Source organism: Sminthopsis crassicaudata, chromosome 6 (genome assembly GCF_048593235.1).
Source record: "Sminthopsis crassicaudata isolate SCR6 chromosome 6, ASM4859323v1, whole genome shotgun sequence".
Classification (NCBI taxonomy): domain Eukaryota; kingdom Metazoa; phylum Chordata; class Mammalia; order Dasyuromorphia; family Dasyuridae; genus Sminthopsis; species Sminthopsis crassicaudata.
Genome location: NC_133622.1, coordinates 195,235,384 through 195,353,564, shown reverse-complemented (window position 1 = coordinate 195,353,564; position 118,181 = coordinate 195,235,384). Strand labels below are relative to the sequence as shown.

Sequence of the window (118,181 nt, the reverse complement as noted above, 5' to 3'; positions counted from 1 at the left end):
GGATAAGTTACTGAATCTTTGCCTCAGTTTCCTCATCTACCAAATGGAGTCTAGCATAATCATAGCACTTACACACACCCCCAGGGCTATTCTGAAGATAACAGTGATAATGTTCATTAAAGCCTAGAAACCTTAAAGAGCTGCATATAAATGCCAGCTATTATTATTAAAATAGATTATGAAGCACATACTCCGCCTTGAAGTAGAGGGAAGGACTGGTTTTTGCCTAGATGTATTTCTTTGTGTCCCTGGGAAGATTTTTACATTTCTTATAAAAGGATTCATTAGAAGTAAGGGGTGAGTTCGATGTTATTATAGTTGCTTCATTCTTGTAGAAGAAGGAGATGATGCTATGACATGCAAGTGAATTGTACTGAGGTGAGGGAGGGATGGGCAAGGTCACCAGCCTCACTTTCTCTTCCAGAGTCATCTGAGTCCAGTGGTCAGATACAGACCAGACAACTGGAGATAGCCCTGCAGAACATAATAGGGAAATGAATGATGTGGAAAACAGCACAAAAGGCTTCAATACAAATAAGAAATTTCAAAGAAAATAAAAAGCATGAACTTGTATGAATCTTGTCTCTAACATTAGCTCTGTGACCCTGGAGCAAGTATTTTAATCTCATTGATCCACAGTTTCTATAAATGTGAGTTTTTGCAATTTGTTTCCAGAGTTAAGTGGGTGCCTGAAGGTTAGAAAGGTCCTTGGGGAAGGCAGCGTTCCTTACTCAGGGATGTGCTAGAGCCAAGTCCAATCAGCTTACAAGAGCTGATTGTTGAATTTTTCTTATAAATACTTACATCTCAGAAATCAGAGATGACTTTGAATCCAAGTAAGAATTATTTACTTGTTGATTGTTTAGACTAAAAAAAGTCCTAATAAACTTTAAAAAGTATGTACATACATTTTCCTTCCTTCCCCCAGAAATCAACTATTAAAAATTTACTAACACCAGGGGGAGTGTTTCTTTGAAGATTGTGGAAAAGTGGTCTTCAAATTCATTCATTTCTTTTTTGAAGCTGAGTTTTATATGTGCATAAAAAACTTAATCTTTGGAAAAGAAAACAGTAAACACAATGACTATAACAATAATAATAACTATATAAATGGGAACATTGAAGGGAAGACAGACTGAATAATGGAAAAAAATCAGTGAAAGTTCCAAAAACTAAATAATGTTATATCTTTTTTTCCTCAAGGCAGAGAAGTGGAGGACTTCTGGGACAGATTATTATATATATACACTGTTAGATATAGTTTCTGTATTAGGTCTTAATAATTTTCTTTATTTCAATGGATGGTGAAGCTTGGAGGGGATTGGTGTTGAAATGATTGTAAAGTAAATAAGAAAAGGCACATCTGGTACATTGTGTTCAGCAGTTCTGGCTACCAAGGTTCAAGAAGGGCATTGATAAGCTTGGAAAAGACTGCAAAAGGTTATGAAAACTTTATTCAGGTCCCTGAAGGGTCATTATATGAAGAAAGTACTAGCTTGTTCCATTTGGTCTCAGAGGTCAGAGCCAGGCAGAAGGTTGGAAAGGGATCAATTTAGACAAAGTCAAGAAAAACATTTCCTAAGAATTAGAGCTATCCAAAAGAATGATGGGCTGCCTCAAGAAGTAGTGGCTTCTGTAGCAGCCCTTTTCATAGTGGCTAGAAACTGAATGGATGGCCATCAATTGGAGAATGGCTGAATAAATTATTGTATATAAATGTTATGTAATATTATTGTTCTGTAGGAAATGACCAGGTGGATGATTTCAGAGAGGCCTGGAGAGACTTACATGAACTGATGCTGAGTGAAATGAGCAGGACCAGGAGATCATTATACATGGCAACAACAAAAATATATGATGATCAATGATGATCAATTCTGATGAATGTGGCTCTCTTCAACAATGAATCATTCAAACCAATTCCAATTGTCCAGTAATGAAAAGAGCCATCTACATCCAGAGAGAGGACTATGGGAACTGAGTGTGGACTACAACATAGCATTTTCATTCTTTCTGTTATTTTTTGCTTGCATTTTTGTTTTCCTTCTCAAGCTTTTTTTTTCTTTTCTTTTTAGATCCAGTTTTTCTTGTGCAGCAAGATAGCTGTATAAATATGTAAACATATATTGTATTTAACATATAATTTAACATGTTTAACATGTATTGGACTACCTGCCATATAGGGGAGAGGTTGAGAGGAAGGAGGGGAAAATTTGGAACAGAAGGTTTTGCAGGGTCAATGTTGAAAAAATTACCTATAAATTACAAATAAAAAGATATAATAATAAAAAAAGAAGTAGTGGCTTCCTCTACTTTTTGCCATAGTGGAGAACCAGGCAAAGGCTGCATTTCCATGTGCCATAGTACAGATTCCTTTCATGTATGGGTTTGTGGTCCAACAGTTTTTGTGATAATGCTAAAATATTTCTATATCATATTCCCCAGGAGTGGCTGAAATTTCATACAAAGTTCACAGGATTTGATGAACTAGTAAATGATTATTGGATTATCAATGTGAATATTGAAATTACCAAAGATAGAGGCAGAGGGGTGGGATGCAGAAAACTGCAAACCAGAGTCTGAGATTGATGGGAGGTGAACTCTGAAACTGTGTCCCCTTTAATCTGTAAAAGAAACACCTTGAAACAGTCACCTTTGATGGGTAAAACAAGGGAGATACTGGTTCTCAGACTCCAGAGACTCTGGGAGGGGTCATACTTTCCAGAGAAGCCTTTTCTTTTTTTTTTTTTTTTTTTTTTTTTCCCTTGAGGCTGGGGTTAAGTGACTTGCCCAGAGTCACACAGCTAGGAAGTGTTAAGTGTCTGAGACCAGATCTGAACTTGGGTCCTCCTGATTTCAAGGCTGGTGCTCTATCCACTGCGCCACCTAGCTGCCCCCCAGAGAGGCCTTTTCTAAGGTAATTGGAGTCATTCAATTGGAGATCTTGGGCAAATCATTACCTCCCCCCCCCCCCCCATTAATCTTTTGTGGGTAGTCAGATCACTGAAAGGGAAATTCCAGGCTCTAGGAGATCTGGGAGATTTGGGCCAGACATTCCTATTGAGTGGCTTGAAACTCAAAGATAAGTATCTAGACCTGGGGGCATTGACTCTCTTTTCAACTGTAACCCAAGCCTCAGATTTCTTACAAAAAGACAATTTTGAACTCCAAATCTCTGCAGAAATCCAAAGTAGAATTATGCTTTGCCAAGGGACCTCTCTTCTCGATACAACTGCCTACCAGGACTCTTGTCTGCTATGAAGACATTCTTTTCTTGGTGATAACCTTTATTTCCCTAACAGGACTCTTGCCACTAAGAAGTCTGTCCTCCTAGAAAAGCTGGCTTGTCAGTGCCAATAAAAATCCCTCACCATTCAGACTTTTCAGGTTCATGAATTCTTTCACATTGGACTTGTGCCTCCGACCAAAGAGGGGATTCTTACATCAATTTACTACCATTAGAGCCGCATCAAGATTACTGAGGAAGGAGAGATGACCTATAGAATCTCTATAGAAGATGACAAAAAGATCTGATCTGTGAGACATAACTGGTTAGTGTAAGTTTCATAAAAGAATACTGAATGATAGTGGATATAGGATTAGAACATGGAGTGACAGTGGAGAGTTGGAAGTTTGATCAACCCTTCCTCACTTTATATATGAGCAATGACTGAAAAAAAAGGAACAGATGGCCTCAGACAGGGTGGCCTGGAATACAGTCCAATCAGGAGAAAATTAGGCTTCTGCTAGCAGCAGAAGATGAAAGGATGGCAAGAGGAAATACTTGAAGATAAAAGGGAGTTGGTTAATAATTGAGTGGATATTCCAGAGGGCATAGTGGAAAGAGTGAGTAGAGAATAGTGACTTGCGAGGGAGAGGGCTGAAATAACTAGGGATTTAAGTTCTTAAAGAAATAATGAGTAAAGTGAATTTCCCTAGGGTAACCAGAAGTTTTGAATCATAAGGAATTAAAGGAGTAAGAAGTTGGCTTCTTTGAGTTGGGGTGTCAATGTGTAAGGGAAAAACCAGTGGATAAAATTGGCCCCATGATATTAATTAGAGTGTTCATGTGATGTTGCCTCTATGGAGTCTTTTGATTGCAGTGGGGAAGAGAAATTAGACTTGTTCTGCTTGATCCCAGAGGACAGAAGTTGGAGCAATGGGTAGAAGTAACATAAGTCAATAATGACTAATTATAAGAAACAACTTCTTTACAATTAGAGTTATTAAATGGAATGATCTGCTTTAAGGACTCCTAAGTAGTGTACAATCTAAGGGATACAATCTCTGGGCTGGGAGAAAAGATCTGGTCCTATGGATGATAATGGATTTCAAGAAAAGTCCTTAGTTGAATACCTTTCCAGACTTTTCCTCTCTCTCTCTCTCTCTCTCTCTCTCTCTCTCTCTCTCTCTCTCTCTCTCTCTCTCTCTCTCTCTCTCTCTCTCTCTCTCTCTCCCTCTCTCTCTCTGTTTTTTCCCCCTTTTTTCATTTTTTTCTAGTAAGTGTTTGAGGTCAGATTTGAACTCAAGTCCTCCTGATTGGAATCAGATGCTGGTGCTCTATCCAGCTGGACAAGTTGGTGCTCTTTCCACTGAGCACTTAGCTGTCTTCAAGCTATACTTTTAATGGATGTCCCATTAACTGCTCCATTGCTCCTTTGTTCTCTCCATTTCCACCTCTTCCTGTCACACATGCTTATAAAAGACAGTCACTCTTAACACTTAGATCCTACTTTATTGAGTACTTCCCATCATTTTCTGTATAAAAGTTCAGCAGCTTCTGGGAGGGGAACCAAAAGAATTGGGATGGAGAGGGCCTGCTCAGTCTTGGCTACAAGGTTTCATGGGAATAATGAAGTCATTTAGAATTTACTTTTCTGTAACTGAGGAGGTTGAAACAAGGACAGGTGACCTAGTTGTATCCATATATGTTCATGCCAATATTTAGAAAGGGGTAGGCCTTCAATAAAAATAAAGATAAAAATCAGAGCACCTTAATTATGGTGTCTGAGTCAGTTATTAGCATACTATTTTTCAAAAGGCAGGGGCTGCCGTTTTTATATTTGTATTCCTCACATGACAAGGTGAACAGATTAAGTACTTTAAATGAATTGAACTCTCTGTGAGTAAGTTTAGCTTGTTGCTAAGCCATGTATTATTGCCTGGGCCTCTGAGGTACCAGCTGATATTCTATCAACTATTAGAAGGAACTTTTTGAAAAACAAAAAACAGAGGGCATTTCACACAGAGATGAGCTGATAGGAATGATGGCTTCTCTCAAGAGTCTTAGCATGGGAGATCACTACTCTTTTGGTTTTATTCTTGACTTTTGGAGTTTATCCACTCTTCTTCACCACCAGTCTCTTTGTGAGTTTCCTTCCCTTCTCCCCAACTTGGCTTCCTTTTATGTGTCATTTTCTTCTTTAGAATGTAAACATAGAGACTAGAGTCTGTCTTTCTGCTTGTAAGTGTTCAATTAATGCTTGTTGACTTAAGATATTCTAGAATCAACAGAATACTTAAGTAACTTTTCCAAAGAGCATGAGTTATTATTGTCGAATTAAATTTAACAATTTAATTCAACAAGCATTCATAAAGCAGTTACTATTTGCAAGGCACTGGAAGTAGAAAGACAAATATTAAACTGTATTGCCCTCAATGGAAACAATATATACATAGATGTAACCTATGGTTCAGGACCTCTCAAAGACTCTGCTTACAAGGATCAGTTCAGTTTTGGGGGCTGATTCCACAGGGTCATCTTCTTTTTTTGGTCCTTTCCTTAATTTGGAATTCTCTGGGAAAATCTTTAAAACAAAGCTTTAGTGGGAGTGGCATCTAGGTTTCTCCAAATGTGGGACACAGAGTTCTCAACTTTACAAATAACTCAAATTACATTATGGGTACTGGGTATGCGACAGCTTTTATTATACTCAATACCAAAAATCGATAATAGGCAAAGGAGGCACAGAACTATTATAAAATTTTCAACTCACCCATTAAATTCATTAGAACTTCCAGGAGGGGGCAGCTAGATGGCGCAGTAGATAGAGCACCAGCCCTGAATTCAGGAGGACCGGAGTTCAAATCTGTTCTCAGACACTTAACACTTCCTAGCTGTGTGACCCTGGGCAAGTCACTTAACCCCAGCCTCAAAAAAAAAAAAAAAAAAAAAAAAAAAAAAAATTTCCAGGAAATTAGATATTTTGGAGGACCGCTGAACACACACCTATCTCACCCCATTAACTCAGAGCTCTGTCATCTAGACAAGTCTTAGAAATGATATATCTTGTCCATTCCTTGGGCCAGTTTTCCTATTGTTCCTTCACTCTTAAACATACTGTAAATCCCTCAAATCCAGGGAACTTGTTTTCTATTCACACAACTTAGTCACATACACAATAAAACTTAGTAAATATTTCTTGAATTATTGTTATTTCTTGAATAGTTAGTTATTTAACTTTTATGCCATATTATCTCTTCATTTATCTTCTATCTCTTTGATGACTTATCTATTTCCCCTACTAACTCTTCTGCATCCTCCTATTTCCTAAGCATAAATGTTCCACAAAGCCTTCATCCCTTCTCTATCTACAGTCTCTCCTTTGGAAGTCTATAACTCCCTTGATTTCAGCTATCCCCACTTAGGAGATGAGTCCTAAATCTGTATTTCCTACCCTTACCTCTCTCCAGGATTCCAGGTTTACATCTTCACTTGATTGAACTGTTAGCCCCTCAAATTCCCCAAGTCTAAAATGAACTCATCATTCTCACAATATGAATAACTCACATTTATGTAGTGCCTTAAGTTTTGTAAAATATTCTGTACACATTATATATGAGCATCTTCAGCCCAAAATATGTTCTCCTTCTTCATTTGCTTATTTCAATGGCTTCATCATTCTTCCATCTCAGTCAACTATGCTAAAAAACTTGAGTTACCTTTTATTCCTTCTTTCCTTCAATTATCATACTCTATTAATCATTAAATTCTATTGCTCAAATTGCCCTCATCCATTTAATCTATCCCTTTTATTTCCACTACCATAACCTTAGTGTAAACTTGCCTCACTTCCAAAGTGGATTATTTCAATGGTTTCATTGCCTCCAGACTCTCATCCCATTCCTATTCACCCTAATCCTATTCATTCTCACAAAGTAATCTTCTTATAGCATGATTCAATCATGTTATTCTCCTATTGTAAGAGTCAATGGCTCTCCATTGACCAAGCAAAGAAAATCCAATTTCCTTTGTCTAAGCCTTGAATCCCATCATAATTGAGTGCCAATCTACATTTATAGCTTCCTCTCATATTTTTTCTGTCCACACTCAATGTTCCATCAAAACTACACTACTCATAGACACATTTAAAACATTCCCATCTCCACGCACCATTCTCTTTTCCTACTTTCTCAGCATATTAAATCCAATTCCTTCTTCAAGGTCCATCTGAATTGTTCCTTTCTCCAAGAAACCACCTTTCTTGAAATGCCTCTCATCTCATAGTCACTTTCTTTCCTCCTTCCATTAACCTTTCAAAGAATTTCAAAATCTCTTATGCACTTAGAATCTAGTGTGTGGGCAAGTCATGTCTTAACTAGACTGTGAGCTCTTTGAGGGCAGAAACATATGTATTTTTGTACCTTCTTTACTCTACAATAAAGGATGATATGCATATCAAGTATTAAATAATTACATGTTAGAATATTTCCTAAATTGCATGAATAAGTGGTTAATTATTGATTTACTAATTAATGAGGTTAGATGAATCAATAAGTTGTTGAATGTTACATAAATTAATTCATTGATAAAACAAATTGATGAAAGGATGAATTATCAGACTGTGGCACAGAATAAGAATATCTAAGAATCAAATGGTATAAGTTAAATGAGAGTTTTAAATACTATTCAGAAGCACATACTGCTTTAAGACCTGCTCTCAGAAGGTGCCCTCTGGAAGGCTATCATCAAGTTTTAGATGCTACTACTACTGCTACAACACTTGATCACTAATACTATTACTATTGATAATATTAATAATCAATATTTAAAGCCACTTTAAAATTTGCAAAACTCTTTATATACATTATCTCACTTGATCCTCACAACCCTGGGAAGTGGGTACTCTTATCCCCATTTTATAATTGAGAAAATGGAGGCAAACAGAGATTCTAAGGTCAAACAGCTACTATGTATCTAAGGCTAGATTTAAACTCAAATCTAAATTCTATGCCTAGCATGCTATCCAATGGTCCATCTAGCTGCCTTTGAGTTACTAGTTTACATTGGCTAACATGACCTCAACTGGCTTCATAAAGAATGAGGGGAAGGGAGAAGGTAGCACTGACTTGTCCCTCAGTCACGTCTGCAGGGTTCCCCTGCAATGGTAAGAGACAAGTGAAATGAAGAGATTAGTTATTAATGCATCTATCCTGGCCGTGACTTTCTCTAGCTGAATCTGTCCATGGTGCTAAAGACTTCTTTAGTCCTCAGGGGAATTGCATTCCAACATCAGTACAAGACATCCTAAAACTAGTGTCATTTTTAAGCTATTCAGACTTTTATGATTTGAAAGGCACTAAGACTTTTGGAACACCCAGCATATGTATTCTAAAGCAAACAACCTCAGGTAAAATTCTTTGGGGGATGATGCATCCAGCTCTTCTTGATCTCCTGAACTGGGATTTAAGAATAGGATTCTACTTGGAGCTACAGACAACTCTCCTGTTTTCTAATCTGCCCCTAAAACATAAAATATGGAAGCTCAGCTCCCTTAGGAATTTAAGAGCATGCTGAGCATCTGAAGCTCAGAATGATACATGTCAGAATCCCAGGTACTGATGATGCTGATGAAGTGGTGAGATCATATTTCTTAAGAGCTTTGAGTGACTCAGTAAAAATGACCTTCTGTGTAATCCATGCAATAGGATCTGGATAACTGACATCAAATCCAAAGATGAATCCTTGCGGTTGTAAGATCTTTGAATAAAAACAAAACAACAACAACAACAACAACAACAAAACAACTCATGTTTATGATCTGGTTCCAGTCTGAGAGATCTTAGAGTACTCTGAAACATTTTAAGTGACAATAGTTAAGTGCAAGTGGTAATTAAGACAATTATATCTATTGATCCATCTCGGGATGTGAAAGGAGTGGACATGTGGTCTTGGTTTTTGGTGTTTCATAACTTAAAATCCAAACAAGGGGTTTAAAAATAACTTTGAGGCAATTACAAAACAAGTATTTATTTGGGGTCAAGTATTGTTACATTTCAGATAACCACCAGGTGGCACTCCACTGGAGTTGTTTCCTTCTGATGTGGACAAGAGGGAAAGGGAACAAATATTTATTAATCATCTCCAGTGTACTAAGCATTTTACAAATATTATCACATTTTTCTTCACCAAAACTCTACAGTTGAGGGAAATGAGGCAGAAAGAAGTTTACTTAGTTGTTCAAGGTCACATAGCTCAGGAGACATCTGAGGCTGAATTTGAATTCAGATCTTCCTCCAGGATGTGTTTTATCCACTGAGTCACTCAGATATCACTCAGATATTTTCTAGCCAATGAAGTAGTGCCTTCAAAGTCTGAAAAGATTTAACTATCCCCTTTCCCCAGCTCTTTCCCCAACTGTCTCCTCTTCACCTCTGACAAATCCCTATTTTTGCTTTTTTTTTTTTTTTTTTTTTTTTTAACAGCTAGCCAGCAACAGGGATTTAACTCCTCATAAAAGCTACCAATTCCCAAGTCCTAGTATAGAAGATAAAATGTTCTGAATATTAATTGCTAAAATTATCTGAATCTGGCCTCCAACCTTAGCAGAATCATCTGTCTCAGCATCTCTTCCCTCTGTACCTATTAAATTAGACATACAACAAATAGATTGCTATAGTTTAATAAACACGGGATGAAAGTTATTAGGAAAACAAGTAAATTATTCTCCATTGTATAGAGATTGTTCCCCAAGTCTTCTTTTTCTTTGCTTTGTATCCCAATCTTTTATGTAGAGTTCCCTCATATAAATGAGACTAGGAGCAGGGATACTTGGGACAAGAGACTTTTACCCAATCCTTCAGAAACATAAAAAAATCTCACCAGTTTTTAAAAACTCTTCCTGGCTCACCCATTTAATCTTGAAACCTCAGAAGAGTGTGGATTGCAGATAAGCATGGCAAAGCATTTTCTGCTCATAGAATCCCTTGATGGCACCCACTATTCTGGTGTGTGATATCTCAACCCCAGAAATTACAAAAGGGTGAGTGAAAAAGAAATGAAATGCAGTCACTGTCCTTTTATTAAAGTCCTTTGTCACCAAAAGGTTTGTGTGACTTCAGGATAGCCCAATTTATAGTAAAAAGTCTCAGAATTTATCCCCTTCACCACCTTCCGAATCATTCCAGGACTCAGTAAAAATAACTCCCAATTTATCTTGATGAATTCACAAACAATTTTGATGCAAAAGGTCTTTGTATCTTCTATTTAACTAGTTTTCCTTCTTTCAGGGGAGGATTCAGGGCATAGCCAGTTCCTGGAGTTTTTGCACCTGAGATTACACAGGTCAGTCACACAGGTTTAGGATGCATATTTTTGTTCTATTCTGCTTCTCTTATTTTTTCTTCCATTTGAAATACTGGTCCATGGACAATATGAAGAATACTTCAAATAGGAAAGGAAGTGGATGATTCTATATTAGGCATATACATATATATATATATATATATATATACTTATCTAAGTTATAAAAATAATTATTTAAACAATACATAAATCTTATTTCTTGTTTTTAGCATGCTCTAGGAGGAGATTCCATGTTCTCCTTAGCAAATGTGATTGACTCCTGTGGAATCCACAGGTTGTAAAAGGATAGCCTAATGTTAGATGCTTCCTTCTTCTTAATAACCTGAATCCATCTTTGATTCAGGACAGCCATTGATCAATGTAGTTCATAACTACAGGGGATAGATTCAGAGAGTTTATTACCAGTTTCTGATTCTCCATTTTAACTAATTAGTTGAATTCAGAACATAGAGAATTCAGATTCATCAGTGAGCAAAATCAGACATTCATAGGAAACCAATGCTCATTAAATAATTTAGTTCATTGAAAGTGATCAATTTTTGTTAGAGGTTTTGGGTGGAAACAGGAAGTTAGATATTTATAATTAATCTACAAAACCATCAGTCTACCTTGAGAGATGGTTGGTTTGTAGTTCATGAGTCCCCTCCAGTGTGCTTACTTTTCCTTATCAGTTATCCAAAAAGACTATTTTATGGAGAATTCACACATGGTAAGGGCTCACTTGGTAGTCAGAAAAAGTGGTGCAAGCACACTCTCAAAATCTCTTTTAAAGAACTTTAAAATTGATTGTACAACACTGGAGACACTGACATGGGACTGCCCAGCTATGGCATGCCCTCATCAGAGAAGGTGCAGAGCTCTGTAAGCAAAACAGAATTGAAACAGCTCAGAAGAAATGTGAGATACACAAAGTTAGAGAAACCATTCTAGATGCTCTTCTGGATTATTATTTTTTTTTTTTCCTGAGGCTGGGGTTAAGTGACTTGCCCAGGGTCACACAGCCAGGAAGTGTTAAGTGTCTGAGACCAGATTTGAACTCCGGTCCTCCTGAATTCAAGGCTGGTGCTCTATCCACTGTGCCACCTAGCTGCCCCTCTCTTCTGGATTATTTATGCCCAACCCGTGGCAGAGCGTTTCAAGCTCATTTTAGTCTGATCAGCCACAGTTGCATACACTGTAACTGGTGTAACTCACCTCGAACATAGTGATATCATTTTGGTCCTCTTCAAGAACAAGGGACAACAACCAACCAAGACACAAGGAATTTGATGAAATGGTCTCAATGTTGAAATACACAGATGTATCGGTGATGTCATCCACATGGGAGTCCAGTCCAGTGATGCAGATTATAACCAATCTGTGTCTGTTCATTCTGTACTACTCTTGTTGATGTTTTTCCAAAAGTCCTCTATAGGGGCTCACCCATTTAACAAAATATCATAGTAAAAGAAATATAATAGTCCCTTCTTCCAAGAAACCTGGTGAACACTCTTCTACATATATATATATATATGTGTGTGTGTGTGTATATATATATATGTGTGTGTGTGTGTGTGTATATATATATATATATATATATATATATATATATATATATATATATATATATATATATATATATATATGTGTGTGTATATATATATATATATATATACATGTGTCCAGGACACACGTATAAAGGGATAACTCAAGCCTCTGACACTAAAGAACTGCTGACAGCTTCTAATAATATTGTTAGACTTCCAGAAGCAACTAGATTGATAGAGTATAGAGCGTGGAGTCAGCAACACTTGGTTCAAATATAGCTTCAGTCACTTACTAGCTATGTGACCCTGAGCAAATCACTTAACCCTTTCCCTCAATATCCTCATTTGTTAAATAGGGGTAATAACAGCACCTACTTCCTTGGGTTGCCATAGGGACCAGATGAAATAACAATTATAAAGTTTATATGGCTATGGTAAGCACTAAATACATATTAGCTCTTCTTATTATCCTTATAGTTCCTCTAACTGGTGCAGTGATAGAACATGTCAGAAGTCTAATGTGAGGCAAAAAAAAAAAAAATCAATGTAATTAGGTTTCATTAAAAAAAGTAGAAATGTTCAGAAGTAAACATGTGAATTCCATCAGATACTAATGAGATTTTTGAAGCTTGTCTTGTAGCTATATCATGGATATAGTCCAAATTCTTTATTTTACAGATAAGAAAATTTCTTATAAGGAGATAAGGAAATGGAAGCTCAAGAAAAGTAAAAGATTCAACCAAGTTAATGCTAAAATTGTGGCAGAGACATAACTAAACTCAAGTCTACTGATTCCCTGAACTTGGCTCTTTCCAAATGATAATGCAATGATTACATGTCCCAATGTTGAATCCATTATCCATTTTTATTGTTAATCCTTCCTTTCAGAAGAGGACCAATGACATTAGAGGTTGATAACTATGCTTGTGCAAGAATTGGATTTAAATGAGGCAGAGTTGCACAAAGCCATCAGCTTTTCTCTCTCTTCCAGAGTCATTTAAGTCCAATAGTAAGATAAAAGTCAAGATCACTGGCAATGGTCTGGCTTACTGTGGATGACTTTGGTGTCTTTGATGCCTGACCAGGGTCTAAGTAGGTGTCCCACAGCACCTGCCTTCATAAGCATCTGAATAAACTGTGTTCACCTGGCTATTCCATAGGGGAAAGTCTTCACCAAAGGATCTGAAGCTTATCTATTACCCTTAATCTGGTTTATCCTAGCTGCAAAAGTTTTATTAGGGTATCTATAATTACAATGGAAGCCACATAGAATTTCACAGTTCAGCACCCTCACCCTAACTTCAGAATCAGTGGCTAGGTTTAAGAGCTGTGAGCATTTGTGATTTTTAAAAATTAATAATCTACATTATAAATCTTATAACTTTGTAAAGAACTGTGTATAGTAGGCAGAAATTGCCTCTGAGCTAAAACAAAAAAGTTTATCTCTGTCTGCAGGAGGACAGATTCCTTGTAAATAGTTGCCTGAGGATAGGCAATCTCCATTTTCTGAAAGAAAGAAGTAGAAGGAATATGAAGTCTAAAGCCAAGCCTCAAGGACAAAGAAAGGCCTGGGGTCGGGGAAAGTCTGGGCAATGGGGGGCCTTGCCCCTTTCTTTTGATGCTTCAATGGCCTGAAGTCAGGATTTCTGGGTTCAAATCTGACTTCAGACACTAATCTCTACGTGAACCCGAGCAAATCATTTAACTTTACTGAAAGTAACTTAACAACAAATACAGTGACTAGGAAAAGCTTTCTGCAGCAGTGTTTCTGAGTCCCAAAGGGCAGCTATAAGTGTTGGCACTGTGTGGGAAGCATAACATAGCAGATTCCCAAAAGGGGAAATTGGATAATTATTGTTTGTCATTAACAAGTTTCTATGGGACGTGGCTCCCAAGGAACCAGGGAAGAAAAAAAGATGGAGAATTATGCAAAGATCAGAGGAAAGAAAGTAGGCTCTTAGAAAAAGGCCTGGAGCTCCATGCAGACCAAATATGTAAGCAGGCATGGTGGATGGGCAAGGATAAGGGATAGATCTATAAGGTTTATTTCAATCATGAATTCTATAGCTATTGTCCATTGAATTTCCCTATTGTTTCTTCTCTTCTACTGGTCTCCTTTTGCTAAATCTATCAGTGGCCTGGAATAAGATTGTATTGATGAGGTGCAAATGGTGAAGTTAATGGTAGTGAAGAGGTGTGAGAATTGGGATGGGGCATCCCCTCTGGTTAGCACAGGTCCAATGCGAAAGAATTTTCAAACCGAAATCTGTGTGGCAAAAGGGATTTTTATTGGCACTGAGAAGGCAGCCTGTTAGGAAGACAGACTTCTCAGTGGCCAAAAGGTTCTTTTAGGAAGGCAACAAGGATTAACACTGAGAGGGAATATTTTCACAGTGGGCAAAAGTCCTGGAAGGCAGCTTTGCCAAGGAGAGAGCTTCCTTGGTGAGCATAATCCCGTTTAGGACTTCTGCAAAGATTTGGGGTTCAGAGTTGTCTTTTATTAGCAGTCTGAGGCTCAGGCTTCCATTCAAAATTGAATGAGATTCCTTCAATGTTGTCAATGCAAGGGCTTAGATCTCTAATAGAAAAGAGATCACTTATCTTAGGAGTTTGAGCTATTGGGGATAGTTCAACTCAATTATTTCTGGCCAGATCTCCAACTGAATGAGGCCACTTGGGAAGGAGGGCCTTGTCTGGGAACGGTATGCTTTTCCTAGGGGAGAATTTGAGACCCCAAGTTACCCTTCTTTTACAGATTAAAGGGGACCTAGTTTTAGGGTTTACCCCTGTCAGCATGATTTTAATTCTTTCTACTTCTTTTCGCTCCAAGTCTCAGAACAGGAAGGACAAGATCCTGTATAAGAAAGGAAACTTTTCGCCAAAAGCTCTGACGACCATCTTACCTCAGTTTAAAAAAAAACCTGGACATTATTTTTGTCCAATAATAATGATGGGATGTGCTCAACATTCTCTTCCATCACTGATCAGTACCTATATCAGCCAAAGTCTATGATAAAGAGTAGGTAAGTTTAAAAAAAAAAAAAAAAAAAAAAAAAAAGATCTAGGCCTGGAGGTAAAGAGATCAATTCAATCCAATATTATCCAAGAAGTATTTGTTAAGCATGCACCATAATTTTAATCACTAGGCTACCAGAAATAAAACATTCTTTGTTCTCACAGACCTTAAATTCTACATAGAGACAGCCCTTAAATAGATAAAACACAGATATTATTGCTAGAGGAGATTTGCAAACACTAACTTGGAGGATCAAGAAAGATTTTTCATAGGAGATGCCTTATAAACTGATCTTTAAAGGAAATAAGGGATACTTAAGAAGTATAGGTGAGTAAGACATTATTCCAGACATAAAAGACAGCCCAGACAAAGAAATATCAAGTTTAGGGAATGCATGTAGAACCCAGGTTCTACAAACCTAAATACAATGCTTTTGAAGAGGGCATTAGTGGATGTGGAGAACGGAATCTCCATTTCCTATTCCTGAAACATACAATTGGTATTCCTTCAGCTGATAAATTTACCCCATGAAATAAGAGGAATTATTTAGAGGTTTTATTTGTGAAAGGGTATCATATTTTGTAATACTCTATTCATAGAATATATTAATGGTGTGGCCTTGAATAAGTCACTGAACTCTGTTTGTCTCAGTTTTCTTATCTATAAAATGAGCTGGAGAAGGAAATGGCAATCCACTCCAGTATTTTGGCCAAGAAAACCACAAATGGGGCCATGAAGAGTCAGACATGATTGAAAAATGATTTTACAATAATAACACTCATAGAATACTTTATAGCTTCCCTTATACCCTTATTACTGTCTGTTGGACAACCTTAGAATGATTGAATAAATAAATACTGCCCTCCTCCTATCCACATACTCAAGGAACTCATTCAAGCTATAGAACAATATGCAAATAACTAGGTAAGGTCAAGTTATAAGCAGAGTAATCAGAAACTAATCTCAGAGAGGAAAGCCCACTTGATATGGAGGGGACAAGAAAAGGACTCCTGAAGAAGGTAGAATTTGAGCTGCCTAGAGAGAAACCAAGAAAACTAGGAGCAAGAGCAAGGGCCAGAGCCAAAGTAGAGAAACAAAGATAGGAGACAGAATGTCCTACAAGGAACAGCCAGGCCAGTGTGGCTAGTATAAAATATATGAAGTATGAGAATATTGGAAAGGAAAGAAATGGCCAGGTTGTAAAGAGCTTTAAATGCCAGAAGATTTTGTATTTGACTCTGAGAATAATTTAAGTTTATTCAGTAGAAAAAATGATGTGATAGTAATCATCAGGCTACCTGGATCTAGGAAATAATGAAGCCCAGATCCCAACATATTTTACCTTGAAAATATATCCCTTGCAGATGATATGGTACAAGCTCTAAATTGTCTTGTCTTAGGAAAGCTGTATCTCTGCCTTTACATTATCTTGTCCTAGTTTACATTTAATGGGGCACCTGAAGTGAGATGCCTAACTTAACCACTCCCCAACTCCATCTCTAAGATCAGTGACATGAAGTACCTGGTTTTCTCTCATTTTTCTATAAAATTAACTTCCTTATTTATTCACTAATTCCCTTTTAGAATTTACCCTGCTATCAACAGCATTATAACAATAAAAACTTTGCCTCTTGATTTGGAGACGGTCTATGTCTACTAATTGTTTTGAAATACCTGCAACATGTTCTAGAATTTTTTTGAGGTTCCCAACAGAACCCCAATAGAATGACATAGGCAGATTTATACTTCTGAAAATCACTTTAGCTGCTTAATGGAGGTTGGATTAGAGTGGATAGAGGATTGAAGCAGGGAGATTAATAGTTCAGGCAAGAAGTAATGAAGGCCTGTGAGAGAGAAGAGTAGGGGATGCATATGAAAGAGATGTTGTAAAGGTAAGTGTGACAAAATTTGGCAACATACATTGAATGAGTGAGAGTTAAGGAGTCAAGAACAACATTCAGCTTTCTGGTTTAGATAATTGGAGGAATAGTGAGAAGATGGGAAGAAAAGATTTAGGGGGAAAGTTAATGTTCCGGTTTGGACATATTGAGTTTGAGAAACCTGTAGGGCATTCAATTCCAAATGTCTAAAAGGGCAGTTGGTGGTGCAGGACTAAGTGTTGAAGAGAGACTGGGGATTGAGATATAGTTTTGAGAATCACCTGCCCATGGGAGCTGAGATGATCAACTTTGACCTCCATTCCTTTAGGTACTTCTTGGTGATGCTCTCCTTTACTGGTTACCTTTCTCCAGAGCCCCAAGAAGCTGGTAAATGAGTCCACATCTAGACTGAGAACATTCTTCCTGTCAAATAATTACTTTTTACTCCTGTTCAATGCACCAGAAGAGTTTTCCCTGGAGGCAATGAATTATGATTGTGACATGACCACTTGCTATATACTCTACTATATCACAGCCATGAGCCCTGGGCTCTGTATCCTACTAGTGTCTATAAGTTGGGTTGTTAAGGTTCCTCACTTCCCCTTACATATGTTTTTCATGAATAAACTGTCCTTTTCTGCCAATATAAAATCTTTCACTTCTGCAATAAAAGCAGCTACCATTTCTCTAGCATCTCCTATATTGCCAGGCACTGTGCTAAGCACTTTACACATATAATCTCATTTGATCCTCATAACAACCCTGCAAGACAGGTGCTATTATTGTCTCCATTTTTCAGTTGAGGAAAGTGAGACTTGCCCAAAGTCACATAGCTACTGTTTGAATCTGGATTTGAACTTAAGTCCTGCTGACTTTATGCCCAATGCTCTATCCACTTGTACCATTTCATTGCATTAATTTTGTCTGTGCAGAAAATTTTCAGTTTCCTGGAATCAACTATCTCTTCTATTTTCTGTAATTGCCTCTATCTATTATTTGGCTAAGAATATATCTCCTAACCATAACTGAGAGGTTTTCTAGTTTCATTCTACTGAAATCGTCTCCATTCTTCAAGATTCACTAAAATTTTGTGTCCTTCATAAAAGCCTCCTAGTATTTTTTTCAACTTTAAAGAACAATATAAATATTTACTGTCATTATTATCACATATATCCCCTTAGTAAGAAATGATCTCTCTGTCTCTTGAGCTACCACTTTTATACAACTGACAATATCTAATGTATGTTATTGAATACACATTTTTGTCTCCATGGCTGTAAGATTCTTTTATATATACATATATATTATATTTATTTTCTTTATTCTTCTTCATTGTGTAGTGTTCCTTTCATATGTCATGAGTAAAATTCCAACAAAGGTAGACTGAGGCATGTTTTCTCCAAGTATAGACCGAGGCATATTTTCTCCAAGTAATATGTTTATTAGCAATACATGAATTGTTAATAAAAGGGGCAATGAATGCCTCAGTTAAGTCAAATACTCCAAGTGTAAACACAGCTCCTTTTTCTAAACATAGAACAAGGAACAGGACAGGATAGGTGAGGAAATAATAAATAGGTTTGTTAGATGGGACTGAGGAATTATGATTGGTTACATTAAGGAATGTGGGCCTATAACTTTCTATAACATATTTACCCACTCAGATCCCTCTGGCTCCTTCTCTTTTTTCTCCATTCTTTTCTACTATATTAATTTCTCCTCTTTTCACTATCTCTTCCTAAGATAGCATAATACTGCAGTATCCTAAAGTTAGGATCTAGAGACATAGGAGTTAGCTTTAGAGATACTAATATTGGTACTCTCCTTGGCTTATAATCCTTAGTGTCCAGTCAATCAATTTTTAGGTTGATAAGTTATTTAAAATAAAATTTTAATGGTAAATTCAGATATCTTAAGAGATCATTTAGTTTATATAATGACTAATTTTGTTGTGTGGATTTTTTGGACAAAGGGATTAGTTTTACAATATGTCTGAGAAAAATAATAGTCACAACTTTAAAATGTCTTTGACTATTATAGTCAGCTGGATAATTATAAAATCATTAAATAAAACCTTATAATTCTTGAATTATGCCATCAAAAATATTCAAATGGACTCCAAGAATTATAAATCTGTAAAATCCTATATTGGATCCACCAAACTTTGGGGGAAGTACAAGAATTAAAGGTTCACAGTATAATAGCAAGAAAAAGACAAGTAGCATAGTCTAATCTCTTGACTTTTACAAGCATAAAAGGTAGAAATGAGTTGCCTAGAACTTTTATAGCAATAATGAGAAAGTGGTAACAATAACTTACATTTACACACCACTTTGTTTTACAAAAGGCTTTCCTAACAACTCTTGACATAGGTGGTACAAGTATAATGAACTTCATTCTATAGTTGAGGAAATTAAGACTCAGAAAGTTTATGTGACTTCCCCCAAATCACACAGATAAAAAGTGACAAAACCAAAACTCAAACCCAAGACTTCTGAAACAAATCTATCACTTTCCATTCAGTCACACTCTATCAGATTGACTATAGGATGTAATATTGGTATTTTTAAAGGAGAATTGACTGTAAGACTGAAGAAGGTGAATTTCACAAAATCATAGAATTGCAGAGATAGAATGTATCTGGGAAGTCAGTTTGTTCATATTCATACCCAGAACACATATTCCACACTGAAGATCTCTAATGATGAAGAATTAATTAACTTAATGGAAATCTATTTTATTTTTGAATGTCTTTCTCCAGCATTTTTGCACAACATTTTAATATAAGACCAAACTTCACATTAAATAATGAAACAGTGAGCATTAATTAAGTCAAAATCTGACTTCTGGAACTTAGGATCATAAGATTGTAGTTTATTGGTCCTAGTTCTGTCCTTTGGATTAAAATTAAATAAGTTTAATACCTCTTCTACACGAGAACAATTTATATTTAAGGCAGCTTGGTGTCACAATGGATAGAGTGCCCAGCTTGGAATCAAGAAAACTCATCTTCTTGAGTTCCAATCTGCCCTTAGATACCAGTTGTGTGACCCTAGGGGCAAGTCACTTAGCCCTGTTTGTCTCAGTTTCCTTAATTATAAAATAAGTTAGAGAAGGAAATGGCAAATCACTCCAATATCTTTGTCTTTTTTTTTTTTTTTTTTTTTTTTTTTTTTTTTTTTTTTTTTTTGCTGAGGCAATTGGTGTTAAGTGATTTGCCCAGGGACACACAGCTAGGAAGTGTTAAGTGTCTGAGACCAGATTTGAATTCAGGTCTTCCTGAGTTCAGGGCTGGTGCTCTATCCACTGGACCACCTAGCTGCCCCTTCAGTCTCTTTGTCAAGAAAACCCCAAATGGAATTATAAAAAGTTGGATACACTGGAAAAAATGATTGAATGATAATCATGGCTTCATTAAATCTTTCCTATATATATTCCCTATTCTTTCAACCTATCATTTTTTGACAGTTTCCAATTTTCTATCACCGAAATTGTTGATACATATCAAACCTGTTTGCAGCCCTCTAAAACTCCCTGATATTTTTCACATAAAAAATGCCCTTTTCATCTTATACAATTGATTTTTTTGGTCCACTAGTAGAACTCATTTTAACATATTAATTGAAATTATTGTTCAACCCGACAAGATCATTTTCAATTCCAATAATTATCTTTTTCAGCTTTGGATCATTTGCAGATTTGATAAGCATGAATAAGTCATTCAAATAACTGAATAAATGAATTCCATTAGAAATGTCCCTTCCAGTTGAAATTAATAAGACCTCTTTAGGTCAAGTTCTTTAATTCTTCCAAATACAATTAAATATACCATTATCTAGCCTATATCTGAGCATCTTGTTCACAAGATTATTGTGTCATCAAATCAGTATAGAAAACCTAGAACAGGAGAAACATTAGAAAAAGACTATAAGAAAAAAAAAAAAAGAAAAAGACTATGAGAGTATTTTGACTTTATGATAATCATGAATCCCGGATGGCTCATAGTAGTCAGTGTTGTCATTCCCAAGTGTTTGTAAATCTTCCCTTTAAGAATCTGATCTATAATTTTATAAAAACAGATTTGCAATATCTCAGAGTTAAGTTAGAAGGAATCTCAAAAATCATCTAATTGAAACCACAGTTGAACAAGAATTCCTTCTAAAATACCTGACAAATGGGCATTTGACCATTAATTCATAGAAGATTTCATAGATTAAGGTTATGTGAAGGAAGTCTGTTCATTTAAACCCCCCATCTCCTCCCATACATACTTGAGATAAATTCTAGATGAAAGGCTGGTTTTCCTTATCTCAAGCTAAAATTTCCCACTCTGTAATTTCCAACCACTGGTCCTAATTCTATCCTAAATAGTCAAACCGAACTGGTGTACTCCCTACTTCTTATAAGGATCCTACAAGTGGTTTAGGGCAACTATCACAGCCCCATTAAGTCTTATCTAATCCCTTCAACCTCTCTAAGTATAGCATAGTTTTCTGTTCTCTCACCATCCCAGTTTTCTTCTGAGCACAATTCCTCTCCTTAACTGTGTCACCCACAATCGAACATCAAAGTATAAATATGGTCTGGCCCAGGACATGACTATTACTTCCCTTATTTTAGACACTATTTCTATCAATGCACTTTAAGATCGCATGATGTTTAATGACCCAGAATGAGTTTTAAAAGTCTGTGAAAACTCCCAGATCTTCTTTCTTCTTCTAATGAAGTGGTACCTAGTTATTTCTCAACAATTCTGAACTTACAGGATTTTATATCTATCTTTATTAAACTTCATCTTATTAGATTAGACCCTTTGTTTTAACCTATTGAGATCTTTCTGAGACCTCATTATATCACATACTATGTTGACTATTTCTCTTACCTTTGGTCATCCACACATTTCTAAATGTCAATTAAAAATTCTTTTTAATAATTAATTCTAGCATTTTGCAATGAAATATTGTTGGAAGAATTGTCCTTTAACTTTTTTAAAAATTAGGACAACATTTATCCATCTGCTGTCAAGATATATTACAGGATTATTGAGTTGAAGGATAGAAGATAACTTAGACATCATCTAGTCTAACACTCATCTTATGAATGAAGAAATAGAGATAAAACAACTTATCTAAATTTACCCAATTAAAGAATTGCAGAGATAAGATTTGAACATGGGTTCTTTTATGCTAACTAATGTCACATCATCACTCCAAGTACTTTGTGCTTAGTCTTATATTACTTTTACCATCCTCTATAATCTTTCAGAGATCAGTAACAGTAAGTAGCATAGCAAACGTGTCTATGATTCTTTCAATATCTTGAAATGTAAGTTTTCTGAGTTTTTTTTTTTTTTTGATAACTTCATTAAACAAAGTCAGCTGTACTAGGATTCAATTCCCTATTAAACTTTTTTTCCTACCCTTCCAAGTTTGAATCTTTGTTTTCTTGGTAGAGAACTCAAAGAAAATTTAAGTAAGTTTTGTTTTCCCGTTCACTGTTATCATTGGCCCATCCATCTTATGTAGCAGTCATTTTGTTTCCTTTGATTTTTTCTTTTATCTACAAAATAGCTTTGCAAAACTGGTTTCACAGGCCTTAATATTGCCTATTAACTGAGTTTTATTGCTTCTGACACTATTCTTAGATGATTTGCTATACCTTGAAAAATAAAAGCCTAAGCAATAACTCTAGAAACATGATATGTTTAATATCTTTATATTTCCTTCTTAATAATTGATCTTCTATTCACTCAGAGAGCATATTTTGTAAAGGAATTTATTTGATGTTTCTTGGCAATATTTGTTATGTCAAAACAAAATACATCAGTAAACTTTTAAAGAATTAAATTTGGAATTTTAAAAGAATCAAAAAAAAAAATGAGGAGATAGCAAGCCAGCTTCTATTTGCATGGGTGCTCTGCCAAAGGAAGTCTGCAATTCATGTAACAAAGGTGCCACATAACTTGTAAGTTTGTAATGGGTCTTTATAGATCTTACAATGTTATATGCTAGTGATATCACTTTCAATAAAAAAGGGGACTGTATTAAGGGCTATCCCTGACCATTCCTAGATTTTTCTCTCTCCTTATCTTTACCTCCTCACCTCCCTTTCTTCATTCAAGTTTCATCTAAAACCCCATCAGGTAAGACATTTTTCCTAGCACCCTTATAGCTAGTACCTCCCTTTAAGGACTCTATTTTTTCCTTTCTTTTGCGAATACTGTCAGCATCTCTTTTTCTGCAACAGTACCACTACTATTAATTAACCAATGGGGGAAAAAAGAAAAAGAAACTCTTGTTACAAATATGTACAATCATGCAAAACAAACCTCCATATTAACCATGTCCAATAATTTATATTTCATAATGAACTGGAGTCAATAATGTTTCTCTAAAGAGTTGGAGTATGCTTCATCATTGGTCCTTTGGAATTGTGGTTGGTAATTGGGATGATCAGAGAGAGTTCTTGAGTCTTTTACAATTTTTCTTAATGATGTTAAATGTATTTCACAAATTGTTTTTTGGGTTTTTTTCCTCTTCTCTCTGTACTAGTCCCTTGAAAAAAGTCAGAAAGGGGGAGAGAAAGAGAAGATGGGTAGAAAGAGACATGGCAGGGTGGAAAGGGGAGGAGAGGGAAATGTCAAAGCCTGATTAATCAGGATTCTTCCCCCTACCCCCAATCAATCTGGATCTGTGCATAGTGCTGAATTTCATGTAAAGACTGAATGAATTTTCCTTGGTGAAGAATTCAGATTTCCCTAAGAAACTAACTTTATATCCTAAAAAGAAGCTTAAGACTCTCTGGTTTCACCAGAGTTATGGGAAACTTCATTTCTCTTTTTGTTAAGTTCCCAAAGGCATAACATTTGGAAATTCATCTTTTGGGCATTTAAAATGGAACAGTGAATACAATCTATAAGAGATGGTAAAGTCTTAAAGACTGAAGATGGTGATAAAGGGCTGAAGTTATATTTTTCCAAGGAATTTGAGTGACTATGTAAAAGTGACCCACCATTATATAAGAAAAAAAAAAATTGAACAATCAAGATGCCAGAAGAAGAAACTGTTGTGTGATCCTGATTTAATCCCAGTCTAAGAGCTCTCAGTCTCTGAATCACAGAGCTACTACTATTACTCAATCTCTCATTTTTAAATGACATAAAAAATAAATGGAGTGCCAATGAAGACGATAATTGACAATAATAAATTTAAGTTTGTTAAAAGAAGTTACACATCTTTTTTCTACTATTCACAGAATACATGAATAATCTCTACTCATTCCCAATGCTCAAATTTCTTTCATTTAGTGAAAAATGAGAAACATTTGCAGCACAGTTAATTGCATCTGAGATAGCAAAGAACAGTTATGGAAGTTGTTGCATAGATCTCTACATTTTCTCTTTTCTTTTCACCTTTGTTCCTTGCTAAATATAGAATATCTCATATAACATAGGGATTAGAAAAACCTGGCTCAGATATGCACACAGATACATGCCCATAGCTTTAAGTTATTTTGGTAACCTGATTTCAAGGTACACATCTCCTTTCAATCTTTAAAATACCTTGGGGGTGGGAGGTGGGAGTGGTGAATAATTTTTATTTTCCTTAGCAAAAGAGTTTATCTTACATAAACCCAAAGACTATGCAAATGTCTAGGAGAGAGGGAAGGAAGGGAGGAAGAAAGAAAAATTTGAAACACAAGGTTTTGCAAGGATGAATGTTGAAAAGCTATTATGTATGTATATGTGTGTATATATATATATATATATATGTATATATATATATATATATATATGTATCATCTTATAGTGATAGATTAAAAGCTAGAAAAGAAACTAGAAAATGAGAATTATTTAAAAGGATATGATAAATTCAATAGCAATTATATTTGGCTTTTCAAAAAAATTAATTTCTATTCCTATTACTATATGTACTTAGGGAAAAACAATTAAAAAATGGTAGAGTTTTTCTGACTGAAATTTTAAAAAATCTTTTTTTATTATTATAGATTTTTATTTACTAAATATATGCATGGATAATTTTTTAACATTGACCTTTGCAAAACCTTTTGTTCCAATTTTTCCCCTCCTTCCCCCTACCCCCTCCTCTAGATGGCAGGTAGTCCCATACATGTTAAATGTTAAAGTATATGTTAAATCCAATATATGTATACATATTTATGCAGTTATCTTGCTACACAAGAAAAATTGGATCTAGAAAGAAAGAAAAAACCTGAGAAGCAAAACAAAAATGTAAGCAAACAATAACAGGAAGAATGGAAATGCTATGTTGAGTCCCATACATGTTAGATATGTTAAAGTATATGTTAAATACAATATTATATTAGTCTTAAAACTGATCTAAAAGCAGCTATATCTATTTGAAATTTCAATTTAAAAATGTAAGATCATAAATGGTTAAAGGACATTAACAGACAATTTTCAGACAAATTAAAGCCATTTCTAGTCATTTGAAAAAATGCTTTAAATCACTACTAATTAGAGAAATGCAAATTAAGATGATTCTGATATATCACTACACATCTCTCAGATTGGCTAAGATGACAGGAAAATATAATGATAAATGTTGGAAGGGATGTGCGAAAACTGGGACACCAGTTCAATTTTGGTGAACTGATCTGACCATTCTGGAGAGCAATTTGGAACTATGCTCAATGGGCTATAAAACTTTGCCTACCCTTTCATCCAGTAGTGTCTAATGGATTTGAATTCTGAAGATTACCTAAAAAAGAGAAAGGGACCCTCCCATGTGAAAAAATGTTTGTAGCAGCCCTTTTTATAATGACAAGGAACTGAAAATTGAGTGAATTTCTATCAGTTGTGGAATGGCTGAAGAAATTATGGTATGTGAAAGTAATGGAATATTATTGTTCTATAAGAAATGACGAGCAGGCTGATTTCAGAAAAACCTGGAAAAACTCACCTGAACTGATTCTGAGTTAAGTGAGTAGAACCAAGAGTTGATGATCAACTGTGATGGACTTGGCTCTTTTCAATAGTGGGGTGATTCAAGATAATTTCAGTAGACTTGGGATAGAAAGATTATTCTGAATCCAAAGAAAGAATGGAGACTAAGTATGCATTAAATTATAAGTTTTTCACCTTTTCTTGATAGTAGTATTATTTGTTTGCTTGTTAATTTTTTTATTTCTTGTGGATTTTTTCCCCCCTTTTGATCTGATTTTTCTTGGGCAGCATAATGAATAGGGAAATATACATAAATTTGACCTATAGTGGATTAATTGCTGGCTAGGGGATGAAGGAATAGGGAGAAAAATTTGGAACACAAGACTTTGCAAAGGTGAATGTTGAAAACTATTTTTTGCATGCATATTAAAAAATTAAAAAAACTATTATTAAATATATATATATATACATATATATATAAAATCATATCTAGTCAAAAGGAAATTTAGGAATCATTAAGTGAAATCCTCTCATTTTATAAATGAAGAAACTAAGGTCCTGGAAAAATTGTAAAATATCTAAGGTCACCTTGAGACTTAGTGGTAGAGTCAGGATTTGATTCTAGGTCCTTTGGCTCAAAGCTAGCCAACACAGAGTTGTCTCTTTCCTAGGTCAGCACAAGGCTTGGGAGGGAGGGAAAAAGGGGGGCAGAAATAGGAATTGGACATAGGAGTCCTAATTAATTGGAGAAATTAATAAAAAATCAGTTATCAATATACGATTACTATTTCCTAGAGAGATCTAAACAAATATCATAAAGAAGAGATCAAAAGAGCTTAGACTCTTCTTCTGCCACCAAATACTTGTTCTCCATGCCAAGAAAAGACATAAGACAATCTAGGACAACACTGGATCAAAACTTAAATTTATTTATGTCTTTTTAAGGAGATAGGTGGAAAACCTTGAGTAGTACAACTTCACAAAAGAGCAATAATCAGTGGAGGGAAAAAAATATACAGAAATCTTGACAAGAAAACAAAACAAAAAAGGAGAACAAAACAACATTTAAAAATAAAAGTGGAAAAAGAACAGATTAAAATTGGAACACTGTAAAATTGGAACCAGTAGGAACGCTACTGGATCAAAGGATATGCACAGTTTGACAACTTTTTGAGCATAGTTCCAAACTGCTCTCCAGAATGGTTGGATCCATTCACAGTTCCACCCACAATGTATCAGTGTCCCAGTTTTCCCACATCCCCTCCAACATTCATCATTATCTTTTCCTGTCATTTTAGGCAATCTGACAGGTATACAGTAATGTCCCAGAATTGTCTTAATTTGCATCTCTCTGATCAGCGATTTGGAGCATCTTTTCATGTGACTCCACATAGTTTTGATTTCTTCATCTGAAAATTGTCTATTCATATCCTTTGGCCATTTATCAATTAGAGAATGGCTTGAACTATTATAAATTTGAGTCAATTCCCAACATATTTTAGAAATGAGGCCTTTATCAGATTCTTTGGATGTAAAAGTGTTTTCCCAGTTTATTGCTTCCCTTCTATTCTTGTCTGCATAAGTTTTGTTTGTATAAAACCTTTTTAACTTAATATAATCAGAATTATCTATTTTGTGATCAATAATGGTCTCTAGTTCTTCTTTGGTCACAAATTCCTTCCTTCTCCACAAATCTGAGAGGTAAACTATCTTTTTTTTATTATTAATTATAGTTTTTATTTACCAGATATATGTATGGGTAATTTTACAGCATTGACAATTGCCAAACCTTTTGTTCGAATTTTTTCCCTTCTTCCCCCACCCCCAGATGGCAGGTTGACCAATACATGTTAAATGTGTTAAAGCATAAATTAAATACAATATATGTATACATGTCCAAACAGTTGTTTTGCTGTACAAAAAGAATCAGACTTTTAAATAGCGTACAATTAGCCTGTGAGAGGTAAACTATCTTATGTTCTTCTAATTTGTTTATAATATCATTCTTTATGTCTAGATCATGGACCCATTTTGACCTTATCTTGGTATACAATGTTAGGTGTGGGTCTATGCCTACTTTCTGCCATACTAGTTTCCAATTTTCCCAGCAATTTTTGTCAAGTAGTGAATTCTTATCCCAAAAGCTGGGGTTTTTAAGTTTGTCAAATACTAGATTGCTATAGTCATTGACTATTTTGTTCTGTGAACCTTACCTATTCTACTGATCAACTTCTCTATTTCTTGGCCAGTACCAAATAGTTTTTGACCACTGCTTTATAATATAGTTTTAGATCTGGTACAATGAGGCCACCTTCATTTGCTTTTCTCTTCATTAATTCCTTTGAAATTCTTGACCTTTTGTTCTTCCAGATGAATTTTGTTATTTTTCCTAGGTCAATAAAATAGTTTCTTGAGAGTTTGATTGGTATAGCACCAAATATATAGATTAGTTTAATTTAGGGAGTATTGTCATCTTTATTATATTTGCTTGACCTATCCAAGAGCATTTGATATTTTTCCAGTTGGTTAGATCTGATTTTATTTGTGTGGAAAGTGTTTTGTAGGTTTACTCATATAGTTCCTGACTTTCCTTTGGTAGATAGATCCCTAAATATTTTATATTATCAACAATTATTTTAAATGGAATTTCTCTTTGTATCTCTTGCTATTGGATTTTGTTAGTGATATTTTAAAATGCTGATGATTTCTGTGGATTTATTTTGCATCCTACAACTGCTAAAGTTGTGGATTATTTCTAATAGTTTTTTAATTGATTCTCTAGGGCTAAGATTTCTTATCATTCATAACCACTCAAAATAATTCTGCCTAAAGATTCAGAGAAAATACCAAGTGCATGAAAAATGCCTATATGCAGTTAGATGGGTTATTCAAAGAGCTCATCTTTCAATAGATGTATCTTGAACAAATTCCTTGAATGGGCACTGAACTGGACCTAGAATTAAATAAAAGGAGGAGCATGGACTGTATTGAATTTGGGAAATTGTTTAGTCCTTTAAATGAATCAAAAGTTCATTGTTTTAAAATAAAATTCTTCCAGGGATGATATACAGCTATGTATGATAGAATTCTTCAATCACAGTATATGGCAAAGTGTGGATAAATTCACTTATCTTGGGAATATACTTTCTACAATGGGATTGACATACACATTGCCAGAGTTAGTTCAATGTTTGGGAGGTTCCAAAGGAAAGTGTGGGAGAGAAGTATTAGACTGAGTACCAAGCTGAAGGTTTATAGAGCTGTTGTGCTGACCTCACTGCTGAATCCCTGTGAAACCTGGACAGTACAAGCACCATGCCAGATATCTGAGTCACATCCATTTGAATTGTCTTAGGAAGATTCTGAAGATCACTTGGCAGGATAAGATATCAGGCACTGAGGTTCTTTCTCAAACTAAACTATGAAGCATTCCGATTCTACTGCAAAGAGCACAACTCACTGGGCTGGCCAAATTCTTCAAATGCCAAATACACACTTGCCAAAAAAATTAATTTATGGAGAAACACAGGGCAGGTGCTCACAAGGTGTATGGTACATGGACACTCTCAAGGTATTTCTTAAGAACTTTAGAAAGGATTTATGATATGGGAGACATTGGCACAGAATGGCCTATCATGGAGTGCCCTCATCAGAGAAGATGCTGTGCTATGAGCAAAGCAGAATGGAATTAGCCCAAAAGAAACATGTGATTCACAAAAATTAGAAAAGCTACCTTAAATGCCCATATGGATTATTTGTGTCTGACCTGTGGCAGAAATTTCTGAGCTCATATTGGTCTGATCAGCCACAGTGGAACACACTCAATTCTAACATAGTGATGTCATTTTGGTCCTCTTTAAGAACAAGGACAACAACTAAGCTCAATCTCCAAATGCCTAAGGGCCTCTTCAATAAGATACCACAGTCATCCAAAAAAGAATGGGTTAATCAGGCACGCCAGAAAAACAAAGTGAATGAAAAACACTTACTGTTGCATGCAATTGGTTGTGTAGTTCATTGAATTAGTCCACCACTAAGTGTGTTTTGCATCTTTGACAGATACTGCATAGTCACAATAATCTGAGGCAAGAATTGTATAGAAAGAGATCAGATTTGGTCACATTAAGGAAATATTTCCATAATTTTAGTAATTTCAAACTGCAATCTACTGTAAAAGTTCACTTTTTAAATGTCATTAATTCTTCTGGTGATATTCATCACTGTGTATCAGCGAATATCATAATCTTAAAATAATTAAAATTACAGGTGACAAAAATATAAAGTGAGTATAAGTGAGCTCTAGCAAGATATTAAATAGTATTTGTGTGTACAGTGTTATAAAAGACATCCTCATGGATCTACATAATAAGAAAAGATGAACTAGGAATGAACTAAGAATGAAGAATATAGGCAGGTCAAAAATTACACTGATATCCATCAAATATTGAAAAAAGTGAAGAAGGCATTCAGAATGATAGAGAATTTATGAAACCATATGGACAAGAATAATATAAGAGAATTAATTATACCAATGAGGTCATAGTCATTTAAGTAGTAATGAAGCATATGCCCTCCATGCTCAATAAATAATAGTTAAATGAATGAGTGGCTGGGTTCTTACAAACTATCTAGGTAAACCTCCTGAAATTCCATATGGAAAAACTAAATACCAAAAAGTTAAGGTGACTCCAAGTCATACTAGTTGTAAGAGAGATTCATTACTAGATGTCTTTGACTTTTTAATAGAGAATGAGTCAAAGTAATGTTGCTGAGAACTGGAATTTCAATTATCTCATTCTTCAATTGAAATACTTTTATTCATTTCAAGGGATTTAGCGCCAAAGTTATTTATGCATTCAATTATGTTGTTCATGAAAACTTTCTGCTAATAGGCCCATGAGATGGTAATATCAAACCAGCATTTCTAAATTCCTCCTCTTGGAATTCTCTAAGGAACTAGTAGCATCAATAACTCTTGTTTTGTTTTGTTTTGTCCTTGTATTCAATTACCATGCTTGGGAAGTAATTTGGTGTCAGAGAACTCCGAACCTAAGCTACATGAAGTTCTTCATACTCTATGTTAGATAGACTGTTTCAGAGAGTATACAATCTATCAACAAGAGAGTCTCTGCCCTTAAGGAGCTTATGCTCTAACAAAGATTGTGGAAAGCATGTATAGAGAGGATGGCTAACATGGATCTGCCATAGTTTCACAATGGCCAGTAAGTGGCTGTGGTGCTCTGATCCTGCACAAAATAAAGCCAAAACCTCACCATCTAAGGTGAGAGTCCCGAGGCAGAGTATAAGCTCTAGAGGGAGGAAGAGGATGAGAAGGATAGCCAGAGTACCGAGACATGGTTTGGAAAGCATTTGCCTTGTAAAAAGCATAAAAGATTTCATCATCAGTTGGATTTCTCAGCTTCAATATTTGGCCACAAAATGAAAATAATGGTGTTATTGGACTTCGATTTTGGGAAAGATTAAAGGCAAAAAGGCAAAGGGGAAGGCAGAAGATGAGATGGATAGATAGTGTCATGGAAACAACAAATATGAAATAGGACAGACATCAAAAAATAGTGAAGGACAGAAGGGTTTGGAGTACTTGGTCCATGGAATCATGAAAAGCTAGACATGAATAGTGACAAAGAATTCCTCACAGGAATGAATTCTAAAAAGCCACAGTGGGGATGGAAGTCTCATTATCATAGATATTTTATTAGAGATGCATTAATTAGAATGTATGAATGAAAACCCTACAGATCAAAACATGAATAACTATAAAGCACTGAGTCCATTCATTATATAGAACAAAAATATCAAGGAACAGGTCAGATTTGTCATGAAAAAACTTGTGGGTTGGACAGAAAACAGAGAGGAGATTAAAAGGAAAAGGCAGTTCAAGGATATTCCTAATGACAAAATCCCAGAGAATAAGGTTTCAATATGAAATCCTTTTCATGTTGAATTAGAAAAAAGATCTGCCATAATATCCAGTTGTAAAGGGCAGGAACTTACCCAGTGAAAGATAAATTAAGTAGTCTCTACAATCATCAGACACTTTTATTTCTAATCAATGAAGTCATAAATTTTTTGGTGTATCCTTGAAGATGTAAGTATATTCTATTCATACTAAAGGTATTAATAAGGCTTTAATTCTAACTATGACAATTTATCATTGTGAATCAGGATTCTAAGTCCTGTTCTTAATAAAAATCCCAACCAAGAAACAAATTGAAAATGGATCATGACATCTCATTTATTTCATTTAAAACTATGCCAAGAGTATAGTAACAAGGAATATAATCGAGACTGCTTATTTGATTCTGTTTAGCTACCTTATCCTACTCCTCAAAGTTTAGCAATGTTATGATAAATTGGTAAATTTATTTACTTTTATATTAAATAAATTAACATTTATATTAAATAGGAGATATGTAGTTTACTGAAATAAAACCCTAAATAGGGTTAAAACCTAAAGTTTTAAAGCCTAAAGTTCTGCTTTGTATTCTTTAATCCATCAAAAGATAGCTGCCTCTTAGAAGGGAGGACACATAAAGGGAGGTAGTAGCTAGAAGCAAAACACACTTTTGCTGAGGGACAGAGTAAAAAGAAAGAGGAAAAAAAGGATTAACAGGGAAAATAGGATGGAGAGAAATACACAGTTAGTAACTGTAATGTGAATGGGATGAATTCACTCATAAAATGGAAGTAAGTGGTAGTGGAATAAATTGAAAACCAAAATCCAACAAATGTTGTTTACAAGAAACACACAGAGTAAAATAATGAGCTGGAGCAGAATCTATTATGGTTCAGCTGAAGTTTAAAAAAAAAAGTAAGGGTAGTAATCATGATGTTAGACAAAATAAAAGCAAAAATTGGACTAATCAAAAGAGATACACAGGGAAACTACATTTTGCTAAAAGGTATCATAGATAATATCAATTAATATACTAAGTACTAAGTAATATAGCATCCAAATTCTCAAAGGAAAAATTATATGAGCTATAGGAGTAAATAAAGCTAATTACAAAATGAATATAAATAAATTAAGGAAATGAATAGAACAGGGCATAAAAAGCTCACAAGCAAATGCAGAAAAGCTGGATATTGAATGCTTCCTTTTCAAACCACAATGCAATAAAAATTACATTCAATAAAGAGCCATGGAGACATAGTTTAAAAATTGGAAAGTAGATAATCTAATCCTAAAGAACAAGACCAAATCATAGTATAATTTCATTAAAGAGAATGATAGCAATGAGACAACATACCAAAACTTTTAGGATGTAGCCAAAGCAATAATTGATGAATATTTACCAAATTATCAATTGTCCAGATTAACAAAAGAGGAAATAGAATACTTAAATGTCTCTTAGAAAAAGAAATTGAACAAGCCAATTGAGCTCTCTAAGTAAATAGGACTAGATGGAAAGAATAATTAATTCCATTGTCATAAAAACTATTTGGAAAAATAGACAAAGAAGAAATCTTTCCAAATTTTTCTGATGATCCAAATATGGATCGATGCCCCAAAAGGTTATAAAATTGTGCATGCCCTTTAATACAGCAATACAGTGACTAGTTCTGTGTTCCAAAGGGATCAAAGAAAAAGGAAAAAGATTTATTCGTACAAAAATATTTATAACAGTTCTTTTTGTGGTGGCAGAGGATTGGAAGTTGAGGGGAATTTCCAACAATTGGGGAATGGCTCAACAAATTATAGTATATAATTGTGATGGATAAGGATGCTCTCAGAAAAACTAGGAAAGGCCTATGTGAACTGATAATACAAATTAAAGCCATTGTGAGTCTCTCCAGCCCTACTGAAATAGAATAGTAATATTTCATAACATTCATATATCATAATTTATTCAGCCATTCTCCAACTGATGGGCATCCACTTAAAGTTTCCAGTTCCTTGCCATTATAATAAGTAGTTATGCTGGACGATACAGTATTCTAAGACAATTCCGAAGGATTTACGAGGAAAAATCCTTTCCACATCCCCATAAAGAATATTTTAGAGTTTGAATGCAGATCCAATTATATTTAAAAACAAAAACAAACAAACCCCCCCCCCTTTTTTTTTTTTACTTTTCTTCTGGTTTGTTTTTGACAATATCGGTAGTAAGGAAATGTTTTGAGTGAATGCACAGGTATAATCTATATCGAATTGCTTCCTTTCTTAAAGAGAAAGGGGAAGGAGAAAGAAAAATTGGAATTTAAATTAAAAAAAAATGTTAAAATTTCTTACATACGAGAAAAAAAAAAGACATTTAAAAAAAGGTGTCTGCCTCCTAAAAGAGATGATTCAGTAACCGTGACAAGGGCACAGCTCCACAGTGAGGACCAGGAGTGACTTCTATAGCTTTGCTTTATCTTAACTCCTCACCTAAGTCTTTGCAGCTACAAACAAAAATCTTGCGGAAAAAAAAATCAAAAGAAAATTAAATGTTCTTTTAAGAACATTCGAATATTGGAACTACTGCAAAGAGGGGACACAGGCTTTAGAGGTAGCAAAGAGAATTAATGGGTGGATTGCTAGATCCTCAGAAGAATTTTAAGAAGTTTACAGCCCTAAGCGTCCAGACACAGTTATTTAGTTGTGTGTTTTTTTTTTTTTTTTTTTTTTTTTTGAGAAAAAGTCGGCTTGAGACCGAACAATCAGATGTGAACTGTTATTCTTCCAGGGAAGTCACCACATTTGTAATTAACGAGCCTCTGAACCGCCCTGGTGCAAGGAGTTCCCGCACTGAAAGTTTACGTTCCGAACCTCCAAAATTAAAGAATTATCCCAATCTCAGCCCAGAAGGGGGGAGAGGAAAATCGACGTTTCTGGGGGTCCCGTGCCGGAAAGCCCACAGGGCGAGGGGCAGACGCTAGCGCATGTGCGACACCTGCCCAGAAAGGCCGCAAATTACCTCAGACCGAACCGTCCAGGGACGGATCTGAGCTAGAATAGCGCCCTTCTGGGGGCGGGGAAGGAGGGGACACCTCGGTCTGAGAAAACAGTTCTACGTGCCGGGTTCTATGACTACAACACGGAAATTAGGGCGGCACTACAAAGTCCAAGTAGAACTAGAAAAGGACTAGACGGAAGCAGTAGAGAACTTACTTCCGGTAGGATTGTAAAGCTCCGCCCTCCCTTAGCCAAGCACCAATCACAGGGGTTCCCGGGAACCCGCTCCCGTAGCGTTGGCTGCAAAGTACGCATGCTCATTCTGTGTTGTTGGCGCACCGGGTGGCTGGTGTTAGGTCCCTGGCTGGGGCCGGGCTCGAGCTCCAGCCGGGGCTGCCCTGGGCTCTGCGGGGCCGGCGGCGGCACACGCGCCACCATGCGGCTGGGCTCCGGGGCCTTCGCAGCCAGCTGCGTGGTGATTGAGGTGCTCGGGGTCGCCGTCTTTCTCCGGGGTTTCTTCCCGGTGTCGGTGCGCTCTGCGTCCCGGGTCCGTCCCCTGCCCCCTGCGCCGGAGCCCGCGGCAGGTACGGAGGCCGGGCCTCCCCTCCCTGGGTCCTGGGGCCCTTTGCTCCGCTCCTATCCTCTCCTCCCTTTCCTGGAGCCCCCTTCCCCTCTTGAGAGAGGGCTCGTTCCCTCCCTGCCCCGTCCTGTGACTTCCTTGTTTTAACCTCCAGTACACCTCAGGGCGGGCGGGGCGCGCCTTTCCTTCCTAAGATCCCTTTTGTCCCCCGCCCCCATCTTAGATGAGCAGGGGTCTCTCCCTTCCAGCCCTTCTATACTATTCTTCCATTCGTAATTGTCCCCGGGAACCTCTCTCTTGTGCCCCCCCTCATACACCTCAGGTTAGGAGGAGTGCGTTCCCTTCATGCCTTTTCTAGCAGCTTCCTTCTTGTTTCCTAATACACCTCAGGTCCGTGAGGGCCGTCCCTTCCGTGCCCCTCTCCTGGAGCTTGTATTCTCCACACACTCAGCGGGGCGCTCCTCCCACTCTGTTCTCCCCCTGGACTCCCATACATCATAGATGAGGAGGGGTCCTCCTTCATACTCCTCTTCCCCTTCATTCCTCTAGATCTTTCCCTTCTTATTCCCTCCTAAGGCAAGGAGCGGTCCTTGGAGGTTCTGGGTCCTCCTTCATGTAAAGGGTGGGGGGAGGAGTTTCCTCGATCTGCCCTCCTGGTGAGAACTAGTTCCTCTGGTCTTGGATTTTAATCATCCTTCCCAGAACCCCGCCCACAGTGGGGAAAAAGGCCTTTGCTTGCTACTGGGCTGGTCAATTTCTTTTCCTCTTCCTTCATTGCTAAGCAGAATGTAACAACCTGGGAAAGTGATCCTCAGTGGTTAGAGAGCCATTCCTCCCGTGTAGAAAGTATCAACATGTATTTAAAAGGATGATACTTCAAAACTGTAAATGATCTGTTTTAAAGCTTAGCTTTATTGGAATTCTACTGACCCCTGTGAAAATGCCTCTAAGGCAGATTTTTTTTTTTAATAGCCTGTGGGAGGTACACAAACATTTTCCCTTCCCTATTAATATCTCCCCTATTATCCTTCCCTGCAGTGGGGAGAGGAAGAGTCATGAAGTTTTCTTCCTGCTAGGCCTTGGTATTAAAACATCTTCCACCAATATGGAAGTAAATTGTCCCTTTTAGGGGTGATGCTTCTGATGATACCCAGAGAGTTTCCTGGAATTTGGAGCAGATAGCACAATATGATATTGCTGTACATTTACTGCTTCTTGGTTTCCTGCAGAGTTGAGTGACTTTCTCCCCTAATTCTCTCACAGAGCCCCCTCTCAACTTATGTCCCTCCTCCCCATACACATTTTAAGCCACAGTAACATTCTATGGTGAATAATGCAAAATAAAAAATAAACCTGTCTTTAATTCCTGATTTAGACATTTCATAAATGGGGAGTCCTGGTCTTAGATTCAGAAGACTTGGGTTTAAGTCTTTACTCTGATATATTATTCCTGTAATGGAAAATTTATTTAACCACCTTAATAATATTCTAATGTTAAGTAGAAGTGAAAGGTACTTTATGAACTCACAAGTGTGAGTAATCATTACTGTGTTTGGATTATCCAAGTACCTCCAGAGCAGAGGTATTAAGCATAAGGCCTGGTGGACTCCAGAGAGCCCTGAACCAGATTAAAATATATTTGGGAAATAATTTAACAAAAGAAATGAAAATGCAACTGAATAGAACATAATATTACATTTTAAAACTAAGCCCTTTTGCGGCCTCCCTATCTCTGGGTTAGTGGCTCTCATTTCTATTTGATTTTTACACCGCTGCTTGAAGACTGATACCTTCCATATCTCTCCTCATTCCCCCAGCTCTTGACCTTCTGTTGTCCACCTGTAGTATGGGCTCCTATTATTCCCTTATCTGCCTTCCTTAGTTTGCTGTAGCTCACTTAGCCTTGAGAACCAGGCTGATTGACTCCCCACTTGTGTTGCGCTCTTCCCCAACTTCCATCCACCCTCTGCTGCATGCTGCCCATTCCCAAAATTATGCTTCTAGTGCCAGTATTGAATTTGGGATAACCTCCACATCAGCACTTTGGATAGCTCAGTACCATATATGTTGGAGTTTGGTACTTTTTTGATAGTTGAAGACCCCAGTTGCAGTTACTCAAAGCCCAGCTCCACTGAATTCTTTTTGGCTTACTGGCGTCCATAGGAACTGGCTTTCTTGTTCCTTATCAGATACTACTGGTAGTTATTTCTGACTAGGGTCTTTCCTCCTGTATCCTGTCCCTGAGTAAGTAGGCAGGCAGTCCTCTTGAGAGTCCCTCTAGTTTAATTTTTGTTTTTTAACTTGAGAAATTATATGCCAACTTTTCCAACAGTTACTCATTTGTAGTGACAAAGTCTTAAAATAATTTCCTACCTTTTTTTTTGTATAAATTTTTGTATTGGTTTGGATAGATCATGGCCTCCATCCCTAATGGATTTTTCTTTCTTTTGGTCCCCTGTAACATCATTTTCCTACCTGATCCTCCAGTAGAATAAGATCCATCATAAACATAAATGTTTCCTCCAGAAAAGCCTTTTCATCATTTCCAGAAGTTACATGTTCCAGTTTTCTTATTAGAATTTTTTGCTTGCTATGCTCTTTCATTTCCTTTTATGAATTATATTGATTTCTGTTGCTCTTCTGCTATGTTTTCTTTATGGCTCTTCTTCATGTCTGGAATGATTTCTTTGCTTTACCTCTGCATCTAAGAATCCCATTTCTTTCAAAATTCAACTCAAACACTACCTTTTACATATGATTTTTAACTTCCTTTGTTTTTTTAATGTAGCACATTGCTTGGCACAAAATAGAAACTTAATAAATGCTGTTGATGTGACTTGATCCCTTCTATCTCCAGCTGCTAATACTTTCTTTCCCCTAAAAAACCTTGAATTTATATTTTATATGCTTATATTTGAACATGTTATCCCTTCAATGGAATGTAAGCTTCTTAAAGCAAATCCTGTTGCATTTTTGTTTTTGAATCATAAAAGAGCACATTGGCCGGACTTTTAAATATATGTATTGATCACATGCATTTCATTTCTTGCCAGTAGAAGGTCTGGTAGGTAGTAGTAGAAAGTCTAGAGAGGTTGTATTACTACAAAAGTTATTTGAGAAAGAAATGTAGTTTACAGGTAATATGAAGTTCAATAGCAGGACATATTTACAGCTCAGTAGCAGAGCATATTTATAGCAAGGTTCTTTTGTTTATATGAACGTACTAATAGATTAGAGACTTTTGAACCACTCTTGATTCAAACATACATAATTATATAAATATGTGTAATATGTAGTATATATTATTATAGTAATGTTTAGTAAATATCCCATAATTTTGCAATAGACCTTTGTGTATTTTTAATATTGTGTTTAATAATTTTGTGTCAAAGGAATTAAAATTCTTTTCCTCTTTTGAAATTCTTTGTAGGAACAAATTCCAATTGGACCCAGCTTCCACCTCCTCTCTTCAAGAAAGTTGTTATAATGCTGGTAGATGGCTTGAGGGGCGATTTTGTATTTGGATCAAAAGGTGTGCAATTCATGCCTTATACAACTTATCTTATAGAAAAAGGATTCACTCATAGTTTTATAGCAGAAGCAAAGCCACCCACTGTTACTCTGCCTCGAATCAAGGTAAACAGTCTGACATGGTGTTCTAAAACTTCATAGTTTAATTGTCTTAGAGGTTCAGATTGGCTCTGTATATTCTTTTGCTTAGAATCTGCTCTTAATGCCTTTATTCTTTCCACTCTATGTAAGAGTTTAGTAGTAATACAGGAAATGGTCTGAAAATGCCTCCAATAACATGATATTGGACCTTGGTATTATGTCTTCTATTAATAATGAAAATCAGTACTTGCATGATAAATCTCTAGGAAGGGTATTTTGGAATCTTTGGTCATAGAAGGGATCTTGAGGAAATCATCTTTTTTTGGTCTAATGGAGGAAGGAGATGTAGCTTTCTTATTCAACAAGATTTCCCTTATGGTTTTCTATGCATGAATGTATTTAATTATCACAATTCAAAAGCTTAAAAAAAATCACAGAACTTTAGAACCAGAAGAGATCTAGGAGAAGACTTTATATAAAAGTGTTATCTTAACATCTGAGGGAATGCACCCCTGGAGAGATTAAGTAATGCTGGAACTGCTTCATAAAAAAGCTTGAACCAGAAGAAATTCTTTTCTTCATCTAAACTTTAGCTAGAACTGTCTGGAAGCAAATTTTGTGGTAGGTATTGTGTAATCTAGAAGGGGATAAGACATGAACAGATAACTGAGAAAGAAAACACAGAGTGTCCCCAGAATCTTAACCCTTATTAACTGGCACTTCATCCTCCTCTTCGTAAGCTTTAATAGCTTAAAAAGCCACTAAGAGTTCTGGGTCATGCTATGTAAGTGAATTAGAAATGTGTAAACAATGTGTTAGTGACCTGTTGAGGATTATACATGATCATTAATAAAGAAGGTAGTATTTTAAATTTATAGACTAAGTAGGAGTTCAGCCAGTAAAGAATGAGAGGAGGACAATGTTCCTCAAATATTTAGTATGACACCAAAGTGAAAGGGTAAGTGTAGGGGGGATATACTATGGGGAGGAAAGGATGGAACATCAGTAATACCATGAGATAAGGTAGGAGAGATGTGGAGGAGAAACTGGATTGGGCAAGCAAAGGAATTATTTATTTGATTGATGACAGGAAACCACTGAAAATGATTGAGTCTAGGAGTAACATGACCAATTGTGTGAATTTTTGGGTGTTGCCACTCATTCCCCCTCTTCCCACCCTGTGGGATGATCTGTGATTTCACTGATATAGTTAACTCCTACTGGGGAAACTCCTTCAGTCTGTGCAGATGCGCACTTGGCACTGCCAAGTTAGAGGACTTTGCCAGAGTTAGGCAGCCTGGCAGTTGAACCAGGTGTTTCTGACTGATCAAAATGACCTTGGGAACAGAAAAAGGAATGGATGGAGAAGTTGTGAGATGAACAGATCTTGGGAGTCTGGGAATGGTGAGGAAAGAGTCATCCCAGGGTTTCAGATTTGGGAGACGAGTCTAATGGAGCAACAGAATAGAAATCAAATAGAAAGAGCCAGAAGGAGGGCCATGCTTGGGAGCAAGAAGAAAAAAAAGCTCTGCTTGGTACATTTTGATTTTGAAGTATGGTTGGCCCCTGTGACATATAGGCAGCTGGCGGTGAGATTTGAGCTCAACATCTGGAGAGGTAGATTTAGAAATTATAGAAAGGAAGGAGCTTACAGAGAGAGACACAGAGAAGGGAGTGAAAAAGCAATGTAGCTACAATGGGAAAAGCTAAAGATTTAGAATTTGAAGATGATGCAGAATCCCAGCTCTGTTTAGTAAATGTTGCCCGTTTGGAATGTTTTCAATCTTTGGATAAATATTTAACCTCTTGATACCTCCATTTCTTCATGTGTAAAAGTAAGGGATTGTAGTAGATGGATATTTTTCAAGAAATCCTACAAGTATCAGCAACTGAATCTTGTAAAGCACTTAAAGAATAGTTAGCAAGATAACTGGAGTGTCTCCTTGGTGAAGCCATGGAAGGAGGGAATATTCATTATGAATATTCAGCTGGTCTGCTGGGTGAAAACAGCAGAGAAGTCTAGAAAGCCTCCAGCTGGGCAGATGTTATAATGTTTGACCACAAGGAGATTGTTGGTGACCTTAAATAGAAAAGTTTCAATAGAGCAAGTAGATAGTTGAGAAATGAAAGCATTGGGTACAACTACTTTCAGCAAACTCTGCTACTTTTGTGAGAAAAAGCTACTTTCTTGTTGAAATTTAGTTGAGACAAAAACAGCTGAAGAGATAACAATAGCTAACATTTATTTGTATGATGCTTATAAAGTAGTCTTCAGGATTTTTGCTGGGTTAAAAAGAATGTTGATGATACTAGGGGGTACTTATATAGAGCTTAAATTTTGTAGAGTGCTTTATTTTTGCATGTTAACTAGAACCTAGAGAAGAAAATACTCTTAAGACCATTGGGACAGAATGTTAAGAATAAGGGTTATTTGGCTGTGAATGTATGTTCATGTTTATGTTCCTACTTGATGCCTATCTCTTTTCCTCTGAGACTTCTTTTAAAATAAGATTTTCTATTCATAGCATTTCTTGTAACTGATCACTAAGAAGTATCTTTACCCTTTTCCCCAAACTATTGTCTTCTCTGCAGAAATAGGATGATGCTCTTCTTTCTTTTTTTTTTTTTTTTTCCCCTGCGGCTGGGGTTAAGTAACTTGTCCAGGGTCACACAGCTAGGAAGTGTTAAGTGTCTGAGACTAAATTTGAACTCGGGTCCTCCTGAATTCAGGGCTGGTGCTCTATCCACTGCACCACCTAGCTGCCCCGATGCTCTTCTTTCTCCAGGCTGTTTCTCCTTATTTGGGAGGTAATGCCTTCTGAATTTTTTGCTGTCCAGGCTTTCCATGATCTTTCCTCCCCTTTTGTGGGTGTCTGCCTTTCTTGCTGGGTTCCGTTTTGCTCTGGCTGAACGTTCTCACTCTGTCAGCACCAAGGACAGGCTCGACACCTAGCCTCAGCGCCACCTTCCTTTTTCTGCCCTCCCAGCTTCTGCTGCCTCTCCTTTGATGTCATCTTTTCTCTTATTTGTCTGCATCTCGTACACACCCACTCGTGTTAGTGTGATCTCCTTTGCTGCAGGGTATTTGTTATTTTTTTGTGAGGCAATTGGGGTGAGGTGACTCGCCTTGGTTCATGCATCTAGTAAGGATCCGGTATCTGAGGCGGGTTTGAGCTTAGGTCCCTGATGCTAGCGCTGGGGTTCTGTCTGCTCTGCCAGCTAGTTGCCCCTTAAAAGGTATATTTCTTGAGGTCACAGTTCCTGGCCCATGGCAAGTACTTAATGAAGACTAGTTGTTTGGCTGAGTAAGAGGAAAGAGAAAGCCCTCGTTACCTATCAGCCTGGCGGGACTTTAGAGACTATCTGGTCCCAACTTAGTTTTACAAATATGGAAGGAGGGTCAGACGTCAGCAATGTTGTTCTCGAAGCCCTTATAACCCTCAGCATTTATGTAGCTATTACAGCTTAAAATTATACTAAGACTTTTGGGATGCCTCATAAAACACTTTGCAATTTCCAAAGCAAAGATTCTTTTGGATTCTCTTTGGATAGGAACAGGTTTTGTGGTTTTTTTTAAAAGAAAGATCAGTTAGATCATTTTGAATCCCGTTCTTTGCTACAAGGGATTTATTGAGATAGCAGGACTTCTCTGGACAGCGTTTTAAAAGAAATTATAGGCCTTCCAGATCAGCTCCTCAAATTCCTTAGAATGTTAAGCAAAATAATTTAAATATTCAGTGTTGATTTTTATCTAGCATATTCTTTTTAGTTCAAATCTATGACAACTACATTATGTACTGGGCATATGCTTTGATAATACTTTTGAGGCCTGAGTATAATTGGATATCAACAGTGCACTTTGTAAATATTTTATAGGTCTTTTAAAGGGAACCAACATGGTTTAGTAGAAATAACAATGGATTAGGCATTAGAAGATTTGAATTCTAGTTCTCTTTGCCATTAGAACTTTCAACAATGAATTATCTCCACTTCTTCTGAGTTACTTTTTAAAAAATATGTATAGTAAAATAAGATGGCAACACTAGATAGTTTCTAAACTTCCTCTCATTCCTAATACTCTATAACTCTGACTTAGAGTACTTACAGATGTTTTATATAATTTTAGAGGTTTGTAGTTGTGATTTGTTTTTATGACTTTTTAATAATTTCTGTAAATCTCAGTTCTTTAATTTAGTGCAGCAAACAAATGTTTAAATGCTTTCTGTGGTTAGAGTGGTACATTAAGCCCTTCAAAGGGAGCTTTATATTGATATTTTTATTATAATTAATACTATTATTAATTAATAATATTAATATTGTTAATATATTTTCTGTCCTCAGATTATATTCTGGTAGGGGGAGAAGATATATACAGAGCTATGATATATAATAATCTATTATGAGTATATCAAAGAGCCTCAAAATGGAGTGCTTACATGAAGAAGCCTGGGATGATGAGGTCATTAAAGGATAAATCAGGAAAAGCTCTCAGTGGAAAATGGCTTTTGAGTTAAGATTTAAATGATGGGTAGGAACTCATCAGATAAAGGACTGAGGTGGGGGAAAGAGAGAGAAAGTGTATAAGAATATAACTATGCTGAATGTCATTAGCAGAGACAGAGATGTGAATCGGAGAGTAGAATATTTATCTAGAGCAGGAGAGTCTTTAAAATTTTGAGTTCATGGGTACCCTTGGGTAGTTAGGCTTGGAAAGCCTAGGAACCCTTCTTGGAATTATGTTTTTAAATGTATAAAATAAAAGATATAGGATTATAGAGGAAATCTATGTGTTAAAATATAGTTATGTAAAATATAAGTTCATGGGAACCAGATTAAGAAAGCTTGGACCAGATTAAGAAAGCTTGGTGTAGATTGTTGAGTACATAGTTGAAGGTGTTATGCTGACTGGAAAAATAAGATGGTGTCCCCTAATCATGGAAAGATTAGAGGGCTGGGCCATCAGTAAGGAACCAGTGGTAGTTCTTGAATCATATGATTAGGCCTTGATCAAGTACTTGGTCAAGTATTTCTAGGGCAAAAATAAGTCTCACTTTAAAACAATCTGCTTTGTGGTGTGTGTGTGTGTGTGTGTTTAACTTATTGAAGCATTTTAAAATGTTTTATTTTTTAAATAATATTTTTCTCTAATTACATGTAAAAACAATTTTTAACATTTGGTTTTTTTGTAACCTTTGTGTTTCAAACTCTATTCCTTCCTTCTTATTCTTTTCCCACCCTGAGACAGTAAGTAAATATACCAGTATAGGTAGTACATATGCAATCATATTTTCATATTTTTCATGTTAGTCATTTTTTGCAAGAAAACAAAAAAAGAAAAAGAAAATAGTAACAAAACCATTTGCAACCAAAATTAGAAGGAAAGCAGAAAATGGGGGGAAGGGTGGCAGGAATTTACAGCAAGGTAAAGGTAAAGGCTTCATTTCTCAAATATTTAGAGAACTGGCTCAAATTTACTAAACTGGCTCAAAAATACTAAAGTCATTCCCCAAAGGATATGAGTAGTCAGTTTTCAGATGAAGAAACTTAATCATGAAAAAATAATTTAAATCACTACTGATTAGAGAAATTAAAACAACTCTGAGGTAGCACTTCATAACCATTAGATTGCCTAATATGACAAAAAAGGAAAAATGATAAATGTTAGAGGGGATGTGGAAAAATAGGAACATTAATGCATTTTGGTGGAGTTGGGACAGATCCAGCCATCCTGGAAATCAATTTGGAACTATGCCCAAAGGACTATAAAGCTGTGTAAATCTTTTGATCCAGCATTGCCACTACTGAGCCTGTATCCCAGAGAGGTACTATTTGTTTTTAAATACTTACTCTCTGCCAGCCCCAACCCTCCTCCTTGAGGCTTCCCCTATAATTGTTTTTTTCCCAAGTCTAGAAAACTGACAGAGTGGTTGGGACAGCCTGGGCAGCAATCTGTACCACTGGTTTCCCACTTCTCCAGCACACTGTTGTCTAGCTAGATACATTTAGATGAAATGTGGAGATCCCGCAGCCCTGGGAGCTTAAGCATACGGCTCTCCCTCCAGTTCTGATCCTGTGGGCCACTCTAATTATCACAAGGGCTTCTCTCCCAGGTGACTGTTGCTTGTATCTCTTGGATGGAGAGCTGTTGCCCACAAGAGAAAGTCTGCTCTATATGTGTATCTGGCCTGACAGGCTCTTTGACTGTGCTGTCCTTGGGGACCTGCACAAGAAAGCAGAAAAGGATGGCATGGGAGGCAGGGCAAAGCTCCCAGGCCCATGACTTAACTGTGGAACTTTTGGCAAAGCATGTCCCCACTCTGAAACTTAGTTACCTCTTTGGGAAGGGTAGTCTTTTTTTGTGTGTGTGGTCATCAATATGATGAATATTATAAAAATCATTGGTCAGTTAACTTCTTGGGACCTCATTTTCCTCATCTGTAAAATGAGAATATTTTCCCACCCACCTCTCAAGGCGGTTGTGAAAAAAGATGACTGAACCTTCAGTTGTTTTAGAAGTGTTACCTAATACTATCTGTCTGAGAGTCCATGGATTTATGAGCTCATTTGTCAATGTTTCCTCCCACACAGGCTCTAATGACAGGAAGCATCCCTGGCTTTATTGATGCCGTTATGAACTTTAATTCTCCTATATTGCTGGAAGACAACCTCATTGGGCAAGCAAAAACCGCTGGGAAAAGAATCATCTTTTATGGAGATGATACATGGATTAAGTTATTCCCAAAGCATTTTGTAGAGTATGATGGAACAACCTCCTTTTTTGTGTCAGATTTTAGAGAGGTGAGTGATTTGGTAAAGTAAGTTAGGATACTTCAGTATGTTAAGTACCTGTGGTTTCTTCATTGTTTGCACTCCTTACACTCAAGTAGATTTCTCAAGATCTTTACAACTTAATGAATGTTTTCCTTGGCCAAAAACTGTTAGTCAATGACTAGCTTACTGGTGAGCCTCTGAATTAGCTATGTGGATCCTTAGACAACAGACAGTCTTAGTCATTTACTAGCTGTGTGACCTGTGCAAGATACTTAGGCGTCTATCTGCCTCAGTTTCCTCATCTGTAAAATTGGGACAATAATAATAGCATCCACCTCCTAGGATTGTTGTGAGAATCAAATAAGATAATATTTATAAAGTCCTCAGCACAGTGCCTGGTACATAGTAGGTGCAATGTGAAAAAGTTCACAACACAGTGCCTGGTAGGTGTTATGTTAATACTAGTGTTATTTTTACCATCATCACCACTAATAATAATAAATCATTGTTCCCTTCCTCTATATAATTAACAATTTGGGAACTATTTATTTTTTGCCTTATATCCTATGAAATTAATGATAATTATAATAATTTTTTATAATACTTTCAGATTTGCAGAGAACTTTATATGTTATTTCCTTTGATCCTTGTAATATCCCCATTTTTCTAGATGAAGGAATTAAGACTGTGAGAAGCTAAGTGACTTGCTCAGAGTTCAAACTCAGATGTTCTTGACTCTTGGTCAGGTTTGCTGAATACTAACTGCCCATCTTGGCTGTAATTCCTCCTCATAAAATTATTGCATTGATTTTTGAGGAAAAGCCTTCATTGCACTGATGGTTTTGCTTTCATTTTCAACACGGGAAACCTCACCTGGCCCAGACACGGAAAGGATTGACAGATTGATAGCTCTTTCTCGATTCTGGCATTTTCGATTCTGGCTCTCTACTGGCATTTTCTGCCTTGAAGGAGCTGGGGTCTTTTTGGAAAGATTATTCCTTTCCGTGGTTCAGGTTGCAACTATACCTTCCTCTTAGTGCAATTCTTACTCATAAATATGTTATACAAAGTTCACTGAAGATATTTCTCTCTCTCTTTTTTTTATAATAGTTTTTTTATTTTTCAAAATATATGTAGAGATGGTTTTCAACAGTCACTCTTGCAAACATTGTGTTCCAAATTTTTCTTTCTCCCTCCTCACCTCCCCTCTCCCTTAAATAACAAATAATCTAGTATAAGTTAAACACGTGCAATTCTTCTAAACATATTTCCACATTTATCATGCTGCACAAGAAAAATCAGGTCAAAAAGGAAAAAAAAAAGTTTCTTTTGGTTTTGGAAAAATAAATTGAGAGCTAGGAAGTGTTCTTAGAAATCATTGAGTCTATTGGGGCCCCAAGAGGGGCATAGTGACTAACCTCAGATTCCATGGGTCATAAATGACTGGCCACATCTCCCAGCACAAACCTCATACTGTCCATCCTTGGGTCTCACCAGATGACCAACCCACTTACTTTTCTGGTCATCCTTTTTTATATAACTTCTTGTATGTGAACCATTGCCAATAGCAGACTGCACACAGCTTGCTTATTTTTATCCTCTCTGTATTTTTTGTTGCCCTTTGGGTCATTCACAGTTTTGATTTTTTTTTGGCAGTCGTGATTCTCATTATTTATAGTCCTAGAGCATCACCTGAACATTGTTGGCATTGATAAGACTGGTGTTACTCTTGGCTTTCATGAGCAAACCATGTCACTTGAAATTTAAAAGCTACAAAGACTTGGAAGTTTATCATTCTTTTGGCCTAATATATTACAGTGGTGTTATTTTATTGTATTAGAAGAGAAAAGCCTGCTTTAGCTGTATAATTCAGCCCATTATTTCATTTTTTCACCCACTGGGGAAAAGGAAAAGGAAAAGGAAAATGAGATAAGCTTCTAAAGGTTTTTTTTTCCTTCCTTCTAAAGGTTGATGATAATATTACAAGGCATTTGGATAATGTATTAAAAAGGGAAGACTGGGATATGCTAATTCTTCACTACTTAGGATTGGATCATATTGGTCATGTGACTGGACCACATAGCCCTTTGGTAGGACCAAAACTTAAAGAGATGGATTACATCCTAAAGAAGATCCATATTTCGTTGTTGTCCAAGGTAAGCTACTTTGGGGGCAATACTCTGGTGCAGTAGATTTTTTTCAATTACTGTTTGTTTTTTAAAAGAAAGAGAACAAATAAGAAATCTCTACTTTTACTTTTTTTGCCTATCCTCTTTTAGGTAAACATTAATATTTCTAAAGCTTATTTTTTCAGGGAGAATTTGTGCCTTGAACATCATAGGTGTTCAAAAACCATTTGGCAAAGGGTTGGCATGAATTAAGACTTTCCAGTCATCTGAGATTACTTACAGTCTTATTTCCTTGACATTGGACCTTGCCCTCAAGCTTTCCTAATGTATTATGAGTGCTGTGGAATCATAAGGGTTGTTTTTCTTCCACAAGTGCTTTTATTTTAAAGACCTTTTTAGAAGCATCTGTATTATATTAACATGGAAACTTATCATAATCTTAATTATGTCTGATTTCTGGGCATACTTTTGATTCATTTAGAGATGAATTTGGGAGTTCAAACCATAAATCTCATTAGAGTTCATTGCGATTAGAATCTCTGTATATTGAAGCCGCAAAACATTTTATGAGTAAATTTGTTTTAGTAGGGGAGATGAAAGATATTTTCAGTGAAGTCATGAGGTCAGCTTTGCATATGTGAGAGAATGTTTTCCCCCAATACAGAGAAGCCCCATAACATGGCCACTCCTTACTTCGTTAATACATAATGGCCACCAGACTGCTCTTCTATGCCTATTTAGGAATACTGCCTTTTCCACACCGATGCCCATGTTATAAGTTACTGCTTTCCTATTTCTTAGTTCTTCCATTACTCCTATGGAATCATCAATCCACCTAGGACATATTTTCTCATAATCATGACTCTTCTATAGTGTTTCAGCAACTGTTAATCAGGAGCTTTATAGGGCTGATGAAGATCAGAGTTGAACTCTAACTATGAATGATACGAATGCTTTAGGACCTTCAGGAGCTAGTCCAGCCAGATTCCTTTAGTTCCTGAACCTCATCCATCTCCTGTCCCAGTGTTTCATGTATGTTACAGTGCTGGAAAGCACCCCAAGGACTCTAGAGCTTATGACAGCCCTTCAATTTGTAATGCAGTTGAGAAGTTTATCCTTTTAATTGTAGGAGAGAGAGGCTTCTTTGCCCCATTTATTGGTCCTTTGTGGAGATCATGGGATGTCTGAAACAGGAGGCCATGGAGCCTCTTCAGTAGAGGAAGTGAGCACACCTCTGGTCTTGATCAGCTCTGCATTTCAAAGGAAAAGCGGTATGACTTTTGAAGTTTTTTTATTTTTGGTTAAATTTATAGTACTGCATTTATATTCATGGTTTGTACTATAGTCTCTGTTTTTCAAGAAAATTTTCTTAAAAGGGTTAACCATTTTGTCTCTGCCATCTCTTGACTTCTGTCCAGTACCATCACCCTCTATAGCATGGACTGCTGCAGTCATCTTTCTCCTTGATTGATTCCTGTTCTGTATGCATAGACATGATTATGTGGGTACTATTCTCCATACCCTTTAGCAGTTCCTTGTTGCTTGCTAGGGAGACTTTAGCCTGGCATTCTAGGCTCTTAACAATATGGAGTCTTCCTACCCTCTCCACTACCTTTTTTCTTCCTGTTCCCCCAGACAAAATAGATATTTACTGTCCTTACAAGTTCTGTTTGCCCCTCACCCCTCAGGCTTACATGTGGAATCCTTGATCCAACTCAGGTGCTTTTTCTCCTCACTGTTGCTTTTTACCTGCCTTGACCCTCACCTACGTCTTTGTTGGGCCTCTCATTCACTTAACATGCGTCTGCAGCAAAGGTCTTTGTATATTTAATGTAAGCTACATGAAAATGGAGATGATCCTTATCTGAACATTGTGTCTCCTTAAGTGGTTTCTACAGTGCTGTCCCCAAGTTAAATTCTTGCTGAACTGAGTTTCTGGGCAGTTTGGCCCTTAGGATTAGGGCTTGAAATTGCTTGCCCACTTTTGAAGTTTGTGTCTCATACCAGAAATACTTCTGTGGGAAGAACCCTGGGTCAGGAGCCTGTGACTCTGGGTTCCAGTCCCCCCTCAGATTCTAGCTGGCTCACTGATCCAGACACTTGGTTTCTGTGGGCCTGTAAAATTGAGGAGGTTGGTCTAGGGCTGTGAACCTTGCTTGCTCTTGATCGGTGAGTCTGTGAAGCCCAGTTGTAAAATCTGAAAATGATTGCCACAACATCTGGCAATAAATGCAGACGAGCATTGCCCAGCCGAGGCCCTCCTGGTGGGGTGGTGATCAGCCCCGTCAGAAGGAGCTGTCCCATCTCTGCGGGCACTGATCCATTGAAGTAGTGGGAGTTATTCATATGTACTGCAGGAGACTGAGGATTTCTAAGCAGCTTATTTAGATTAGAAGGAGAAAGGAATATTTCATTTTATGAGAAAGTTTTCATCTTCTAAAGCTGAATTTTTAAAAATCACGTTAGCTGGCCCTAACTAGGTCACCAGAGATCACAGGCGGCCCCCGAGGACTCGCTTGAATGTAGGAGTCCTTTGTAGTCTCCTAGTCGGTGAGGATTGGTTGCAGACAGACACCTTCCTTCTCCTGGAGGGTTCTTAGAGAGTTTATATTCCAATTTATTCTCCAGCTGTGGTCTTAGCAGGGATATGACTCACCTAATTAAGAGAGGTTGTAGGTAAAGTAACACCCTGTGAGGAGGGTGAGAATTTTTTTTTAAAGTTAAGACTAAGAGTTGTCTGAACCTTCAGACAAAGGAGATATGGGATTAGAAAAAAAAAAATCAGCACCAGTTGCTTGTGATAAAATGATTTTTCTCTTACTGTTGATGGAAAGATGAGAAAGATTTATTTTAGAAATTGGTTTAAATTTTGGATTATGTGATTAGTAAAGAAGAATTCCTCTGCAGAAAGTTCTCTCTGACGCCTCACTTTGGCATGGAGGGGAATCTGAGCTGGCAGAGATGTATCCTGCAAGCTTTGCTAAGACAAGAAGGGTTGAATTGTGGTCCTGGCAGCAGACTGCCTACTGACGGTGGGTCAGCCCCCCCAACAGAGACATCCAGAAGCCAATAGCTTCACTATTGGGGAATGGGAAGTCTTTGGCCTTAGCAGACTGTGAAGTGAAGACTACAGAGTAGTCCTCTACTGCGCCTCTCACTGCCGCAGTGACTGTCATGGGAAAGCATGTGGTGAGCACTAAAGATTTCTTTTTTTTTCCACATATTTTATTGATGCTTTTTAAAAAACATCACATTACTTCCCAGTGGTTCCCTCAACCCACCTTCTCCCTCATAAAAAAATGAGATAGGCAAAACAATTCAATACATTGGCCATATGTGAAAATATACTCACTCAGCAAGTATTTCTGAAGTGCCTATTGTATGCTAGGGCCTGGGGATACAAATACAAAAATGAAGCTATCCCTTCTCACAAAAAGCCTGCATTCTTTTTTTTTTTTAAATAGCTTTTTATTGACAGAACATATGCATGAGTAATTTTTCAGCATTGACTCTTGCAAAAGCTTCTCTTCCAACTTTTCCCCTCCTTCCCCCATCCCCTCCCCCAGATGGCAAGTAAACCAATACATGTTAAATATGTTAAAGTATATGTTAAATACAATATATGTATACATATCCCTAGTTATTTTGTTGCACAAGAAAAATTGGACTTAGACATAAGGTAAAAATAACCTGAGAAGGAAACCAAAAATGCAAGCAAACAGTAACAGAAAGAATGCAAATGCTATATTGTGGTCCTTATTTATTTCCTAGTGTTCTTTCACTGGGTGTAGCTGGTTCTGTTTATTACTGATCAATTGGAACTAAATTGGATCCTCTCATTGCCGAAGACAGCCACTTCCATCAGAATTGATCCTCATATATTCTTGTTGTTGAAGTATATAATGATCCTCTGGTCCTGCTCATTTCACTCAGCATCAGTTCATGTACATCTCTTCAGGCCTTTCTGAAATCATCCTGCTGGTCATTTCTTACAGAACAATACTATTCCATAACATTCATATACCACAACTTATTTAGCCATTCTCCAATTGAGGAGCATCCACTCAATTTCCATTTTCTGGCCACTACAAAGAGGGCTGCCACAAACATTCTTGCACATATAGGTCCTTTTCCTTTCTTTGGAATATAAGCCCAATAGTAGCACTGCTGGTTCAAAGGGTATGCACAGTTTGATAACTCTTTGGGCATAGTTCCAAATTGCTCTCCAGAATGGCTGGATCTGTTCACAGGTACACCAACAATGTGTCAGTGTCCCAGTTTTCCCACATCCCTTCCAACATTCATCATTATCTTTTCCTGTCATTTTAGCCAATCTGATAGGTGTGTAGTGGTATCTCAGAGTTGTCTTAATTTGCTTTTCTCTGATCAATAGTGATTTGGAGCACCTTTTTATATGAGTAGAAATAGTTTCAATTTCATTATCTGAAAATTGTTCATATCCTTTGACCATTTATCAATTGGAGAATGGCTTGATAAGGAGCCTACAATATACAGGAAATATAATATACACACATAAAATATATATAGTGTCTTGTTTGAATTTTAACAGAAGGGTAAACTGAGGTAGATGTCTGCGCAAGATAACATTTATTAGCAGAGGCATGCTACCTATCAATAAACAGGTCATTGGCTTGCCTCCCTAGCAAAAGAACAGTTTTCTTTATCTAAGTTTTGGGAAGTACAAAACAAAGAACAGAGCAAGATAACATCATCAGATTAAGGACTACATAATTGGTCTAAGAGCTGAGGTGCAGGGAACTACATGATTGCTTGGAAGTTGTAATAGGGTATAATAAGCAATGACCTGTCTTCTCTCATCAGAGAAAGAAATGCTTTTTTGTTTGATTTGAGGTGTGAAATAGTGGCCCACACATAGCTTGGTGTGGAATAAAGATATTAGGTCTGACTCCCTTTCTTTTCACATGTATTCTCAAGGATCAGTTAAAGGAGAAATGGATTTTTAACCTTTAGCCATGACAGGCCATTTGTATTAAGTTCAGAGACAAAGAGCCATGATTTAAGCAATTATAGGACAAAATAAATGAATTGAAAGTACAATTAATAAGAAAATGGTGTAGAATCAGTCTTAATCTTTTCAACAGCATCCATATAAAGTTGATAAATACAATTATATACAGAAGAGTTAAGTATAAAAGAGGATACGAATAGTTATGGGAGTGGGGGCCAGGAAAAGGTTCATGTAGAAGAATAATGTTTTAGCTATATCCTAAAGAAAAAGATGTACTCTGCAGCCAAGGTGAGGAAGGAGTACTTCTTGGCTTGTGTGATGGCTGATGCAAAGGCATGCAGATAAGAGATGGAGTACCTCCCCCCTCCCCCGTGAGGAATGGAGAGAAAACTAGTTTAGATCAATTGCTAAGTTTAGAAGGTAGAATAATATTTAGCGAAGCTAGAAAGAAGGCTGGAACCAACTTATTCAGGATTTTTTTTTTTTGATTATTTAATTTATTTTTAATATACATTACTTTATGAATCATGTTGGGAGAGAAAACACAGAACAAAAGGAAAAAACATGGGACAGAAAAACAAAACAGAAAAAAAGAGGTGATTGAATTTACATTCAATCTCCATAGTTCTTTTTCCAGAGGCAGATAGCATTTTCTATCCAAAGATTGCCTTGAATACTGAACCACTGAGAAGAACCAAGTCTTTCATATTGATCATCGCACAATCTTGCTGTTACTATGTAGAATGTATTCCTGGTTCTGGTTGTTTCACTCAGCATCAGTTTGTGTAAATCTTTTCAGGCCTTTCTAGAATCAGCTTGTTCATTATTTTTTTATAAAACAATAATATTCCATTACCTTCATATACCACAACTTGTTCAGCCATTCCCCATTTGATGGGTATCTATTTATGTTCCATTTTGTTGCTACCACGAAAAGAAATGCTATAAACATTTTTGCACATGTGGGTCCTTTCCCCTCCTTTATGATTCCTTTGGAATACTGACCCAGGAGTGAGTGACATTACTAGGTCAAAAGGTAAGCACAGTTAGATAGCCCTTGGGGCATAGTTCCAAATTGTTCTTCAAAATGTTTGGATCATTTCACAACCCCACCAACAAAGTATTAGTGTCCCTTTTCCTTCATCCCCTCCAACATTTATCACTATCTTTTCCTGTCATCTTAGTCAATCTGAGAGGTGTCAACAATCTTCAGAGTTGTTTTAATTTGCATTTCTCTAATCAGTAGTGATTTAGAGCATTTTTTCATATGACTGTAGATGGCTTTAATTTCATCATCTAAAAATTATCTGTTCATATTCTTTGACCAGAATGACTTGTATTCTTATAAATTTGACACAAGTCTTTATATATTTTAAAAATAAGACCTTTATCAGAAACATTGGCTATAAATTTTTTTCCCAGTTTTGTACTTCCTTTTTAATTTTTTTTTTTTTTTTTGGTTTTGTTTGTGCAAAACCTTTTTAATTTGATGTAATTAGAAGCGTCTGTTTTGATTGTTCATTTTGCCTTTTATAATGTTCTCTAGTTCTTCTTTGGTCATAAATTCCTTCCTTCTCCAAAGATCTGATAGGTAAGTTATCCCTTACTTTCCTGATTTGCTTATGGTATCAGCCTTTATGCCCAAATCATGTACTCATTTTGCTTTATTTTGGTATGGGAAACTTGTACAGAATTTTTATAGCTCAACAGAGTTGCTTGTGTTTGATCTCAGAGTCAGTAGAACCTTTAGGGTTAATTGAGTTGGGGAGTCACAGAATCATCTCTCCAAGGGCTCGTTTCTCATAAGTTATGTTTGGACATGACCTTGAACTGAGTTCTGAAACTTGATGATGTTTTTCTTTGTTATTGGGTACACATGGTATTTATACCATGTATAAAAATAACTACTAAGATTTTATATATAAGATCTCTGCCTACTGACAAACGGGTTAATATATTACGCATATTAATATTCTCCTAAGTGAAACCTGAAGTTGTAAAGTTGCAGCTAAATACAACAATGGTTCACATACTTACCTTGGAGAGGCAAATGATGGAGTCAATAGCATTGGTTTTGTCATGCTCCCCAAACAATAAAAAACATTATTTTGTGGGGTGCTTATTCACATTGGCTTGCTGTTCTTACTGTGGGCAAGGACTACAATGACAATTGTAGCTTTTGTGTCAGCATACATTACAGAGGATGAAATGGCAGAAAAATTCTTAAATTGTAAAGATCCTCCAAATTAAAGTGTATTTTGATACTTAGTGAAAATAGGTCTGAAGAGGGCAGGAGAAAATAGAGTGAAAAACATGGTTGAGGGGGAAGAAATGAAAAGAAAAAAAAAAAAAAGGCCAAAGCCTAGATTTTGGACTAAATTGAGCTAAAGTGGGACCTTAGAGGTCACCTTAGTCCAATCCTCTCATTTTATATTTGAGGCAAGAGAAGAGGCATTTAAGATCTTAATTATCTAGTACCATCTCATCTTTATAGCTTTTTTTTTTTAACTATATTACCTGCCAACTACTTAGGATCCAAACAGTTATTTGCCATTCCTCTTATATGTCCTCTACTTTTCTACATAATAGTCTTTGCTCGCACTTGCTCTGTATCTGGAGTTTCTTCCAACTTCTCACATGCTGAATTATTTTGTCTATTTTTTAAAAGTTAATTTTTTTCAATGAACAAAAATCCATTTTTCTGCTTTCTGCCAGTCCCACCATAATTGAACAAAGAAAAGAAAAGCAGAACTTTTCTAATAACTGCATAGCCAAGCACAATCACAGTGTGTATCATGTTCTTTATCCTATCATCTCTCAAACAGGAGGTGGGTGGATTATTTCATTAGTACTATAGAATCATAGCTAATCATTGTGTTGATCAGGATTCTTAAGTCTTTCAAAGTTTGTTTTTAAAATATGCTTGTTCTTTAAATTATTCTCTTGTTCTGCTCTTTATTCTCCATCAGTTAATGTAAATATTCCCAGATTTCTCAGAAACTGTTCCTTTCATCATTTCTTTAGCACAATAGTTTTCTATTAATTTATTTATATAACAGCTTTTCAGACATTTCCCAAATGAGTTTGGTTCCAGTTCTTTGCCACTATAAAAAGGCCATTTTTATAAAATTTTTGGGGTACATATGTGTAAAGGGGTAGAACGGAGCAATACACTTGGATAATGAAGCACGTGAGACTAATTGCCAATTGGACAGTTCCCTATTAACTTGTTTGAAGGTTGACCCTCCCCAGCTATTCTGTGCTGACTTGATTGGTGGGACAAAGAGGGAGAAGTGATGTGTGTGGGAGGAGTAGGAGGAGGAAGAGGAATTGAGAGGAAGAAGCTGAGTCAGTCTCTCCTGGCGTTTGAGGAAGGAAGGTGTGTGTGAGGTAGCTAGGCCTAACCCCCTGACCTTGACTGTAAAAGATCAAGAATAAAGACGTTTAGTGATCCTGACTCCAGCTGATTTCTGGGAAGACAGAGTTCCAGCACATATGGGTCCTTTTCTACTTTGATTTCTTTAGGCTTTGTTGTCTTATCTCTCCAAACCTTAACTAATATGCTACCTTCCCCAGAAGTTCTTCCCTCAGGTAGCAGTGATATCTTATTGCTTAGACCTCATACAAAAACATTCTGCTCTATATTTTTAAGACAGTTTTACTGTGGTTATTTAGCTTTGTGCCATATTTCCTTGCTAAACTTCATTCCATGAGCACAAGAACTAGATCTTACATTTCCTCATTACCTACCATAAGGCTCCTTACCAAGCAGACACCTGAATAGTATTTGTTTAATTTATTCATTCAAAGAATCATTCCGGGAAAAACACCAAGACAGAATTTAATCACATTGATTTCACCCTCAGTGACATGAGGACGTTCTTTTTTGTCAGTGAAGAAAGAATTATTACCAGGTTCTCAGAGAGAATGGTGGTGTTCGTGATATTGCAAAAGAAGATCAAAGGGAGCAAGCTCTAAGGACTCTTCCATACAGAGTGCTCCACAGGAGCTTGTAGGCCTCAGGTCAGGAGTGAAGAACGCAGGCAGCAATGATCACGCTGGCTGCTTCACAGGTGCCGCATGCGAGAGCATTCAGCCAGCACACAGAGCCTGCCTGGGTGCAGCAGTAAAGTGGAACCCAACAGGGGAGGCAGGCTGCCCCGAAAGGGGGAAGGAGCATCCCCAAGGGCCCAGGCCCCAGATCAGGGTCAGACTGGACAACAGAGAGTTCAGAAGGCTTTGTCTCCTGAATGAAGAGAAACTGCCTGGAGAAGGGAGGAGAACATTGTCTCTATTACAGCAGAGAAGGTTGGTCATGTTGAAAGGTGAGAACACTTAGTGCTCTGTGGTGCTCAAAGGAATGAATGTTATTTGCAGAAACAGATTCTATAGTACTCTGTCTCTTGAATCATAGTTAGGTCTCAAGCACTACATATCAATCAAGAAGGTATTCTATATGTGATACATAGTGACATAGCAGCAGCGATGCAGTGAATCCTGTCAAAAGGCAATCACAACATCAGGAGATTTATGGTAAAAACAGGTTTGTTACAAGAGTAGTGAACATGCATATGGAACCCAAAGGGTTCCCAGTCTTTACAGAAGTTAACATTTTTATAATAGCAGTACAGAGAGAGGAGATACCAGGAAGGGGAGTAACATGGGAGGGGAACAGTGCAGCAAAACAGGGAAAAAATAAAACTGATAAGGTCTAGATTTTGGGGTACCCAAATCTCAAGGAGGTCTAGTGGTGGCACAAGCAGTTCTCTGTAAAGGAATTTACAGATCCAAAAATTCTAGATTGATAAAAGAGGTTTATTATGGGGATTGGAAGTAAGGTTAAAATCTAGTTAAGGAAATAGGTGATGATAAAGAGAGGAGGACCCTGGAAACATTCCAGTGGGCAGAGAGTCTTTGAGGTGCCAGGCATGGTGCTGGCATGTTTAGACCCTCTGCAAAGAGAGGGCTCCAGTCTGGCTCTTTTATAATAGGGGGTTTTGGTTACAAGCTGAAGGAGCTCCTGGGTGGAGTCCCAGGTTGGCTCCTGGCTGGGTTTCAGCTAGGGTTAGAATTTGAATTGAATAAAATGGGTTTAGGGACTGAGCCTTCCCTACCCCGATAACAAAGATGAAACTGTGCTTGGGGTGGAGTGCCCTCATTGACAGAGTTGAAGAAGGTTTTCTCTTTTAAGGATTTTTCAGAGTTTTGGGTTTCTCTCTTCAAGACTACTCCCCACAGGGAAGAGCTAAATGGCATTCTTTTCCCTTGGGAACAAGACTATGAAGATGGGAGGGTCTACTTCTCTGAGAAGCACAAGCACTTTCCCAGCTTGGCACAGATTGTTTAACATCCGTCTTGCCTCCCAAGGACACACAGTGAGTCCAGCTGGGGATATAACAATAATTTATGTCTTTTCATATGTGTCCTTGACACATTCTCTGCCTCCTACGTGCCCTAGGTCCAGTGCTTCTGGAAACTATGGCAGTAGACTTAAAACCACGAAGTAAAAATGTCTAACAAATGATGAAATTCTTCCTGCATATGTCAAAAAGGACTTCATTCAAGACATCTACAGATATGGTTCTCCTTTCTTCTCACATGGTCAGATTCCTTTGGCACAGAAACTATCAAGGACTGTTTAAAAGGTGACCTGGAAAGTCTCAGATTTACAAAAAGACTTGGACAAAATCTGCATAGGATAGGAAGGTTTGGAAGAGCTTGTTGTGAATATTTTCTTAACAAAAAGAGTTAGAAGGTCCTGCATGTGGTAGACTGAGCATTGTTTCAAAAAACAAAATTGATTTCATCTTGGGAATTAACAGGTTACTGATGGAGTCATTTCAGAATCGGATTGTATAGTTAGACCACTTAGAGCAAAAATGAAAATCAACATTAAAAAAGAGGTAGATGAGAAGACAATAGTTACAGTTCTAATAATCCCCAAGAAACCTTATTTAAATAAGATGTTGAATATATTATATTAGAATTGAATAAAAAGATCCACTTACTGTGATTGTAATCATTGACTCTGATTATCATCATGCCTTGAGAAGATGATCATTTGAAGCAACCAGGGATGTTGAGCCTTCCATTTCCAGCCTTCTTTCACTTTATTTTCCTTTACATATTCAACCTTAAAGCTAGTGTCTCCACTTGATATGTTTCTTCCTTCCATTTATGCAGTTCATTCTCCTTGTCTCCCTCCCCATCTACCCTTTCAGAATCCTTTCAAGGCTTAGCTCAATTGCTCTCCCATTTATTCTTCCCTGATCCCTCTGCTACCACAGAGCAGGGATTTGAGTGGGTGTTCAATAAACGTTAATTGAACTGAATTAAGTAAGATCATTTTGCCTCCATTCAATTCAACAGACCTTTATTAAGCACTCACTGTGTGCAGTGTACTGTGTTAGAATTGATGCCTGCGGGTGGGGAAAAAGAGGATGAATACAAGGTTTAGTTAGCTAAGTCCTAACTTAGATGGGGGTAGAATTTTGCATTGTTGCAGCTACTAATATTCAGTTAGTAAAATGATTGGTTAAAAAAAATTTTTTTTTAATTTGTATTGATGGCTTTTTTATATCCCCAAATTTCCCATAATATTCTTCCTCTTCTCCATTCCCAGAGAGCCACCCATAAAACAAATAATATTTTAAAGAAAAAAAAGAAAGAGAAAAAAATAGCAAAACAAATTAAATTAATTTATTGGAAAAAGTGAAAATAATGTGCAATGGGTTATACCCTGGGTCTTTCACTTTTCTAGAGGAATAGACTTGGGATGTCTTTCTTTTTCTTCTTTGCAAATGTGCTTGAAAATTGATTACTTTTAGAAGGCTGTAGAAGATCCTAAATTGGTAGAGTTTTAGAGGTGTGTTAGACATCTGCTCTCTCAGTCCCTTTCTGTTACAGTTTGGTACCTGATGGCCCAGAGCTTCAGGGAGGAGCCCACATATATGTAATTAATTAATACAAGAGATGGGATTAGGGTTTCGGATTTAGGGCTCACTTTCTGATTTCACACTACCTTAAGTAAGAAGCTTTTTTTTTCCTCATGTTTTCAGGTAACTTCCAACCTCCAAAGCACGTCCAGCAGACTGACCTGGCTGCCACGCTAGCAGTGGGCCTTGGTTTGCCAATTCCAAAAAATAGTGTGGGAAGCCTGCTATTTCCAGTTGTAGAAGGAGCAACAATGAGAGAACAGCTGAGGTTTCTGCACTTAAATTCAGTTCAACTCAGCAGACTTCTGCAAGAGAATGTGCCGATGTTTGAGAAAGGCAAGTCACGGGCTTTTCCTCTTAGGAGCTGTTCTTCCCTTTGAGCACATAGTCATTTTTCCTAACATGATTTTTTTTATGAGGCCTGGGGAATAGAAAGGAAGTGGCACAGTCATTTGTTTTCCTGTATACAAATGCTGCTGTTGCCTTCTTTTTGTTAAACCGCCATGCTCACATCAGCAAAATTTGTGCATGAGATTATCTCCATCAGGGTTACTTCTGGGGAGGTTTTGCCAGGCCTCCTTTTTTTTACTTATGGCACTTAATGTGAGTTGGCTGGCGGGTATTTAGGGAAGATGGGAAGATGAATTTTTATATGTCTATTAAAGTTGTTTGCTAATGTCAGAGTGAGTCAGGCATAGTGTAGCAATTTTTAAATTTTATTACTGTTGAGTACCAGGTAAAGAAAAGGAAAGAGAAAAGGGAATAGAGGTTAGTTGGGGAGGGGATGACAAAGATGGAGAGGAAGGAAACCCCTCTGCAGAGAAGAATGAATCATTTGGGAGAAAAGAAGATCGTTCCCATATTATAGTCATTTTTGTTTTTCAGTTTCTAGAACCATTTGAGTCTTGTAGTAGCGACAAATGAAAAGATAGTAGAGAGAATTAAAAAAAAAAAACATAATTGAGGTTCTAAAGGTAAAAATTATCAATATTGCTAAATATGGTATTTTTTGCTAGCTATAACAGATTTGTTTTAAAACACTGGGACTGATACGGACTCAAAAGTCTAAAGGAAAAGGCCATAGTTATTCTGAGACACATTTAAGGTTAATACATACTACTTTAGTCCATAGTCCTTGAGATTAGATCTGCTCCTTTGCTTCCTGCAAAAATGAGCCTAAAGTTCCTATGACTTAGTGTAATTTTAGATTATTAAAACCTAAAACTTCACTAAGATTTTGGGGACACCCTGAATAGATAAGTATCCCCAGTTCTTGAAGTATTAGAGCACAAGTTTTGCCTTGAGAGCTCTGGAGCCTGGCCCCCATGTGACAGGCTAGCTAAGTCGAAAGTGGAATTTCTGTAGGTTGGCTGAAAAGTGATGAAATTTTTAGCCATAGTAACTCTTGAGGACATACTGAGTCATGGATGAGTAGCAACTCTATCTTTATACTTATAGGAGTACATATACTAATGAAATCATAGGTCATTGAAATTATCCGTGTATCTGATAAATTCAAATATACTTGAGTACATATTAGTAAACACATAAGTACAAGGTTGGCAAGATATGATTAGGTACCAGTTGATGTGAAAAAGAGCTGATATTTTTATTGGATGAACCAGAAGATAAATATGAATCATTGTATTTCCGATACCTCCTAAGAAATTAGGCCACGTTAATTAAAAGTATCATGTCCATCACAGGGGAGGTAATTGGTCATTGTCTTTGTAAGACTACAGCTGAAGCATGGTGTTCAGGTTTGTTGTCATATTTTAGGAATATGAGACAGAATGAAGCAGGCCCAAACAGTGAGATCAAGATGGTAAAGGAACTTGAAATTATGCCATATGAGTATTCATTGTAGAAAATGGAAAAATCTAACTGAGAAAAAGAGACTTAGGATTGACATAGATATTGCGCTCAGATATTTGAAAGGTTTGCCTAGAAGGTGGGTTGTTGATCTGGTTTTTCTTAGTGGATAGAATTAAGAGCAAAGGGATTTTATTTCAGTCATTTCACTCCTAACCATTAAACATATCCAACATGGAATTGGACTGTCTTGGAATATAATGGAATTGTTCAAGTGGAGGCTGATTAATCAGTTGTTAGTAATGTCTTAAAAGAAATTGGCACTTCAGGATTTGGGTTAAGTGACTCCTGAGTTCCCTTCCATCTAAAATGTGATTTCTCCTTGGAGTGGCAGAATTAGGAACCAGAAAGGTCTTAAAAAATTAGAACAAAATAATAGGCAGATGCGAATAGAATTACATTTAATGGCATCCCACGTAAAATCCTCAGTTTAGGTTCAGAGTTTCTGTACAAGTACAAGATAGGGAAAGACATGACTTGGCAATATTTCATGAGGAAAATATCTGAATTTTTGTCACTACAACCTTAAGATAAGCCAGTAGTTTGACAGCTTTCAGAGAAGTTAACATATCAGGTTCAGTAGTACTTAGTAGAGCATCAGCATTCTTTTTACACTAAAGAAACTAAAATATTTTCAATTTCCAAAGGTGTAAAAAGTCTTATTATAGCATATGGAAACCTGTCTTCTGAATAATAAGTTTATAGAAGGTACCCACCAAAAAGGAGATAAGAAGCAGTATAAATTTACAGTATGATTCTAAAATGAGGATAATAGCATCTACCATACAGGGTTGCTGTGAAGATCAGATGAGAGATTTATAAAAGTATTTAATAAGTGCCATATTCCTTTTTCCTCCTCTCTTTTTTATAGAGTCAGAAGTTACTCAAATTTGTGCAGTTTATTTTTTTTGAGATTAACACACATTAGCATCTGGATTAGCATCTCTAATTAGCATTAGGTTTTACGGAGCTCCCTATCATTGGGTGTACTCCTGAAGGGACTGGATAAATAATTGTTGAGGATGTTGTAGGAAAGTATTGATATTGAATTCTATGACCCAGTCTAAGGTTTCTTTCACCTCTAAGATTCTTTGGAGGTTTCTACTATTTAAGGGCTTTTTAGATATATATTTATTGTCTAGAAAAGCATTCACAACAAAAATATTAAAACAGATATGATTAAAAACAAAAGTACCAGTTTTGGCTATTTTTTGCAGAAATGTCTTAGATTTTTATTTTATCTTTTTTTTTTTAAAGCAGTTTTCATTAAACTACACAAAGTATCAATTTTCAAAATGACTTCCATTTGCCAGATATAAGAATTTGAAGATAAGTGACAAATTTTCTTCTTATAATTTGCTGTTTTCAAACTTTTTTTTCTTCTCATATTAGATCCTGGATATCAGCAGTTTAAAGTATCAGAGAAGTTGCATGGGAATTGGATCAAGCTCTACTTGGAGGGAAATAATTCAGAAGTCCTTTTAAACCTTGGCAGAAAAGTTCTTAAGCAGTATTTAAATGCTTTGAAGACCCTGAGTATGTCACTGAGCAAACAAGTAGCCCAGTATGATATGTACTCAATGATGGTTGGGACTGTCATCGTCTTGGAGGTATGGCTTGTTATTTGTAAATACTGTGGTCACAGAGCAGCACCACAGAGCTCGGCTATGTTTACCAAAGTGGAGGAGTGCTTTGGGCTTCCTCAGATCCTCCATCTTTAAGCCCAGCGCTTCTCTATCCTAGAATGGCAAGGGGCCAGCTTTGTCAGAGGGCACCAGCACATGCCTTCCCTGACAGCTTCTTCTGCCATGGCTGTGCTGCTCTGTCCGAGCTAGCCCGTAAGGTTGGGAAGAACCTCAGCCTCAGAAGGTTGGCCATAAGGTGATTAAACACCCTGAGATAGGCAGTAGCTGTGGGGATCAGTAGCTTACTGATGACATATTAAAGAGTCATCCTTGCCTGGCCTCTACCACACGGGAGAGTAGTTTTTTCCTAGTTGTGGGCCTTGCCCTCGCTTTCCTGAGCTCTCTCTGGGCACGTAGGTCGGGTGCCAGATGATTCTTTTTGACTTGGTTAATTGGTGAGGGAGAGGAGGAGACTGCTGCTCCCGACTCACCGCCCTCATTAACTTCCAGCACTGGTGCTTACTGATGCTGGGAAAAACAAGTCAAGCTTCATTACAGTTGGTTGTAAACCAAATTTGAGAAATTTCCCTGTGTCCAGTCCTGGGTGTACTTATTGAGTGTACTTACATGGAGGCAAAGAAGCATATTATCTAATTTAAGTATAAATTTCTTTTAAAAAAAAATGCTAGGAATTCGTTTATGAGAATACTTTTGCAATTTTCTATTCTAGGTTCTGATTCTCCTTTTACTTAGCACTCCGAAAGCCTTGTGCCAGAAGGCTGAGTTTGAGATTCCGCTGTCAACTTCCTTGCTTTCTTTGCTGTTCTTCTTGATGCTCCTCATTCTCTCTGCGGTCCATGTCATCGTGTGCACCTCAGCTGAGAAGTCATGCTACTTCTGTAGCATCTCCTGGCTGATGGCCATCGGTGTGATGATGTTGATTTCTGCACTTCTCTGTGTGATCTTGTCTCTTCTCACCAATACATTTGAGAATGTCAGACCTCCAGCTAAGGTGAGACGTTTTCCCTTTTTGGTTTTGTTAGTAAAGTTGTAGTGATGTTCTTGGTTCTTGAATCACAGTCACTGCTGGGGGTACTAGCCTCTAGCTCCCTTTGCCTTCCTGCAACCCTATCAATGAAGCAAATTGGGTCAGCTCAGAACCCCATCCGATGGCACATGAAACATTTCTCACTCATATTTGCCTACCTCTAAGGAACAGAAGGAGGTGTGTATCTTTCCTTCCCAGGATCAAAATTGGTCAAGATATTTAACCAGTGTTGACTTTTCTTTTAGTATTTATTCAGTAATATTTTTCGTCATCTTGTTTATTGTTTCCTTCTTTCTATATGTGTTCATCAAAGTCAGTTCCTCAAAATGGTTGTTTTTTTCTCTTTTTTTTCCCTTTTATTTTTAATTAAGGACTTAAGCATTAACAGAACAGAAAAGACAATTGTATGTCAACCTGGAGGGGACTCCAGAAATTATCTTTGCCCAATGCAGGATAGTGTTCTTTTTGTAACTTAGTGTTCGAGAATAACCTCCAGCATTAATTATCCAGGGTTATAGATGTGGGACTTTAACCAAGGCTCTCCTTAATGAGCTGAGAAATGTTACCTCCCTTCTGCATTCTCTGTACTCATGAAATTCCAGGTTCAGTCCCTGTCTTAACCCCTGTCCTGTATAAGAAACCATAAATTTATGTTTTATTTTTTAAAAACACATATTACATTTAGCAAAGTAGTAATGAAGTGGCCCAGTGCATGTCCCCTTTTAAATTTATTTTTCCTATGTATTTTTTGTTTTGTTGATTTTTTTTAAAAGTCTCATTTCTGACTTACTTCCCCATTCCTAAATAAAATCCCTATCTAATAACAAAAAAAATCTCATAAGGCAAAACATATTAGTAAATTGGCATTGTTAGAAAATGCAAGTCTAGTGTTTAGTCCTATGTTCCCTGCCAAGAAGCAAGAAGCATGTGCTTCCATCATCCACTTAAGTTATGATTGGTCATGGCATTAATTATAGTTTTGAAGTCTGCCCAAGTTGTTTGCCTTTATTGTGGTCATTATGCAAATTCAACCTCTGTTTATTTCGCTATACATCAGTTCATACCAAGTTTCCCAGAATTCCTCATATTTGTGATTTCTCATGATATGATAATTTTTTATTACATTCACGTACCATGACTTGTTCAGCAATTCCACAGTTGATCAGTATCCATTTTGTTTTCAGTTTTTTCCTTCTACATAAAATGCTTCTATAAACATGGGGCCTTTCTTTCTGCCTTTAAGGTTTATATGTCCAAAGATGCAGTCATTAAGATATAGTTGTGAGAAGTTCATGCCTGCCTTTCTTTGTGGCCTGTGCCTTAAAGCTGTATTTTGCATTTGTTGTTTTGGAATAACCTCAGGTTCAGGAATGTGGAATAATATTATCAAATTGAATGCTTTTTTTATTACCTGTTGTAATTATGCTGAAAATTACAGACCATTGGCTTTTTTTTTTTTTTTTTTTTTTTTTTTAAATAAGCTTTTTTGAGTACATTTGTTTTTATATTTTCTGTTCTATTCTTTCCCTAATCTTCTCCTAGGGAGCCATTAAAAAAAAAAAAAAGAAAAAAAGGAATTTAAACTTTTGTAAAGGAGTTGGGGAATTTATTCTTTCACATTCCTTCTTTGGAGCCAAGCTTGATTACTATAATTTCAGAGGACCATTGACTTCCTTACAGAAATCCAAATACCTAGATAATACAATTTTAAAATTATTTTTCGTGTGTGTGTGTAGCAATTGGAATTAAGTGACTTGTTCAGAGTCACATAGCTAGTAAGTATTAAGTGTCTGAGATTTGAACTTAAGTCTTTCTGACTCCAGGACTGTTTCTCTATCAACTGTGCACCATCTAGTTGCCTCTTGTTTAAATTTATTTTGCCTGTCAATCGCCATTTAAGTTTTTGCTAAGTGCGTGTTAAGTGCTAGTCATTGAGAATAGTATAGAAGTGGAAATGGTTCCTGCACCCAAGGAGTTTACAATTTAACTTGTTGGATGAGACTAAAATATTTGAAATGATAGTAAACAATGTGCATAAACTGTCTACTCTAGGAATTCAAAGTAGAGAGGTTGGAGTACTTGGTAAACCTTAGGGAAGTGGGATTTGAGCTGGGCCTTTGAGGATAAGTGGGTGGGATCTGGTCACTGGCAAGAAGAGGAGAACATAAGTTAATTCATGTAAGGGAGAAAAGGATCCATGGAGACAGAAATGAACAGCATAGGTTTATAGGTGATGCTACCAAGAAGATGATAGTATTTACAAACATTTAGGGGATAGAAACTGAGTTAAGGAAACAGATGATGAGTTTAATTTTGATATGTTGAATTTGAGGCAACAGTGAGACAGCCAAGCAGAAATGTCTAGTAAAGAGTTGTAAATATGATCTTTAAAACTTAGAGAATGAATGAAAGATTAGGATAAACAGAGAAAAACCTTGGAGAAAATCTACAAAAAAATGCCAGACTCTGACAACCTTGTTCTATATACATTAGTGTACAAAAGTGTGACTGAAATTACGTCCACAAAGGATTATAATAGGTTCAGGTTCTACAGATAAAAGATTATGAAAGGAGAACTGGCCTAGAGGCTACTAATCTCTGCTCAGCCACCAGAAAACTAGGTTTGATCAAGGGCACGTCACTTAACTGTTCTTGGGCCTTCATTTCCTCCTTTATAAAATACGGGGATTAATTTAACATTTTTTCCAACTCTGACATTTCAGTGATTTTTTATTTGATCACCTTCCTGATTTATAGAGGACTGACAGAGGGCTCTCTCCATCCCAAATCTATTGGAATTGGCCTGAATCACCTCACTGTTGAACAGAGCCGAATCCATCACAGTTAATCAATCATCACACAATCTTGCTGCTACTGTATACTATGTTCTCTGGATTCTGCTTTAGCATCAGTTCATCTCAGTCTTCCTTGAAGGTCTTTAATTAGAAGCTGAATTATTTGTTTTGTGGTATATAATAGAATATGAGTTGGGGTAGAACCCCAAGAACACCCCCCCCAAAAAAAAAAAAAGAAAAAACAAACAAACTAACTAAAAAACCTTGTGCAGCCTTTTCACAGGTCTGAGTTAATTGTGACTTTATTATCTGTTTCCCTATTAGGCAACCATCTGTTATGTATGGTATAGATGCTGACCTTCCTTGAAGAAAGGAACTGTATTGTGTACTTTCTTGGAGCTTCTGGGGCCTTTTGAGTTCTTTGACTTCTCCCTAGACTATTCAGACTTTTTCTTTATGATCAAAACCAAGCACTGTGTGATGGACTTGGGACTTTTGGAGATTTTAGGGAATGTATGCTTCTCGTTATTGATTCATCATTAACATGAAAGAAAGAGACTGGCAGGAGGCTATATTCAGATAGACTTGGAAGTATTCCTATTTTGTCTATAAGCAGTGAAAGAGCCAGGAAGTGTAGTGGAAGGAACCCAAGATTCAAGCAGCAAGAATTCTTGAATATAGAATGTTTTAGGTTTGCAAAGCACTGAAGTAGTTAATGCAGATTTTATTATATCTATTTTAGACATTAGAAAAGAGGTTCAAGAGGTGGACTGTCTTACCTGTGATCACATAATGAATCTGTAGACTTCTTGACTGCAGGCTGAGCACTTTGACCCCTACACCATCCTGTCTCCCTGCCTTGGAGCCTGGCTGCAGATCCCACTTCTAGTGCATAGTAACTCTTTGACAATATTCAGGTCATATTCTCTGAGCTTGTCTCCACATCCATTATGTCTATAGAATCTTTCTCAAAGGTTTATTCTGAGAACCAATTGACATGCTTCATGTAGAATGATTTGTAAACCTTAAAATGCTATATAAATGTCAACCGTTGTTATTTCTCTTTGTGTCCCTGTTAATAAGCTTCCTTCTCTCATGCCCTAGGGAAAATGTGTTACTATGAATACTGGAGAAGGAACGTCTTCCACATTCTCTTAGACTAGCCTCATTATCCCCAGCCTTTTCAGGAGAATGGGAAAATCTGTTGATAGCTCCCTGGACACACTCTGACTGTGCAACCCTAGGAGATGCCATCACTTTGCTCCCTTTTAAAGACATAGGGAGCAAGCAACAGCTCTCTTGAACTTAGTGAAGACATATAATGTACAGCCATATATCCCTTTTCCTCTCTGATAACCCCAGGTCTGGCTGGGGCTGTCTAAGGATGAGAGGTTTGTTGTATTATCTCTCTGGATGTAGGAGAGAAGGGACTGATCTGGTGCCATAAATTCAGCTTCTGCATAGGCTGGAGAATTGAACTTTGTTCCAGGTGATAAGACATTTAACATTTTCTGAAGTGCAATTATTTTATAAATTATAAGACAATGTTGATTTTTATGTTCCTTTTCAGTGGAATATGTTATTCTAATATCATGGCATGCCTTCCATTGTTGGCTTTTAATAAGTTCTGGGCAAAGTGTTATTTTGCTCTGCCCCGAATATGATTTTGATATGTTCTTACAGCACCTTAGGTAAGCCGCAAAGCTCTCTAAATTGTATGGAGGCCTGAGATATGAATTTGGAAAGGGCAGCCAAACTGCAAAGCAAGGAGCATAGTCTGCAAGACTGTGGGACTACTCACGTTGATTTGATCGCCTTTTTTTCTAGGATCTACATTATAACACAATTCCATTAAAAGTTGGCCATTTGATGTCAAAATTGCAATATATTGACAATTTCTGCTAATTGATGAATATTTTCATAAGTATTTTGAACCCAGATGTAAGACTTGGGCTCAAAAAAAAAACCTTAGACAACTCATTTGGAAAAGGTATGGGTTCCATATTAGTGAACATATGTGAAGAGCAGCCTGGAACACCAAGATAATAAGCGAAGCGTCTTGGTCAAGACTAGAGACGTGTAGACATGGCAGCCCCTCACTGTTCTTGTCTTGGTTATACCATGTCAGAGACGTCTGTGTTGAGTTCTGGTTGCCATGTTTTAGAAGGGAGACTGTTCAGCTGGACGGGATCCATAGCACAGTCAGAGGGTTCAGGACCTCCCACATGATGTTTCATGAGGATTGGTTGAGGAAACATGTTTTTTGAACTGAGGATTGGTTTGAGGAAACAGTTTGGTGAACTTTTCTTGGGAGAGACAAGATAGCTGAGGAGATGTTACATGGAGGCAGGATTGGACTTGGCAGTATTAGGAACAGAATGGCAACCTGCTGAATGTGGAGTCAGACGACCTGGCTTTGTAATCCTTGCTCTTCCACTTATTGCTTGGGCAGTTTGAGACAAATACATAAATTCATAGAGTTGGGAGTAGACTGGATGACTTGTGTAGTCCCTTTAGTAGTAAGTCTGATCCTAAGTTGCAGAGAGTTAGATTTAGACTTGATGCTTTGGGAAGCTATTAAAGCTTTCCAAAATTCAATTGGGCTACCCCAAGAGGAGGTGAGTTCCCTATGACTAGAGGTCATTTAAAAAAAAAAAAAAAAAGAATTGGATGACCACTTGTTAGGAATGTTAATAAGGTAATTATTGTGCAAGGATGGTCTTTAAATTCCCTTCCAACTCTGAAATTGTGAGTCCATGATTTCCAAAAAGTAGGTGGCATTGACAGTCAGTGGAGAATTAGAAACAGCATATATTCTGACTTTTTTTTGACCACTACTGGACTCCTTTTTTTTTTTTCCCTCCTTTAATAAACAAAGAGAAAGGCTAATTCTTATTTTTCTTTCTAAACAAAATTAGTAAGGGAAAACCTCAAGTCTCTAATGTCAGATGTTAAATGAAGTAGAGAATTGAGGCAATTATCTGAATATTTCAGGCTCTGTCCAAATTACTTTCATCTGAGATAGCTGAATAATTCATGCTTTCTATGTTCTAGCCACACTGGACCACCAATTGTGCTTGCCTCTGATCATTTGCACAAGCTGCTTTCATGCCTAGAATGCTTTCCCAGAATTCTTCAGCATTAGGCTCACTTGCCACTTTTTTGGTGAATGAAGCATTCCTCTTCCATTAGTGCACTCTCCTTCAAATTACCTTGTATTTACTTACCTCTTTGCATGTTGTCCTTCTGTCTTTTACCTTACTTTTCTCTTGCTCTTCCCCATTCAATGTAAAGGACTTGAGAATGAGAACTGTTTGATCTTTGTTGTTGAATTCAGTGTCTTTCCCATTTTAGACACTGAATAAATATTTGTAGGATTGAACAGAAAATTTCAATAAAAGTGAAGGTTTGCTCCTATCTCCCAAATAATTTTTACTTTACTTTTGTCATGTAATAAACCTTATTTAAAGGTATTTATGGTTGAAATAATTTTTGGAAAACAGTTTTCTTAATCTTGTCTTTATATTAGTTTCCATTCCAAATACAGACTTCTCTCTTTCCTCCCCAGAGAAAACTGAGCCCTTGAGTGAATCTAACAGTATATTCAATGTTCTTTCACCTTTGTTCAATTATATTTTCTTTCTTTTTTTCTTTTTTTTTTTTTGAGAGGCATTTGGAGTAAAATGACTTGCCCAGGGTCACATACCTGGTAGTAAGTGTTAAGTGTCAAAAACCAGTCTGAAACCTGGTCCTTCTACTCCAGGGCTGGTGCTCTATCCACTCACTGCAAAATCTAGTTTCCCCACTTAGTTATATTTTCTTTCTTTTTTTTTTTTTTAAATTTATTTAGAATTTTTTTTTCACAGTATATATGCATGAGTAATTTTTTTTTTTATATTATCCCTTGTATTCATTTTTTCAAATTATCTCCCCCCTCCCTCCATTCCCTCCCCCCGATGACAGGCAATCCCATACATTTTACATGTGTTACAGTATAACCTAGATACAATATATGTGTGTAAATACCATTTTCTTGTTGCACGTTAAGTATTGGATTCCGAAGGTATAAGTAACCTGGGCAGACAGACAGTAGTGCTAACAATTTACATTCACTTCCCAGTGTTCCTTCTCTGGGTGTAGTTATTTCTGTCCGTCATTGACCAACTGGAAGTGAGTTAGATCTTCTTTATGTTGAAGATAGCCACTTCCATCAGAATATATCTTCATACAGCATTGACCACTTAGTTATATTTTCAACAGCATTGTTAGTTCTCTCTCCCTTGGAAGGATTTATTTATTTATTTTTAAGGTTTTGCTTCAAATGTAAGATAACTTGAGTTCAGCATCACTAAAGACACAGTTTTGTTGAACTGACTTAATAATAAAATTAACTTTCTTGGAGTAAAATGCTGGAAAATCCAAAGAGAATTATGACCATTGTTTTCCTGGGTTTTTTTAAGGGTCTTTTTTGGGGGAAGGAGTAGGTAAATGTTTTAAGAGTATGCGTGAAATAGGTTTAGTGTGATTCTCAGGTGATTGTTTACATTGGCCCATTTCTTTTCACAGAATCAAGCTGCCTCAAGTTCCAGCTGGTCGGGATTAGATCTGCTTATTTTATTTGGAACTCTGGGTCACGTTCTAAGTTTAGGTGCAAGCAGCTTTATAGAGGAAGAACACCAAACCTGGTATTTTCTTATTAATACACTCTGCCTAGCTCTGGGCCATGAAATGTGTAGAAATCATTTTCTTGGGAAAGACTTTGATCATAATTTAACTATGGAAGGGGATTTTCAAAAAGATACTGAGAAGATTTTACAATACAAAAATGACCATGTGGATGTCCCAGAGTACAATAAAACACACAAGTTGCCTTCTTCTTTAGAACTGCCAGAAAGCTATGAAAAGTGGTTAGGCCTGGCCAGTCCATGGTTTATACTGATTTGCTGTAGACTGCTCCGCTCATTAAATCAGACAGGAGTACAGTGGGCTCATCGACCAGACTTTGGCCACTGGCTGACCAGGTAAGAATGTCAAAGTGTTTCTTTTCTGTGCTCTTGAATTATTGTGTTTTTTAAAATGAAAAGTTCATTCATATTTTTTATATTCTTTGCATTAGAGCTTCACACTGATATAAAAAGTGTTTAAAATTAAAGAAGGCAGAAGAATATCTGTTAGGGGAGAAATACATTTTGAGTGCTACATAATTAGTACTAGCTTTGCTAGTACTGGATTTGTCATTACTCCCCAAATTTCATAATGTTAGTTTTAAGTAAGATGCAATCTTTCCCATAGTTCTCAGGGACTAATTTTTTTTTTTTTTGTTTTGTTTTTTTTTGGCTGAGGCATTGGGGTTGAGTGACTTGCCCAGGGTCACACAGCTAGGAAGTGTTAAGTGTCTGAGACCACATTTGAACTCAGGTCCTCCTGACTTCAGGGCTGGTGCTCTATCCACTGTGCCACCTAGTTTCCCTGGATAAAGACTTCTAATGATTAGTCATTAAACATTTTTGCACTAGATAGTGGGGCAAATATAAAACCAGTCCCAGCCCTCAAAGAGCTTACATTCTAAAATAATAAACAGTGTGTGTGTGTATGTGTATGTAGATATAGATATATTTATAGGTATGTCTACATATATATCCAAATCTCTCTCCCCCCCCCCTCTCTCTCTCTCTCTCTCTCCCCCTCTCTCTCTCTGTCTCTCGCTGTCTCTCTGTCTAATCTGTATTTAAAGGGAGAGAGCGCATACATTTATATAGTGCTTTGAAATTTGCAAAACCTTTACATATATTATCTCATTTGACCCTGACAACATCTTTGTCTAGTGGATAGTATATTATCCTCATTTTAGAAATAAAGTAGCTGAAACTTTGAGAAGCTCAGTGATTTGTCCAGTCATCCAGCTAGTCAGTGTTGGGGGCAGGAAGTGACTGCAGGTCTTTATGTCAGTTCTATCTGTCATGCCATAATGCCTCAGTGCTGCTCTAGGGGAGACCCCCACAGAGAGAGCAGCAGCCTGGGACCTGGGAAGCCCCGACAAGCTGGGATTACCAGGCACAGTATACTGTGAAAAGTGGTATTTGAATTGGGGATTAAGGAAATCGGGCATTCTGAGGGCTGCCATGTGGCAGAGAGGTGTTCTCAGCTTAGAGGCGGGCTACAGGGGGCTGTGTGGGAGACTGACCACCAGATAGCGAGTGGGAGAATTGTGGGGAAGACCGAAGGCCCCAGATGGTGCCGAGCAAGGGCGTTTGGATCTAATCTTAGAGGGGAAAGGCAGCTTCACAGCCACGTCTGTTCAATTCTTTGCCCCCATCTTTGTCAGCCTTTCTGCCTGACATTTTGGTCACTTCCTTCTCCTGGAGATGCTCTCTTTCCCAGTCTACTTCTTGCATGTCCACCTTCTGTCCAGTCTCTTTTGTTGGCTCCTCATCCATAGCCCTCCTGATTTGTGCACATTTGGCTGGGCTGGGGTCTCTGGGTTCTCTTTCTTGGTGACCTTTTCCATTCCTCTGGATTCAGTTTTCCTCTCTACAGGTACAGTGGGTGGCTTGATGGTGCAGTGGATAGGGTATGGGGCCTAGAGACAGGAAGACTGCTCTGAGTTTACAGGTAGCCTGGATGCTCACTAGCTCTGTGGCCCTCATCTGCCTTATTTATAAAACAGGATGGCGAATCACTCCCAGGTCTGTGCCAAGAAAGCCCAAATGGGGTCACAGAGAGTGAGACATGACCGTAAAACTGCTGAACAACAACAACAAAAGTATAGATCTGTAAAGACATAGCCTCAGCTTCTCTGCTGAGCTGCTGTCCTGCATCATGAATTACCTGTTAGATATTTCTAGCCAGATGACCTGGAGGCACCCTAAATTCTTCATGTTCAAAACGGAGCCATGATTTTCCCTCAATCCCCCAACTCTTTCTTCTAGTTGTCCAAGGTTCCATATTCACCCTCATGTCTTCCTCTTCCCTTCTCTTCTTCTTTCCCTCCTCCCTGCCATTTGCAGTCAGTTGCCACATTTCTTTAATTTTACCTTCACAACATCTCTCAAATCCATCCCCTTTTTTCTGCACACAGCTATTAGATAAATGTTTTTAAAGCATAAGTCTGACCATGTCATTTACCTATTGAGGAAGGTCTAGTGGTTTTTATTTGAATAGAACACATAAATTCCTTTTAATAGCTAATGGCATAACTCTTGCCATATATCAGGCATTCTGCTAAGCACATTGTTATCTCATTTGATCCTCACAACAACCTTGGGAGGTAGGTGCTGTTATTATCTCCATTTTACAGATGAAGAAACTGAGGCAAATAGTTTTAAGTGTCTTGCTCAAGATTACACAGTTAATAAATATCTGAAGCTAGATTTTGAACTTGGGTCTTGACTCTGGAATGGTCTATGCACTGTGCTACCTTACTGACACAGTGCCCCAAATGTTTAGCATATAAATTCCTTGATAATTTGACTCCAGCCAGTCTTTCCCCTTATATACTGTTCTTGCATTCTGCATTGCATTCAGGCTGGCTTATTGCTATTCCCATAGGGGACTTTGTCCCCTCGCTGTGTTTTTACTTAGGCTACCCCCGTGCATAGAGCTCACTCTTCTCACCTCTGCCAGTTCAGATCCCAGGTTTTCTTCAAAGTTCAACTCATGTTGCTGCCTCCCTAAAACTTGCCCTTATTTGTTCCCATTTACTATATACCTCTACTTTTGAAATAGTTTTGTATTTGCTTTACACACGTTTGCATATGAACAATGTACACACACACACACACACACACACACACACGTACATACCCATGGAGTGTTTACTGTTCTATACTCATATTATTTCTTTCCAGAGCAAGGACTCATATTTTTGTCTTTGTATTCTTAGCACCCATTATAGCGTCTAGTAAATATATGAGGTGCTTGATAATTGCTTATTGAATGAATGTAGACTAAATCTCTAGTAATAGCAGTATTTATTATGCTGAGACTTACTTGAATTTCTTGTGACCATCTGAGTTGTCTGCCTGGGCCATTTGGACACAAATGGACATGGCTTTTATAGCCCTTATAGAGCATGTGGTTGTTGGATAATTGATTCTGGAATAATGAAGATTTTTTTATTTCTTTAAGTCATTAATGAAAACCTAGAGCACAAATGGAGATAATTGCACTATTGGTTATGGAAAATGCAAGGATGTATTTGGCAACTTATGCAGCATAAGGGTTTCTTTAGAGAAGGAAAGGCTACCCTAGGGAGTTGGGCAGGAACAAGGAGTCAAGGAGAGGGGATTCTTGACTGATTCTTATTCTTAATCCTATTTCTAAGTATAAACAAGCTTCTCTGGATTACCCTTCCTCTGACAGGTCTCCCTTTCTGATGGAGACAATGGAATAATAAAATAATACAAAATTATTCATACATACAGAGGTTTCATTCTTTTTGGAGCCTGACTTTTCCATAAAGGTTGGAGATACTATTGTTAAGTTTCTGCTAAGCCCATACATAAAAGCTCTGAAGATCATTATCTTAACTCCCATTCTTAAAGACTGGTGTCAAGTTTTGAGAGCAAGACTATATCTCCCCCTCTGGGTTCTAGGGATGTTCCTGAACCTCTGGCCTAGGAGAATACTAAAAAGATGGGAAGATGATAAGTCCAAAATACTCTGGACCTTCAAAATGTGCAAGATTCTTTTCTAGTCACAATAAGGGACAGGGAGAGGATGTCTGTGTCATCTTTCTTCCCTCATTCATCTCCACTTGGTTCTATTTCAGGATTTAATGAATGAAAGAAACTCTTGCTCCAATTTTTGAAATTTTTTCCAAGGAAAACAGTTTCTCTTATTTTTTATTATTTAATGTAATACACAAATATAACCTTTTTATTCAAGAAATAGTAAACAAAACATAATGGTTCTGAATATTATTGTTTAAATAGAAAATTTAAATAGTTTATTCTGAAAAATTAGAAAACATTTTCAATTAAATGCATCTTAGCTATTAACAGATTCTTAGAAATGCAGTAATTTGATTATAGTTGGCAATAATTTGTGGAATTTTCTCTTTTTTTACAGTTCTGATCATAAAGCTGCACTCTCTGTTCTGGCATCTCTTTCCCTCGTTATGATCTTTATTCTGGTTCAGAGAAGATGCTCCCCTGTTTCAAAAGTGGCAATGGCACTAGGGCTCTTGGGAATCTATTGCTACCGAGCAGCATTTGGAAATGTCTTTTTGCCATGGCAACGAGACAACAAAGATATTTCTAAGTAAGTTCATAAGCAGATATGTAAATTTTGTTTTAGATTATTTTAATGACATGTACTGAAAGGATATGCTGTTGCTTATAATGTCAATTTAGTTCTTAAAAGTCATGTGTTATGTTTTTCACTAATTGTAATAATAAAATTTTAATTAACTGCAACCCAATTAACCATTTAGCTTTTAGGAGGAAGAGAAAAGCTTATGAAGATCTATTTTAAAAACAAGCATACAAAGAGTCCCCAGTTTAATGGGTGTGCCATAGAATCAATTTTTAAAAGTCATAAAAATCTTTTAAATTCTTTTTTTTTTAACTTCTGCTTTATGTTTCCCAAGTTCTATAATTGATTTTGTGTCCAAGTTGTGCTTTCTCTGAAGCTTTGCTTACAGATGTTTTAGTGTCATCCTCTACTTCCTTTTATCTTGAGCTTCTTCTCTGCAATCCTAACATTTCTTTCTGGTGAGATTTCTTTTTTTTGTTTGTTTGTCTAATCTTCCTGTCTTCACTCAAGAAGTATCCTTACTTTAAACTTATATTAGAGCTGGTCTCTGTTGCACTTATGGTAGGAAGGCCTGGGCTTGTTGCAGCTTTCTTGGGACTACTGAGTATTGTGCTATTCTAGAAGTTCTGGGACATCCTGGAAAATTCCAAGTTTTCAGTGGTTTGATCTAGAGCAAAGTCTGCTGTCTCCCTGGTCTGAGAAGAAGCATGTGTAGTTTTTAATAAAGAAAAAAAATTAAGTAAATAAAGTTTTAAGTATGTTGAGTTTTAGGTGTCATCAAGGCATTCATATAGTGATGTTCTGTAGATGTACATCCAGATGTACATTTGGAGACGTAGGTCTAGAGCATGGAAAGAGGTGAGATTAGAAACATAGATTTGAAAGTCATCTGTATGGTGCTGAGAGTTAAAATAATGAAAGTGAATAGGATTGCCAAGGGAGGGAACATGTTGAGAGGGAAGAGAACCAAGGACAAAATTCTGGGGATTCATCAGTAGAATGAAAACTCCTGGAGAGCGGTGATTCTTGTTTCTGATTTTGTATTATTTAATAAGCACCTTGTAAAAACTTTCAATAAACATTTATTGAACTGAATATCCATTCTGAGGAATTTAGAAAAGGACAAGGATCAAGAAAAAGAGACAGAGAAGTGGTTACAGTTATAAGACTGCTTGGAACACAAAAGTTCAACACTCTAAATGGAGAATTTTAAACGAGATAATTTACCTTTTTCTTAGATATTAATTCCTTTATGGACAGGATTGTCAGCAGAGTAGCCAGTCAACAGAAGTGGGGAAAGGCAGTTTGGAATTTTTCCATCCAAAGAGCTGCTGATTGCCTTAAAGAAAGCACTATGGCAATTAAGGCACAAGCAGAAGTTTGCTAATTACTGATTGCTCTCATATCTGAGAATATTAGCACCAGATAAACAAAGGAAGTCCATAAGAATACTACTCTAGGGAGCTATAATCACTTACTTGGTTAGGGGCCAGAAAACTGGATAGTTAGAGCAAACTTCCTGAAAGTTTTAAGTGCATGAAATGAGGGAAGCCATACATTACCAAGGACCCAGGTTTTGGAAGGTGTGGAAAACAATTCCAGTAAATCCAAAGATTATACAGAGATTATGAACCATTTGGGCTTCTTCTAGAAATAAAGACCAAATTATCCTGCTAGAAGAGAAAGTATTTCTTGATAGGATAAAAATTATCTGGGAAAAAAATCATGGAAGAAAAGGCTCTGAGGACATGGAGAGAGTTAAAAAGAAAAAAAATACTCATCGCCTTCTGCCTGGCTTATTATAATAGTCTTCTAATAGGTGCATCTCTACTTTCTGCTTCCTTTATACCTTTAATGCTGCTCTTAGGCATAGATGAGGTCACATCGTTCTTCTTTTCATAAACCAAGTCAAAACTTATTTTAATAAAGAGGTAAGGAAATTCAGAACACCCACAGTTCAGGCGAATGAGGCAATGGAAAAAGGTGACTTAGTACACTCTGATGGTATCTTGGTCTTCCTAATTAAAATAAAAGCAAATGTTTTTCACCTCAGTTTCTTCATCTTTTATGATGGGGATCCTCTGTTTGTCCTGCCTACTTCCTACAGTTACCTTGCAGAAACAATAGCAAAAGCTTGGCTCACCTCAAAGTGTTTGGTATTGATGACCACACTTTTATCAGCAGCTGCTAATGGATGAGACAGACTCATTTTTCTGACCTCACCTCACTTTTTACTTCTAGGCCTACCTCCCTTTTCTTTCTTTCCCTCCCCCTTTCTCTCCTTTCTCCTCTTCCCCCCCCCCCACATCTCTCTCACTCTCTCTCCTCCCCCCATCTCTCTCTCTCTCTTTTTCTCTATTTCTGTCTCTCTTTCTCTTTCTGTCTTTCTTTCTCTGTGTTTCTGTCTATCTCTCTCCTCTCTCTCCCTCTGTCTCTCTCTGTGTCTCTTAGTCTCTGTCTCTGTCTCTCTCTCTGTCTCTCTCCTCTGTTTCTTTCTCTCTGTCTCTATCTCTGCAGTGCTCTCTGGCTAAGCCTCTTAGAAGACAGTTGTTACTTCCTTGTGCTCATAGCATTCCCCTGGGGGACCAAGGGGCAGAACAGGGCATGCAGAGCTGCTTTCCCAGCCAAGCACAGAACAGGAAGCCTTAGGCCGAGCCTTGGCTGGGGTTCTCTCCAATCTCAGCTCAGCACAGGCCCATAGTTGCCAGTAGAGGTTCCCCAGCTCTCCATCCCTTGGGGCTGGGGAGCAGAGAACAACGCTCTCCTGCTCATCCTTGGCTTTTTCTAAGTGAGGCTCAGGGGCGTCCTTGGGGCTGGCTGCATCGGACTCTCCAGGTAAAGAACTGAGCACCCTTGGTCCTAGGGAGAGCTCCCAGAGAGATGGGGGCAGGCAGGGTGGGGCTTCCCTGGGCTGCCGAGACTTGCAGGTGTCCCCAGGACCAACAGGGGGCAGCAGCAGCCCAGCTTCTGACTGTACAGTGACAATGGAAGGAAAGCTGCTGCTTGGGGGTCATCTTGTTTCCAGACCGAGACGGTTCAGCCAAGGAGTGGCCAGAGCGATGGGATCAGTCTGGCTGGGATGGCAGATGCAGAAGCGGGATCTTGTGCTCAGCAGCAGGTCGGGCTCGGGGGCAGCACCGATGGGTTAACCAGTTCTAGGGCTCTGGGAAAGGGTCCCTTTGAGGAACCTGGAGCCGCAGCTCTTAGGGTTTCTTCAAACTGCACTGCTTCTTCCAGGAAGCCTTCCAGTAGTGCCCTCATTAAAGGGACCTGTCCTTTTTTTTTTTTTTTTTACTTCACTTCCCTATTTAGCTTCTCCTCTGCTTTTATCACATAACTCACGTTATTACTCTAGGTGTGAAAGAGGCAGAACTACAGCCCAGGATGGGGTTACAGAAAGACAGATGTCATTTCATTATGAGAAAAGACTTCTGGGAAAACTGGAGCAATCCAAAAGTGGGATGGGCTGCACTAGGAAACACTGAGCTCCTCATCTCAGGAAGGTTAGAGAAGCTTCCTGCTTGGGTAAAGGTTGGACCAGATGACCTCTGAGGACCCTTTCAACTCTTCAGTTCAGCAAACATTAAGCAATTTTGTATGCAGAACCCTATGCTAAGTAAGGGAGTCTCAATACTCAGAGAAGGCTCAATTCCTACTCCTTGAAGCTTATAGAGAGACAATAATGTCTTGTGTACTGGTACAGTGCAAAGTGCTTTACAGTTTATTCTCTCATTTGATCCTCATAACCAATCTGGGAGTTGGTGCTATAATTATCCCCATTTTACAGATAAGAAAATTGAGGCAAGAAGTTAAGTGGCTTATCCAGGGTCTCACATACATACATGTATACACACATGTCTGAGGCTCTATCTAAATTCATGTCTTCCCAACTCTTGTCCAGTGTTCTGCTCACCATACTCCCTGGCTTTCCCCTCTATAAGATGCTACAGGCATACCTCATCTTATTGTGCTTTGCAGATATGATGGGGTTTTTTTGCTTTTTGTTCTTACAAATTAAAGGTTTGTGGCAACCCTGCATTGAGCAAGTCTTGTTAGTGCCATTGTTTCAACCGCTTGTGCTCACATCATGTCTCTGTGTCACATTTTGGTAATTCTCACAATATTCCAGATTTTTTCATGGTTATATCTGTTATTTATCTTTGATGCTATTATTGAAATTGTTTTGAGGCTCCACAAACTGCACCCATATAAAAGTTCTGTCAATAAATTTTGCATGTGTTCTGACTGCTCCACAAATAGGCTATATCCTACCTCTCTCTCTTTTTTTCTCAGGCCTCCCTTTTCTCTGAGACACAACCTTGAAATTAAGGCCAGTTACACTCTCCTTTTTAAGTGGTCAAGTGAAGGGAAGAGTCAATCAATGCAGCAAACTCCATCAATGTCCTATTTTAAGAAATTGGCATAGCCACCCCAACCTTCAGCAATCCCCACCTTAATCAGTCAGCAGCCATCAATATTGAGGCAAGACCCGGCACCAATAAAAAAAATTATAATTCACTGAAAGTGCAGATGATAGCATTTTTTAGAAATAAACTATTTTAAATTAAGGTACATACATTTACAAAATATTGTTGCACACTTTGTAAACTACAGTAGAATGTAAACAATTTTTATAAGCACTGGGAAACTAAAAGATTTATGTGACTTGCATTATTGCAATATTTGCTTTATTGTAGTAGTCTGGAATAAGACTCACAATGTCTTGGAGATATATCTGCTATATTATAATTTGTAGTTAATGTACTTTAGAGAATGGCAAAACATTAATTCTGCATTAGTAATTTATGGCTCAACCAAGGGCCTGATAATGCATCATTTATTAAAATCTTGTTAAAATTGTTTATTTAAAGCATCTTGTTAGAAGTGAACCTTTGGTAATGGAACCACCGTAGTGATTTTCAAACTATTTGGGTCAAATCTGTGGAGCATTTTTTTGGTTTGCTGTGATCACATAGATTTTACCTTGAGTCTTATGATCCAGGTTCCCCCTCCTTTCTCAGTCCTCTAAACACAGAGCATTGTCAGATATTGACATATAGAGGGATGTCATTATTCTTTTTGACTCATATATAAAGATTGTTCTCAGTGTCCCCTGGCAGTGAGACAGTACAGTTGATTTTGTGGGAGTTTTAGCCGGCAGAACAAGCTTGTGATAAATATTTCCTTTGATGCAATTAGAATCATATGCTACACATGAAAGCACTTGGATTTTGTGGAAAGATGCTAATAAGTCTAATTTGTTCTCTTTTTTTAGGGGAATTATTGAAGCTCGCTTTGTGTATGTCTTTGTTCTGGGTATTCTTTTTACTGGAACCAAAGACTTGCTTAAGTCTCAAGTCATTTCTACAGATGTCAGTATCAAGAGTCGAGGTCTGTGGGAAATATATAGTGGATTAGTTCTTCTAGCAGCCTTGTTGCTTCGACCTCACAATCTTCCTATTTTGGTGTTTAGTCTGTTGATTCAGGCTGTGATGGCAAAATGCATCTGGAAGCCCTTGAAACATGATGCAGCTCAGATTACCATAATGCATTACTGGTTTGGCCAAGCATTCTTTTATTTTCAGGTATGTTACTAAAGGAAGGCTGTTTACTTTTACATGCTGCAGTTTCTGTTTTCTTTAACGTGGGGGAAATTATTAATGGTATTACCGCTCTTGAAGATGTCTTTGCTAAAAAAAAAAAATAATTGATTGTAATATGGCATTATGAATTATATGTATTATAAAAATATTTTATTAATGTGTTTTTCATGTCACCTTCATTTCCAAATACACCCCTATACAGTGAATTGTGCCATATGACAAGTAATAAAAAGAAAGAGGAGAAAATGTTTTTGGCAAAACCAACTAACACAACATCTGACACAGTAGGCATTATTCTAGGTGCACACTTTGTCGCTGGACCCAGATGGATCTGGAGGACAAAGTGAGGTGGGTGACTTGCCCATCCCTCCTTCCCTTAAATTCAGTTTACTTGCATGTCATGGCTTCCTCTCCCTAATGTCTAGATCCTCTTTGAGAACAAAGGATAAACAACCAATCCCTCACCTCTTCAAAGAAGGGAGGAAAATACAGTTTATCATCTTTTCTTCTAAGTCAAACTTATTCATTATAATTATAGAGGGATCACTTTTTGTTGTTGTTGTTCTTTCTAGTTACTTTGTTGCCATTGTGTAAATTGTTTTCTTGGTTTTGCTTACCTCATTCTATATCACTTTATATGTCTTCTGTTTCTCTGCGTCCTTTATATTCATTGTTTTCTTATGGTATGATAATATTCCACTAATGACAGTTCCTTTGTTTCTAGTCTTTGCTGTTCTAGAAGGAGATACTCTGAATAGATGAATAGTTTGGTATATATGGGAGCTTTCTTTTCTGTTGTAGACTTCCTGGAGCCAGGGGAGGGGAGAGGAACGGATGGTGTGTCTGTCTGTCTGTCTGTCTGTGTACACAGATATGTGATCTCTTGGTCCAAGGATATGGACTTTTTAGTTAGCTTTTTGGTTTGTTGTTTTTTTTTTTGCTTGATTCCAAATTATTTTCCAAATTGAAGCAATTCACAGCTCTACCAAGAGTGTATCTGTATACCTGGCTTTCTGTAGCTCCGACATTGACTATTTCCATTAGCTTGTCATCTCTGCCAATTTCCTGGATGAGAGGTGGCACAATAACTATTCAATAGAATTCAATTCAGTCAGTTTTTTTTTTTAAATAAATGCCAACTCGGGCATGCCCATAAGTATATAAAGATGAAAAACTGTAATCCTTGCCCTCAAGGACTTTAGTCTAATTGGGAGGATATATCATGTATACAGATAAGTATGACACAGGTAGAATAGGTTAAGGACAAAAGAAAGCCTCAAAGTGATAGAAAAATGTGAAGAGAGAGGTCCTTTTGAACTAGAGTGGGAGAATTATGGAAACCCTTATGGTGAAGGTGTGAGCTAGACCTAGGAGAAAAAAGAGGATTATCTATAGGGAGCACATTCTAGGTATGAGGTTATACTGTATCAAAGGGAAAGACTAGATTATGAAATAACTAAAGTTCAGTTTGACTGGCAATCAGAGTGTGAGAAGGGAAATAGTGTAGAAATAATCAGATTATGGAGGGCCTTTAAAAACTCCAGCCTAAGGAATTCATGTTGTATTTTGTGGACACAAAGCACAGGATTTTGGAGCAGAAGAAGAGGGTGTTCATTAGAAAGATGAATTTGGCAGTTGCATGAAGGATAAATTAGATTGCAGTCAAGGAGACCAGGATTGTAAACTTTAGGACTGGAAAGGGCCTTGGAGAACAATCCATCCAATCTCCTCGTTTTACAAGTGAGGAGACATTGGAAAAAGTCAAACAAGTTAAGTGAATTTCCTAAAACCTGTTCAATATTTCATCAGATCAAGACATAAACACCATAGATAAAGACTTAGACAACATTTTTATAATAGATAATCCTAGACAATTGAGAAGCATAAGTAACATAAAGCTGAGAAGGAGGGATAACTAGTATATTGAATAATAGATTTTTTTCAGTTGGAGGAGGAAGGGGGTTTCTAGCCTTATTTCATTAGTGTGGGATTTTGTGATAAAGAAACTCACTCCTGTGTAGAATAACCACTCTTCTATAATTGATAATCTTAGAGAGTTACCTGATGTATCAGTGAAAGATTTAGGAATTTGCCTACAGTCACACAGCCAAGGATATGTCATAACCTGAGCTTTGTGATTCTGACACTGACTACCTTTTGGGTTGTGCTGCCTCTCAAAATTAGGAGACAAAAGAGTTCAAGAATTAGAACAAATTATGAGCTAAGACTAATTGCAGATTAAATTGAATTAGGATCAATGCAAAATCCTAGAATTCAGAACTAGAAAGGAAGGACCTCAGGCCCAGAAAGACTCGGGAGTCACCCAAGTTCTCAGAGTAAATACCACCCTCAGGTTTCAAGCCTTGGTTCTCAAACAGGGAATTAAATGCTCTTTCTATTATACCTACACTGGGTTTTTTTGGGTGGTTGTTTTGTTTTGTTTTGTTTTTTTGAAAAATCAATTGTACAAGTGAACTCTGTTGGGAGATAGCAAATAATTCCTGTGAAAAGGTCTTAGTGCACTAGAAGCTCAATGTGAGTCAATAGTTTGAAAACTAAGAACATTTTAGCGTCCTTAGGGAGAAACAGAGAGTCCAGAAGCAAGTTATTGAAGGTGTATTGTCATCTAGGCAGGTCACATCTGGAGGATTATTTATATTTAGTTCTGGGAGCCAAGAGTATCTAGAATCGGGCAGCCAGGATAGGGGAAGGAATTCAACACCTAGCTAAGATGAGAACACTTGGAAGACTGGGGACATTTTCCTGGAGAAGAGTGAACTTTGGGGGACACATTCTGCCTGTCTTCATATAGTATGTGAAGGGCCTGCATGGGTAATCTTATCTATTGAGACAACATACATGAAATGCTTTGTAAACCTTAAAACACCAGCGTTTTTTATGGCCAAAGGATTCGACTTATTCTGCTTGGTCCAAAGAGAGAAGTGGAAGAACAGTAGAGTTGAAATTCAAGAGCCTGGTTTTGAATTTCCTTCTGCCACCTTCTTTGTGACTGTCCAACCATTCTGGACCTCAGTTTCCTCTTCTGTAAAAATGAGGTTTTTGGAATGGGCTGTCTCAGGAGGTAGATTCCCTGTCACCAAAGATTATTTTTTAAGTAGTAGCTGGAGAGATGTCACAGAAAAGATTCCTTTTTAGTTACAAAAAGCTGAGAGTCTTCCAACTGTCACATTATTTTTGTGTGTTTCTGGCCTGAACTAGAATGATGGAAGTAGCAAGGAGGGGTTGTATATGAGAACATTTGCAAAGATGGAATCTATAGGAGTCAGCAGTTATTAGAAAATGAAGAAGAAGAAGAGAGGAAGATGATTGAGGTTTTGAGCTATGGTGTCTGGGACCATCAACAGAATAGTGAAATTAGGATGAGAAGAAAATAGTTCAGTTTAATGCATATTGAGTTTTAGTGACTGTTGGGACATCTAGATGGATATAGAAGTCAATCACTTAGAGATAATCCTTAGAGTTGGGAGAGCAGATGTGATAATCCATGATGTAGAGAGAAAAGAGAAAGAGGGCCAAGATGATCTCTAATAACCTTCTTGCAATTGAAATGTTTTTTTTTTTTTTTTTTTTTTTTTTTTTAGCTGGGGGGGAACAGAATCCAGTACAAAGTTTTCTACTTGAAAATGGAGTTCTCCCTTCATATTGATTCATTAATCCAATTCTTTGTTTAGATATGATCCATCTCTTGTGCTATCCAATCCACATTTCTCCATCTTGTTCAGAAAGAGATTGAGAGACTTTTTCCAAGGTTTCTAAGGTTTTACTATGTGGTCAGCTGAAATCTTGTTTATAAAAATCAAGCTCTTTAATTAGTAAGAGGCAATGTACTTGCATTTCATGAGCATGTGTGAATTAATTATACACAATCTGGTATGTTCTCTCATGGTTCCATCCTTAACATTTTTAGAGAATACTGTAAATACTCAACAATACTCAAGAAGAAGCTAATACATGATGATCCTTCCTAGTAGAACTACATGTGGGATGTTAGGTAACAAATGTGTTCTTGATTTTTAGCCTCAACACTTCATTCTAGTGAATTAAGGAAAATAATGGCAAAGATTATTCCAGCTTCTAATGCCCACATCATCTCTATTCAGTTTATCAAGGGATTAAAATGTAAAAAACAAAAACTATTAAATCTGGGTAATCTAAGAGTCTAGGAATTCACTCAGTTATACTGTGAAGAGCTTTAGATAGAATTGTTCAGCTGCCCAACTTCCCTAGGTCACCACTTGCTCTATGCTAGAGATAGATTTCCTTCTAGATTTGTATGCAGCCTTCTGATTTCAAATGCAATTTCAGTTGACTGGGAGAAGGAAGATAATTAAAAATTCTTCTTTAAGAGATAATGGCTGTTAATATGAACAGTTTCCAAAGTGATTGGAAACCATAAATGACCATTTGAGAACCTGCTCCACATTAAAATGCTGGTTTTACCCAACACCCTATAAAATGGTAAAGATGGAAAAAATGGAAAACTGTATTGGAGGGCTGTGGAAACATAGGCACACTAATATGCTGAGGGTGATGTAAGTTAGAGCAACCATTTGGATAACAGTTAGAAATTATGCAAGAAACTGATTAAACTGTTCATACCTTTTGATTCAGAGATCCCATTACTAGGCAGTCTAATACAAAATAAGAATTTCAATATAAATCAGAATATTTATAACACTATTAGGATGTTTTGTGGTATGTATGAACTGGAAACAAAGTGAGCACCTATTTGGAGAATGGCTAAATAAATTGTATATATATGAATATGTAATTATTCTGCAGATAGAAATGAAGAATGTAGGGAATTCAGAAGAATGGGAAGATTTATATAAATTGATACAAAATGAAACAAGCATAGGATCATGGATGTAGAGCTGAGAGGAATCTTGAAGACCAACTAGTTTAACTCCCTCATTTTAAAAATGTTATTTATTGAGCTCTTTTGCTTTTATAGCACCTTTCTTCCTGAATATGCTCATCCCCTCTCCCCTGGCCTTCAAAGCACTACTTATAACAAAGATATAAACAGAAAGAGGTGGGGGGGAAAGTTTAGAAGAGCCATCAATGAACCAGTTATATTTAACAGTATATGTAATGTTACATTGTTATAACCCCCTATCTCTGTAAAGAAAAGAAGAAATTGATTTTCTCAACTCTTCTATTGAACCAGTCATAAATATTTTAATTATATATGGTTCAGTTTAAGTTATTTATTCTTTCTGTTTATATTACCATAGTCATTACATACAATTTTCCTGGTTCTTCTTTCTTCAGTTTTTTTTTTTTTTAATCACTTCAAATAAGCCTTCTTATGCTTCTCTGACCACAGAAAAATACTTTAGAAATGATTGTGGTGTAATAACAAAAGGCATTAGTGAAACTTGCTTTTTAAGAAATAGCTGAGCTGAGGTGGACTGTACACCACTTCTTAAGGGCATGTAGGGCTTCATATAAAGCAGGGCTTCTTAAACTTTTTCCACTTGCAATCCCTCTTTGCCCTAGAAATTTTTACATTACTCTGGGTTTATAGTATATAAAATGGATATATAAATCAAATATTTACTGATTACAAATCATAATTTCTCCAACCCCATATTCAATTACGATACCCCATATAGGGTTGCAACTCAGTTTAAGAAGCTGGCAATTCTGAGGAATAAGCCATTGGGGAATTTAGAGGCAATAGCAAAATTCTTAATATTATACAATCCAGGAAGTGGAGGAATCCTAAAAGGTGTCTAGTTTCCAAATATCACGCTAAAGTGACAATTCCTTTCAGCTTAATGTGATCATCTCATCTCTGCTTAGACACCATCAGTGATGGGAAAGTGCAACAGTCTATTGGATTTTCACCAGGCTAGAAAGTCCTTCCTTGTTTGAGGCTGTAGCTGGTTCCCCTGTAACTTCTTCCCATTGGGTACAATTCTGTCCTGGACATGTGTTAGCTGAGCCTTGTCCTTGTTTCATCCTCAGAGACACTCATACTTGAAGTTGGTGATCAAGTCCCTCTAAATCTAAAAATCCTAAAACTTCCAAAATCTAATTGAAAAGTAAGCAGTGCTTCCCTTGTTTCCCTCTAACGACTCATATTTATTATGCTCTCTTAAAAGTTTTTTGAAAGATTTTTCTCACAACCATCCAGTGAAGTTGTGATTACAGGTGTCCCTCCCTTTTTGTTGTTGAGTTGTTTCAGCTGTGTCTACCTACCTTCATGACTACGCTTGAGCAGTTGTCCATTTCCTTCTCCTGTTCATTTTACAGATGAGGAAACTCAGGCAAACAGGGTGAAGTGATTTGCCCAGGGTCACATAGCTAGAAAGTGTCTAAGGCTGGATTTGAACTCAGTTTCTCTGTACTGCAGGGACTTTTCATAGTCTTATGGTTATGTGAGTTATACATCTGATTTCCCTTGCCAGACTATATATGGACTCCTTGACATTAGGGACCTTGTAGTTTTAGTCTTTGTACCTCTGGCAGTACTTAGCATCTTGTTATATTTATATTTTCTTAATAAAAAGTTTAACGTATAAATACATAATTAAGATTTGACTATTGGCATTAAATCCTCTAAGCATTATATAATCTTTTAAAATGTTTTAATAAATTTAATAGATAACTAGACTCATCTGCCTTTCTTATCCTCTATTTTCAGGGCAATTCCAATAACCTTGCCACACTGGATGTTTCAGCAGGCTTTGTTGGCCTAGACCACTATGTAGAAGTACCAGCCATGTTCCTCACAGCCTTTGCAACATACATAGGACCTATCCTTTGGGCTATTCACTTACTGAGTTTTTTGAGTTCAGAAAACACCAGGTAATGACTTATTTTAACTACAAATCTAGTGAGTAAGTAGGTAGAATTAAGAATAAAACTTGCATTCATAGAATCACACATAAGACTTTATTTTATGCATTTAAAAAAAAAAAAAAAAAACCTCTTAAAAGGGATCCATAGACTTCAGATCCATGACACACATGAAAAAAGGTTAGGACTCCTGATGTAGACAAACTTTATTTTATGGTTGAGGGAAATAAAGCCCTGAGAGAAGAATTGAATTGTTCAGGGTGGGGATAGGCCAGGATTGTTACCCAGGTCCTTCCTCCATTGTGCGCCTCCTTCACCTTAATAGTAGCACCAGGGAGCCCAAAGGATTTCTCCTCCCCAAATTAGTTATTTATGTCCGTTGTTTCTGACTGTTTTATGTAACAAAAAAGAACTATTAAGCAGCGAGAACTTGGCAGATGTCAACATTTGAGACAGTCAGGAGCTGTAGGGGGAGGTACCCTGATATCTTTGGTGTTGGATTGTCTTCCCCCCAAAAGAGCTTTCCGTGAGAGCTCTTGGCAACATCCTAGTCTGTCCGTTAGTTCTTTGGCCTCAACATTAGTCAGCTGGCTTCCAGGTGCAGAGGAGACAACATGTTTTCCCCTGTCCTCAGAGATTTTGTCCTTGGGCATTTGACTTGGTGGCAAGATTTATTCTTTGCCTTTCTGGAGCCTATGGATAGAGTGATAGCTCCAAAACCCCTGGAGAATCCTATAGATCACCTTCTTAGCTTCCTGTTAAGACCTGCACCAGGAGATCTGCAATGTGCCAGAGTCTTGGAGTAAATTTGTTGGGTAAATAGAGTGTCTGTGAGGAAGCAAACTTGATTATGCCTTGGATTGTGTTTTTTAAAAGAGATGAATAAAAATGTATAGTTTTTAAAAGTTTATTGATTTTTTTAATATCACTTTTTGACTCTCCATCCCTTCCTTCAAAATAAGCATAATCAAATCATATCTACACTTGACACTGTCTGAAAATGTTTGCCTCCTTCTGCATCTCTAGTCCACAAACTCTTCCAAGAGGTGAGAGGTATGCTTTGCTCAGTCCTCTGCAGCCATGACTGTGTATGGCAGTAATGAGAGTGCAGAAGTAATTTTGTATTATTTTCCCTGTGATATTGTGGTCACCATGTACATTGTTCTCAATTATATTTACTTTACTCTGCCTTGTTCTTTCTAAGTTTCTTGTAATTCTTCACAGTCATTTCTTTTTATGGAAGAATAATATTTCTTTATATTAACATACTATAATTTGTTCAACCATTCTTCACCATTGGGTATTTGCTTTTTTTTTTTTTTTTTTTTTTTTTTTTTTTATTATATATATATATATTTTATAATATTATCCCTTGTATTCATTTTTCCAAATTACCCCCCCTCCCTCTATTCCCTCCCCCCGACGACAGGCAGGGTATTTGCTTTTTTTCCCACTTCTTGGCTAATACAAATATTTTTGTATATTTGACATCCTTCCTTCTGTCTTTGACTTCCTTAAGATATATACCTAATAGCTTTGCCTCTTGTGTTAAATGTCAACAAAGAAAAAGCCATTGAGTGACTGTCATATGCAAGGCCCTGTGAAACTGGCCATGGGGAATTCCAGAGTACTTTGAGACACAGTCCTTCCCATTAATAACTAATAGTCTAGCTAGAAAGACAAGATACTTTTCAAAAATTAAATAACTGTGCTAAGCCAAATAGGTCTTAGCCACTGTACTAGATGAGTTCATAAGAAAAAGAAATCATTGGGTACAGAATTGATCAGGGATATTCCCTTGGAGTAGCAGCATTTCATAGCAAGGAAGATTTGGATAGGCTGAGGGAAGGAGAATATATTTCAAGCAAGAGAACATAAATTTCTACATTTGGGCCTTTGCTTAGAGCCAGTTGTTTTTAGGGCCCAGTAACCACTGTGGAGCAGTGGATGGAAATTGAGAAGAAGACAATAAAGTTAGAACAGTGGCTTATAACCATATTTTAGAAACAGGCTAAATGGTGTAATGATGGAAATATTTTTTTTTTAATTTAGATTTTTTTTCCACAGTATATATGCATGAGTAATTTTTTTTTTTACAACATTATCCCTTGTATTAATTTTTCCAAATTATCCCCCCTCTCCCTCTACTCCCTCCCCCGATGACAGGCAATCCCATACATTTTACATGTGTTACAATATAACCTAGATACAATATATATGTGTAAATACCATTTTCTTGTTGCACATTAAGTATTAGATTCCGAAGGTATAAATAACCTGGGTAGATAGACAGTAGTGCTAAATGATGGAAATATTTTTTAAACATTTATTTGCCTAAGGCACTGTTTTAAGGGTTAAAAATAAAAAATGACACAGTCTATACCCTCAAAGAGCATACCACCTAGAGGTGAATTTCTGGGAGGCATTAAGAAAACATCTAAGTTGTCAGAGAACTAACATGACAGCATCAGAATCTTGGAAAAATCCTGTTTAACAAACATTTATACGCTGGGCATTCTGCTAGATTGTGGAATACATAGGCAAAATAATCTTTCAAGGGTTAAGAGCCATTTGTGTGGTTCAGGGAATGCAATGTATATACTGCATCTTAATACATATTATTAATTTCCCTAGTCATTTCAGAAGGGAGAGAGAGTGCTAATACCTGGGGAGACAAGCTGGTACCATTATGGATGCCAGTCTTTTCTACCTGGGGAGGGAGAAGCAGATTCCCTTAGGAGAAACAGAAGCAAAGTCTAAGGGAGATAGCACTGGTTCCTCTAGGCAGAATAATCCTAACAGGGTTATATTATTCTCAGCTTCCCTTGAAAAGCAACTTCTAATGGACTTCCTAGAAATCTCTTATTTCCTGTACAACTATATAGTACAGGTAGTTATAGTAATGCCTTATGATGACAGTATATTCTAAGTGGAAGAAACACAGAATTCACACATTGTCCCCTGTGCAGTCGGGGAGTGTGATTTTGATTCTTCATGAGGACCAGAACCCAAGGAAGCTTTCACAAGTTCTGCCTATATTCTCTTCCATATTGGTGTTTAGGGAAAACTCATTGTGGTTATCTTGTTATATTCTATACTTGATTCTCACAGGCTGTTATTACAGTGTTTTTTTTGTTTTTTGTTTTTTTTTAATTTGCAGTAGTATTCTATTTTTCCAAATACATGTAAATGTAGTTTTCAAAGTTCATTTTTGTAAGACTCTGTTAAAATTTTTTCTCTCTTCTTCTCTCACCTTCCCCTTCCCCAAGATAATAAGTAATCTGATATAGGTTAAATATATGCAGTTCTTTTTAAACATATTTCTATATTTGTCATATTGTGCAAGAAAAATTAGACTAAAAGGGGAAAAGCATCTGGCTTTAAAACCTTCCCCCTATCTTTCTGCTTCCTTTCTGATCTTGACTGGATTGATTTTGCTTGTGCAAAACCTTTTTAATGTAATCAGGATGATCATTTTGCATTTCATAATGTTTCCTGGTTCTTCTTTGGCCAACAAATTCTTCCCTTCTCCACATATCTGACAGGTCAACTATTCCATGCTGTCCTATTTTGCTTATAGAATCACCCTTTACATATAAATCAAAAACCCATTTCAACCTTATCTTGGTATAGAATATTAGATGCTGGTTAATGCCTAGTTTCTGCTATATTATTTTCCAAATTTTTTGGTAATTTTTGTCAAATAGCAAGTTCTTATCCCAGAAGCTGTAGTCGTTGGGTTTATAAAACACTAGATTACTGTAGTCATTGACTGTTGTGTCTTGGGTACCTAATCTAGTCCATTGATCCACCATTCTATTTCTTGGGCAGCACCACATGGTTCTGATGAGCGCTGCTTTATATTATAGTTCTAAATCTGGAGTGGCTAGACCACCTTCCTTTGCATTTTTTTCCCATTAATTCCCTTGATATTCTTGTTCTTTTGTTCTTCCAGATGAATTTCTAGCTCTATAAAGTACTTTTTTTTGGTAGTTTGAGTGGTATGGCACTTAATAAAGATATTAATTCAAGATAATGGCACATTTTAGGTTAATTAAGTAAATGACAGATTTTAGGTTAATTAGATAAATTAGATTAATGGCAGATGAATTTAGGTAGAATTGTCATTTTTATTATATTCAGCCTACTCATGAACAATTGATATTCTTCCAATTATTTAAATCTAACTTTGTGTGAAAAGTGTTTTGGGATTGTGTTCATATAGTTCCTGGCTTTGTCTTGGCAGATAGACTCCTAAATATTTTCTTTTACCTACAGTTATTTTAAATGGGATTTATCTTCTTCCTTCTTACTGTTGGGCTTTATTGGTAATATCTGGAAATTCTGATTTATGTCGGTTTATTTTATATCCTGCCATTTTGCTAAAATTGTTGTTTTTAATAACTTTTTAGTTGGTTCTCTAACATTATCTAAATATACCATTATATCATCTGCAAAGAGTGATGGTTTTGTTTTCTCCTTATCTACTCTGGTTAGCTGCTGATTAGCGGCATAGGATACTGATTGTCACTAAGCATTTTCCCATTCAGACCATTTGGGCTGAGAATCGGGGAAAGACCAAGGGAGAGCTTTTTCTCTGTGGCTTCGGATGGTTTGGTTTTGGCTTTCTCAGATGTTCAATAGAGAAGTTGGCTGAATGACTTATAGGATCTCAGAGTTGAAAGGGACCAGAAAGTGTACCTAGGCCAGTCTCCTCTTAAAGCCAAATTCCTTTTACAATATTTTTGACTGATATTCAGTCCAGCTTCTATTTAAATATATTTGGAAACCAAGAACTTCTGACCTTTCAAGGCAATGCATTCCAAAGATTTCTGAATAGTTAGCAAAGGGACCAAATGTTTTTAATTTCAAGAGAAACTTAATTGACACACCTAGACCTGCCCTATCATATACTGGATTATATACCTCCTTTATGGGGAGAAGTGGGAAACTTGAGGGTGAGGGGAGTGGGCTTGATAAGAAAAAGTCTAGCTGGATGGACATAGTTCTTTTCAACAATGGGGTAATTCAGTACAATTCCAATGGACTTGTGATGGAGAGAGCCACCTGCATCCAGAGAGAGGACTGTGGGAACTGAATGTGAATCACAACATAGTATTCTCTCTTTTTTGTTTGCTTGCTTTTTTTTCTTTCTCATTTTTCCCCTCTTTTGATTTGATTGTCACCCCTTGGACCCCAGTAACCCTTGGACCGCCCGGTTTTTGTGGAAGGAGTAAGAGCCTTCCTCACTTGTGATCACAAGTCCAGTCCAAAAAAGGGAGGGAGGGGCAGTGGAGACACTGCTAAGCTGGAGAGAATCCAGAGGAGGCTGCTGGAATGGGGAGGCCTCAGAGAATGGAAGGACCCACTGAAGTGACTGGGGATCTGTAGTCTTGAGTGGAGGAGATTTAAAGTACATGAGAGGTATCTCCAGATCATTGGAGACCATCGTGTAGTAATGTGAAAGGCAGGCAAGGCTTCTCTTAGCCTCAGAGGGCAGAAGCAAGAACCTGGGTTGGAGGAGGATAAACTAAGGCCTGAGATTAGGGCGAAGCTCTTTGCACTAGAGCGCTGTGCAAGCAGGCTAGGGCAGTGCCTTGGGAGGGGGTTATTGGATGCGGGTGGAGTACATGGGGAAGAGAATTCCTCTTAGCTAGAAATTGGACTAGAGCAACCCAGAAGTCCCTCTGAAGGACACAAGATGGCTTGGGATGGGGCACCTGAGAGGGAAAAGGGAACATCAAATGGTCCCTGGAGGCCACAGGACAACCTGGGCTTTCAATCTATGGGACTGTTAAGAATATCAACTGGCAGCATCAGGGTGAATGTTAGTCAGTTTGAAGGTTGAAACCTTGGACTGGAAGCAGTGATGCAGGGAGCGTGAATAGAGAGCCAGAGCTTATGAGACAGGCGGTTCTGGTTGTAGGGTGCTCTGAGAGTCGTTTTGGAGTGAGGGGTTTCAGTGGGTTGTGGAGAAGAATGAGTTTTACCCAAATAAAAGAACAGTTTGAGAGCTCATCTATGTATGCAGATCTGGTGGAGAAACACAGGTTAGGTTGACTGTTGTTCATCTGTTCCCTTTCTTCTCGCAGTATATACCAGCAAGGTATGAGTAAGAAGTACTAGCAGGGTGTGACAAAGGCCTAAAAATGGTAATGGTGGTGTCAAATGGAGAGATGGCAGAAGTGAGTTATGGAGTTAGAGTCGATAGAACATGGCAGGCAGCAGATAGGAAAAATCTCTAGTCAGATTCTGTTTTATCATTCAACATAACAGAATCCTTGGTTTCAGAGTTCTTCCTGGCCTGATGCTGGGGGCAAGGTTTTGGCTTCCTCAGGCTTGGGGCATTTTGATTGTTTTGTGACAGGGGTATAGATAATTTTAAAACTCAGACATCTGGATGGGACATTTAACATGGCAAGGGATTCATTCCCCACTTCTTAGGAATTCACTGACCAGCCTTCATGGGCAGAGACCAGAATCCATTTCAGGGGTCAGGGCCCAAGAAAACTTCCTTCCACTGCCTCCCCCTGTTGTCTTAGATTGTTTTCTACCAGCTTTTGTTTTCTCAAAGCAGAATTTTGTTTCATCTGTCTCTTTTTTTAAAAAGCCTTTTTTCTTTTTTAATGGAAAATTTGAATCAGTGTGTTGTATTTTCTGACTGATCATACAGGACATGTGCAAAACCACCCCTAAAATCTGAGAATCATCTGCCTGTAATTGGAACAGGCCAGAATTAAGTCAGTAGTCAGTAGAAAGGGAACAAATGCTTTCTTAACAGAACCATCAAGTGCCCACTGTGTGCAAGACCCTGTGCTATGCCCTAAGGACACAGATCTTGCCCTCAGAGAGCTTATGTGCCAATAAAGGATATATAATACATATGCCAGATAGGAAAATAAAATAAGAGGACGAAACAAAAAACAAGGGAGTTTAAATGGGGAGAGAGCACTGATAAATAGAAAATAGAAAAGCAGGTGAGACTTTGAGTAGAAAGCCTTGAACAAAGCTAAGGAATCCAGAATGAGGAGGGTATTCTGGGTGGAGAATGCTGAGTTTGGGAACAGTTTGGTCGGGACCTTACAGCCTCAGAGAGTTAATTTGGAATGTCTTGAAAGGCAGGTGGAAGGTAGCCTGAAGAGTTTGTATTTCATCCTAGAGGCATTTGGAGTTAGCTGAAATGATGTCTCACTGAAATGTGATTCTGTTAAGATTTTTGTGCAAGGGAATGGCACTGTGAGGTAGTGCTGAGGAATGTTATTTTGGCAGCCATGTAGAAGATGGGTTGGAAAAGGGAAGATTGCACAAGAAAAACAATGAGGAAAACTCATGGAGAGAGATGATGAGGGCCTAAAATAGAGTAATGGTGTAAATAAAAGGAACCAAATGTGGAAGACATTATCAAAGTAGAAGTGACAAATTATGACTACTGGATGGATTGGGGGAGGGACACTAGGGGAGAAGGAAGAAAAGAGTAGTGTTCTCAAGAGAAATAGGGAAATGGAAAGAAAGGACGGTGGGTCTAACAGTGACTTCTTTTTAGGAAATATTGAATTTTAAAGTGCCAGTCAGACATCTTGGTAGAAATGGTCCAGTAGGCAATTGTTGATGTTCAGCAGAATAATGAAAACAGTTGTTAGGGGCAGCCCTATCAGTGTAAGCACGTAGAACTACTAAGGACTTAGCCACTTTCCTAAGGGGTTTCATGACATGAGACGTGACATTAGGCTTTTTTGAGCAGTAAATTTGTAGGCTAGAAGGGTTCCTTGGAAGGGGCTCAGGTGAGACACTAACTCTCACTAGCTGATAATGGCTCTTCTATACTTTACTGCTATTGTATATACTCTACTGTCATTGCATATTGTTTGGAACGAGAAATTGGAATGAGAATTTCTTTAGTTCATACAGTGCAGGAGAAAACCTTGAGTTGATACAGAAGGAACCCAGTTGCTATTTCTCTCTTTCTCTCCCCCAGCCTATAGAAAAGGAGAGGAGGGAATCTCTCTGCAAGTACTGATGGAGCAAGGAGCCCCTGTAACATTGCAGAGTTTACCTTTCTACCTAATCAGTGCAATTCAGAAAAATGATTAAGCAGCTACTTTATGCTAGGCATTGGGGGAAATAAAAAAATAATTAAGCGTATGAAAAAGATTACTGACTAACATTATGCTCAGTCACAAAGCAGAGATAGAGCTATTCTCTGAAAGACTTAGAATGTGTAGAAGGCCACTACTATATTTATGATATATTAAATTAGGATATAACCCTGAAATTCTGTAGCTATAGCTCAGAAAGGACAGGCAGCTGGTACTTTAAATATCTGAGATTCATATATGTATAATCAGTCTGCCTGTATTGTCAGTGAAAAAGTACAGGTCTATCATTTTGCTTTCCTGACAGTGCTATTTGTGGTCCTTATGTGACTAGCTGGAAAAACTAGATCTATTCTTATAATAATTTCTGTGTAAATATAGCATTTTACAGTTTACAAAATATTTTCCTGACAGCCTTATGAGATAGGTAATGCAAGTATCATTATCCTGATTTTGTAGATTTTTTTATGCTTGAAGCCTGGAGAGGCTGATGTATGCATGGTTAAACAGCTAATAAGTATGGGATTATCTTTCCCATGAAGGGAAGAGCATATCCCAAACTAAGATTTTAGCAAAGGTCAAAGAGTGCGACTCAGCAGGGAATTGGGGGTGCAGTCTCCAGAAAACAACTTTAAGAACATCCTTCTGGGAGAAATAAGCTCAAGGAAGCATCCTTTTTAGGACTATAGTGTACTAGTTCACTCTTGTCAGTTAGCTGGAACTTGAACTGAACCCCTGCTGGTAATCAGCAGAGCCCGATTCCCAGGTCCAGTGTGCCTTCTACCATGACAGTGTTAAGAGGCGGAAGCCCCAAGGACTCCCAGCTGATTGGGCTGAAAGGCATATTGTTGGTTGTTGGGGTTGCAGACAGTGGTGCGTGACTTCAGTTAGATTGCTCTTGTTTCTGCTCATCCTGCATGGTTCATGGCTCGGGGGTTTGCCTGGAGCGTGGATTTCCTCTCTGCTCTGACTGACTGCCCAGCGGCTCCCCTACTCCTGCCATTCCAGGCTCTCATTTTCGCTGGCCTGCTCTCAGCTAAGGCGTGGCTTCACATTCCAGCCCACTGACAGCCTGGCCTGGATGCCACTTTATCTTCAGCCCCCTCCGAGGCAGCTGGCCAGCCTGGACCCTCATGGACTCTGAGGGATCGCCGCACCTCCATTTTAGACACAAAGTCAGAGGCTTCCTTCTCTCCCAGAGAAGACAGATGGGGCAGACGCACTCTGAGCATGCACAGCCTCGGGCCAGATGGGATTCCAAGGGTGAGCTGGGCTGCAGTGCGCCAGGCTTGGAATCAGCAGGACCCCAGTGCGGCCCTCCTGGGCAGCTGCCTCTCTCGCCACTGACTTTCCCAGGAGAAGAGTTGAGGGAACCGCTAGCCCCAACCACTCCTCCATGAGAGCTTCCCTCCCCTCTGATTTCAGAGATACCAGTGAGGGGCTCCTCTGTGGGGTGTCTTTCCTATGGGGCAGCTCCAGCCACTAGGAGGCACACCATCCGGACACTACTCCATTTCCAGAAGCCATACTTAGTCCAGTCCTTCATTCAGGACGTTCTGCGACTCCTGAGGGTTGTTCTACAGTGGGCCGCATCCTGGCCTCTGGTTAGCTGGATGGCAGGGCCACTGAACCCTCGGCCATGTTCTGTCCTCATTTTCTTCCTCTGTACCCAGTGGAGATCATCAGACCTGCAATCTTTGCCTAAAGGGACCATTGTCAGGGTCAGGAGATAGCGACACTGAAGCTTCTTATGGTTCCTACAATCTTGCCCAGAACTAAATGGTCTTTATTCTATACATGATATAAGTGGGACTGTCAGTGGGACAACTGACAGAGATGTCAGCTCCTTCCTTGTGGCCAAGGTCAGCTCAAATTCCTGGCTCCTTTGGTCACTCGTACCTGACAGGCCACTAAAAAGCCCAGGTTTCTCCCCCCACCAGAAACTGTCGTCATCACTACTTTATCCTATCTTTGTGAAGCTGATTTTTTGAAGCCAGGTGTAATACTGTATATTTATTCTTCTAAAACTAGTCAGGAGTCAGGGTAGAATGGATAGAGAGGAAGCATTGTTCACAAACTTGGATTCTTTATTTCTTGAAAGATTTCCTTTCAAAATAGGAAAGTCCCTTAGTAAATCTGAATTACAATTTGATTTATATGGACCTTTTCAGTAACATATCAGTTATAAAAAGTGAGGTGATCTGGTATCATGGAATTTTCTTAAGGAAGCAACATAATGTGTCAATAATATATGAAAATATCCTCCAATAAATAGTCTTTTTTTTTTTTTTTTTTTTAAATGTTTCACAGGCTTAAGGCTGCATGCCAGGGTTAGTTTTCTTTTTTTTTTCTAATGAATCAGGAAAACTAGAAAAGAAAGAATGATGATCCTTCCTAGCCCCCCACTCCTCTTCTGACTCACTATGGTCAAATCTTTTAACTGTTTTTTGTCTTATTATCCTCATCTCTAAGTCTGGGAGATAACTGAGACATTCTCTAAGACCCTATAAATAAAAATTGTAGGATTCTTTAAAAGAGAGTAAGAAAAATTATGACTCTCCTCTAGAGAATTCTAAATAAGTAAGCAGATCTGATTGTAATGGACACCTGCTGTTGTCCAGTTCTGAAGCATTTACTTTTTCAGGCTTTGTCAGAATTGACCCTGTCACATTCACTTACATATAAGTCATTCATTTATTAGAATCTGATGTCACTATAATCTCTATACAAAGTAATGTATAGTCTAGGACTTTCTGGGAAGGTGTCTTATAAAAGAGCTTGAAATGAAAGTTAAAAGGAAGGGTAGAGATGAGATCAAGGGAATGGGGACGCGGGGCATTCCAGGCAAGGAGATCGTGAATAAAAAAGGCTCAGGAGAGGAACCAGATGCCTTCGAGCCCGAGTCTCAAAGTCCGTGTGTAGCAGTCAGATGGGCCAAAACAGAACAGAAGAATGGTGGAACATTGGTTGGGAACCTTTGAAGGGAGGGACATGTGCAATGCAGTCTTTCATAAAGACTAATTTGGCAGCAGGGTGTATTTCCTAATTAGAAGAGGGAAAACCAATACAGACACAATTTCATAGTCCAGGTAAAGCCCAAGGTTGATGCTGGATGTTGGAAAGGTGAAAGACTGTGTATATGGTGTCTGCCCATACCTCTCCAGGTGAGGACTGACGCGAATGTTCCCTAGAAAGCCTGAGTTTGCCACAAGTTCCCAAAAGGCCAAGCCAATTAACAAATCTTAAGCATGGGGACAGCCGTTATCTGGGGAGAGAGTTTCTAGGAAATCTGCCATATTAATAGAGAATTCCCTCAGAACTAAGTCCCTTGGTTGTTTTAGCCTGGACTCAAGAACTCTCCAGGAGAGCTCATCTACTGGGGAACAAGGGGATTTCCTCAAGCTCTGAAGTGCCTTTTTCCCTCCCTTTCTGAGTGTCCTAGCTCCTCTTCCTCCACTTTAATGTCTAGTAAAAAAAACTTGCGTCCTTTCCATAGAGCAGCCATTCTCTGCAACACAGTAATAGCCTTGGAATGAGTTGAATATACTTAATATAGTAGTGTTATTGCTCTGGTTAGTCTTCTGTTCATTCCCTCTCTTAGAAAAAGAATAATATCCTAGGGAAAATTTTATTCTACCCTTTTCCTTCCTTCTCTCTCTTTCCCTGATTCCTTAAATTGTACAAGCTATTATTATCTATTGTAACATAATACATAATGCAGTTATGCCTTGTGTTTAACTAAAAATTGGCTTTTTCTGAGCATTGCAATCCTTCGCTTATAATTACTAATCAGCATTTTAGTCTGCTTGTGTATGCAATACTATATGTTCTGCTAATTTTCCAGCATCTACCAGTATCTCTTTGACCTTCATCTTTTGTCCATTTGCAGAATTGGATGAATTCCAGGTTTCCTCTTTTATTTTGTTATATGGAAGTGCAGCCCTAAACCCCACCTGCTTGTTCATTCCTTATCCATTGCTGATTCAGATCTTCCTCCTGGCTCTCACTGTTGATAGCACTAATTGCTCATCCCCCTTCTTTATGCCAGCAAACTAATCACCTGCTTGAAAGGAAGATGTGCTTGGTACTGCACAATCCTAGGCCCATAGCATATTCCAAAAGCCTGAGTAAAGTAGGGTTGTGTCATTGAGAATGGAAAACAATAAGTGAGATATTTGCTGAGAAAGAATTAATAGAACTGGATGATAAATTGGCAGTTTGGTAAAGAGAAGTAGGAATTTAAAATAACCTAGACATTTAAAGCCTTGAGACTAGTGGATTGACTAAACAGTGACAATTACAAATTTCGAAAGAGATAGTTTCTGGGTAATTTAATCATTTTATTAAGAAAGCCAGAAGATTGTTAATAAAAGAATGGTCAGTTGGCTGCCTCTTTTAGGCCAAAAACCCTTAATGACAGTAGGATCACGGTTTATATCAGCTCTGAAGAAGAGGTATTCCTGAAGGGGATGCCTAACCACTTCTGACTGGTTAACCAAATGGGAGATGGGCTGTCCTGGCTTATGTGACTTAAATCACTCAAATCTTAGACAAAGAGATGGCAAATTCCATATCACCTGTCTTGATAATAGGGAGAATTAACATTTTCCCAGAACTTGTTTGAGCAAACACAATGAGTAGAAATATACTTATTAGCCAAAAGTTAGAATTTCTTTCAATGTTAAATTAGATTGTAAACTGGGCAAATGTTCTAAAGATATTTCCCATATTGGTTGGTTTCTGGATGAGGAAGTAGAAAAGGAAAAAACCCTTGTTCTTAATACAGTAATTAGTTACCAAATGTAAGAGAGAAATACTCATTTCTCAATACAATGAACAAAATAAAAGCAGTCAAGGCTAGGATCCTATTTTGGGAGAAAGATGATAGTTGAGTTTAATATGTATTGAGTTTGAGGTGAGGGGTGGGACTTCTTCAATACTTTGATATTATTTTTATATGTGTGAGTCAGTACTCCCTGCATGACTGTATAACACGATCCATCTGTGCTTCTCATCCTATGTAGTTTATATGCTTGTCTTTCTATAAATCCTACACAACCTACCCAATGTGCTAAAGGCCTTCCCCTTGTAGACAGTAGTACATGGGCTGACCACTCCACATCCTGCCCGAATCATTTTGTGATGTCGTCTTTGACATTTCTTGTTATTTTTGGTAATATACTATGGCCTACCCTGTGCCTTTCCAATGTCCACTTTAGTTCACCTGCATTTTGATTATTCTGTGATTATAATTTTTCATGATTCATATCTCTGTAGTATTACTGAAAGATTGTTATGTTAAAATGATGGATTTTGGTGGAGGGAAGACAGATCATTGAAAATGCTACCAATTATTCATCCAACTGTAATCTGAACTAATCTTTTGTTCCTACTGCCCATTTTTAATAACTGTCAAATATATACATGTATATATTGATAGAGATAGTGAGAAGCACCTTCAACTGCATGACAATGGGGTTAACATTCTTCAGCCATTTGGTTTTCCCTTTGTCCAATCCTAAACCCAATCTCATTTTTGATTAGTCATGGATCTGAGGGGGCGGTATCATATCCCAAGGCTCAGTGCACCTAGCACTATGGCAGCTATCTGAATATCTGTGTAGGGAAATCTATTTATTTGGCTTTTCAATAAAACTAAGCATTTATTAAACACCATCTGAGTTTAGGGCACTTTACTGAACAAGGAAGGACACTATTAAGATAAAAATCAAATACTTCCCACCTTTAATAAGCTTACGTTAAACTGGGGTACATACATCATATACATAGAAGAAGTATAGAGAGCACTAATAGCTTTGTGGGTCAGGAAAGATTTCTTGTAGGAGATTATGTATGAGCAAAGAAAGAGGCCAGGAGGGAGTCCATTTCGTTCATGCCTTATGGTACTGAGGCACTTATCTCTAGCTGCCAGAATCCTTATCTTCCTCTAAGGCTTTCTTTTCCATGAAGCCATTCCTGATCTCCACTTATGTTCTCTTTTTCTTCAAACGATTTTGAACATGTTCTATCCCTTCCCAGTAGGGAATGATAGAATTATAATCCCTTGAGAATTAGGACTTGAATTTTTTTGTCTGTGTATTCTTAATTTAACCAATGGGCCCTTAACATATATTTGTTGAATAACATTAACATTTCTTGAAAATAAATCCCTGATTGCAATAAAATTGTCACTGTCTGCGTGATTTCAACTAATATGTACTTGATCAGAATGTGCTACACTTCTGGGTATCCTTGAGCCATTACATGGCTGATAGCCCAAGGAAGCCATTGATAAGATTACTGAGAACAAAAGGAAATAACTTTTTTTTTTTTTTTTTTTTTTTTTAGAGGCAATTGGGGTAAAGTGATTTGCCCAGGGTCACACATCTAGGAAGTGTTAAGTGTCTGAGGTGAGATAATGTCTACATCTTAAAAGAGCAACAACAACAAAAAAATGACTACTTGCTAATGTGGGCATCATTTCAAAATCACTTGCACTTCAGGTTTTTAAGGTGTTAGGTATCTTAAGATTAAAAATTAGCTAATTAGAAGCATAAAGATGGGATAACACATATAATTTCACTATTTAAATTTAAATCAATTGTTATTTCTAAAAAATGGATAATGTACTTAAAGACAAAAAACAAACAAACAAAAAAAAAACCCACCAAAGGAGTAAACCAAAAGAATAAACCAGGCTAACTCAGCCAGCACTTAATCTCTTTGCAGGGAGACTCAATAACTAAAGGCAACAGCAGTTTAGAGCACAAGTTCATTTTCAAAAGATTGTGAAGAAGGATAATAGCAGATAATTCTAAAGGATTCTTGATGAAAAATGCTTTCCATTCCAGACAGAAAACTGATGAACTCTTTGAAGGCAGATTGAAGCATATTTTTTCACTTTATTTTTCTTTTTTGGGGTAGGAGGGGAGACATAACTAATATGGAAATCTGTTTTGCATCACTTCATGTGTATAATAGGTATCACATTGCTTGCTTTCTCGGTTAATCGAAGAAGGGCTGAAGAGAGAGGTTTTGGAACTCATAATTTTAAAATGAATGTAAAAATGAATGGCGGTACCATTTCACAGCTCCATCAACAATGTACTAGTGTGCCTCTCATTTCACAACTCCTCCAGCTTTGAGTATTGCTATTTTTGTCATATCTGCTAGTTTGCAGGGTGTGAGGTGAAATCTTAGTGTTGTTTTCATTTGCATTTCTCTTATTACTCACATTCTTTCTTGTGGTTATGCATGCTTCGCGATTCTGTCTTTCAGAACTGTTTGTTATCTACTGGGGAATAGCTATTAATCTTATATACATTTATTAATCACTTATATATTTTGGATACTAAACCCTTATAAATTTTTTTTCTTTCAATTGTTGCTCTGTTCTAGGTGCATTTTGTCTGTTTCAAGTTTATTTAATCAGTTATTTATTTTTATCTTTTGTAATTGCCTCTTGTTTAGTTAAGGTATATTTCCTATCCATACCTGGGAGAAGTAGGTAATCTGTTTCCTTTCTAATATTTTTATAGTAAATATTATGGTCACGAATCAATTTAGAATCTATTGTGGAATGTGGAATAAGGTGTTGGTTTAAGGCTAATTTCTGTCAGACTGCTTTCTAGTTTTTTTCCCCAGCAGTTTTATTCAAATAAGAAGTTTTTTCCTAGATATTTTATGTCTTTCATTTAAAAAAAAAAGGGGGGTGGGTTTGAATTCCATTGTTTTTTCCCCCCTTGACTCTAATCTATTTCACTTATTTGTTTCACTATTTTTTAAAACAAATACCAGACGATCTTGATGACTGCTTCTCAGTCTCTCTTTAAGGAAACAGTTTATTAAATCAAGTGCAAAACTTCTGAATAATCTACAAGTTTTTTACCTCTGAATTTCTTTATCTGGAACCATCTTTGCCAACATTTTTTGTCTTCCTTTTATTTACCTTCTTTTAGTATTGCCATGTATCAAGACATAAGTGGCCTTTGTAGTAAGTTGTCAGATTTTCTGTAAAATATCTCTGTTTTCAGTGTCTCCAACAAATGTTGGCACATAAACCCCAGTTATTCCCTTTTCTCACAAGGAGTGTTTCAAAGAGTGATGACCAGTATCTCTTGAAATATATTTTCATTGTCTATTAGCAAATGATTAATTTAACTGCCAACTGCTTTATTCATCATGCTAGGATCATCTGTTCATTTAACAACAACTTTATTGGTTTAATTTCTAGCAGAATGCCAATTTAATTATGATTGTGATACTAATAGTATATAAACTTATTAGATGTTTATGAAAGGCCTCATATTCATTTTACCAATGGCTGAGTTATTATTTTCACATAGACTTTTTTTAAAAAAAACTTTATTTCTTACTGCCCTTTACCTTGTTGTTGGTTTTTCTGCTAACAGGTGGCTGTCTAGGACTAAGAGCCATTTTGTAATTACAAAAAAGAAAGTTACTTGTCTATCTTGGCCAAAAAATGAATGACTTAATAGCCTCTTGCAGTTGATGAGCTTATCCATATTTAACTTGGCTGTTCCTCATCCAGGGAACATAGTTTGTCATTGGAAGTATATACAAAGCCTTTTCAGCTTAGTAGAACCTTCCAGAGTTTGGAAAACACAGAACAGGACATCTATCAAGTATGTTCCTAGGGAAAGGTTAAAGTTAAATAAACACAAACAAACCTTGAGAGTAGAAGAGTTCTTTAAGGAAGGAAGTAGGGAAGTAGAATATACAAGGGGAGAAGATTCTGCCTTTCAAATGCCCATATTTAGACTAGAAAAAGGTATAGTAGAAGAAAGAGGAATGATCAGAGAACTAGGAAAAACAGAATAGCATTGTACTGTTGTAAGCTAGAGTTCAGGAGAATCAAATGAATGTTTTGGTTTTTGTTTTTTTAAATAGAGGAGGTTTTTGTTTTTAATCTGACAACAGAATAGTTCCTCAGTTTTACTAGTTCCTCAATTTAGGCAAAGGTAGTTTCCATAGAAGAGCTGTATGTCGAAGGGTCACAGGAGGCAATAACATGAAAAAGCACAAAACAGTGAGAAAGCTTACCTGTGGTGCTAGAGTTTTTTCATAATCACTCCCTTTCACTTTCCCAATCTTTTTTTTTTTTTCTTGAGAGCTTCTGACCCAGTAGAGAAGATAAAACTAAGCTTTTACTAAAATTAAACCCAGACTTTAATCCAAAGAAAATTTTTTCATTTATCATTCTCAGTCTGTCTTCCCTGCATGGTGAATGTGCCTACTGTCAATTTCTTTCATGCTCTCTGTTGAACTCACATTTTTAAAAGAATGTGTACAAAAGATAGCATCAAGAACCCAACCAAAGATAAATAAAAAGGAATGACATGCGCCTGTAGGATCAACATGAGGACAGCTAAAACCCAATGTGAACTGGGCTGAAGCGTGGGGAAATTGCCAAGGACAACAAAAAAACATTCTGAAGTTGTATTGGTGGCAGGAAAAATAAGGAAAGGCTGAGTCTATGTCTATGGAATGTGGCAGTAGATAATAGAACTGTTCAGTTTTGCTTCTGTAGCCCCTGTTAATGAGAATGATTTTTACATTGAAAAGGAGAGAGAAAATAATTGAGGAAATTGAAACCTGATGTAAGTAAAGGGAGTAAAGAACACTTACCTATTGCTAAATGAATTCAAGTCAGCTGGTCTGGACAGATTACCTTCCAGGGTAGTGAAAGTGTTAGTAATGTGATTTACTAACTTATTCTTAGTAGTCTTTGAAGGACTGAATAGGAAACATCCCCCAGGACTGCAGATTGGCAAACATCTGTACCAATTTTCAAAAGGAGGAGGAAATTAGATTCTACACACTCTCACTGTGTTAATTTGATATTGATGCCAGGGAATATTCCAGAAATCATTCTTTAAGGGCTAACTTGTAAGTAATTAGAAAGGAAGGTTAACAGCATGGGGTCATTATGAAACATTCAAGTCCAAATAAATTAATTTCCCCTTTTTGACCAGGTTACTGTACTGGTGGATCAAGAAACATGGACATACTTGACACATAGAACACCTGAATTTAGCATAGCTTCTGACCACATTTTACAGTATGTTCTGGTGGACAAGATGGGAAAATGGAGCTAGTTGAATGATCAGACCCAAGTAGAGTTGAATCTATTGAACTGATTAGATGATTTATATTAGCCAGAAACAGATTGATAGTGGCAAGCCACAGGATTCTATTCCGAACCATTGTACTCAGCACTTTTATAACTAACTTGAATGATGGTAGTACACTTAATCTAATTTATAGAAAGCATGAAGCTAGAATAGGTAGAATAGAATAAGTGACAGAACAGAAATCCCAGATCTCCATAGATTTGAATAATAAATGAAATCCTATTTAAATTGAAAATTTATTACAGATGAATTTAAAATCTTATACTTACAAATACAGGGTAAAGACAAGATGGTTAAACAGTTTATGTTTAAAAATGTATATATATATATATGTATATATATACATATGTATATATATGTATATATATATATTTGAGTTTGGTGAACTACAAACTCAATAGGAGTTAATCATTTAAAAAAAAAAAAGCTTTACTTTTTCACTTCAGAAGAAACCTTTATTGACAGTTCATGAATTGCTGTAGGCAAAAAATTCAACACTTAATATTCAGTGTTCCCATGATCAGCCATTTATTTACCAGTTGCTATTTAAAGGCCATTTATTAAGCTTCTAGCTTGGGCAACTGTGCTTTGGCCACTTGAGATGCAAAGTAAAAATGAAACAATCCTTGCCCTTAGGGAACTTATTTTCTGGAGACAGCAGCAAAATGTAATGTATGCACAAATAAGCATGATCCTAGGAAAATTAAGGTGGGAAAGAACTCTAATAACTAGGGAGTATCCAGAAAGATGATGAGCTAAACTTTGAAAGAAAACAAGAATAGGGAGATGAGAAGTAAGGGCATTCAAGGCATGGGGATAGCTTGTGCCAATATATGAAAGTGCAGATGGAGTGTCAAGTTGGGGAACAGCTAGAAGTTCATTTTGGCAGGAATATGGTTTGTGAAATAAATCTGAAAAGTAGGGAGGAGCCAGATTTTGGAAAATGTTAAATGCCAGGCTAAGGAGTTTGTTCTTGTAGGCAGTAGGGAGCAGCTCAAGGTTTTTGAGTAGAAGAGTAATATTAGGAAAATTTTTTGGCAGAGGGGACAGAGGAGGCAGAAAAACCAACTCGGAATGCATAGTAATTTAGGAGAGAGATTGCACTAGAATGGTAACCTAATGAGAAGAAAGAATGGAAATAGTACAAGAAATGTGGTAGATTGAACTTGTTAACTTATTGAGTAACAATGAAAAGTGAAGAATTAAAAACCTGAAGAGTCAAAGATTATTTCAAGGTTATAAAACTGGATAACTTTGTGGGTGGTGTGTGCTCTCAACAAAAATAGAATAGGGAAATTTAGAGGAAGGACAGATAATAAATTCTATTTTAGATACTGAGTTTGAGTTGCCTGTGAGACATTCAGGAGGATATCAACAGGCACAGTGCCATCACTGTATTTAAAGCCTCTCCAGGTTGATGGGACTTGCTAGCATGATTTTTGGGAAGCCAAGATCACCTCTGTTATATGAGGAGGCAGATGTTTCTCTAAACTTTATTAAAAGAAATATCACATCCACAGCAAAATTGTCATGTAGAAGAGGGGTCAGGTTTATGTGATTTGGTAGTGAAGCCCTACTGGATAAAACAATGGATAAAATTACAAGAAGATTTAATTTTGGTTTAGCTTGAAAGGAAAAAAATTCCAAGAATCAGGGTTTTTTTAAAAGTAGAAATGACTGCCTAATAAATTCACCTACAATGGAGTAGAATTTACATGACTACTTGTCAGGGAAGATATAAAAGGATTTTCTGTTTTAGGTAAAAGATGGCTACAACGGTTTCTGCAGTCTCTTCTAATCCTGAAATTGTTTCTGTCTCTGTTTTTATGTAAAATATGATGAATGAGCTAGATGTAGTCTAAAGCTAGTATATCAGTGGAAGGACAAATTGTAGTAGCATAGCTAATGTATAAAGGAATAGAAAGAAAAATGGAATCTGTTACCAGCAAAAGCCAGAAGATTTCTCATGGCTTATTTCCCTTTCTTCTTCTAATCACCATTTCCAGTCTTATTTCTCATCATATTCTCTCCACTCCCCCACCAAGAGACTCCCTGAGTCTTAGGACCTTTTGTTTTTCTGAGTTCAGCAATGACTTCCTTAATCTATGCGTGTGTTTAGCTTGAGAATGGAGGCTGCTGCTTTGTGTAGGCCATACTTGAGATAGTCACCTTGTTTACTGGGATGACTCCATCATGTGCATGTATTTCAGTTGCTACTAAAATTGAGCCTTTTCTTACTGTTGCCAAAAACTCTGTTTCATTCTTTCTATCTTGTAGTTCATAAAGCAAATGATCTAACCAGATACTTAGTTTGTTCATCTGAAGAACTTTCTCTTTTTCAACCCCTTCTTTTATTTACATGTTGGTAATGTTTCTGTATCATGTTCTCTTAAGGCTACTGCATTTGGACAGCAAAGTATTGGTAGTTTGGGTGTTGTACATTGTTATTTGTTGAAACTAATGTTTTATTTGCTTGTAAACTGGAATTATTTGTCCAGGCTTCCAGCGTAGCTGACTCCCTTCACCCTTGAGCACATTCTGTTTTTGTTTGTTTGTTTAAATTGGTGGGTTTGCTCACTTTCTTTTTATTTACTGTGAAGTTTGGAGCCTTTTGCATCATTCAACTTGGTTTTCTCTGGAGCCTAATGATTTTTTTGACTTCAGTGGTTTTGGTATGTGAAAAAACAGTTTCTTATACAATTTTTTAATGCTGTTGTGCCTTCTTCAATCTTTGTAATATAGGAGAAGCAGATCTTGGGAAACCTTCCTTATATCATTGTGCAAATGTATTCTGTAGTTCTTCCCAATCTGGTGATCTTGATGTGTAGTGTTTTATTAGAGTCAATCAGTAAACATTTACTGAGCACCTGTTTTGTGCCTGGCCCAATGCTAAGTGCACAGAGAACAAAAAAGGTTTAAAGCCAGTTCTTGTTCTCAAGGAGCTCGCACTCTTAATGAGAGAGACCTATCAATAACTGTACAGACGAGCTATCTACAGGATAAATTGAAAATAAACCAGCAGAGGAAGGCAGTACCTTTCATGGCTCTGGCCCAGAGGCACCAGGCCCTAGGGATGTCTGTCTTGTCTGGCTTGTTACCCCTCTCCTGTGGAACCTGAGGCTCTAGGGCCCAGCATCAGCATCAGAGAATAGACCACTTTCCCCAAGAGACTTGTCCTATATTCAGCCCAGCAAAGGAGCAGGCAGGATTCCTTTTTCTGTGTCATTGTTCTAGTCTCATGCCAAATACTCTTTTCCAATCATTATTTCCCCTCATCTTCCCTTCAGTCACTCCAGGGATCATCGGTCCTTTACTCCCACCACTGTGGCTATCCTTCACAGCCCTTCTAGGCACTTGTGGGTGATCTTGTGTCTGCCAGCAATCCAGTTTATTTTTCGCATTTTACTGTTATAGGAAAATTGCTCTGAAGGCGAGGCTGGTTGGCCCAACATGGCTGTGCCCTGTGGCCATTGTGCCTTCAGCCTTTTGAATCTCTTGTCTTACACCTAAATCACACAGGACTCACCCCCTAACCCTCCCCAACACATAAGCTCTTGGGTTTCTTCAGGTGGCAATATGAATGACTTCTTTTTTGAGCTATCTCTGCAGTCTGTGTTCTCCTGGGAGATGCCCTTATCTTGAGCACCTGGGTAAGACTATTCTCTCTCTGCCTGCTTCCTGCCCCCTTTCCTCTCTGGGCAATGTGCCTTTTTTATTGTTGGTCCCGGGGCTCCAGAGGGTGAATCTCTGTCTTTCTACCTTGCATCTTCCTCCCAGGCAGTTATTCTGGATTATATAAATTATTCCAGATTGCTTCTTGAAAGATCTTCAAAAGATAAAAGGAGGAAGTGGCTGGCTCCATTACAATTATTTGGTTTGTAGGAAGGAGGATCTCTGTTAGGATAGGGATTTTTAGTCTGTGCTACATGGGTATATGAAAAAACCATTTTCAGAAAAGGAGATTCAACAAAAATCCATCATTGTTTAAAGTGGGCTTCTCTAGATTAAGATCTTTTTATACTGTGCTGTAATTTAACATTTACAGATTGGTGGACTCAGCATTGTAACCATGATCTAAGTAAAACAATCTTTAAAAAACTAATTATAGCTTTTTAAGCATTACAAATAAGTACCATGAGTTGTATTCTTCATCTCCTCCCCTCCCCCCTTTGGCAATTGGGGTTAAATAACTTGCCCAGGGTCACACAGCTAGGAAGTGTTAAGTGTCTGAGATCATATTTGAACTGAGGTCCTCCTGATTTCAGGGCTAGTACTCTATCCACTGCATCACCTAGCTGCCTCCATCATTTTTTTAGTCTATGTAAACACAAGATTTTGTTCCCATAAAATTATGCATGTTAGTGTGGCCTTTTCTTTGCTTTAGGGAATGTGCTTTTCCTTGTCTAAATTTCTCATATTCATCCATTAACCCAGTTTCTACTCTGGAAAATGCCTTTCTTATAACTGGGTTTTGTGGGATTTGACTCCAAAATTTTTGTACCTAAGCATCAGTTGGAATATCAGAATGGTCAGTTAGCATTGGTCTTTGTAGAATATTAGATTATAGGACGATTAGTCCCTAAATATTTTAAGAATCTTTTTTTTAGTCTGGGATCAATTGGAGAAAGGCTAGTCTGAATTAGTAAAAATTTTAATTACTGAATTTTTAAGAGGAATACAGCTTAATTATTTTCAAATAACTAATCATTAACATTGTTATTAAGTAGAGAGTGTTGGGGATCCTTTCTTAAATAACAGAGTCCAGTGTAATAATCACAATAATTGTTAGTATTCAAATAGGTACTTTAAAAGTCTGTGTTTTTAACCAAGTAAGGCACTTTCCCAAAATTCTCATTTATAGTATTATTTGGTTTAGCAGATACTTTTTTTTATGATACTTATTGCAAAAGTGGACAGCTCAGGCTTTTACTGTGAATTATCATAAATTAGAGAAGTAAAAATTAATTGCCTTCCTTAAACTCATTTGTAGAAATCAGATTATTGATTACTTTTTAAATAGCTGCATTTAAGATGAAATGTGAGTATGCCATGTGTAATAACATTAACATTTTTTATGGTTTTTTCTTTATTAGCAGGAATTCAGCAATGGGTCACGCCTGCTTCTGCTATGCAGTGATATGTTCCATCCCTGTGTCTGCATACATCATCCTGGTGACGTCCTTACGTTACCATTTGTTTATATGGAGTGTATTTTCTCCAAAACTTCTCTATGAGGGAATGCATCTTTTACTCACAGCTACCATTTGTGTATTTTTCACAGCCATGGACCAAACCAAGCTCATAAAACCTTAGTCTATTAAGTATGCCAGAAAAGAACTCTGCTTTAAAAAAAAAAAAAAGCTATTAATTGCTGATTGGATTTGAGTAATGGAAGATAAGTTTAATTGCAAAGAAGATCATTTTAGAAAAAGACTAAAAGTTATTTATGGCTTATGAATTTTACCAGTTGTTTTAAAAAAATATATCTTCAACCTCTTTGACTTCTGTTCTTGAATTTAGATTTACTATAACAGACTTTTGGTGGTTGAGATATGGAGTAAGGGTCTGGGGAGAGGAGGGAGAAGAAAAGGAGAAACTCTTCGAACTAATTTTGTTGCAGAATATTAAATTTGATTACAAACCATGACCATTTTCCCTTAATGAGAATCAGTTTACTTCATATATGTTTATGAACATGACTCAAGGGTTTGGTTTGTTAATGAATGGCAATTTTTAAAAGTTTTCAGTTTTACCCAGGTGCTCATTGTACTTGATGATGAGGGGCTTAAGTGGAGGGAGAAAATGGATTCTTACTGAGACTACTGTATGAAGCAGATGTATCTGTCTAAAATGTTGTTATCCAACACTGCAGTGATTATTCATGAGATGGCATGGAGAAAGAAACGGGGACATGAATATAACTATATGACCATCCATGAGCAATAGCAGGCAGTAAAATTCCTGGATTGTAGTCGCAGGACATACTAGGCTGAAGGAAATACAGTAGGAGGAAACTGAAAGAAAGGAAGAATATCCGATTCAATCAAGCCACTGAAGATGCAAAGAGCTAGAGAAAAAATATTAACAAGATTCCCGATGCCCAGCATTGTCCTTTGGCTGGTCAATGATCTGGAAGGAGAGAGGATGCTCACTTGTACTTTCCTATTTCCTGAGCTAAGCCTGTGCTCATAAGAATGAGGAGATATCAGGTGTCCTACCAACATTTGGAAACTTTCCTTAGAGAGAAACAAGGACAGAACAGTGAGATGTGGCTGTTGTGAAAAAGTTGGAGGTTGGTCATTCTAAGGTCAATGTGAGTTATCAATGGCAGCTAAAACCCCTAATGTGATCAATAAAAACATCCTGTCCAGAACTTCAAAGGTCAAAGCCCCTCTGCCTTCTGACTTGGATGGCTTAATAGAAAGAAGACATGAATTTGGATCCAGCCTCAGACACTTACTAGCTGTGTGTTCCTGAGTAAGTCCCTAACTTCTCCGCTTCAACTTCCTCATCTGCAAAATGGGGATAATAGCACTTCTCTCCTTGGGTGGTTGTGAAGATCCAATGAGATGATATTTGTAAAGGGTTTTGCATACCTTAAAACTTTGTATAAATGCTAGTAGCCGTTATTATTTTTAACATTGTGATTAGTAGGAAGGACATTATACTAGATCACATATAGGATAAGATGACCAAGATGGTTGGACAACTCAGGAACTTATTCTGTTAATATTGATTGAAGCTATTTACCTGAGAAAAGGGCAGTCGTAGAAGGAAAGTGACATATGTCTTCATATATATTTAAAGAGTTGCTTTATGGAAGAAGAATTAGAGAAGGGGAGGGGCATCTAATTCAACTCAGTACTAATACAGAATATAATAATATAGAGTATTCAGTAACGTAGAAGATGTTCAACAAGGAACTGACTTTATATTAAAAAATAAAAACAAAATTTTGCAAAACTCATGAAGTTTGATGGAAGCTAACTGAGCATTCCCCAAGAGCTCTGGAAGCAGCTACCTGGCTTTGCCCAGAATTGCCAAAAGTGCTTTCCCTCCTTTGGGTTTTAAGAGAAAACATCTTCAGAGAAAAAAAAGATCAATAAATAGACAATGGAATCATGTGAATCACATGAAGTAATATTCTGACTTAAATTTTGATTCAGCATTTCTGATCCTATGGTCTTTACCACTCTTTTTAGTAGGATTACTCTCCTTTAGAAATGAGGAGGAAAGGGCAAGGGCACTGGATCTGAGAGTTGAGACCAAACTGTTTGGTTCTGCCAGTCAAATGGGAACTCCTTGAGGGCAGGACCTGGATTTTTTTTTTTTTTTTTAATATTTGTAATATAAGCTCTAATATCTTAAAATTGCACTAAGGTTTTTGGGGTGTCCTATATCTGCATGGCATGAAAATAGGTGTTCAATGAAATGCATAATATTGAATTAGTTAATGCAGGTAATTAAATAATTGACCTTACAACAACTTAAATTTATTTTTAGACTTGAGATTTCATATTGTGTTACTGAAAACTTGGCATCCAGTCACAGCTATAACTCTTCAGCAGGGGGATATAGGCTCTGATATTGGTGATTCAAATAATTAGAAAGAAATTAAGTTGGAAAGGCTTCTATTTGTTACTTTCAATTCCTGAGAATTATATATGCCTCATTACATAGGTCTTTTACTGTATCAGTATCTGTATGTTGTATGACATGTGCCTGGCTAATAAGTTGAAAGAGCAAAATCACAGCCCAGAAAAAAATTGACAGGCCAGTATGCTGTGGTGTCAGCATCTCCAGTAAACAAGATTGTTTAGAGACAGTTCTAGTCATTCCCCTAGGCAAATGTAACAGTACCGGGAGTTATCTACCCAACCCAGAGTGAGTATGCTAATGTGGCAGGGGCCGAGGCTGAGCAGCCTGAGGGCAGCTACATCAAATTACTCTCTGTTGCACAGGTAAGAGATTGCTTTGGTGCTGGTGATCTGGAAAAGAGCAGCCTCATATTCTAGGAAAGTCGATAAGTTTGCACTATTGTTCTGATGTCAAACAAATCTGCACGTAATAATGTGGAGTTTCTGTCCTCCTTTATGTACGTTCTTGCCTTTTCCGGCTTCCCTTGCCCTTCCCCTGCTTTCTTTTAGTTGGCAAATGACCAGTCCTGGTCTGAATAACATTTCCAAGAGGGTTGGAGATCACTAGGGACGTTCCATTGGCCTTCTGGGTAGTAAAAAAGGACCTGCGAAATTATCTGGGCTACTTTGATAATAACAGCTCACATTTTATAGTACTTTAAAAAGCACTTTCCTCACAGTAGTATCACCATGGGAATTCACCTTTCAAGGCATCTGTGTCCAGACTCTCTTACTGAATGCATTTCAAAGACTAAGGAAGGCTTTCCCTTTCCTCATAGCTATAAAACAGATGGGGGAGGGGGACAGATGGTCCACAATTAACAAGATGACAATTAGCATAATTGTCAAGTTCTCTTAAGTTCAAAAAATAAATTGTATTAAGGCAAAGCAGCCTTAGTTCATTAGAAAAAATTCTGGAGATTATCTTGGACTATGTGTATACTTCCTCATTGTAAGTTGTGTGTGATAATAGCCGTCTCCAAAGTTAATGCAATCTTTGAATTAATAATGGCAGAGTTTTCCAGAACTAATAGTGGGGTAATATTCTTGTCCCATACCCTGGTCAGCCTGTACCTGGAGTAGTATATTTGTCTTGTGTGCGGCATTTTAGAAAGAATCCCTGGAATGTATGGAGAGGGAGACCAGCATAGTGAATGAATTTGAAACCTAACATATTAGAGGGACTACAGGCATTTTACATAAAAATTATTGGTATATAATTGTATGTACCATTAAAAAAAAAAAAGTGAAGGGTCATCATGGAAAAAGAACTAGACTTGTTCTGCATGGCTTAGAATTGAAGGGCTATGGAGCGAAGGGCTAAAAAAAGCTTAGGAAGGATCAAGGAACCTGAAATTTTGTGACAGTCCAAGAAAACAAGATGTGGTTATGGATGAAATTTTGATTAAAGACTTTGATAGTGAAAAAGCAGGGAGTGGGGTGGGATGGGGCTGGGGGGAGGAGTGGAGCACTGTCCTTACAGACTATTGTGAATGCATTCAGAACTCATTGTCCAGCTTAGATTAGGAAAAGGAAATGCATAAAGATGGCAGCAAGACCAGACAACTGGAGATGAATACAAAAGAGTGGTATAGTCTTGTGACATCAGTATCAAGAGGATTAAAACTTAGAAGATGCTGAGTGTGGAAATGAATGCTAAGTCAAAGATAAAGAGCCTGAGCTCAGTGGTAGGCAAGAGGAACTTCAAAGAAGAGACAGGATTGGTGCTGGTGGGAGGAGAATGAGGGAGGAAGATTTGGAATAGGATGGGCCCCCAAGGAGGGATGCCAAGATGAAGGACTTTGAGTGGCATTTGCACTTTAAAAAGTGGTAGCCTGACTTTAAAACTAGTGCTGCAAGTACAACAGAGAACATGAAAAGAAGAGAACTATCAAGGGAGAATTATAGCAAGAGGAGCACTGAAAGGGTACGTCAAGCATAAGGCAGTGAACCTACAATGTGGATATATGTTCTGATGAGGACTTCCACATAGAATGACCAGTAAAATTCATCCAGTGAGTATAGGAAAGATGGATAGCAAAGACAGGAGAATGAGGGTCCTATGTGAACTCTGGAAAGTTGGATTGGTCCATCAGTGGACCCAAGCAACTTGGTCTTGCCAAAAACACAGAACTTGAAGGGGCTTTAGAGGTCATTTAGTCCTATCCCCTCATTTTGCTGATGAGGAAATTTGAGTTCCAGAAAAATCAGATAATTTGCCAAAGGTAACATAGATGATCAGTATTTGAACTCATAATTTTGGATGGTAAAGGCATTGCAGTTCATACATCACTAAGACAGTAGAAAGGACAAAATATTTTTGGTCTTTCTGTTATCCCGTAACTACAAACCTCTGTAGCTATGATGAGAATTGAGAGCTAATGAACATGCAGTCTGCATTTTGTTTCTGTTTTTCTCTACCAAAGAAAATGATCTTTGGTCTGGTAAGGACTTAAAGATTAACAGTTAAACCCAGTATCATGAGGCAATGGAAAGAGTACCTTGCTGCACTCAAGTCGAAGTCTTTAGGCCAGGATAAACTACATCTTGGGACAATGAAGTAGCTGGCAGATGTTATTCCTGAACTACAGAATATGATGAGAGGGTCAATGATCCCAGTTTTGATAGATTTATAAAGTCAGTAGGTCAGGGGAATGCCAGAGTTGCATTTTAGCAAAATATTTAACAAAGTTGTTGTGTATGCTGTTATGGAAAAGGTGGTAATAAACTAGGTGATATTGCAATTAAGTGGAAAGGGAAGAGAAAATGCTTGTTTATAAAAGCATCTACTATGTGTCAGGCACTAGTAAGTACCTTATAAATTGGATTTAAAATTAGTTGAATGACTGGACCTAAAGAATAGTTATTAATGGGTCTCTATCATTGAAAGGAAGTGCCTAAGAGTCTGTCCTTGGTCCTCTGCTGTTTAACCCTTTTATCATTGACTTGGACTTAAAGGCATAATTGCCTTTGCTTTACATACTTATCAGATTTGCTAATATCACAAAGCCAAGAGGAATAGAATAGTTAAAACTGGCAAAATCGGGGCAACTAGGTGGCGCAGTGGATAGAGCACCAGCCTTGAATTCAGGAGGATCCGAGTTCAAATGTGGTCTCAGATACTTAACACTTCCTAGCTGTGTGACCCTGGGCAAGTCACTTAACCCCAGCCTCAGAGGGGGGGGGGGGGGGGACTGGCAAAATCAGGTCCAAAAAGATCTTGACAGAATGTAGAAAAGAATTGTGTTACTTTGGAAAAGGACCTGAGTTCAAATTCTGCCTTTGATGCTTGCTACCTGCCTGAAAATCAACCTCCCTAGGTTTTATTTTCTTAATTTGTAAAATAAAAGTGATTAAACAAGATGGCCCTTAAAATTCTTTCTAGTTCCAGATCATTGGGTTAAATCTAATCAGATTAAAAT

At 37.3% G+C, this 118,181-nt stretch overlaps 1 protein-coding gene across 9 annotated transcripts; it reads left to right on the top strand.

Annotated features, from left to right (window-relative positions):
- Positions 1-35,148: 35,148 nt before the first annotated feature.
- Positions 35,149-112,766, top strand: PIGG (phosphatidylinositol glycan anchor biosynthesis class G (EMM blood group)). Of its 9 annotated transcripts, none has more exons than XM_074274474.1 (13): positions 35,149-35,416; positions 38,843-39,048; positions 45,613-45,822; positions 47,763-47,951; positions 49,054-49,195; positions 59,973-60,185; positions 63,114-63,331; positions 64,077-64,358; positions 71,756-72,210; positions 76,259-76,450; positions 81,720-82,029; positions 88,721-88,884; positions 112,219-112,621. In XM_074274474.1, exons 1-13 carry the CDS (start codon positions 35,269-35,271, stop codon positions 112,433-112,435), a joined length of 2,946 nt encoding a protein of 981 aa, XP_074130575.1. In that variant the 5' UTR covers positions 35,149-35,268; the 3' UTR covers positions 112,436-112,621. The 9 variants fall into 9 exon arrangements, 7 of the variants coding, with proteins under 7 accessions (XP_074130575.1, XP_074130574.1, XP_074130578.1 ...); XM_074274473.1 differs by having other exon boundaries at positions 112,216-112,621; XR_012483328.1 differs by lacking the exon at positions 81,720-82,029 and having other exon boundaries at positions 112,216-112,621.
- Positions 112,767-118,181: the final 5,415 nt, after the last annotated feature.

Coding starts and splice junctions, on each gene's coding strand:
- PIGG (XM_074274473.1), top strand. CDS start 35,269: ATGCGGCTGGGCTCCGGGGCCTTCGCAGCCAGCTGCGTGGTGATTGAG. Junction 39,049..45,612: donor TTACTCTGCCTCGAATCAAG/GTAAACAGTCTG, acceptor CCTCCCACACAG/GCTCTAATGACAGGAAGCAT. Junction 76,451..81,719: donor GACAACAAAGATATTTCTAA/GTAAGTTCATAA, acceptor CTCTTTTTTTAG/GGGAATTATTGAAGCTCGCT.